The sequence below is a fragment of the Mesoplodon densirostris genome, chromosome 5, assembly GCF_025265405.1.
Source record: "Mesoplodon densirostris isolate mMesDen1 chromosome 5, mMesDen1 primary haplotype, whole genome shotgun sequence".
Classification (NCBI taxonomy): domain Eukaryota; kingdom Metazoa; phylum Chordata; class Mammalia; order Artiodactyla; family Ziphiidae; genus Mesoplodon; species Mesoplodon densirostris.
The window spans coordinates 1,384,043-1,528,221 of NC_082665.1; the positions used below are offsets into that span (position 1 = coordinate 1,384,043).

General features: G+C 51.2%; 1 protein-coding gene across 10 annotated transcripts; it reads right to left on the reverse strand.

The window, feature by feature from the left end:
* Positions 1–7,250: 7,250 nt before the first annotated feature.
* Positions 7,251–121,582, reverse strand: ADARB1 (adenosine deaminase RNA specific B1). 10 transcript variants are annotated; one of them, XM_060100364.1, is made up of 12 exons: positions 72,254–72,344; positions 70,759–70,962; positions 67,462–67,548; positions 47,067–47,141; positions 42,593–43,527; positions 39,025–39,139; positions 36,887–37,055; positions 36,119–36,267; positions 34,851–35,019; positions 27,205–27,386; positions 11,987–12,165; positions 7,251–11,180 (listed from the first exon to the last, which is right to left on the reverse strand). In XM_060100364.1, exons 4-12 carry the CDS (start codon positions 47,092–47,094, stop codon positions 11,001–11,003), a joined length of 2,106 nt encoding a protein of 701 aa, XP_059956347.1. In that variant the 5' UTR covers positions 47,095–47,141; positions 67,462–67,548; positions 70,759–70,962; positions 72,254–72,344; the 3' UTR covers positions 7,251–11,000. The 10 variants fall into 10 exon arrangements, with proteins under 10 accessions (XP_059956347.1, XP_059956351.1, XP_059956353.1 ...); XM_060100368.1 differs by having other exon boundaries at positions 70,759–70,974; XM_060100370.1 differs by lacking the exon at positions 70,759–70,962.
* Between the last annotated feature and the right edge of the window lie 22,597 nt (positions 121,583–144,179).

Consider the following 144,179-nt stretch of genomic DNA (forward strand, 5'->3'; position numbering starts at 1 on the left):
GCCAGGACATTGAAGCAACCTAAATGCCCATCAACAGACGAATGGATAAAGAAGATGTGGTACATATACACAATGGAATATTACTCAGCCATAAAAAGGAATGAAATTGGGTCATTTGTAGAGACGTGGTTGGATCTAGAGACTGTCATACAGAGTGAAGTAAGTCAGAAAGAGAAAAACAAATATCGTATATTAACGCATATATGAGGAACCTAGAAAAATGGTACAGATGAACCAGTCTGCAGGGCAGAAATTCAGACACAGATGTAGAGAACAAACGTATGGACACCAAGGGGGGAAAATGGCAGGGGTGGGGGGGTGCTGTAATGAATTGGGAGATTGGGATTGACATGTATACACTAATATGTATAAAATAGGTAACTAATAAGATAGATAACTAATAACTGCTGTATAAAAAAATTAAAAATAATAATAATAAATTAAAAAAAAAAAGACTGACTTCCAGAAATTCTGTCTCAGCCGTGTACCTCCTTCTAGCCATGGATGTCCTGGAGGTCAACACTGATGATGTTCTGGTGTGGAGTTGGGGAGAGTAGGAGCCCCTCTTTGTGGACCGAGAGCTGGAGACAGGGAACTCCCATCCAGGCATCCCACCCTGGGTGACATATTTGGGAGAAAGAACCAGGGGCTGAGCTTGTACTGGAGGGAACAGATCTCTGCTGAAGGAGTGTGTCTCTTGGCCCTGAAGACGTCCCAGGGGAGGGGTAGCAGATGGCTGTGCCTGGGCCCTCTCCAGATGGGATTCTCTTCTCAAGGCCAGGCATCAATCAAGAGAACAGAAACCCAGCCAGACTTCTTAAACAGTTCGAGTACATAAAACTCCCACCACTCAAAAGGCCAAGGGTGACTGCCATTAGGCACAGCTGGATCCAGGGGCCTGAACAGCCTCGCTGGGCTCTGGTCCATTCCTGCTCCCCATTCTGCTGTCTACTGGTGACCCCAGTCTCCGCAGGGCCCCCATCACAGTGACAAGATGGACAATGTCTCATGTCCCATTTCCACATCCAGCGGGTGAGAGTGTTACCTTCTGGATGCCCCGCAAGCATCCGTCACACCTGACCCCAAACATGGCCTATGTGTGTGGGTCAGTCCAGCTTCCACAGGTGGGTGGAGCCCCTCCCAGCCCAGCTAGGAGTGGGGAGGGGAGGCCAACCCCCTCTACCTGAGCAGGTGGGCTCTGCACCTCGGGACTCGGCACTTAGTCCTGCAAATGGTCCTGGGCAATAATCCGGGAAGCCCTTTTCATGTCCCCCAATGCCACACATACGCACGTGCACACACACACATACACACATGCACATGCACACACGCACATGTACAAGCTCGGGCAGGAGTCCTCAGGACACACGCTGCTCCCTCTGCCCTGGGCACCTGGGGTGGGGGCCTCAGGCATTCCCCTGGGTCCAGCAGCCTCCCTGCCCAGGTGCCCAGTCCAGGTGTGGCTGCCTGGGCCCTGCTTTTGGCCACACAAGCAGGGCCTGGGTCCTGCGGCCTGGGACCCAGGGAGACTGTTGCCACCAGGACCACTGACACTGACGGTTGGCTGAGCAGGACCTATAATGCCCACTAGCTAATGGCCACACCCTGCCCCCTTAGGTCTGCTGTGAGCCCAGGAGGGTCCCAGAGTGGCCGAGATCCATGCTGCCTTCAGCTCTTTCCACCTCGCCAGGGCCTGTACATGTGAGATCACTTTCTACACCAAAGTTCAGGAGAACTGTTTCCTAGAACCTGGCCGGCCTCCCCTCCCCCACCCTAACTGACCAGCCCTGGTCGTCAGGCACCTGTTTACCTTGGAGAGGGAACACTCCCCAGGGTTCTGAGCAGTCAGTCGTGGCCCACGGGACACTGGCGCTCGAAGGCAGAGATGTGGCACCCTCACAGCCATGGAGGGCCTGCCGCCTGCTCTGGGCCCACGTGCCGGCTGATCCTGGAACAGTTGTGGGGCACTCTGAAAGCTTGACCCGAGCCTCCCAGCGTTTCCATGGGGGGTTCCTCATTTGTGCTGCAGTGCTGCTTTTGGTAGCAAGCAGAGGGCACAGTGTCCAAAGAAGGAAGGTGCCAGGCAAGAGGTGTCCTACCCGTGATGAGGTCTGTGGACAATGTAGTGAGACAACCGGCCCCCAACACCACAGGCCACTGGAGCTCTGGGGCTGCCTGGCAGGGAGGCCAGTCTGCCAATGCGCCAAACCTTGTGCCTGTCGGCACTGAAAGCTCATCGTGTCAAAACGGTGTGGAATTTCTGGAAAAGGCACAGGAGAGACGGCCTCCTCAACTGCCCCAAGTGACCGATGAGAGACCCGTCCCCAAAGCACCAGAGAACAGCGGGGAGCAGCCTCAGCAGAAAGCAGGGGATGATTTGAATGAAAACACTCTTATTCCAGAAAGTCCAGAGCTGCTGGCCCAGGAAATTGCGAGATGGAGGCAGAAGAAGTAGAAGAAAGAAAGGCTGGGGGAGGCGAACGCCCGGAGGGAGCAGGACGTGGAAGCTGAGGTCGGCCAGGTAGAGTCCCCGGCTGAGCACCTGCTGAGGTTATGACTGGTCCCAGGTCTCCCTGGGGGCCGTGGGGGTGGCAGGGACATCGGTCTGTCCTGCCATCCACCTGTCCACGGGCCAGAAGGTGACCTGAACAGGGTGAGGGGTGACGAGGACTTCAAAGTGTCCCTCCCGGACCCCGAGCTGGAGCCTCAGGGAATAGCCAGACAACCATGGGAAGAGAAGCAAAGGATCGCAAGGCTCGTGGGACAAACAGCCAGTCTGCAGAGGGAAGAGGTGGCTGTGCAGGGTGTGACCTCCCGGCTGGAGAAGTGACAGTGACAGTGACCTGACACCAAATGGAAACACTTCCCCCCAAATGGTGCAAATGGGGACATTGAACTGTAGGCGCTGTCCTGAGCAGTGTCAGGAAGAAGGGAAGGACCAACTGGAAACCCCATGGGAGCAGGTGTCCCGTAGATGCATTTCTGAGAGCTGTGTGGCTGTAGCTAATTGACCCAGCAATCCCACTACTGGGCATATACCCTGAGAAAACCATAATTCAAAAAGAGTCACATACCATAATGTTCATTGCAGCACTATTTACAATAGCCAGGACATGGAAGCAACCTAAGTGTCCATCATCGGATGAATGGATAAAGAAGATGTGGCACATATATACAATGGAATATTACTCAGCCATAAAAAGAAATGAAATTGAGCTATTTGTAATGAGGTGGATAGACCTAGAGTCTGTCCTACAGAGTGAAGTAAGTCAGAAAGAGAAAGACAAATACCGTATGCTAACACATATATATGGAATTTAAGAAAAAGAAAATGGTCATGAAGAACCTAGGGGCAGGACAGGAATAAAGACACAGACCTACTAGAGAATGGACTTGAGGATATGGGGAGGGGGAGGGGTAAGCTGTGACAAAGTGAGAGAGTGACATGGACATATATACACTACCAAACGTAAAATAGCTAGCTAGTGGGAAGCAGCTGCATAGCACAGGGAGATCAGCTCGGTGCTTTGTGACCACCTACAGGGGTGGGATAGGGAGGGTGGGAGGGAGATGCAAGAGGGAAGAGATATGGGAACATACGTATATGTATAACTGATTCACTTTGTTATAAAGCAGAAACTAAAAAAAAAAAAAAAAAAAAAAAAAAGATAATGGATGCTCGTATTCCACCCCAGTAAGTCAAAGACCTAAATGTATTCTCACACCCTCTACCCTTCCCATCACTCCAGGCTTTGCCCCGTTGACACAACCCAGACCTTAAACTCTGGGTTTTCAGGGGTATGTGCTCTCTTACTTTCAGCTTAGCTTTTACAACCACCATAGACTTACCACTGTACTGATAAGTTTTACGTTGTAGGCCTCTTGCAAGATTTCTTAAATGTTGTTTCTCCATTTAAGCATTTCATCAAAACTGCTTTCAATGCCGATTTTTCTGTGTCAAAGCTCTGAGGCACCATTTTTAACAATTAGTCATTTGCTTTTGTTAATTCAGTGGGTATTTATTGTCTGCAGCATGGCAGGGCTGTCCTAAGTGACAGGGAACAGCTGTGAACTGATGCCTCTGACCTACAGTGTTTACGTTTCGTTGGGGACAGATAAACAAACCCAAGTTACGTCAGAGCAGTAAGTGTCAGGAAGAAAAATCAGGCAGGGTGAGCGGTGACAGAAGACTCAGCGGATGCATGAAGTCCTTATTTCCATGAAGACACCCTTAAAACGGCTCTCCAAGGAAGTAAATGATTGCGATTTAAAAACCGTTCTATGCCCCGCCTCCATTTTTAAAACTTGGAAAATTCACATTTTACAGTGGTAAATTTTTTTGTGTGTGCATTACCTGCTTTTGCGTAAAAAAATCCCAGAGCACTTAGAGTACCATAAAATGATAGTTTTAAAAGTCTATGTTTGGGCTTCCCTGGTGGCGCAGTGGTTGAGAGTCCGCCTGCTGATGCAGGGGACATGGGTTCGTGCCCCGGTCCAGGAAGATCCCACGTGCCGTGGAGCGGCTGGGACCGTGAGCCATGGCCGCTGAGCCTGCGCGTCCACAATGGGAGAGGCCACAAGAGTGAGAGGCCCGCGTACCACACACACACACACACAAAGTCTATGTTTGAACTTTTTAAATTCCTTATGAAAAATTTTAAAGACATAAAAGTAGAGAGAAGAGTATAGTGCATTCCTATGTGCTGGCTCCAGCAATCTCCTGCACTCGGCCAATACTGTTTCAACTAGACCTTTTCTCCTTTTACAGTCCTTTTTTTGTTGTTTTCATTTTTTCTTTTAAGGAAGCCCCAGACTTACCATTTCATCTGCAAGGGCTTCACTGTGCATCCTAACGACGCCCTTGCGAGGGTAACAAATAGCACGGACGCCCCATTTGCCAGATGTGACACTTTACTGCTAGCGTCCAGATATTTTAGTTTTTCTTTTTCTTTGTCTCTTCCTCTTTCCACCTGGTTTTCTGATTGTAAATTCATCCTATTATTTAGCTTGTCTATTGTGTTCACTGTTTCAAATTCTGCTTGGTTCTCTTGGTTTCTTTTCTATCTCTTTTACAATGTTCATTAAGCTAATTTTAAATTCTTGGGCTCTCTGTTCTAAAATATTAGCACATATTCTGACAGAATCTCTAATTCGATATTCTAACTGTCAAATAGCTGTACTCTTCAGATGTCTTCTTTCTCCTCAGGAGGTCATTTTCTGCGGGGTGTTGGCTACTTGGTCAGCTGGCCTCAGAGGCCTTGGTCCCAGGGAGCTGAGGGGCGGGGAGAGGTGGGGAGCCCCGGCCCCTGCAGCCCTGCCGCTCTGGGCTGTGGGCAGATGCTCCGTGAACAGGGCCTTTGCCCACCCGGAGCTGCCCTACGGACCCAGGCCAGCGGTGCCGGTCGATGCTTAGCCACGCGCCCCCTCCCCGTCCTGTGTGCATGTGTGTCCATGAGCTGACGGTCAATTTTATGGCTGTGAGGACTGCAGCCCACGCTGAATATAACAGATAACAATAAAACACATGATACTCTGGCAAGTCCCAGGGCCCGCTGCCCCCGCAGACGCCCGGTGGGTTCTCGCTGCGCCCTTGCACCCAAAGCCAGCCCAGAGCAGGGTCGCCGTCACCCACGTGTCTGGCGCGGGAAGCAATGGCGATGCCTCTCGTCGCGGGCGTGACAGTTCTCAGAGGCCGCACCAACACGTTCTCAACTTCCGGCGCCCTCACAACCTGGCAGGCGCGTTTCAGGTGCCCTCTGCACAGCCTGCGACCCTTTCTCGGGCCTGGGGACAGCAGGCCAGCGGAGGGGGCCCCAGCGGGGGCGTCCAGCGTGCACAACTCCCCCGCAGGCCGACGCCAGGGCCCAGCACAACAATGCACACGGCGAGGGAGGGGCTCTGGGGATCTAGTACCTTGATCTGGATGACTGAGCGCGCATACGGTGTGATCTTAAACAACGGCTGGGTTCGACCTCTCCCCACATTCCCGCGCCTTCGCTGCTGGGCCAGCGCCCCAACTGGCCAGGTTCACTCGGCTGGTCCCTCTGCCTTTACTAAAGAAATTATTAATAATATGACTAACTAAATGTTAATTAATATTAACAATTAAATGATGGCAAATTATGAAGTAGCTGCTTCCCCCGCCCCCCGGCTGCAGCCCGCCTGCCCCCTCCCCTCCTCCTCTCTCCACCACGACACCCACCCCGACCCCCTCCCATCCCAGGAATGGATCTGTAGTCTTTCCTGCAGGAGAACAAGAGCTCCGTGTCACGTCAGCCCCGTCACAGATCACGGGGTCTTGCCCGCCCCCTCGATGGAGCCACAGGAAGACCCCACGAGGAAAAGCCCTTCTACAGACTGAACCCGTAAAGAGGAGGCTGCCCCCAACCTTTTCTCTGAAGCTTAATCTGCCCTTTTTGATGACACATATTTTCATTTGAATGTTGCTTTTATTGTGGGGAAAGAAATGAAAACAGAATCAAAATGGATGCAAAAGACAGTAAATCACTTGTCTATAACAGTGCTGCTTTTTATTTGTATGGGACTTCTGACTTTTCAAAAGGTTTTCCTGTTTGCTTTTCATGTTGATATAGAAATGTTGGACAAAGAGATAAAATTTTTAAAAAGGAAAATAAAATGAAAATGACTCCCAATCCCATCGTTCACAGACGGTGACCAGACTCAGCCTCTTCCAGATTGTTCCGTGTGTGCTTGTACCCATCTTACATAAAGCATCCGAATTTCTCTGCAACCGCGAACTTCAATACTGCTTTGCAGCCAGGTTTCCACTTTACTGTGAACGGCCCCCCAAACGCCAGCCCTGAACACTGCCGCTCCACCCGGGAACCAGGTAGCTGCCTCGCTGTGGCCGACACCCAGATAATCTGGCCAGCGACGAGCTGGTGTGGGCTCCCCCTCTGCTGTCCCGTCCACGGCCCTCCACAGGCCTCACGCCACGTGGGCTCACGTCACCCTCCCTCTCTATAGCTGGGCAGGAGCAGGGGCAGCTGTGCAAGTTCCACTCCTCCGCCTAACATGTGGGAGTGGCTGGCGTGTGCCAGGAACCCACGTGGGGGGTGGGTGGGAATCAGAGGGCCCAAGCCCCAGGGGAGGTGCTCAGAGCCACGCACAGATGACAGGAGTGGAGCGTCGGCCCGGTGCCCTCGGCTGGCGCCCATCCACACCTACCCAAACCCTACTCCGGACCAAGGAGGGAAATAACCAGGGAGGAGAGAGAATCTCAGCGAGGCTGTGGTAGTGAAACATGGTTTTATTGAGAACATCTCAAGTCCTCTGTCTGAGTGACAGGGTCTCATGCTCGGTTCTGGCTGGTCTTGGTGCAGGAGGAAGCTCATGCAGGGGGTCACGTGTGGCCTGTACATCAGTGGACACACAGGGGACACCGAGGAGTGTGCCTTAGTGACAGCGTTCTCGGCTGAATTACATTCATATGAAGTGTCCGAATTCTAGAATAAAATTAAAAGCATATAACCCAAAGTTGGAGAAGCAAACAGCTTTTGGGGCTCATTCCACGAACATTCCATACACCGCCTGTAACCGTTCACGACTGGGTCCGTGATGCAACATCAGCCCAAGCCGTGGCCAAAAGGAGAGTTCTCGGGGCTGGGGGCGTGTACCTCCACACACTGAACGAGGAAGCGCAGACGCGCTGCCAGAAACAGGAGCTCAGAGCCCAGGTCAAGTCAGAGCCTCTCCCTCCCGCCATGTGGACACAGAGCCCCAGTGACCCGGGCTGGCCTCTGGCCGGGGAGAGACAGGACATGCCGAGGACAAGGACACGCAAGGCTGGACTCACATGATCACGAACACTCAGCTCTTTCCATTCGTACAGTTTTGATAAAAAGAAAACCTTCTGAGAGATTCACTAATTTCACAGAATTTAGAGATGGGAATGCCAGCTGATTTTCCTTCTCGTGCTGGATCAAATTTAGAGTTGGGGCAGACCTTACATTTTGGTGTAAAATATTTTGGAAATGGAAAAAACCCATCTTTTTTGTTTCTGGAGAAAAGGGGCAGGGCATGCTCGGCCCTCCCAGCACCCACCAATTCCATTCTGGGACCTGCCTACCCCAGGAGACTGGGAGGCTTGGCCACGTGAAATTACAAGGAAAGCAGGGATTCTATAGTCCGGAAAGCAACAAAATTTGTTCAAAAAAAATAAATTCCAGAGAAGTTAATACCTTGTGAAATGTGGGCTTGTACATTTTAAAATAAAATAACTGTTTTTGATTATAATAAAAATCTCCAAATAGAAAAAGATGACGAAAAGCCCCATTAAGACTCAGAGTCAAACTGCAGGGAGGAGGTGAGGCCTCCCGACCCCGAGCAGGGGTGAGGGCTGAGGAACCAGCGATCATGGCCCCCACCTTGGCCACCCTCTCCACAAGCCCTGGCTCGGGTCACAAAATGAGACTTCTCTATGGCGGACCTTCCTGCCAGCAGGACAGCTGCCCAGTGGCCCCAGGCACCGCAGCAGGGCCAGTGTCTTTGCAGAATACATACTACAGGCTTAGCTGACAAGACAGAACAGAAACCCTCCCAAACCCCACCGGTCAAAATGTCCTCAAAGTTTAAGATTTTTCTCAAAAGATCAAGGGCTTGGTTGTGTCAGATTTCCAAAGTTTCTAAAACCCAGATTAAGGACCCTGGATGCAAAACGACACCTCAAGGAAATGCCTACGTGGTGATGCACAGCGCGCTGCGCTCCCTGATTTGTCTTTTGGGGGGTGTGCATTTCCTCCTTTTTCCTGCTTACAGAGGAATGTGCCAGTTGCCCTGTCCCAGGAGCAGGGGCTGTGCAGGCCTCCTGCCCCAGCCCGACTCCCCGCAGTCCCACCTGGTCCTGCCGCCCAGCGGTCCCCAACCCCCCCTCGCCCGCGATCCTTGGCTGCCTTCCTCCCCAGCATCCTCCTCAGGCCTGGGTGCTCTCGGGGCAGGAGCCCCGCGTCAGGTCCGTCCTGGACGGTCGCACAAATGTGAGCCGGGAAAGGCAGCAGGGCACAGCCACGCGGCATGGACCCGCGCAGTAAGGCATCCGTTTACCTGGGCTGGGGGCATGGCGGGGGGATCATGCTCAGGTCCACAGTCGGCTGACGGGGGGGGGCCGGGCGTCCTGGTTTGCTTGTGTGCATGCGCAGGATCATTCCTCTGGACTTTGTAACCAAAATCCACATATTTTTTAAAAACTAAGTCCATCTCCCAATCCCCATTAGAAAAAATACCATTTATAGAGATAAGAATAAAAATGCAGGGACTCACAGATGTCTTTTCTGAGTGTGCAGGAGACTGCTGTGGTCGGGGGCGCCACCAGACACCTTTCTTTTCTTGGGTGAAACCACAGCAGGCCCCGCCAGGCCACGCGGGCCCGAGCCCTGTGCCGACAGGGTCGGGACAAGAAAACGCCCTGCAGAGATGGTGGTGTGGGCAACCCTCATCCTCTGACCCGGCCAGGCCCAAGCAGTGTGGCCCCCTCCCCCCTGCCCTGCACGCGCCCACAGGGCGCAGCACCTCAAGTCTCCATGCAGACGCGAGGAGACACCTGGAGACGTGACCTTCTGGGACCACGTCTCCCACTCTGAGCGCCCGGGGTCTGGGCCAAAGTGCCAGTGGCCGTCCTGCTCCTGCTCTGAGTTTCCGGAGCCCATAAAGGACACGGGACACCCAGGCACGCAGCTTGATGCCTGGACTTGGCTGGAGGGCCCTCTCTGCCTATGGCGCCCCCAAGAACCCCCAGAACCAGGAACTGGGGCTGACTCAGCAAAGGGCACAAAGCTCCTCTCCGATCTGCCATGGAAGCGGGAGCAGTGTGGTGTGGACCTTTGCGTCAGGGTGGGGCGGCCTCCCAGGGTCCCCGCCTGCCCGCCTGCCCTGACCCCCGGCTCGCTCAGCCCACCTGGGACTGGCCTGTGTGCTGTGGAGTGCCAAGCAGTGTCCCGGGCTCCCCCGACTCCAGACCACCCCCACTTCCCTGCCGTGACATCAACATCCCAACCTGGTGGAGACCCCACCAGCAACACGCTGTCTCGCCAGCTCTCAGCCTCAACACTTATACTTCAAACGTGTCCTTGATAAAGCTGGAAAGAATAATTAGGAAATACGCCTTAAGCGGCATTTTCCAAGAATGAATACCTACTCACTCAGCTCTCCTTCCATCCTGTGAAGATCTTGGGACAGTCATTCACATCCAGGAGGTTCAGAGGAAGGACCAGAGGGAATTCTAGGTTATTTACTGTGCAGTATTCCCTGTGGACCCCTTCTAGTCCCTAGAAGTTAAATACTGCTGAGAAAACCTAAATGAGTGGCCAGGCTTCCTGACCATGTTTGACCTGTGATTACTTAGAAGTCAACCGAGAGACGATTTTCCATGATATGGTCCTACGAGGAGCACAGAAACTTCTAGAGGATGCTGGAGGCTGCAGGGACCTGGCTGCGACCCCATGCGCCACGCCACGGGTCACTGCGCTGTGGACTTGGGCTCCGTGCGGGGAGTCCTCTCCCAGGGAGGCGCCTACGGGGAACAGGGACCTACATGTGGACAGGGGGACAGTTTCTTTAGGTTACTGCTTCCTATCTATTTCCTCACTCCCTCCGTATAGAAATGCTTCTTTGCAATCAAAATAATGTGGCATAAGAGTGACCTGACATAGTTATTTCTTATTTTATAAACCATATTCCTAGTTCTGAATAAATTAATTATTCAAGAATTTCACACAAAGTAATTTCTACTTTTCCTAAACTTCAGGAAGCCCTACTCAGTAGAACTCAACTTCTAAATGTAAACTGAGGTTGAAAGCAGTCACTGGATGATTCAAAAGGGGGGACACTGCTGTAGAGAGACGCCAGGTGGCGACACGGGACCCTGACGCCAGACCCCGCGCCCCGCGCGCCTGCCCCTGGGGACGGTGCCGAGCGCCCAGATCCCACACATCCCACACCTGCCCCGGTTCAGCTGCGAGGTTTGGGGCCGCGCCACACGGCCGTCAGGGTGTGAGTGAGAACTGGTCCTGTTCCGTGGGCTTCTCCACCCAGGCGCCCAGCCCAGCCTTGATGAAGGCTCTGAACAGACAGGCCTTGGCGGCCTGGTACTCCTTGGCCACCAGCTTGGACTCGTGGTACACGTTGGGTTTAGTGATCTTGGAGCGCAGTAAGTTGGAGGGAACCTGTAAAAAGATTTAAAAAAAAAACAAGTGCAACTGTTTAAGCAATAACGGTAGAAAATGAAACTCAGTATGATGTTCAAAAAACGGCGTTTCAAACGGTGCCGCTTCTGGGGGGAACCAAGGGACAGTGCCATCCCCAGGGACCGTGTCACACAGAGCCACGCTGGACACCCCCTGAGGGTCTGCATCCTCAGCCCCAAGTGGCGGCTTCCAGGTTAAACAGACAGGGGCTGCTGGCCAGCAGCGGACTCCAAGGTCGGGTTTCACACCAGCAGGTCTTTAACAAACAACACCTCTGCCGTTTGGCCACAGGGAGAACTCGAAGCCCCCCCCACCTCCTCCAACCCAGTTTTTGTGCAGATCTTAGAATCAGCAGGGCAGCCACCCAAGGCCCCCTGCGCGGGCGAGGGTCCCGCCACGGGGACGCAGCAACCTCTGCCCATCACAAATAAAAGCTACTGACCCGACTTACAAGTAAATGGAAACTGGTAACATACTGACTCACTAGAGGAGAGTTTATGTGGGGAAGAAGGGCCGTGCTGCTGCAAAGCCCCAGCCCCCAGCCAGAGCCTCTAAACACACAGGTTTGAACCCAGGGTGCCCCAGAGCTGCGGGCCCTGAGGAGGACTCCGCGGGAGTGCCGAGTCCCCGGTTCCGGGGGGCTGGGGTGGGAGTCTGGGGGGAGGGGGGCTAAGCCTGCTTTGAATCTGAGGAGCCAGGGCCAGACTGTCAGCCGAGAGCACCCAGAAGCGACCAGGTGTGGGGCGGCTGCCCGGGCAGGCTGGTGGGGAAGGGCGCCTCAGTACCTTGCCGTGCACACGCATCCAGCGACAGTACAACGCGTGCTTACACAGGCGAGAGGCGCGGCCCAGCTCGTCCTTTCCTGTGGTGGCGTTGATGACCTCGATGGCCGAGTCGCCCACCGTCCAGTTGACACTGAAGTTGGGGGCCTTCCCCGGCTGCCGCGCCTCCGCGTTGCTGATGCCTGGAACGAGACGGGGGCGGGTGACGCGGGGTCCAGCGTGGGTGCTGCGGGGACACGGCCCGACAGTGGCCGGCCAAGCGCGCCTGCCCTCCCAGCAGCCCGGCCCAGTCCCTGCCGCCCAGAAACACACCTGCCTGTGCAGGCAGGCGGGTGGGCCCGCAGAAACCCCCAACCCCGAGACTTCACGCACTCCCGAGCTCACTCGGGGCCAAAGCTCTAGCCGCCTGGGTGTAGAGGGGCCCCACTTCTGGGAGCGATTCAGGTCCCACACGACTGTGCTCCTTGTTGGCGTGCCTGGCGCTCAGACACTGCCTGCCCACCGGGGCCAGGCGCATTCAGGCCCCGCCTCACACGCAAGACACGAACGATCCAGGAAACCAACTCTCAAGGAGCGTGTACGAGCGTGATGGTGCCTTCTCAGCAGGGTTCAACCCTCCTGTCTTGACCAATAGAGGGTCATGTCCTGGGGCTGAAAGTTGGACACACTCAAGTCCCCGTCCCCCTTGCGTGTAGAGCCCGGTCATTCAACCCCGCAGACGGCAGACACAAGGCCACGGCGCCTACGCCGGCAGCTGGCCCGCACCTGGACCCTCCAGGGGGCCTCAGCCCGGCCCTCGCTCTTGGCGACCATCTACTCCTCCCTCGCACAGAACGTTAAAGCCAGGACAGCAGGTCCAGGCAGCCCACAGTTGGCGCCCAGGCCTTGCTCAGAAGCCTCACTTCTTCAGGGCAAAACAGCAGCTCATCTGAAAGCAGCATGAAAAGACAATCAAGAAAATTCATGTTTACAGGCCACCAACCTCAGGGAAATTCACTTAGAGGGATGATACACGCTTAACGGGATGTCCACGCTCCCCTCCCCCCAGGGCGTGCCGGGGAGGAAGTGGGCATCTGCTCTGTCCAGCCTCCCCTTCACCCCTTCACTGGCTGGTCGCAGGAGGAGGGGTTGTTGGTTCTGAACTAACATCTGGACGTGATGGAGAAGCTTCTTGTTAGCAGCACTGGCCGGGGCTTCTTAAAGGGCCCTGGCATTCAACACAGACCCCCACCCCCACGGACACGGCGGGGAGCTGCTGCCCCACGGGGGGACCTGCGGATGGTCGCCCAGGGCTTCTTCCAGGGGCAGGCGGAGGTGGGGGACTCCCATGCGGGGGACAAGCCTTGGGCACAGAGCGGAGCTCGCTCGGGCTGGGAGGACCACACCCTGGATCACCTGCTCTAACACAGCTTCTGAGGTGAATCGCAGGGTGACCTCAGGTCACTAAATGGACACTTAAAAAATGATTTGTCCACAGGAGGAGTGCAGATTAAGAGGTGCATTCTTCCCTGGTGTCACGGTGGTTAAGAATCCGCCTGCCAATGCAGGGGACACGGGTTCGAGCCTGGTCCGGGAAGATCCCACATGCCATGGAGCAACTAAGCCTGTGCACCACAACTACTGAGCCCACGCATTGCATCTACGGAAGCCCACACGCTCTAGAGCCCACGCTCGTAAAAAGAGAAGCCACTGCAACAAGAAGCCCGTGCACCACAACGAAGAGACCCCGCTCGCCGCAACTAGAGAAAGCCTGTGCGCAGCGACGAAGACCCAATGCAGCCAAAAATAATAAATAAAAATAAAATAAATTTATTAAAAAAAAGAGGTGCCCTGCCTTCTATTCATTCAACCACAGAACTGCCTAGTCCCTACTGATCTTTCGTTCAAACACCTAAGTCCTCCTGGCCACAGTGACCACCTCTGAGGTCTTCTTCCGAGCCCCATGGAGGCGGTCCAGCTGGTAAAGCCAGCTACCGACTGGCTTCACACCATCCCCCGAAAGACAGAGAAGAGTCTGAACGTGGAAGGGGTCGGAGTCCCCCCCATGAGGCCAGATGGAAAGCATACCCCATGGACAGAGCAAGGAGCGCAGGTCCCCCCACCAGTCCCAACCTCTGGCTGACCTCTCCTCCGGACCCCAGGCCCGGCTATTCGCCTGCCTTCTCAGATGTACACGATGCCCGCCCATGGGAATCCTCCTCAGAGCAAAGCCAGCACCTGGTGCAGCCCCTCTATCCGTGCCCCAGGGCTGCCCCTTCCCCAGCAGCCAGACTCGGGGCTCAGCGCAGGGACTTGCTACCGGGCTGACAATTTAGAAACTACCCCCTAGGGAGACAGACCCAGTTCTGAGAAAAGCTTCAGGGTTCCTTCAAGGTTTCTGCCTTTTCCATTAAACTGCTGAATCATTTTTTCATTCCAAGACGTGAGCGCTGAGTTATTTCACCTTCCATGAAGGTTTTAACTGAAGTTAAAGGGGCATCCAGGGTGACTATGGGTTCCCGTTACAGAAACTGCCAGTCACTTGCTAGATGGTCAGGAAAATGTGTAGTTACAATCTGGACTGAAAGTGGTCTTTGTTCTGCACATACACAAAGACCTGAGTCGAGCTGAAGTGGAAGGAAACCGAGTACACAGCGCCCGACAGTGATGGTGACACGGGCCGTGTAGCCGGGGCCGTGAGCCCCGAGCCTGCAGCCCCTGGAGCGGAGTACCTTCGAGGCTTCCATTCTGATTTTCGTTAAAAAAGGCCCCTGAGCTGACGGAGCGGGGGTGGAACCAGCGGGCAGCACACGTCTGTGAGGGCGAGGTGGCCACACACACCTGTCCTGCTGTCCTCCTGCTCCCCAGTCCTAGATGGGGCCACAGCTCTGTGCAGAGGACCTCGGGCCGAATCAGACTCCCTTCTTACACGAGCCCAGGGTTGGGTGGCTAAAACACCCACTCCAGGAAGGAGCCCAGGCGCTCTGGTCCAGAAGAGGACGTGCGTGCTGCTGCCGAGCCAGCCGGAAGGTGGGCCCATCACACAGACAGGGGGTCAAGCCGGCCTCGCCCCGAGAACCGCACAGGGCTGGTGCGCGAAAGGGAAAGTCCCTTCCCCACCAACGCGCCTGGGGAAGCCAGACGGGGACTCAAACTGCTGGTGCAGACGGTAGGAAAGGGGTGTGGACACCTGGGCGGGGTGGGGGCGGCAGACGTCTGGAGGGACACGCGGCACTTGCGTCCTGCAGGCGGCACTTTGGGCCAGGTTCATGTTCTGAGCAGCGCATGACCTTCAGGGGGCCCTGCTGCAGCAGCACCTGGAAGGGGGTGGGCAGGGGTGACGGGGACCACGCCGCACGGGGTGGGGAGGATCCAAGGGCAGGTGTGAGGGGTCGGGTTCCGTGACAGGAAGGAGTACGTGCCTGCCCTGAGATACGACTTGAAGACGATGCTCAGTGAAGCTTAACAATTATTTCTGAAAAATCCTCAAAAGTGTCATCAATAAAATAGGTAAAGACACCCACACAGAGAGAATTTTAAAAAGCAACAGGCCAATCACATCCCACAAGGCTCTCAAGTGCTTAGAACACACTTTGAGGTCACGTGCATCCACAACAGGCAGTGGCCATCCACTCCAACTGGGACACCTCGTCCTTTTCAGGAAGCGTCCCTAGACAGTTCAGTTCAGAAACCGGAAGGTTTCTCTCTTTGGCCACAAACTGAAAACCTAATTGGAGACGTGGCGCCTTCTCCCAGAATGGGGATCAGAGCCAGGAGAAGGCGCCTGTGAGCGAATAGCTGTGACAACGCCCGGTGGGTCCCGGGGTACCGGCCTCCACACGGTCTCGACAGCTCCCCCCATCAAAGGCTGGTCCCTCAGAGCACGAGGCCCCTGGCACGGCCATGAGCGAGCAAATTGGGGGGATCTCTATCAGGGAAGACCAAAGGACACAGTGAAGCAGGAGGCTCAGGACGAGACCTGTGAGCTCTGCCCCAGGAGAGGATGGAGACAATGGCAAAGGATAAAACGGAAGAGAATCTCTCTGACCTGAAGACTCCGTTACCCAGATCAAAGTATTCACAGTCGTCAGCAGGAAAAAGGAAAACCGGCCACACACCTAGGCTTTATCTGTTGAAACCTGTGAATTTTAGGGGAAAGCGATAAATTTAATGCTCCAAGGGTAAAACTAAAGGGGGTCCCAGGAAGGAAAGAAAATCGAGGTGGCTCAGTGACACAGGAGACAGGAGGACGGCTGGGGTTCTCAGGGCAGGGCCAGGCTCGAGATGTCTGCGGTCCTCAGACAAGCGGATGAAGGCGCGTCCCGACGCAGAGCACCGCCCGCGCAGGCATTTTCCCAAAAATCAAACAGGAAGTAATCAACAAACAACTCAAACAGGAAGCAATCAACAAACAACTCAAACAGGAAGCAATCAATCAACAAACAACTCTACTCTGTCCACTAAATTAAGGACATATTTCAGCAAAATGAAAAATAAACCCGAGTGTGGAATTAAAGAGAGGGGAGCCCACGGGTACAGGAAACAGTGATTACAGGAGGACGTGTGGTGCTTCCCTTTCTGTCCAAACAACTGTTGATAATAGGTCTGGAAAGCTTATTACGAAGGGCTTTTTGAAAGTTTCTAAAGTTCAAGATGACATCAGAATCTAGAAGGATGAGGGTGAGAAGAACGTGGACTGAAAACAACCCTGAGGTTGTAGTTCTTCTCCAGCTGTGACCTTTACAAATACTGATTAATTTTTCATGCTAAATTTTAATCAGGTATATTTAAACCACTTTTAAAAATTTAAGGGTGGGCTTCCCTGGTGGCACAGTGGTTAAGAATCTGCCTGCCAATGCAGGGGACACGGGTTCTAGCCCTGGTCCGGGAAGATCCCACATGCCGCAGAGCAACTAAGCCCGTGCACCACAACTACTGAACCCACGCACCTAGAGCCCGTGCTCTGCAACAAGAGAAGCCACCGCAATGAGAAGCACCACAACGAAGCGTAGCCCCCCGCTCGCCGCAACTAGAGAAAGCCCGCGTGCAGCAACAAAGACCCAATGCAGCCAAAAATTTAAAAAATAAATAAATTTTAAAAAAATAAAAATTTAAGGGTAATCACTGGAGAAAACAAAATAAGATTTAACACGTCCAAACCACAAGCACAAAAAAAGAGAGAAAGACAATTTAATCAACTCAGCACAAGTAAGGGGAAGAAAACAACAGTGAGAAGGTATAATGGCCAGAAAGTATATGAGACAAAAGGAAGAATGAAGAATTCACACCCTGGGTCCAAACCTGGTCCCTCCTGTTTCCTCGGGGGGTCATTCTGTCCTAAAAGGATGCGTACGTAGCATGGGGACCCCTATTCTAGATACCGGGGCAAGGAGAAAAACATCCACACCTATTCCTGCCTGGAAAACACATACACACTCATTCTTATTCATATTTATATTCTCTCTCATTTAAGGCTTCACTGTCTCGACACAAAAGCAGCTCTTTTCACCAATTATCATAAAGAGTCACGTGCTTTCCCCTGGCAGGCGGTGCAGCTTTCTGTCCTGGTCTGACAGCACCACGCTCCACAACCTGACTCCCATACCATCTCCCCAGAGACCCTCGGAACTCAGACCAGATCCGTCAGGATTCGCTCCCCAATGCTGCCTTGTTTGTTACTGTTTTTTTTAAAAACATGTATTTGGTTTATTTAAGATGTTAGCTCTTATTTTTAACTCTAAAAATTTTTTATAGATTACTTTTATTTATTTATTTAATTGAAGCATAGTTTATTTACAATATTATGTTAGTTTCAGGTGTACAGCATAGTGATTTGGTATTTTTGCAGATTATACTCCATTATAGGTTACTACAAGATATTGTGTATAATTCCCTGTGCTATACAGTAAATCCTGGTTGTTCATCTATTTAATACATAGTAGTATGCATCTGTTAATCCCATACTCCTAATTTATCTCCCCATCCCTTTCCCCTTTGGTAACCATAAGTTTGTTAGCTGTGTCTGTGAGTCTATTTCTGTTTGTGTACAGATTCACTTGTATTATTTTTTAGAGTTCACATATAAGTGATATCATATAATATTTGTCTTTGTCTGACTTACTTCACTTAGTGTGATAATCTCTAGGTCCATCCATGTTGCTGCAAATGGCATTATTTCATTCTTTTTTATGGCTGAGTAATATTACATTGTGTGTGTGCATGTGCGTGTGTGTGCACGTATAGACATATATACGTATATATAGCACATCTTGTTTATCCATTCATCTGTCAATGGACATTTAGGTTGCTTCCATATCTTGGCTACTGTAAATAGTGCCGCTATGAACACTGGGGTGTATATATCTCTTTGAATTGTTGTTTGGGTTTTTTTTTTATATATACCCAGGAGTGGAATTGCTGGATCGTATGGTAGTTATATATTTTTTAGTTTTTTGAGGAACCTCCATACTGTTCTCCATAGTGGCTGCACCAATTTACATTCCCGCCAGCAGTGTAGGAGGGTCCCCTTTTCTCCACATCCTTGCCAACATTCTGTATGTGTAGACTTTGATAACAGCCATTCTGACAGGTGTGAGGTAATACCTCATTATGGTTTTGATTTGCATTTCTCTAAAAACTAGTGATGTTGAGCATTTCTTCCTGTTAGCCATCTGTATGTCTTCTTTGGAAAAACGTCTATTCAGGTCTTCTGGCCATTTTTTGACTGGGTTGTTTTTTTGATATTGAGTTGTATGAGCTGTTTATGTATTTTGGCTATTAGCCCCTTGTCAGTCATATCATTAGCAAATACTTTCTCCCAGTCTGTAGGCTGTCTTCTCATTTTGCTGATGGTTTCCTTTGCTATGCAAAAGCTTTTAAGTTTAATTAGGTACCATTATGTATTTTTGCATTTATTTTGCCTTAGGAGACTGATCCAAGAAAATACCATATAATTTATGTCAAAGAGTGTTCCACCGGGCTTCCCTGGTGGAATGGTGGTTAAGAATCTGCCTGCCAATGCAGGGGACACAGGTTCGAGCTCTGGACCAGGAGGATCCCACATGCCACGGAGCAACTAAGCCCGTGCACCACAACTACTGAGCCTGCGCTCTAGAGCCCGCGAGCCACAACTACTGAGCCCATGTGCTGCAACTACTGAAGCCCGCGCGCCTAGAGCCCGTGCTCCACAGCAAAAGAAGCCACCGCCATGAGAAGCCCATGCACTGCAAGGAAGAGTAGCCCCCGCTTGCCGCAACTAGAGAAAGCCCACGCACAGCAATGAAGACCCAACGCAGCCACAAATAACTAAAATAAATAAATTTATTTTTTTAAAAAAGAGTGTTCCACCTATGTTCTCTTCCAGGAGTTTTTTGGTTTCAGGCCTTACATTTAGGTCCTTAAACCATTTTGAGTTTATTCTTGTGTATGGTGTGAGGGTGTGTTCTAACTTCATTGATTTACATGCGGCTGCCCAGCTTTTCCAACACCACTTGCTGTAGAGGCTGTCTTTTCTCCATTGTATATTCTTGCCTCCTTTGTTGAAGATTAATTAACTGTAGGTGTGTGGGTTAATTTCTGGGCTCTCTATTCTGTTCCACTGATCTATGTATCTGTTTTTGCGCCAATACCACACTGTTTTGATTGCTGTAGCTTTGTAATATAGTCTGAAGTCAGGGAGCATGATTCCTCCAGCTTTGTTCTTTTTTCTCAGTATTGCTTTGGCAATTCAAGGTCTTTTGTGGTTCCATAAGAATTTTAGGACTATTTGATCTAGTTCTGTGAAAAAATGTCATGGGTATTTTGATAGAGATTGCATTATATCTGTAGATTTCTTTGGGTAAAATGGTCATTTTAACAATATTGATTCTTCCAATCCAAAAGCATGGGATATCTTTCCATTTCTTTGTATCACCTTCAATTTCCTTCATCAATATTTTATAGTTTTCAGGTGTTTCACCTCCTTGGTTAAGTATATTCCTAGGTATTTTATTCTTTTTGATGTGATTTTTAAATGGGATTATTTTTAAAATTTTCTCTTTCTGATATTTCATTATTAGTGTACAGAAACACAAATGATTTTGGTATAGTAATCTTGTATCCTGCAACCTTGCTGAATTCACTTATTAGTTCTAATAGTATTTGGGTGGAGACTTCTAGGGTTCTCTATAAAAATTATCACGTCATCTGCAAATAGTGACAGTTTTACCTCTTTCCTTCCAATCTGGATACCTTTTATTCCTTTTTCTTGTCTGACTGCTGTGGCTAGGACTTCCAATACTATATTAAATAGAAATGGCAAGAGTGGGCATCATTGTCTTGTTTCTGCATTTAGCAGGAAGGTTTTTAGCTTTTCATCACAGAGTATTATGTTGGCTGTGGGCTTGTCATAAATGGTCTTTATTATGTTGAGGTATATTCCCTCTATACCTACTTTAATGAGAGTTTTTGTCATGATGGATGGTGAATTTTGTCAAATGCTTTTCCTGCATTTATTGAGATGATCATGTGATTTTTATCCTTCATTTTGTTGATGTGGTGTGTGATGTATTGCACTGATTGACTTGTGACCTTTAAACCATCCTTGTGACCCTGGAATAAATCCAACTTGATCATGGTACATGATCCTTTTTATGTATTGTTGGATTTGGTTTGCTAATATTTTGTTGGGGATATTTGCATCTATATTCATCAAAGATATTGGCCCATAATTTTCTTTTCTTGTGGTGTCTTGTCTGGTTTTGGTATCAGGGTAAAGGTGGCCTCGCAGAATGAATTTGGGAACGTTCCATCCTCTTCAATTTTTAGGAATAGTTTAAGAAGGATAGGTATATGTTCTTTGTATGTTTGGTAGAATTCCCCTGTGAAGCTGTACAGTCTTAAGACTTTTGTTTTCTGAGAGATATTTTTTTTTAATTACAAATTCCATTTCACTTCTAGTGATTGCTCTGTTCAAATTATCTGTTTCTTCTTGACTCCGTCTTGCCAGGCTGTATGTTTCTAGAAATTTGTCCATTTCTCACTAGATTGTCCAATTTGTTGGCATACCATTTCTCACTAGATTGTCCAATTTTTTGGCATGTAACTATTCATAGTACTCTCTTATGATTTTTTTTTGTATTTCTGTGGTATTGGTTGGTATTTCTCCTCTTTCATTTCTTAATTTGTTTATTTGGATCCTCTTTTTTTTTCTTGATAAGCCTGGCTAAAGGTTTATCAATTTTGTTTATCTGTACAAAAAACCAGCTCTTGGTTTCATTTATCTTTCCAATTGTTTTTTAAAATCTTTTTTATTTATTTCTTCTCTGATCTTTATTATTTCCTTTCTTCTGCTGACTTGGGGCTTTGTTTGTTCTTCTTTTGTAATTTTTTTAGATGGTAGCCTAGGTTGTTTACTTGAAATTTTTCTTGTTACCTGAGGAAGGCCTGTATTGCCATGAACTTCCCTCTCAAATCACTTCTGCTGCATTCCATAGGTTTTGGGAAGTTGTGTTTCCATTTTCATCTGTCTTGAAGTATTTTCTGATTTCCTCATTGACCCACTGTTTTTTTAGTAGCATGTTGTTTAGTCTCCATGTGTTTCTCCTTTTCCTGTTTTTCTTTCAACAGTTGATTTCAGAAACAATACTGTGGTCAGAAACAACACTTGGTATAATTTCTATCCTCTTAAATTTGTTAAGGCTTTTCTTGTGACCTAGTATGTAATCTATCCTGGAGAACATTCTATGTGCACTTGAGAAGAATGTGTATTCTGCTGGTTTTGGATGTAGTGTCCTATAGATATCAATCAAGTCCAAGACCAAGTCTGGTCTATTGTGTCATTTAAGACCACTGTTGCCTTACTGATTTCTGTCTGATCTGTCCATTGATGTGAGGGGAGTGTTAAAGCCCCCTACTGTTACTGTATTATTGTCAATTTGTCCCTTTATGTCTGTTAGTATTTCCTTTATACATTTAGGTGCTCCTGTATTGGGTGTGTATATGTTAAGGAACAGTATATCCTTTTCTTGTACTGATTCCCTTCATCACTATATAATGCCCTTGTCTTTGTTATAGCCTTTGTTCTAGTCTATTTTGTGTGATATGAGTATTGCTATCTCCTCTTTCTTGTCGTTTCTGTTTGCATGGAATATTTTTCCATCTCCTCCTTTTCAGTCTGTGTGTCTTTTACCCTGAAGTGAGCCTCTTGTTGGCAGCATATTGAAGGGTCTTGTTTAGTATCCAATCAGCCACCCTATGTCCTTTGATCAGAGGATTCAGTCCATTGACATTTAAACTATAAATATTGATAGGTATGTACTTATTGCCATTTTATTACTTGTTTTCCAGTTGTTTTTGTAGTTCTTCTCTGTTCATTTCTTCTTTTCATTTCCCTTGTGTGGTTTGATGATTTTCTTTAGTAGTATGCTTGGGTTCCTTTCTTTTTGGTTTTCATGTACCTATTGTAGGTTTTAGATTTGTGGTTACCTGGGGGTTCCCATATGTTGACCCATAATCATAACTACTTGATTTAAACTGAGTCATTTAAGTTCAAAATCATTCTAAAAGAGCTACATTTTTTACTCTCCTCCCCCACCATTTGTATTTTTGATATATTTTACATCTTCATGTTTATCCCTTTACTGTTCATTGTAGTCACAGCTGCTTTTACATTTGTCTTTTAATTACATACTGGATTATTTAAGTGATCTTCAATCCTTACTATATATTTGCCTTTCCTATTGGGATCTTCTCCTTCCTACATATTCTTACTTCTTTTTCATTTAGAGAAGACCCTTCAACATTTCTTTTAGGGTAAGTTTAGTATTGTCAAGTTCTTTCAGTTTTGGCTTGTCTAAGAAATCCTTTATCTCTTCTTCTATTCTAAATGATAACCTTTTTGGTTAAAGTATCCCAGGTTTCAGCACTTTGAATATATCATGCCACTCCCTTCTGGCCTGCAAAGTTTCTGCAGAGAAATCAGCTGGCAGACCTATCAGGGTTCCCATGTAAATGACTCCTTGTTTTTCTCTTGCTGCCTTTAGAATTCATTATCCTGAACTTTTGCCATTTTAATTATATATCTTGGTGTGGGTCTGATTGGGTTCATTTTGTTTGGGACCCTCCGTACTTCCTGTACCTGGATATCTGTTTCCTTCCTTAGGTTTAGGAAGTTTTAGTCATAATTTTGATACCCTTCTCTCTCCTCCTTCTAGAACCCCTAAAATGCGAGTGTTGGCATGTTTGATGTTAACCCAGAGATCTTGTATGTTCCTCGTTTTTTGGTTTTGTTATGTTTTCATTTGTCTGTCTACTGTTCTGATTGGGTGATTTCCATTATTCTATCTTCCAGATCTCTTATGTGTTCTTCTGTGGCATTTAGTCTATTACTCATGGCTTCTAGAGTGCTTTTTAATCTCAGATATTGGATTATCTATTTTTGATTGGGTCTTTGTTGTATTTTCTAGTTCCTTATTAAGAAGATCTGTGTTCAGAGCAATCCTCTTCCCTAACTCAGTTAGGATTTTTGTTACCAATGTTTTGAATTCTTTGGTAAATTGCTTATTTCTGTTACATTATTTTTTTTTTCTGGGATTTTCTCTTTTTTCCAATGGAGAGTAGTTCCTCTGCCTTTTCATTTTATTTAACTTTCCCTGTCTCTATGCATTTACCTGAAGCAGTTACCTATGGTGGTCCTCAAAGGATGATCCCACGTGGGGGCATCACTATGCAGACTGTTGCCCAGTGTCTTTGCTGTGAGAGCTGGATTTGATGTGGACACCAGTCACATCTTTCCTCAGGGTATGTTGGCCACTGTCACCTTGGTAGGGGATATGGCTGGAGATGGAGGGGCTAGAGCCTGTGCGGGGCAGGGTACGAGGTGGGACTTCCTCTCTGCTCAGTGGCCATCGCCACCCTGTCAGCGGTGAGGTCAGCAACCAAGCTGCTGGAGCGGAAGCCCTGAGGGTTGGGCTAGAGTTGGCTCTGTGTCCTTGAAGTGTGTGTTTTTCCATCTCCTGCACTGAGTACTTTGCCCCAAGGAGGGGAGTGCTGAAGCCAAAGGGGCTCGTGTGCTTACAGAGGTCTGATGCACTGCCTGTGTAGGCGTCTGCAGCTCTGCTCAGATGCAGCCCACGGTCACATCTTTTCCCCTGTCTAGTGCTGTGCTATGGAGTGGAGTGGGCAGGGCCGGGGTGTTCACTCAGCTTGGGCTGAGGCATGTGACGAAGCGGTCATGGGAATTCAGGTGGCCACCTGAGTAAGCACCAACAGTGGCTGACATCACCCCACCCAGACCACACCCCAGGCCTTTGGGTCACCTCTGCATCCTCAGATCAAGTCTTTTCCTAGGTCCTGGCTGCCCTAGGTCCAGTGCCGAGGTGTGGTGTGGAGTGGGCAGGGCCAGGGTGGTCGCTCAGCTCAGGCTGGGGAGCGCAGAACAGAAGCAGACACTAAGGCAGACCTCTCCCCTCCCTGCCTGGGGTCAGCCAGCACCCATTGTCCTCACCAGCGGGGAGTCCAGGCTTCTCCAGCCCTTCCATCTGTCCAAGCGGCTCTCCAAGGAACAAGAGGCTTGTCTCCTACATGCAGGACCCCAGGACTAGGATGCCCTGTCTGTGGCTCTCACGACTCACTCTCCAGGGCTGGTGTCGGCCCTGCGATCTCCCCTTTCCTCTGAGTCCCCTCCCGGGGGCACAGGTCCCGACCCGCTGCTCTTCCTCCCGTCCCACCCAATTACGTGTGTCTCCTCCTTGCAGCCTTGGATGTCCAGCCATCCTCCTGCCAGTTTCCAGCTAGTGTTCAGTGAGGAGTGCTCCACGCGTGGAGGTATCTTTGTGGAGCTCACACCCTTGCTTCCCCACCTTGGCCTCTTCCTCTGTGTGCTCCTGTTTTGTGGCATCGCTGGCAGTAAAACCAGCACTGTGGGGAGTCCCACCCCGTGACCCCGGGCAGCGTGGCTGTGACCACGGCCCCTGGAGCTGGGGCACCGGGCCAGTCCAGCACCTTGGTCTTTCTTCTTGAGTTCTCCCAGTGCACATGGACAGCAAACTGGGCCAGTCGAGAAGCTCAGACTCAGGGGTCCAGTGGAGAAGCCAGAACTGAAACTGAAACGTGCAGGTGCTGGATTTGAAACTAATCTGAAAAGGAGAAACGAGAGAGCTCAGGAGGCCGGGGAAGAGCATCACGTGAGTGTCCAAGGCAAAGGCTCACCACCAAGAAATTCTTCCTGAAAGTAAACGCATGCTGTTTATGCTGAAATTAAAATAAAATTCTCATTTTAACCTTGACAGCATCTTCAAGAACAGCCCACTGCTAAATCTTTAAATAAGTCTACCTAGATTTGCTCTGGTTTCCAGGAAACCTTGTTTAGTTACGCCAGCCTCTCTCTGCGCGGCGTTCAGGTCCGTTTTCCTTGCTCCCTTCCAACACTACGGTTCTCTCACTGCTGTCACATATCGTTCTCTCCTCAACGTGGAAATGATCTGCGATAAACCGTGAAGTGAAAAAGAAACGCCAAACACGACGCGAACTGTTAAACACAGATGCGCACCACGTGTGCACAGCCAGAGGACCAGAATGGGACAACCCACATGTGCTGGGTGCTCCCCTGTCCCGGGCACTTACTAACTGCGGGACCTGCTGTGAGAAAGTTTTGAGGGCTTTGCTGTGGGGCCCATTTCAAAGGAGTGTGACCTCCCAAGACCTTAAGACACTGACACCCCACCCGCTCCAGACTTCTGCTGTTCGAATCCTTTCATCTGTGATGACACCCGCCGTGGTACCTGTGGGCCCCAGGCTTTGGGGTCAGAGATGATACCGGGGAGGAAGAAGGAAGAGCAGATTCTTTCCTTATTTATAATGTCACATTTTTAACAAATATATGTGGTGCAGCACCAACTGAAACACTATTTCCACATGTTCTCACAGATACAGATGCACTTCATATACCCATGATGTGATAAAACACATTTGACTTTCACAGGTGAGCTATCCTTTCAACACCTTGGAATATTCCTTTAGCGAAATGGTCCTGTCTTTTTAGGTTGCAGTGGTGGAGCAACACTGCTTAGTAAGTACCACGCAACAGGGCACTAGTCAGCAATGATTTCTGAGCACCTCCTGCATGCTGCGTGTTTCACACCTGATGTTTTCGGTGGCTATGAACGTAAGAGACAAGTGACGGCTGTAATGAAACAAAGCACTCTCTCCTCAAATGTAGAACACAGACTAAGCAGGGAAAATTATTTTCTGACTCGCGAGAAATTTACACACCAACACACACCAAAGTACACTTACGTCGTATCTACCAGTGGAAGTTCAATGAGTGTGGATGCTACAATTTCAACCATCAAATTTTATCAGTCTGTTTTTTTTTCTTAAAAGATAACAGTTAAAGTTAGAGAGCTGTAAAATTTGATCCAAAACAACTTTTGTTTTTCTCCGTTCCTGTGTAATTCATGTGCTCTAAGAGATATGCTTTCAAATAAAGTTCCACATTGCTTTGCTTAGTTAGAGATGGGCTAGGAGCAAGACCACAGACCACGGCAAAACACACGCACACCAAGAGGCATTCTAGTTCAGGGTTACGGTTTTAGTTCTAGCTTAAACAAGTAGGTAAAGCGGTATTTCCAAAAGGATAAAAATACCTTAACTGTGTCCTTTTAAATAAAGGTGACCTGAGCAGTTAGGACCCTTGAATTCAAAAGCTCTTGTTCACTTTACCGTTAGCCACTGACATTCTAAAAGAGAAACAACAAACAACTGGTAGCATGGGGCACGCTGGGCAGGGGCAGGTCCCCCGAGAAACACCACTGCTCGTCATGGGCACACACCCCCCCCCAGCGCCGACCTCTGCGAGCGGGCCTGGGAGTGCGGCGCCGGCCCCCTGCAGGGCTCATCACTGTGCTGACGTATCCCGCGGGGCCCGGCCCAGCTTCATCTCGGGCGGCCACTGCCTGCGGGGTCTTCACAACATCTGTGAGCCTCTGCTACTGACACAGGACTTGAACACACCGGTACGGGTGAGAGGAAGGCACACAGGTGCCGAGCCTGGGCTCTAGTTTCCCCATAAATGGCAAGGTTTTCAATCAGCTAGAGAGAGTAATCTCGAGGGACTCACTCAAATGACCCATCGCCTTCCGCTCTGGCCCGGGCTCCCCCATAGCCTCAGGGCAGCCTCCCTCTGGTGCTTCCCTCCTAAGACTCAGAGGCTGCAAAATCAGGTGCGTGGGACAGAGGAAGGAGGCCGCCCCAGAGATACTTGCCGCTGAGCAGAGGCTTGTTGAGGGTGTACAGGGCGGGCAGGTCCTCTATGTTGGAGATGCGCTGGTACATGGCCCTGGAGAGGTGGTCCCCGTGGTAGAGGCTGCCCAGGATGATGCTGGAGAAGTAGATCGGCTCCACAAAGACGCTGAGCAGGGACCCCTGGATGCCCACCACGTTCCACCTGAAGGCAGAGGGACAGGCTCCTCAGTGCGGCCCCCCGGCCCGCGCCCTCCACAGCGGTGTGCTTAGGCGGCACCGCTCACTCTGTGCAAGTGTCAGCCAACTGCAAGGGGGCAGCGGTTAAAATTACCCACTTCGCAGTTTGAAATTTTAAAAAATCTGCTTAAAAATTATCTTCTGCAGGCACGATCTTTGCCTTTATGTTTCCCACGATGACACATTTACTGAAGATTAGCTCTGAAAAGGTATCAACGAGCCACGTTTCTGGTGAGAAAAATCAAGGAAAAATAAATCTTTATTTTATTACTTCTAATAAATAAGAAGGTAGCTGTAGAGGAGCCTCCGGAGACCGGGAACTGATTCCCTCCTGCTCCCTGGTGGCGGGGCCGAGCGCCCTGACCCTGCGTTTGGCTGGCGTGTGTGAGGCACCCCCCACCCCGCCCCGTCACACCACCAACCCTCCAGGGCTTCACTCTCGACACCACCAGACACGCCGCTGCCCGAGTCCCTACACACAGCAGGAGGGCCACTCTCCGCGGCCTTGGGGGTCCACGTCCAAGCACCCACGCCACCGGGTGCTGAGTCTGGGCAGCTGAGGGGCACAAGCCCACGCGCCCCTGGAGCCAGTAGGCCGTCCTATGGGGACAAGCAGCAAGGCAAACACGTGAACCAAGAATTAAAAACTGAGGGAAATCAACCTGAGGGAAGGCAGAGTCCCCGAGGAAGAAGGTGGGTGCCGACTTCAGGGAGGGTCCTGGAGGGGACGCGGCCAGGCACGCAGGGAGCAAGCGACGGGAAGGCCGGCCGGTCCTGGGGGAGGGGCAGCGGGGGCTCTTCCATCTCAGGCAGGGAGCCCAGCACAGGTCCCACGGGGTCCGCACCCCAGACCACAGGTAGGAGGCCGCAGGGGAGCTGCTCCTGCACAGCACGTGTCAGCAGTACGTGGGGACAGGGCTGAGGCCTGGGGGCCGGCAGACCCTGAGAGGACTGGGGGAGTGAAGGCAAGGCCCAGGCTCTGCCCTCAGAGCCCCTGCCCGGCCCTGCCCGGCTCCATCCTCACCAGCTGCACTGCGGTGCCCAGTGGATCCGCGCCAGTAAGCAGGGCGGCCGGCCCAAACTCCTGAGCTGCCCAGCCTGTGCTCCGTGGCTCAGGCCAAACCCCTGTCACCGGCCCGTGGCCAGCAAACCTGCGGGACCTCCTCTCAGAATAGATCAGGGGCCGCCGCCACGGCCTCTGCTGGACCCAGGTCAGGTCAGGTCACCTCCCTGCCCCCCTCACTGCCCCCTCCCACGGGAAGCCCAGCAAACACACCCCCACTCCCGGGGCCCCTCCCGGACAGTCGCGCGTGACCCTGTGGAAACCCAGGCCACTTCTCAGCGCAAGCCCTCCCACCCACCCCATCTTCTCCCCAGGAAGCACCACCTTTCTGGTGCCCTCCAGCCTGTCTGGCCTGGTACCTCCCCCCCGCCCCCCACCCTGTGCTGGGCTGCGCGGCCGCGGTGCCCCTACCTCGGTCTCTGTAGAGAGCCCCTCTCGCGGCGGCCCTCCCTCAGCTGCCACTTGAGCCCACCTGGCCCCCCCGCCCCCCCAACCTCCTGCAGCACTTACCATGCGCCACCACCCGCCCTCCCGTACATACACACCACGTGGAGGGGGACTGGACTGTTTAGTTCACTGGAAATACCCCAGCACTTAACCTACACGCCTGGCATACACAGATCAATACGTGCTGAATGGACAAATCCTCACCCTTTCTTATGTAAATCAGAAGCTGCTTTGTGGGTTTAGGCCATACTAAGCTGAATTCAGACCCCTGGGGCAAACTTGAAAACAGCAATCCGGCAGAAACCTATACTTGTTACAAGCCTTTAGCTCTCAATACGTGCTTCGCGGAGAACTCCAGGCGCAATTGCTCTGCGGAGGCCCTGGTGGGCAACGGTCTGGCACACCAGCCACTCCGCTGCGGTTCCCGCCAGTGACCTTCCAGGGAAGAGCGAGGATGTGCACGCGCAGGGTGTGCGCGCTGCAGCCCGCCGCCCCAGGGCAGCCCTCTGTGAAGACGAGACACTGGCCCCACCCCACGAGCCTGCCTCACAGGGGCTGCAGTGCGGGCGCCCCAGCACACAGGCGTCCCTCCTGCTGTCACCTCTCGGAGGCCGGCTTCAGAGCGTGGTCGTGCTGTCACGTCCCCGGCCCAGCTCCCCTGTGCCGACCTACAGCCTTCCCCCCGATCCCGGGGGGCACAGCCAAACCTCCCTTCGCCCTCCTGGCCCACCTCTGAGTCTGCGCCCACACAGTGAAGGTGGCGGACCCCCAGCGCTCTGAACAGTCAAGCTGCTGCCCTCGGGCAGGTGGTCTCTGCTCCCCCCACCTCTGGGCTCAGCAGTGCCGAGAACTCCCGCCCTCCCTCCCTCCCACCCCCGGCCCAGACGACAGAACTCACCCAGAGGTGGGGAGCCCCCCGCGGGCCCCCCCTACCCCGAGCCCCACGCTGCTCCCGGGACTGCCCTCCAGATGGATCCCGGCAGCAGGGCTCACCTCCCCCACCCCAGCCCACCGTGGCCTCACTCCAAAGCCCGCCCACTGCCCTTGTCCCCACCTGGAACCATCTGTGGGAGGTGGCCCCGCCCCTCTGTAAGAGCCAGGTCAGCCCTCCCCGTACCTGCTGTGGGCCTTCCGTAGGGACGGGACGGCCCAGGGGACTCTTCACTCCCCCACGGAGGGGACGGGAGCTGGCCGCCTCGTGGCGCCATCCGGCCACTTGTTGGTGTGATACTAACCACGCCGGATTCATGCTGACCAGGTGATTCGGGAGGACGGGGCTGGCGGCCAGGGGAACCAACCACAAGATTAGAGGGTGGTTCTGGGAGGGGAGAGGGGCTGGGGTTGAGTTAATCACCAAGGACCAAGGATTCAATCCGTCTGCATAGAGACCCCTGAGGACAGGGCTGGAAGCCCCCCGGCTGAGGGGTGGGCCCCTCCTCCCACGTACCCCTTCCATCTGGCTGATCGGTGAGTCTTCCTAGCAACCTACTGAACCCACGGACGGTCGATCGGGGACTCTCGATTTGCAGCCAAGTCAGGGGCGTGTGGGAACCTGACACCCAATCCCAGCCCCCGTGTCTGCGCGGGGGCCGAGCGCTAGCCCTGGGTGGTGGAGCCACAGGGTTGGGAAGGGGGCAGGCCAGGGCACTTGTCCCCACACTGTCCCCTTCCTCCTGCCTTGCGTCTGCTTATCCTTCGATGTGACGACCATAGTATACAGTGAAAGGCACAGATCTTAAGGGTCTGGGTCCCCGAGTTTTGACTTTCATGTGCATGGGTGGAACCCCCATTTCAGTAAGATGGAACGTTCACAGCCCCCCAGCAAAGGCCCTTCCAGTCCATGCCTCTGACTTGCTGAGCTGTGGGAATTATCTTTATAAACCTTTTGCTGGTTATGTGAGTCAGATCTCTTTTCCCAGCATATGGCTTTTCTTTCTGATATATCTATGGGGGTTTTGGTAAATAAGTTTTAAAATTTCAATATGGTCAAATTGATTCATGGTTTTCTTTCTCATTTGGGCTTTCTGTGCCCTGTTGAAGAAGCCTGCTGAGGTGGAGGCCCGCCAGCAGTGCCGGGCACCACGGTGCAGCCCCGGGTCTTTATCTGTCGGCAGGTGCCTCTGCGCCCATGGCCCTGGCTCAGGACGGACGCCAGACGGGTCACCTCGTCCACGAGTCCCCCACGTGGCACAGACCGCAGCTGCAGCCCCGCGTCCCTTCCCTTCTGAGCAACAGGGTCGCCATCCCCCTCCAGACGGCAGCTAACCCAGGCTCCTCCGCAAGGAGACGCGGCCGCACACCAGGTCCTCAGTGGTGAAACGCAGCTGCCCTGCCAGCCCGAGCCACTGGAGGCCTGCCCATCTGGCCCTCCTGCTGCTGGGGATTTGGCCAGCTCTGGGCACCGGGGAGACCCTGAGGACAGGCGACACAGTGGCGGTGCAGGAGGACAGAACCTGGCCTCGGGGTGACCAGCCGACCACAGCAGCTCCGGGTGACCTGTTCCCAAACTTGATTTCCATGAGAGATCAATAAACTTGTATCCAGTTACGTTTCCTCCTCGGTGTAGGCGAACCTGCTCACACCTGGGGCACCATGTACCCGGATGTCCCTCTCCAGGTCTGTGCTCTGTGACACCTCCCTGCTGCCTTTACCACTCAGCTCGACGCGGTTACTTTTCCACTTGAGTGTCAAGTGCTATGAAAAATGACGAGACTTTGACTGAAGTTATAGATTTGGAAAAAACCGATCAAGCTATTAAAAGTACGATTGGATTCAGTGTAAATGTGAGTGTTTTTATAATTGAGGATGGCTTGCCATTTTGTTTTCCTTCCTGGTCTGGTTTGGGGATACAGGTGGTAGGCAGCCCACAAAATGAGCTGCGGTTCTTTCCCTACTTTCCTAATCTGTAGAACTGATTATATAAACAGGGATTGCTGCCCCCACTGCCCCCCAAATGCAGAGCCTCTCACAGAAAAGCCTCCTGGGAGACCTGCGTCCTCTTTGTCCACAGCCACCTCTTTGACTTGCTTCAATTTATCTATTTCTTGGGAGTGGGGGGTGACCGGTTTAATTAATGGCTAGAATTCCATTCAAATTTTCTACCTATGCTTGAGTCAACTTTACAAATGTACACTTTTCTAAAAAGTTTTTATTTCATCTCAGTTTTAAAAGATATCGGTAACGCAGTGTCCGTAATTCTCACTGTAACTACCTGAGCACACTTCCGTTCCTGCTGAATCCCTGACCACCTGCTTTTCTTCCCCTAATCTGGCTTGGCTGGGCCTTGTATCTTGGTCAGACTTGCCCAAGTCCTGCCGATTTCATTATCTTTTTCAAAGCAGCAGCACTGGGTTCCGTTGCTCCGCGCCGCTCATTTCTGTTGCATCTAATAATAATTTCTGGTCTTTATCGTTTTCCTTTTTCTACTTATTTGGATTTGCTCTATTGTTCTCTTTCTGACTCAGTAGCTGTGGGGCTTTCTGTCACTTACTTACAACCATTTCCTAACTTCCACTGTGACCTCTTCTTCTGTGAGCTGCTGAGGGGTAGCTGACACACAGCGCCCCGCACGTGGTTAAAGCACAGGGTTTGGGGAGCCCTGATGTTTATACACCCCTGAGACCACCCCAGAGTCTCCTCACACCTTGCTCTAGGCCTTCCTCCTGCCCCCTCCTGCTCTGGCCCCCTATCCCTGGGCAACCACTGATCTGCTTTCTGTCACTGTGAGGTAGTTTGCACTTTCTAGAAATTTACAGACAGGGAATCACACAGTAAGCACTCCTTTGGTTTCCCGTACTCTGCATAGCTATTTTGCAATGTGCCCATGTTGCACTGACTGTACCTCACTGTTTATTCTGTCCCTTGCCTGAGCAGTGCCCCGTGGCACAGACACACCCCCTGCTTACCCTGTTTATAGACTGACAGCACTTCGGGCTGCTTCCAGCTTTTGACTTGTACAGGGAAGCTGCTGTGAGCACACCTGTGTGAGTCTCTGGGGACACTGCTTCCCTTTCTCTCGGGAAACAGGAGTAGAATGGCTGGGGCACACGGCTGCCAAGCCGTCCTCAGAAGTGGCTGCAGCATCAGTCCCCAGCCTGGGAGGATGGTGCTCCAGCTCCTGGGGTCCCCGCCGTGCCGGGCAGGGGTCCAGCCTCAGAGTCAAGCAAGTGCCTTCACAGCCCTCCTGCACTCCCCGTGATCAACGACGTGGAGCGTCTTCTCGTGTGCTAATCTGACATCTTTTTTGGTGAAGCGTCCATTAAAATATTTTGCCCATTTTAAAAATTGTTTTTCCCCCTTGTTGGGTTTAGAGGGTGATTTATATATTATGGATACAGGTCCTTTATCAGATATATGATTTGTAAATATATTTTTCCAGTCGGTGACTTTATTTCTCATTCTTAACAGTGTCTTTCAAAGAAGTAATTTTTAATTTGACGAGGTCCAACTTATCACTTTTTCCTTTCATGGAGAGTGCTTCTGGTATCGTGTCTAGGAAATTGCCTATCCCAGTTGCCAGGATTTTCTCTTGTTTTCTTCTAGAGCTTTTATACATTTAGGTCTATGACACATCTTCAATTAATTTTTGTATATGGTGCAAAATATCAGGTTCATTTTTTTTGTTTCTACATAGGGATGTCCAATTGTCCCAGCACCATTTGTTAAAAAGACTGTTCTTTCTCTACTGAATTGGCTTTGAACCTTGGTCAAAAATCATTTGTGACAGACAATGAACATGTAGAACTTGAAATTAAAAACACAATACCAGGCTTCCCTGGTGGCGCGGTGGTTGGGGGTCCGCCTGCCGATGCAGGGGACACGGGTTCGTGCCCCGGTCCGGGAGGATCCCACATGCCGCGGAGCGGCTGGGCCCGTGGGACATGGCCGCTGGGCCTGCGCGTCTGGAGCCTGTGCTCCGCAGCAGGAGAGGCCACAGCAGTGGGAGGCCCGCGTACCGCAAAAAAAAAAAAAAAAAAAAAAAAACACAATACCATTTACATTAACACCTCCCAAAATCAAATATTTAGGTACAAATCTAACAAAACATATTCAAGACCTGTATGAAGAAAACTATAAAACTGACAAAAGAATCAAAGAACTAAGTAAATGGAGAGATATTCCATGTTCATGGATAGGAAGACTCAATATTGTCAAGATGTCAGTTCTTCCCAACCTGATCTATAGATTCAACACAAACCCAATCAAAATCCCAGCACAGTATTTTGTGGATGTTGACAAACTGATTCTAAAATTTATATGAAGGAGCAAAAGACCCAGAACAGCCAATACAACACTAGAGAACAAAGTTGGAGAACTGAGACTATCTGACCTCAAGACTTACTACGAAGCTACAGTAACTGTGATATTGTGATTCATGAGAAGAGTATACTTGGTCATTCAGATGACCAAAAATATATTTTTCTTATATGTATTTGGTCTCCTTCTGCGGTTCCTGGCTCATAGCTCCCAAACCCTTGAAATTTCCTAAGTGATTAGAGCCATAAAGGTGTCTTATGTTAATGAGGTGAATTCTGTCACCCACCTAAGGATGGGGGCTGGTTGTCTGTGGGGCCAACTACATGATTATAGAAGGTGGGAACTTTCAGTCCTGCCCCCCTGATCTCCTGGGAGGGGAGGGGGCTGGAGGTTGAGTTCAAATACCAATTACCCATGATTTTAATCAACAGTGCCTTTGTAATGATGCCTCCATAAAAACCCAAAAGGACAGAGCTCAAGAGCCTCTGCCCAAAGAGACCTCACCTTTATCCCCTCAAGGTGACCCCCAAAGCATCTGTTTAGAACCTTAGTCCTTCAGAGAATCTGTGGAACACATGAGGTAGGAAATGGGGGCGAAGCACCAGTGTTTCTGGAAATGGCAGCATGCACCCCAGGTACTCGGTGGGGTGGGGGGGTGCTTACCGCGCCATCTTGTCACTGCAGGACATGGTGAGCAGCCGCTCCCCTTGCAGCACCCCGTCCCACGTCTGGATGCTGGCATTTGAGCGGACTGGGATCGTCCCCTCACCAGACTCTATTTTTGTCCGCAGCTGTCCTCGGGCTTTACGATTCGGATGTCTGTCTGCTGGTTCTAAGACAGAAACATAAGATCCTCTTGAGAGGGTCCACCGGTAGTTGACCATACACTTAACTCACTGAAAAGCACATCTAACAACACCCTATTGATTCAAAATACACTTTACACTTATGTGTGCGTATGTTTATGTTATATACACATAAGATATGTGTGTACAATGTAAGTACATAAAAGTGGACAGGAGGGTATACTACAAACCAAATTCAAGAAGGTGGTCTCCTTAGTGGTTGGGAGAAAAGAAGGCTTCCACTTTAATCAAAATGATTTATTTCTATCATTAGAAACGAGTTGAAGCAGACAGGACAAAATGCTAACATTTGCTAATTCTAGGTGATAGATATTTGGGTATTTGCTATATTTCTTTGCTGTATATTTAAATTTTCAAAAATAAATCTATAATGATGCAGAAATAAATTCATAGGAAGCATTCACAAACATCCAGAGTGATTATCTCCAGGTTATATGAATATGGAGTGATTTAAATTTTCTTTTTTATGTTTTAAAAATATTTAGAAACTTTCTTTTTTATGTTTTAAAAATATTTAGCAACTTTCTACAGTGGGTATATGTTGCTTTTATAATCAAGAAAAATAATGTAATCAGATGTTCTATTTGGAATAAATAATGCTTAAGCTTGTGAGAAGGGATGTGGGCACAAACTCCTATGAAACAAGAGCACTAACAAAAGTGAGAACAAGGCGGGATGGAGGGCACGTGGTGGCCACCAGCCTGCACCTGCTTTTCTAATTTGATTACACACTCATTAAACTACGACTCCCCAGAAACATGGATGATGACGTACACTTCCAATTCAGAGACAGGTATTACCCAAATTTAAAAACTGAAAACAATTTTGATCTAATATCCTCACTCTATTCTAATTTCTCATTAGAATCCACATTTTCATTCATTAAAATTTCAACTTACTGAGAAGAAAAACCTCATGTTTTTGTATATTCCTACCAGGTCCACATCCAAGGTTGAAATTTTTAAAGAAGAAAGGGTATGAATGTAGGTTTATTCTTTTCTCTGTTATAGCATGGTCATGAATTTTCTTGAGACACTGTGGCCGTGGAAGAGCCTGGTGCCATACCTTCCAGGACGGGCTCGTGTGGCGAGAAGATCCTGGCATCTCCACAGGGGGAGGTGCTGATGTACAGATGGAACCGGACGTTCTCCTTCAGCTTAAAGCCTCCCCGCTCGGATTTCTCAAAGATGGATCTTTTTTGATCATCTTTGCTACTGAAAGGAAACAAGTTGCAAAGATAAACTCTAAAGCTGAATACAATCAAAATTTAGTCTGTCATAGCTTACGATGATTTGCAAAGGCCAGTGTTTTCTATGGGGTAAGATAAGCTTGGAGTGGGGTATTTATTTTATATGTTAATGATAATTAGCACAGTTCCTGTCTGGTCACCAGTGGGACAGGCCATCAATACGCAAGTAACCTCTCCTCCTCATTCATGACCTCAGAACAGAAAGGAAGCGTGTCGGATGTGGCCTGTGGTGAGAAGCAGTCAGGTCCACGGTCAGCCGTTCCGGGCACAGTGACTGGGGCAGTACTGCCCACCTCCCCAGCACTTATTTCTGCATAAAATGAAAGCTCGGGGTCTGAAACACAGACATGGCCCCTCTGACTACATGTGTGGCGTGTATGTACATGCAAGTGTGTGTGTTATAATTCAGCTTCACAGGGAAATGGGATCCAACCTCACTGTTACCCAGAAAGTTACCAGGTTGAGAATTTTTCAGTGCTTACAGAAGCAGTGGAAAGTTTTGCAATACATTCTGATGAGAGGACAATTAAAAACAAAAAAGGAAAAAACCCAGCTTCCTTTACTTATTTACTTGTTAAACTTACTTTAAGTAAAGCTCAAGTTGTGTGTAAAGAAACCTAAGCAAGGATCTTCGAGATATGATTTCTGCGTGGCAGTCGTTCAGCGCAAGGCCGCGATCACTCATGTACTCGCCGTTAATACACTTTGTTCCTGTGGAAACACTGATCACCTTGGCATCCTTCACATCTGTGCCTGAAAAACAGAAGAGAAATCGTTCCTCGCTATTCCTTGCCACGCCCAGGCTGGACCCGCATTCCCAGGGACTGATCTGGGAGACGACAGCTCATTTTCACACCCTGCCACTGACCCTCACCTGGGCATGCTAACGGGCCCCCAGAGCCTTGCTTTGCACATTCTGGGAGGGTAACCCTCCCCACTCTTGCGTGTACAGATTCTACTTGGGAAGTTACTTCACCTGGAACGCACTAGTCTTTTCTTGAACACTCCCCAGTGGACACGGGGGAGCACTGTGTAGAGGTAGACAGACTGGCCTGGTAATGAATCCTGGAAGTAACATCAAAGCACTGCAGAGGCTGGGAGGACTGCCTGACACTCACCCCGGGGGCCCAGGAGTCATGCAGGGGTCTGTCTAGCGGTCTGGCACCGTTTAACTGCACGGGGAGTGAGTGCAGCCGTCAGCACTGGGGAACCTTGGGAGCCATCACTCTGATATGCAGGTGTCGACAGACAGACCACGTAGGACAGGGTGCAGGCCCTGCGCGCGGCCTGTCGGGGAAGGCACCTCACTTTCCTCCCATGTCCTCCGAGGCCCATCCTACCGCTGTCTCCATTTGCAGATGAGGGGACTGAGGCACAGGGCCATCACAGTCGGCCTGGGGATTTGAACCAGGTCTCCTGACGTCAGGACCACATGCCACACGCAGTGTGGTGCTGCCGTCAGGCGTAAACCGTGGCTTCCAGCGGAGGGTCCCAAGTGCAACACACACTATGGGGCAAAATGCCCCCACGAGGTAACATGCCCCTTCTGAGGCGGTTAAAACACCTGGATGAAACCCACAGGCTCACTCACTCTCGTCGCCGGGAAGGGCAGTGCCTTGCTTAGGGAACTACGTCACCCAGCAGCACACGCGCTCACCGTTACGTGTGTACAGGATGACAGCAAGGAGACGGAGGGAGAAGAGGGAGAAAATACAGGCAGCAGAAGAAACACTGAAACCCACGTTACTGTTCAGAGCATCCATCCTACCCGTCAGACAGCTCTCGGCTGTGCCAAGGTAAAGACACAGCAGGAAAATGAGATCCTGTCCTCTGGGGCATGGAGCGTGATCAGCGCCGAGGATCACAGAATCAGGTCCTGTCCATGATCGGAGGTGAACTACGCCTCAGGAGAACGGGACGGGCAGTTGCACCATGGGAACTGGGGTTGCCCCTGCCCGCCGGGTGTAGACAGATCAACCACCCCCCGCCACCCACCTCTCTGGCCTCTTCGTGGCTTCCTGCACACGGCAGGCCAGTCTTGGCCAGCTGGGCTGAGCAGATGCTCCGAGAAGAAAGGGACGGCCCCAGACTCAGCCCCAGGGAGCAGAGGGTCCTCCCGGCCACCCAGGGATGCAGGTACTGGCCGAGGCCGTACTTTCCTGCTCCCAGGAGGGATCCACGGAGACGCCGCTTGGCGGGCCCACTCCTGGGATGTCGGGAGAGGACTCAGGGAGGGTTCCCTTCGCTGCTGGGACTTAGACACAAATTTAATAGGGCTTCTTCTGCTATCCCAAAGCGTGCTGTACCCCCACAGATTTTCTACTCTTGCTAGGGCTTCCTCTCTCCCCCATAAAAGTCACATGGAAACTTATCTGGCAGCGTTAACATTAACAGATAAATCAGATTAAGTCCTACTTTCAAGTGAAGTAAGAACTAACAGCTCTCCTGCAGGTTTCCAGGGTCGATCAAGGCATTCACATAAGATTACAGGGAGCAAATATTAATACAGGACTCTTTCTCCAGATGAAAACCTTAGGTTAAAAAGATGAACCTGTAGGGGAGAAATATAAGCGCAGTTCCTCTGTTTGCACATGGTAAACATTTTGAAGGAGAATGAAAAAGTGACCTCCTGCTGGTGTCACAGAGATTCTTCTAGACAGAAAGCATTTCACCTTCATTAAGCATGAAAACAGGCAGGTGCACACACCGCCAACACGGTTACCTGCTGTCATGACGATTCCAGCAAGAACTTTCCTGCGCGCGTGGGGGGCGGCGAAGTTGTCCGTCAGGTCCCCAAACTTCTCCAGAACCAGGCGAGCCACGGCATCAGCTAAGACCTGCGGACCAAGCAGAGGGTTAGTGCTCCCCTCGGGGCCACGTTCTGGGCCCTCTCCTCTGGAACCACACAGGTAAGTCTGGCAAACGAGTGTGTGCGTGTGTGTGTGTGGGTGTGTGAGTGCGCGCGCACATTTTTCCCTCCCAGACATTCCTTGGAAACAGACGCCCAAGGGGTGTGCGAGGGTCTCTGCAGAAGGACAGTCTGGAGCCCGACCGCATGGGAGCCAGCACCTGAGCAGGTGAGGCCTCCTCACACCAGCCCTGCCCCGGGGGAGGGACCCAGGCCCAGAGGCGAGAGCGCTGCCTGGTCACCCCCCTCCCACCCTCTGCGGCTCTGAGTCCCGCAGCCACAGCCCCCGCCCGAGTGGCAGGGCTTCGGGAAGAAGTGAGATCACAGGAGGTGCGGCCCAGTCAGCTCAGGGCTGGCGAGGCCCCATGGGGGACACGTGGGAAGAGAAAGAGGAGGTCTGAAGGGCGGCCACACTGCAGGATCACTAAGCTCACAGCACCTCCCCCCAAAGGCGCCCGGTCCATGTGTGTCTCAGTGATTTCAACATCTAAAACTAATTACCGCGGCCCAGTCACTCAGAAACCAGCACCGCTTAGAGCCTGCAAGGGCATTTGTCACTTAGATCGAATGACACCAGAATGCACCAGAGGCTACACTTGTGCAGGGCAAGTGTAATGTGATTTTAGAAGACTTCTAGTGGTGCATTTCCAGGTCAGGGAGCCACTGGACTGAAGGGAGTGCTTCTCAGAAGCAAACACATTGGTGAGATTTTGGACATGGTCCTACTTTCACAGCTTATGATTCATCTTGGATAGAACGGAGCCTCGTTGTTTTGGGAAACGATGCCTGATGGGAGGTGTGTTCCAGGAGCCACGCGGGACCCACGTCCCACCAGCTCACACTGGTCTGGAGTCCCCAGCTGGGCCCTCAATAAAATACTGCCAAATGAACAGAAAAGCCACCTGTCCTAAATGGTGGCTTCTCTGGGAAGAAGCGTCATCAGGATGTTTTCACCTGCCACTGCACCAGCAACAAGCCCCAGAAGGCGGTGCTCAAGGCCAAAGGCACAGAGTGTGGCAAGAGCAGGGGATGGGGCCCCACTCTGCATCCTAGACAGAGGCACAGAGGGCGGAGGTGTGCAGGCAGGAAAGGTAGCGAGGCCATGGACAGAAAGTCAGGATGTGCAATCACACAACAGCGACGATGCCCTCCGGTGGGAAGAGAAGAACAGCAGGAGGGGAAGGGGAAGCCAGAGGAAACAAAGGCCCGCTCCATGCGAGGTGAGGCGGGGCTCCGAACTCTCAGAGAAAAGCAGAAAAGCGTGGAGTCGGGCACTTGCACTGACAGCCTCTGCCCAGGCCAGCCCTCCCGTCCCACGAAGGGACTGGGTGTGAAGCAATCTCCCTCTAGATTCGGGGCAGATATGATAACAAAGGGTACATGCTCTCAAAGTCAGCTCGAGGCTGGGCCCCACGGAACGGCTCAGTCCAGCCACGTCCACCAAGTTCACTGACAGACCGCCCTGCACACACCACGTGGGCAACGCTGTCTGATTTTAAACCCTCTGATGCCGCCATGAACGCCATGGAGGCAAAAAGTCCTGAGACCAGGGATGGCCAACCCACGCCCTTCAAGGGCTCCACCAGCAAGACAGCAGGACGTTTCGCCCCCTCTAGACCGTGCGTCTGGAAATTCCCCAGGGAAAGAGCGTAAGGACTGACCCTCTGGAGGCCGGCACAGGTCCTGCGAGGAGGACACGACTACTTCCTGAGGTGCCGCTCGGGGGCTGGGAGCCACCCTGGGGGCCCTGTGATGGGGCGGGCTCGGGCGGGGGGAGAGACGGCTCCACTTCCCCAGACCTGGCTGGCCTGGGCCACAGAGGCCACTGGGCAGGGCGGAGGCGGCCCCTCCCGAGCAAGGCTCCACCAGCCAGGGGCTCTGGCCACTGCTCCCCACTGACCCCACAGCCAGGGCAGAGGCAGGCTGCCAGCGCACACGCGCACACCCGCGCACACGCACACGCAGACCTCCGCCCGCCTCCCTGCCTGCCCCCCGAGGTGTCACCCACGCAGAACCAAGCACCGGGGGTTACGGCCTTTGATGAGTCCGGTCTCTTCACATGACAGCCAATGGTAAGGGAAGACAGGGCCACTGTGGCTCAGGCTGAAATACTCTATCAAACAGTAAACCTGAAAACAAAAAATCCCTTGGGAGCTAGTGCCACCGATGTGTAAAACGAAAAAGGGACTAATGGTTCTTATGAATAATATTAACAAGAAGTGAATACACGGGAAGTGGTTACTTGGCTCATAAAAAATCAGCGAAATACTTTGAATATGTTACTTTATACTGATGCTGTATTTGGTTGCTTTAAGCGAAAAAAAATAAATTTCCTTTTTTTAAAACTGAGAACTACTGGTCCTCTCGGGTGACAACTGCACAGAGGTCACAGAAAGGCAAGACGGAAGCGGAGTCTCCTGCGGGAATGTGGGCTGTCCTGTCAATCGGAGTCCTTCATTTTTTCTCCTCAGATCAGTGTGTATTTTATCTTCAAAGTGAATAATACTTTGACAGAAAGGAATAGAGAAGAGGGTCAGACTTTCTCCCTGAAAGAAACATTTTTACAATAGACTGGAATAATTTTGGATTTCCAGGAAAAGAAGCAATAAATAACCGAAGGGTTCTAGGGTGTTGAGATGACAACTAAACATCATTTCCTCCTTCCTTATCCTCAGAGTCCACCCTGAAATGTCCCCTCTCTTCACCCTGAAATTTCATCCTGATATGCCCCCTTCTCGCCCTGTCCAAGATCAAACTAAGAGGGGTGCCCACCGCCGGCTGAGCAGGGGAGCCACAGGGACCCCTCGGGGAACTCCAGGTGCCGAGACACCCGGGCACCTGGCGGGCTCTGGAGCGCTCGCAGAGGCCCCGACGCCCCCCTTCTGACGTGTGCTCGCCACTGCTGCGGCTCGGCCTCTGCCTGGACAGGATCCGCGAGGCGCTGGCACTTGACCCAGACTTGGGTTTCAGCTGCTGACCCGCCAGCCTCACCTGTCCCGTACCTGGGTCCCAGGTGAGACATGGAGGGGGGACCCTACTGAGCTGGCGCAAGGTGCCAGGGCTCCGGCCCTCCCCTCCCCTCCCGTCTCCTCCACGACAGGCGGCCGTGGGCTGTGGCCGCCCCAGGGGCAGGCGGCACAGGGAGGGCACCTCGGCCCACCCACCGTGGGCGGCACTGACCACACCGCACCTGACGGCCCTGGCTGGGCTTCACAGCGGCCACACAGCCGGCACAGTCACGGGAAGGCCGCCCGGCAGCCAGACTTACCAGGACCTCCCCATGCCGAGGACAGAGCGACGAGAAGACACCAGTGACCACGGCCACCGCACCCCGTCTAAGAGCACGAGCAAGATGCGGCCGCGCCCGGGCGGCTTTCCTCACCTGTGGCGAGTGCAGCTGGAGGCCCTCGCTGGGGACAGGCTGGCGAGACGGGGTCTGGTCCAGGCGCAAGTTAAAGACAGTGGCCAGGGCGGACCGCGCGGCCCGGGCCTTGGCGAGCTTCTTGCTCCTCCCTGAGCCTTCGAAGAACTGCCCGTCCACAACCACGGACAGGACGAAGTTTTTGGCGTGGCTCTCCCCACTCTCCGAGAGGAAGTCGTACTTCAGTCCCGGGCGCAGCTCGTTCAAGATCATCACGGGGTTCTTCCCGCTCGGGGGTGGGAACGGCGGGGGTACGGGGAGGGGCGGCTGGGCCAGGCTGGCAGGCACGGGAGATGCAGCCAGGCTGAGGTCCCCACTCGAGCTGAAGGAGTCGTCGCCATTGGCGCCCAGGTAGAAGGGCACGTCCGGCCTGTCCGGGGTCTCGAAGCCATTGAAGAGCGCGTCGGGGAAGTCGGCCTGGTCGGACGTGAAGTCTGCATTGGCGGACAGGCTCCGGCCCATGGCCAGGTGGGCCTCAGAGGCGTTGGGAAACTGGACGAAGGAGCGCAAGGCCTTCTCGGCCGCGTGCAGCTTGGCCTTCTTCTTCGTGGGCCCGGAGCCCTCGAAGACCTGCCCGTTGACCTCGACAGACATGACAAAGAGGGGAGCGTGCACGGGTCCCGTCTGCGACAGCAGCGTGTACTGCAGGCCAGGCTTGATCTCGTTGAGCTGCATCAGTGCGTTCTTGGGCAGCGCGGGCCCCGGCGCCCTCCTCCGCTTCTTCAGGCGGAACTTGGAGTGGCCATTGCTGCTCTCGTCCAGGGCCCGCTTCCTGCCGGCGCCCCCGCTGCCCCCGTTGGAGAGCGGGGCACCCTCGCCAGGCCCCGGGGCGCTGCCGTCCTTGGGGGGCGCGCCGTCCAGACTGCAGTTTTCCTTAACATCTGTGCTGCTCGAACCTGCGGTGCCCAGAAAGAGTAACTTACAACGCCTTCGTTGCAGGATCTTGTAAATGCAAAATTTATAGATTCCTTTATCGCCCTTTGTAACTGGTTAAGTGATGTGTGCTTATACATTTTGTTCCTGGCTGCATACGTGTGGAGCTGTGCATTTAACCACAGAGCTATCCACCTAAATTGGAATAATTGGAGTAATTGGACGTTCTGAGAAATAATGAGAAATAATAACTAACCCTGTTTCTATTTAGTATCACGGGACTGCTTTTGCATTAAAAGGTGAATTTTTAAATCATCTTTTTCTAGGAGAATATTCCGAAACATCTAGAGGAATTTTATTCAAGTTTATCAAAATGTGGGATGATAAACTAACCCAGAAAGACCTTACATTAATAAATCTAATATCAGTATTGACAAATGTACACTTTATTTGAGCATTTTCTTCCTTTTCAATGCCATCTACTCTCATACTATACTCATGTTGGGCTTTCAATTGCAGCCTTTCTCAGAAAAGAAGACATTATTTAAAACATGCATTCACAAGTTACTTAGTTTTTCTGGTTTAAAATATGCAATTAATATGTGCAGTTATTTGGTTTGGTTCATGGATCTTAGAAAACTGCTTATGTAAAGTATTCTGGCCTTTTAGAAATTATTAAGGATATAGCTTCACTTCTAGTATTCATTTAACATTTTCTCATTATGGATGGGGACTGATTTGCCTCTGAATCCTTAATACATCCCATGATAGAAAAACATATATAAGGCAAGATAGGAAGAGAGACACTGCAGACGGCCACCGCGCTCTAACTTCCCAACTGAAGGTGGCACCTTTGTCTTTTTTAGAAAAACAAATAGTTGATGGATTTACAGAATAATTTAGTTATCCTACCATTTAAAGGTAGTTTATTTTTACAATTAATAAAGATAATTTTAGAACTCTAAAAGTTCATGGCAAAATAAATATGATTTTAATTGCAAAAAGGGGAATAAAAAAGCATTCACCCTCCCCTTTAAGTTTACCAGATAAAGCTTTTTTAAAAAGAGAAAAAGAAGAAACTCCTTGTTTTCCTGGTTAGTTTGCACACGCTGTCGGCCGCAGGAAGCTCAGGGGTAACTATCACAGGGCTTTACAATACTGTTGACATGAATGTACTTGAAGACCTACCACTAGTTTTTGAGAATCCACGTAAGTCTTTTAAGCAATGGAAATATTTTTCACAATTGTAAGCCAGTTTACAAGTACCCCAATACGGTGGCCCTCGGTCCGTTTCTACTACATAACATGAAAGTAGATTCTGACTATGCTAAGGAAACTGAGAAAAACAGTGAAAACGCTCATTGGCCCTACCCATGGGAGGGTCTTAACGTGGCAGCAAGTCTGGGTCACCGGCTGCCGGTCCCCACAGTTCAAGCTCTCAGATTCCCAGGGCTGTCACCACTCAGCTGAGATGTGAGAACAGCCCTGGTTTAAACACAGGCCATGGGAAGACTGCCACCACACCGTGGCAGAGATTGGGAGATGGCCAAGCTTTCCCTACAGACTTCACGCCTCCTACGTACTCCTGACACACACCACTTCTCCCAGTTGACAAAGCTGACGGAATGGACACTAAATTTTCATTTATAACATCCTCCAGCAAAAGCTCAATAGGTTACTCCTTTCGGTGCTCAAGGGAAACAAAAGGTTAGAAAGGGTGGGGCAGGACAGAATTGAGATTAACAAACGAGCAAGAACAGCACACGCTACATGACTGCTTACGTTCTGACGTTACCGCTGAACGGAATTATCACCACAGAAGTCAGATCATGATAAATATATGCTGACATGCATTTAATCAAATGTTTATCATCTCTGGAACAAACAAATGCTTTCTTTTAAAAAATAAAAATAATCCGTATTGATTATAGAAAAACACACTTTCTATAAGATAGTTCACATAGATTCTAAGCTCTTATTTGCTTCAGAAGCATGGAAATACTGCTCATGTTCTACTTTACTAAAAATGTTACTATGTAAAGGAAAATAAAACACTAAAATTGGAGAAAGACTTCCCACTGTCATAACTCTTCTTAAATAGATGCTTTCTCTTTCCATATCATGCTACTTTATTTCATAAATGTGAATATTAACCATGATGAAAATTTTTCATCGCTTTCAAAATGACAGAAAATACAGGACTGGCATTTCAAAGTTTCAGCACTGGAACCAACAGTTTATCTTTCCAGAAAATGTATTCAGAAGGATTCTTTATCTAGGTAAGAGACTACCGGATCAGTCTGGGGATAGTCATATCCCTACACACACTGTGACATTTCCTCCCATACCTGATGACCAGTGCTATGGGTGACAGCAGGAGTGGGGAGTGGGCTGACCCCCGAGAACACAGGCTGGGTTCCAAAGACCCCGAGAGCAGCTGTGCTGGGGGCAGCACCGGGGGCAGCCAGAGGCCTTGGGAGGACGTGCTGCCACATGGACTGAAACCACGCCTGGTCATGTCTTCTCACACTTGCATCCCAGGAATGGCCTCCAGCCTGAGGGCACACGACTGCGGGGTCACCCAGCAGAGACCCAGCAACTCCATGGCACCCACTACACTCGTGGAGCAGAACCCCTGGCTTCTGCGCGCAGACCAGCCAACTCCGAGGCCTCGGCTGTGGGTTCTGGGTGAGGCCGAGGGAAAGTGGTGGCCTGTATCCTCATCCTCGGGGACCGTGCGTCACTCACGCCTGCGGGTTCCTCCCGGGACCTCTCAACATGGACAAGTAACAATGCACATTACACACATACCAGAACACTGATGTCTCTGTCGTGATTTCCCTACTGAAAGCTCACAACCTCTGTGGGAGCATTTAACCTTATGCAAATGCTCTGCTATCCGGGATTAAAGACAAAACAGAACAGAGAAGTATAGTCACTGAACCCTTCATCTGTGAACACCTATGAACAATGTCGAGAGGGGGAAAGCTGAGGCTCTCTGCCCCTCCGTCCCCTCCATCCCAGAGGGCAGCGTGGAAAGGGGTTTCAGGCCACGCCGGCCCGAAGGCCCGTCGAAGTCTTTGGAAAGATCAACAGACTCATGCGAGTCCCCGTCCTTCAAAACGCACGGACGAGCCACCGTATTTGAAGGGAGGATTTCAGGCACTGTCACCCCAAAGGACCAATCTCAAAGGTTATCTCAGATTTACACCCATGGAAGTTGGACCGTGATCATGAGAACCACGCAGTGACAGAGCACGAAGCCATGCGGCTTTATGACACGTGCACCTGGAGGCAAGCCTCCCCCGTCCAGGCACGTGCATCAGGACCCCAGGACGACAGCAAGGAATGAAAATCCAAACGGCTGCAAGGAAATGCCCACAGTAGACACCGATACCCACTGTAGAGATTACATAAAAATTAAACACATGCCACCGTTAACAGTCTGTATCGAAGGAAAAAAATCACCCTCCCCAAGCTGGTCCCATTCAATAAATTTACAACACTAAGATTTTAATAGAAAATTAGCCACTTGATACTATGTGATAGGCCTAGATCTTACTCATGTTTTCTTCATCTTCTACATCCATGGCAAAATACTTTTGAGGGTTTCTTGACTGGCGGAGACTCTTTCTGTCTGAAAGACAGCAAGAAAATGACACTGAGTGTACCAGTCATATGAGGTGAGTCTCCTCTGTGGAAAAAATCGCGCAACAAGGACGGTTAGGTCTGCCCTCCGGACAGAACCTTCTCCCACCTCTTCAGCATGGTACAGGACCCCCAGCGTCCCCCCAAGGAGCCCGGCCAGGACTCTGCTGTTGGGGGGGCAGCTACCATGGCACGGAAGATTTCGGGCCACGCTGCGGAGGACGGCCTGGATTCCAGGGGTCAGGACCATGGAGAGCTCCGAACCAAGGGAAGGGTGACACATTTAAATCTCAGAAAGACACCTCTCGTCAAGACAAAGCCCAAACAGAACTCCAGCCCATCTGCCACTTGATCTCTGTTCTGGGGAGACTTTGGTTTGGGTTATGAAATAAAGCTGTGGAGCAAGAACATGTCACAGCGCTCACCCTACCACTCCCCTTCACCTCGACTGAGTAGCATCCCATGGACGAAGCTAAAAAGCACATCATTGTTCAAATCTGATCTAATTTCTTAGCCACGTATAACTTATTATTCTGTTCTCAGGAGAAACCACAAGAAATCCTCAAAGAACAATTATTCCAATTATATAATTATTAACAAGTTTAAGAGTTTCCTCTTCCTAAATACCTTGGCTATACTTTGCAGGACTGTACTAACATATAATCTGTCATAAAGAATCCCATCAAATTGCTATTGAGGAAAAAGATCTGCAAATTTTGTAGTCACATTTTTTTATAGAAATTAAATTTATATTATAAATCAGTTAAGAGGCAAATTTATTGCTTTTAAGAAAACGGTGACTAAAATGTGCTAAATCATGCTTATACCTTATATATCTCTCTCATATAACATATATGTAAAATAGTTTCCATGACCATCGTTTGTTAATGACATTAACCCTCACTGTATATCTGGTAAACATACAGTTAAATGAGTTTTTATTTAGACTCGTTTATTTAAGAAAGTGTTCCAGATAGTTTTTAAAGCATTAACATTATATTCATGCATTACTTCAACATAAATTTCCGAGAGTTTATTATATGAAAAGCACAGTACTGGATATTACGAGAACCTACAATGAATCAGACTGGCTCTGCAATTGAGAAATTTAAATAAAAATATTGTCTGGATAGCTGATTGTATTAAGGAATAACTTTCAGTCATTTTAGGTGTGGAAATAGTGCTTATCTTTTAGTGATATACACTGAAATATTTACAGACGAAATGATACCTGGGATTTATTATTATAAAGTGATCCCACGTGGTGGGAAAAAGTGGGTACGGATGAAACTGAGGGGCCACGGCTGGTGACGCTGGTGCTGCCTGATGGGCACTCGGGCTCGCCACACAGTTCTGTATCGGTGTGTGTTTTAATGCTTCCACTATGGACTAGTTTCAATGAAAGTAATTTCCTTGAGGCCTGGAATGGGCACGAGCGCCAGACCGGCCCATGCCCTCAGTGAGATGCAGGTGCTCCAAGGGTCCTCTTGGCCACGGTCAGGGCATGGGATGGTTAAGCTGATGCTGGAGGAGAGGGGGGTGGGACACACCGTGAAGACTAGGAACAGGTAGCATGCGGGAAGCACAGAGGCTGTGTGAGAAAGGCACTTAGGAAGCACTTCTGAGAAACTCAGTTATCAGTTATCGGTTCTGGAAGCAACCACACAAGCTGTCCAGAGAACTCTGTTCTTACTGGCTGGATTCAAAGCAGGCAAAGGGGCTTGTGTGGTGGGAAGACGGAAGGCATGTCCCCCGTTTAGCCCAACTGAAAACCCTGGACGGCACAGACACAGCAAGCACGAGGAGGCTCGGGAGGGCGGAGGGGAGACGGCAGAGCAGCAGGGGACCCGGGGACGGTGTGGCGGTGAGTCCCTTGCGTCTTCTTTCTGCATCATTATCCAAGGCTTGGAGCTGAATAAGCCGGCAACCTGGAAACACCAATGGGCAGACCAAAACACCCAACGAAAACTGTCTCTCTGGCCAAGGGACCAGGAGAGGACCTCCCAGCAGGACAGGAACCTGACAGACCAAACTGCCCTATTCAGCCAGACCCCAGCCTCCCACCCAGCAAGGACGTGGGGTGGGGGAGCCTCGCGTCTCATTCCCTCTGGGCTGTGACGACCCCCTCACCCCTCCTCCCCCCCGGCGATGCAGAGTCGGGGAGAACAGGCGGGGAGCCTGGACTTCCACCCCACCTGGCCGTACCCAGGCGCCTGCCCCCTCCCCACTGCGGGTGTCACAGGAGGCCACCACCCAGCAGTGCCAGTGGAGGCCAGGGAACCTGGACGTGCACCCCCGTCCGGCAGCAATGAGGCGGCGTCTCCCTCCCCAACAGAGGGCTGTGAGAGAAAGCCAGCTGAAGCAGAGGTCCAAGTAAGACTCAGGTTCTTGTAACGTAATATGTCCAGGTTTCAATCAAAAATCACTCATCACGGGCTTCCCTGGTGGCGCAGTGGTTGAGAGTCCGCCTGCCGATGCAGGGGACACGGGTTCGTGCCCCGGTCCGGGAGGATCCCACATGCAGTGGAGCGGCTGGTGCCGTGAGCCATGGCCGCTGAGCCTGTGCGTCTGGAGCCTGTGCTCCACAACGGGAGAGGCCACAACAGTGAGAGGCCCGCGTATCACAAAAAAAAAAAAAAAAAAAAAAAAAATTCACTCATCACACTGAGAGCCAGGAAGATCTCAAACCGAATGGAAAAAGACAATTGATACCGACCCAGAGACATCAGCATTATCTGAGAAAATTTTAAAGCAGCCATCATAAAAAAGAAGTGGGAGGAATCAGTAACTGATCTCAACACTGCCCATACAGTCTGAGTCATCAAGACAGACAGGCAGACCACACAGAACAAAACAGAGGACCCAGAGACAGGCCCCCACAAAACACCCGCTCATTGTTGACAAAGGTGCACAAGCAACGCAATGAAGGAAGGACAGCCTTGTCAACAGACAGTGCTGGGCAGCTGGGCACCTAGAGCTCACCCCCCCCACACACATTCACCTGGAATGGACCATGGGCTTTATTAAATGTAAAGCATGAAACTACAAGGCGTTTACAAAAATCATAGGAGAACATCCGTGGGATCTAGGACTTGGCAAAGAGTGTGCAGATTAGCCACTAAAAGCACAATCCATAAAAGGAAAAAATGATGAACTGGAACCCATCGAAATTAAAAAAACTTTTGCTCTGCTAAAGACCCTGTTAAGAAGATGAGAAGACAAGCTATGGACTGTGAGCAAATATTTGAAAACCACACATCAACAAACAAAATATACAAGAAACTCTCAACAATAAAACACACACTCCCATTAGGAAGAGACATTTCACCAAAGAACGCACACAGATGGATGTTCACACGTGAAATGATGTTCATACTCATTAGCCACTAGGGAAATGGGACTTAAAACCACATGAGATTCCACCACACACCTACGAGAATGGTTAAAATAATGACAACCCAAGGGCCAGCGAGGATGGGGAGAAACTGGATCACTCACACGCTGCTGGTGGGGATGTAAAATGGTACAGCCACTCTGGGAACCAGTCTGGTGGTTTCTAAAACTCAACATGGGCATTTATTCCAGAGAAATGAAGACTTACGTTCACATAAAAAACGTATACAGGAACGTTTATAGCAACTTTATTCATAACAGCCCCAAACCGGAGACAACCCAGGGCCCTTCAGCAGGTGACTGGTTGAACACACTGTGGACCATCCACACCATGGAGCACCACGTGACAATGAAAAGCAACAAACTATTGACACACGCAATAACCTGGATGAATCTCCAGAGAATGAGGCTGAGTGAAAAAGCCAATCCCAAAGGTTACATACATTACAGCCCATTTATACAAAGGTGATCCTTGAGCAACACAGGTTTGAACTGCATGGGTCAGTGAGACACAGATTTTTTTTCACTAAGCACGACCTACCCCACTGCCTGGCCTGAGGTTGGCTGAGTCCGAGGATGAGGAAACAGAGGCCCGACCATCACACAGGTTTCCGACTGCACCTCACGTCGGCACCCCAACCCACGCGCTGTTCAAGGGTCAACTGTACAACATTCTTGAAACGAGAAAACTAGAAATGGAGAGCAGAGTAGTGGTTGCGGGCGGGAGGGTGTGGGTGTGGCTATAAAAGCACAACGGGGCAGCGACGGATGCTCCGGATCTTGCTGTCCTGAGGTCGGCACCCCGGCTGTGACAGTGCGCTGTGTAAGGGGAACACCGTTCTCCCCGTATTGTTTCTTACAGCTACACGTGAATGTACGTTCTCTCAAAATAAAAAGGTCAATTTAAAAGCAGGCAGAAGGCACACAAAATAGTGGCCGGTGCGCTGAGAGGCTGGCTTCCCTGGAGGTCTGGGACGAGGAGGCCGTGCCTGCCGTTGACAGTGACGGGGAGTCTGGGCACAGGAGAACGCTGCACCGCCAGAGCTCACCTGGTTTGTAGGACAGGCCTCGTTTTCCTGCTCTTTCATATTCAAGTTCTAAAAAAGGACAGGGAAAATGTCTCACAGTAGAAAATAATCAGGCTGTGCACAGTGTGGGTGGGTACATGTACATTAAAAGTGGAAGCCAGAAATCTCTTGCAGAGCAGAAGCCAATATTTTCAGCTTCTACAAATGCCAACTCTTGTAACCGAAGGTTATAAAACAAAGCAAAATAGCAAATGCAAGCACTTTAGAGCGTTTTACATAACCATTTTTCTTTCATTCTGAAAAGTACCTCATATGGCCTGGACTACAAACACCTAAGAATTAAACCCCCATCCAAAATCCCATATGGAACAAAATTCCAGGAATGGCCAGGTAAAGAAAAGCTTTACTTGACAGCCGTAGGCGAATGCCTTCTTCGTTTTTCAGGGTCCCGTAAGCATTAAGAAGTAAGCAGAACTGGGAGTGCAGGGAGGCATGAAAAGACCATTAAACTTGGCATCGAAAGACCTGGGATTTAAGTTTAACTTGATTCCAGTTATAATTTCAACTTTTCTTTTTTTAAATAGAACTAGAAAAGCTGATCTTATGTGGAAAAATAATCAGGTTTGAATAGTCAAGAAAACTCTGAACTAAGGAGCAGTTAGGTGGGGCTGGTCCTCCCAGACTGGAAAGGATGGGGCGCCAGCATCCAAAGCACGCCCGCGGCTCATGGACTGTGGAGGAGGGAGACGGACTCGGGACAGAGCTGCTTCCCACACCACTGACCAATGCGCTTTCTAACACGTGGGCCTGGAAAGGGGTAAAGCCCGGAGGAAGAGGAGGCTGGACCCACCAGTGCCACTCGGTCAGTGTCGGTTTTGGTTCCCCATGGGTTCGCGTCTGACTTCCAATAACATGATCCGATTGACAATGCTTTATTTTCTAAATGGGTGGTGGGTAAATGGTCATCTGTTGTGTGATTCCTTATACACTGTAGATGTTCATGATGTAAGCCAAGGTGTAGATATATATGTAAGATACAACATTCCTATCTGCTTCTGACAGCACCCTTATCCTCACTGTGGAAACGTCAACCTGCACACATTCCTCCCCTTCCCTTGGTGAAAAAAAGGTTTTATGAAATAAAATACAGAGAACATAACTTACTAATATTCAGGATGCATCAGAACATGAACCCTCTATTGTGCTGGTGAAAAATGCTATCTTTAGGAATTCACTAAAAAATTATAGATTAAAAAATGTTTAAGACAAGCAGTAACTTGACAAAAATTACTAGCAATTATTACTGGGTTTTATCCATGTTACTCTCCGAACAGGATGGTTTTAAGAAAAGTTTTACATATTCTTAATGACTGTTAAGGGTTTCAGTTTTAATAACCATACACTACAAATTTTTAAAGAGCGAAGTGTTAAAATGAAGATTCTTCATGTTAATTCTCTACTATAAATCAAGCAACTTGCTAAAGGCTAGACTAATTTCGCAGCTATAGCAAAAAACTGAATGATGATTTTATTATTTATTTAACAAATGTAACTGAAGTATAAAATTCTTACATAATTTGAAGAAAAATAATCTGAAATTCAATAACTTAATCATGCATGTTTAGAGAATGCATTCATGATTTGTGTTTTGCTTCCAATATTTTGCTTTCTAAACAAACTAATATCATTAAAATATTCAAAACATTCAATTTATAATATTTTACAAAGAAACAGTTTCCTTCCTAGGAAACCATCCAAATAATAGATATTCAGTTATCCTTTAGAGATTTTGTACACATTGAACTAAATACAGCAGACTGTGCATAGCAAATAAGGTTCAAGCATTACTTTTAAAACACATGGTTTTTTTCTAGTGAAGTGCAACATGGAATAATTAAAATAACCATATCAATCGACAAAAACACTCTTGGAACTAATAAGCAATTACAGAAAGGTTGCAGAATACAAGGTTAATATACAAAAGTCAATTGCTTTCCTACATGCAAGCAATGAACTGGAATTTTGACATAAAAAACACAACACCATTTACATTAGTACCCCCCCAAATGAAATACTTAGGTATAAATTTAACAAAATATGTACAAGATCTATATGAGGAAAAGTGTAAAACTCTGATGAACGAAATCAAAGAACTAAATAAATGGAGAGAAAATCCATATACATGGATAGAAAGATTCAATAACGCTGATTTTGGCTCTTCCCAACTCAATCTACAGATTCAATGCAATCCCAATCAAAATCCCAGCAAGGTATTTTGTGGAAATCAACTAATTGATTCCCATGTTTATATGAAGAGGCAAAGACCCAGAGTAGCCAACACAATATTGAAGGAGAAGAACAAATTTGGAGGACTGACAGTATCTGACTTCAAGACTCACTATAAAGCTATGGTAATCAGGACAGTGTGGTATTGGTGAAAGAAGCACACCCACATAAATACTGTCAACTGTCCCTTGACAAAGGAGCTAAGGCAATATAATAGGGCAAAGAGAGTCTCTTCAACAAATGGTACTGGAACAACTGGTCATCCACATGCAAAAAAATGAATCTAGACACAGATCTTACAAACTACACAAAAATTAACTCAAAATGGATCACAGACCTAAATGTAAAATTTAAAACTCCTAGAAGATAACATAGGAGAAAACCTAGATGACCTTGGGTTTGGCAATGACTTTTTAGATACAACATCATAGGCATGATCCACGAAAAACAGAATCGCTAAGCTGGACTTTATTAAAATTAAAAACTTCTGTTCTGTGAAAAACAATGTCAAGAGAACAAGAAGACAAGCCACAGACAGGGAGAAAATTTTTGCCAAAGAAATAGCTGATAAAGGACTGTTATCCAAAATATACAAAGAACTCTTAAAACTCTACAATGAGAGGACAACAACCTGATTAAAAAATCAGCCAAAGACCTGAACAGACACCACACCAAAGAAGATACACACATGGCAAATAAGATGCTTCACATCAGCTGTCATCAGGGAAATGAAAAGTAAAACACCAATCGGATGCCCCTACACACCTATCAGAATGGTGAAAGTCTAGAACACAGACAACAGCAAACGCTGGCAAGACTGCAGAGCAACAGGAACCCTCATTCACTGCTGGTGGGAATGCAGAATGGTGTGGCTGCTTTGGAAGACAGCCTGGCGGCTTCTTACAAAACTAAACAGACTCTTACCATAGGATCCAGCAATCGCTTTCCTTGGTATTTACCTAAAGGAGCTGAAAACTTATGTCCACACAAAAACCTGCATGTGGATATTTATAGCAGCTTTATCCACAGTTGACAAAACCTGGAAGCAACCACGTTGTCCTTCAGTAGGTGAACAAATAAACTACGGCCCGTCCAAACAATGGAATAGTATTCAGAGCTAAAGAGAAATGAGCTATCAAGTCAAGAAAAGATATGCAGGAAACTTGAATGCATATTCCTAAGTGAAAGAAGCCAATCTGAAAAGGCTACAGACTGTATGATTCCAACCATATGACATTCTGGAAAAGGCACAACTATGGAGACAGTAAAAAGATCAGTGGCTGCCATGGGGTGGGAAGAGGGGAGGGATGCATAGGTGGGGCGCAGACGTTGTTTAGAGCAGTGGAACTACTCTGTAGGACACTATTGTGAAGATTAATAAACAGAAACTCCATTATTTTTATAACCACACTCTGTCCTTCGAGATGAATGAAGAGGAACAACACATTTGAAAAACAGTCCATGCTTGCTCTGTTCATCACGGCCTAATTAAAATCTGTTTATCTGAAAATTATACTTTATTTTGTGGAATGAAAGGGGAAAAAGAGAACACTGTGAGCTGTATTTTCAATATGAACACTAATAATTACACTAAGAATAGGCACTGTTAAGATTTGATCCAATTCCCATGTATTTCAAATACATTCCACAAATCTAACTCCACACATTTGCTTTAGAATCTCAACTGTCAAACCAGGGTGACTCTGCCCATCCCTGGAACACACCCCCCGCTGAAGGAGCTCCTTCCCAGGGAGCACGGCCTCCACTTGTACTGGGAAGCCCATCTGTACAAGTGCAATGAAATGTACCCACACATCTGTCACAGGAGATTCTGGGAGCCCCGGGCCTTCCATCCATAACTGCTGTCCACCAGGGGTCAGCAACTTCCCTCACTTGTGCCCCTCTCCTGGCAGACACAGTGTCTCCTCCTCTTGCCAAAGATTGGTTAAGATCCCTTCCTTCCTGATATACACAGCACAGCAGCAAGGCACCACAGAAATCCCCCTCCTCACCCACCAAATGGTACTTCAGGTGGCCCATTCAAGAGCGAACTCCAGGCCTGAAAGCTGAAGCTATCCCTCTGTCACTGCCATCCTGTCACCCACACCTGTCCCATGGGTGTCCAAATCCCTGGTGCTGGCACACAGAAGGCTCTAATGGCTACTTGTTGCATAAATGGATGGACGGATGGATGGATGGGTGGGTGGACTGGATGAATGGGTGGGTGGGTGGATTGGATGAATGAGTGAATGGGTGGGTGAATGAATGGATGAATAGATGGGTGGATGAACAGATGAATGGGTGGGTGGGTGAACGGCTAGGGGGATGGATGGGTGGATGAACAGATGGATGGGTGGGTGGGTGAATGGTTAGGTGGGTGGGTAGATGGGTGGGTGGGTGGGTGAATGGTTAGGTGGGTGGGTAGATGGGTGGGTGGGTGGGTGGACAAATGCCCTCCCGCCCTAAGCCTCCAGCTCCCACAGCACTCTGCCCCTCACGAACAGGCAGTCTCTCAGCGAGGTGGAAGCAGGGAAGAAGCCTGGCATGACAGCTGCCTGCTCCCTCAGGTACTGTCTGCATCTCCTCGATGGCACAGAGTGTCCATGCCCCGTCCTCCAGCCCTATCAGAGGTGGCTCACCTCTACAGGTCTGGGCCTCCATTTCTGTAAAAGGTCCCCACCCCCCATTCACTTCCCCATCCTGGAAACGTGGGGGAGCCCAGCTGGACTGCAGCACAAGCACAGTGGCCATCACAGGCTGTACAGAGTGACTGAGCACAGACACGGGTGCCGTCACACTCAGGACAAAGTACTCACTGAGAAAGCCCTTAATCGCAAAACACAGGAGGGCATTCATAAAGTGGGGGGCGGGGGGGTGAAGGAGCCTTCTGGGTTCTCCATCCCGCCCCTCCCACTGTCCCGCGACTCCGCAGCAGTGCCGTGAGTGGAGAGAAGGCGACAGCGTCTGCACTGGTCGGGCCCGGGGAGGGCTGGTCTAACAGTCCCCGGGAGTGTGACCTGGGCTCCAGACCCACCTTGGACCTCAGGGGGCAGCACCTTCCAAGACAGCAGTGTCTGCTGTATGGGGTCCTGGTCAGTGTTTACACTGCACATTGCTCTCTTCTAACTAAGCAAAGCCATGTGCCTCTCATCCAAGGTAAACAGCCAGTACCCTGCCTTGTGGAAGGGAGTGACCCTTCGAACTAAATTCAAAAAGGCACATGTTATACCAGTCTTTACACAGGATTTGGAGCACTTTAAAATTATACAATACTAAAAGACTACATTTCACATTTTGTAAAACTGTCCCAATTTGGTATAAATGGGATGGCCAGTCCTAGTAATACTCATAATTTTTACAGGCATTCTTATTAGTTTCAAATATAGGGCATGTTATAAATAGGAACAGGTATCAACACATACCTAATGTTGTTCAGCAGCGTTCACAATGAATCTACACACACAGGAATGTCCAGTGAGCACGACTCACTTACTTAACACACGGGGCTGCATTGCTACATCTCCTAACACCCGATTTCTCAAGATGTTGGTCTGAAACCGCAACGTACTTGGGAATGGTTTTCCTACTGAAAAATAAGATTCTAGAATGTTTGAAGACATTTAGAAATTGTATACAGTGGAACTCATACAAACCATGTGACTTACAATAAGTTCCAAAAGAATGATGACAGAATTGTTCTTACGCCTCTCCAAGTTTTCCCGAATTTATGTTTAGTGATGAGGAGCCATGGAGAAAAAATAGCAGCGAGTCTAAATTTCGGGGATTTGCATGAAAATTTCTTGCAGTTTTGGCTTCTGCCTTTGTCTTAATCTCCTACTGCTCGTCTTAATGCCATCTTGCTCCTTCATGCCTGACTGAGGAGGGCAAACACACCGACGCTGTAACCAGGTGCAGGTCGGGAGCAGCAGGGACACGCCGAGGAGGCTACGCCCACGTGCCCTGGGGACGGTGCCTCTGTCCTGGACACACATGGTGGGCATGGTGCCCGTGGGGGTCACACATCACAGGGCCCCACCGCTCCTAGACACAGAGCTCCATTAGGACAAGCGTCTGCGTTACAGTGAGCAAGATGCTCTTACCCCAGATTGCTGACTCCAAAATGAATTTCTTCTTCCTCTTCTTGGGAAGCCGCACTAAAGAACTGTGGCTCCTTTTATTTCCTGGAGAGATGACTGTCTCCTGCCGCAGAAGACCCCAAAGATGCGGTGCTGGAGAAAGAGCCCGTTCCAGCCCTATCAGCTGCTGGGTAACGAGGTGGCACCCGGAAGACAACTGGCTACTGCTTCAGCAGGAGCATCTCTGCACCTCAGACATTTTCTGTTGGTTAACGCACAGTACGTGGAGACAGCAAACTCTCAACACCTCTCAAAGCAACAATTCACCCCAAAGCCAGCAGTCTGTGACTTTTATAGTCACAGGCAACTTTTAAATCTGGTGTTAAGAAAAAAATATTGATCTTAACACATCAAGTTGAATTAAAGACTGAAATTATCTGGAGTGTTGAATGGAAGGAATTTGCTCTCCGTATTTTTAAAAGGAAAAAACACTGTAACGGCGGCAGCCACAGGCTTACCACGGCATGAAGAGTAGTTTTGACGTTAGAAATGTCAGTCAGTAAGAAAGAGTGGCAGCAAAGGAGAAACTACACAGCATGTCTCTAGAGGGAAAATCTCCTGGGACTCAAAGCTACGCACTTCAAAGCTTTCATAAATGTCTTCCTAAAAAATACTTTAAACCTTGAAGCTAACGTGATTTCTAGACATGTTTAGAGACATGATTTTAAATCTACCTTTGTGAGTCCCTAGCTAAAACTCTACGAAATGCCAACAGAAGAAAAGAGACGCACTCTAGAGGGAAAGCAGAAGTAACCGGCATCCACAAGATATACTCACAGGCAGGTCAGAACACGTTGGCGCACTGCACCGCGTTGGAAGCCCGGTATTTGCACTTCAGGATGAAAGACAAAGGAGTTACCTTACCTCTCAGAGCATCTCTTGCGCCTCCTTTTACACCAGCGGGTGCTGAGCACAGTCCCCATGGCCAGCGTCCCCGCGATGAGCGGGGCCAGCCCTGGCCAGCCCGGCCCCGTCCCAGCCCCCGGCCACTGGGGTGGGCGCTCAACCAAGCATCCGAGCCGCGCGACTGCGACGGCCCTCATGGACACGTGGGAGGGCAGCTCCTCCCCCGCCCCAGGCTCACTCTTCAAAGCGCAGATGGAGGGGCCCTCAGCCCTTCAAAGTGGGCAGGGACATGACTCCGGGGGCGGGGGTGTGGGTGACACCATCTCCCCATCAAACAGAGTCCTGCCTAAAAAACCCCAACGTCTCCAGAATATACACAATTCCTCAAATAATGAAGTAGAACCACCAAGAGTCCAATTCACAAAATAACACTGCCCAAAGTAACGCTCCCACGCAGCACTGCTCAGGGGCGCAGGACCCTGTGGCTTGGGGACACTGCTGGCCCCACCTGCACGTGGGCACCTGGTGCCAGGCAGGCACGACCTCCCCTTCCCACCCAGCCTGGCTTGCTGGGGGGTGCAGAGCAGGGCACACACACGCACGCACGCATGCGTATGCACACAGACACACGCACACACACATGCACGCGCACACACATGCACAGACACGCGTATGCACAGACACACGCACGCACACACATGCAAGCTCACAGACACGTGCACACACACACACATCTCAGGGCGCGGGACCCACACTTGGACTGGCCCAGCACAACCCACAGCCCTCAGCCCCCCTCATCCAGACACGCTGTGTAGATGCTCTCCTACATCTTAGGGGCTCTGTCCTTGGCACAAAAGGCAACTGCATCCGAGAGCCCTGAGGACGGGGGTGTCTTGGGGGGGAGTCAGCGTGCAGGGAGGGTGTGAGTAGCAGAGCCCTTCAGCAACAGAAAAGTTAATCGATGCGTCAAAATCTTTCTCTCCACACAACTGACCGTGTCTTGCATAAAAAGTGTTCCTTTCCTGGTAATGCCAGCATTGCTTTTCCAAATTATTATTCCAAAGGTGCAAACGAATTAACGCCGGCTTCACCACGATTGCACGTGGAGCCTGAGCCATGTTTTGTCACATCAAGCAGCTCCTATTACTCTTACATTTGTGTGTGTGCCCGTCCGGACATGCTCCACAGAAGACGCGGCCCTGCAGAACCCCTTCCCCGGGGCTCCAGGCAGTGGGCACTGGTGGGACAGAAGCCACCGCTTGCCCTGGGAAGGGACCAGAGTGCAACCCTAAGAGCATGCCCTCCGACCCCGTCCCCAGCTGCAGGTGCAGCTCAGCTCCTACCGGCAGTCTTTCTAACTCTGCTTTCCTGGATTCTGTACACTAGTTGTCTATGTGGCAAATTATTTTAACTGTATTTTCTTTTTGTTGATGCTCTGGCATTTGGGGGCCTTGCAGACCCTGGGAAGGAGAGACTGCCCCTCCCGGATGGGCTGATTTACAGAAACAGCAGAGGGCTCGGCCAGGAGCAATGCAAACCACAGCCCACACTGAGCTCTCACCTCCCGCCAGGGCCCTGCTGCCCGGCCTCTGCCCCAGATCACTCAGGCAGGGACCAGGCAACCAGAAACCACCGCTACAGCCCAGAGCCTGCCAGGGTCACTCAAACTGGCCAATCCTAAGTGGTTTACTCTGCCCTGCCTGGCTGTTCTCATGGAGACCCCCCAAAAGGCCTCCTCACTCCCTTCTCCCTCCTGACCCAAACGGGTGCTCCATGTCCTGCGGGGTGGGGCATGTGGCCCGGCGTCTCCACGGCACCTGCAGCACCTCCATTCCCGACTACCCCGCGGGTGCAGCAGGGACAGCAGCATGGTTCTCAAGACGCCTGGTTCGACAACATCGAGTCTGTTTAGGTTCCTTCTAACTAAAGAGCACCGAATAGTCTATGAAACACAAGGACAAGCTGGCTTCCTACTATCACATCGTACAACCCGATTTCACATTCGCTCTACGTTCGTATAAAAAGTCAGGTAAAAGTGGCAGTTACATGCATATAGCCTTCACTTCATAAAGTGATCATTTGTTTTTTCTCATCAAATGACACGACCGAAAGCACAGTTAATCTTCCTCACCTAATAAATGTCATGTTTTCCGCTTTCTTGAAAATCAGAGTGAGTCAGAACCCACCGGAATGACAAGGCAAGTGGTGCCCTGATGCAGCGTCTGGGGCCGTGGACGGGAGGGGCCCTAACAGAGCACCACCCTTCTCAGCGCGTCTTAACTTATCTTAGAGCCATTCCATGAGAAGTTCCCAAAGGTGAAGCAACATCCTCTCTCTCCATCTATCATGTTCTTCTTTTTTCTTCCCATTTCTTTCTGCTACCTTTAGGATTATTTAAGAGGAGCATAAAAATGGAATACCTGTATTCGTGGGGATCAAGAAATTCATAGCAGAATGGCAATGATTTGCTGCATCAGATATGGTTTCTAGAACCATTGAATTGACAGTTAATAATCTAAAAGAACACTTTAAAGCTTTTTCCAATTTTAAAAGTACACCAATTTCGGACTTCAGCTGTTACATCTTTGCAAGTTAATAACTGCTGAATTCTAGGAGAATGTCAGAAATAGTTGTACACCATTTAGCATCTGACATTCCTGGTACCTTATTAATTTTATTTATCTATGTCCTAGAGTAAAGACTCCAACACTTAATGTTCCTGGACTATTAATTTAGGATAAGACTCTTAAAAACTTTTTTTCTACTCTTTCAAGAAGGAAACAAGGAGTTTATTCCATTAGAATCCTACAGTCTCTAAATGAGTCAGTTCTTCATTAGTTATACACATATAATCAACACACAGGAAACTGTAATGGTGCTTGATTTAATACCATGGTGCCTCAGAAATACCTCTTAATAGGAAACACAGCAAACATTCACTCACTCATCCAACTGGGAGCAAGCACCTACGATGTGCCGGGACCATCCTCGGGGCCAGGGCTCTGTCGGTGAACAGAGGACGTTCACAGGCTCGCATGGGGCTCACGTCCAACAGGAAAAGAAACCCAGTCAGCAGTGAGCGTCACCAGCAAGTAAAGGACTCGCGTGTCAGAGGACGGTACACGGCTCCAGGAAGACAGTAATGAAGCCAAGACTAAGGCGCTGAGGAGGCTGACAGGAGGCCCCGGGGAAGAGCGTCCCAAGAAGACAGAGGGCGAAGGCGCCGAGCCAGAGCCCGGCGTGGCCCAGGAACAGCCAGGAGGCCGGCACTGGAGGGTCGGCTCACTCTGCCCGGGAGTTTTCATGGGGCCTGGCCTCTGGCCTCTGGGGAAGGACGGGTGTGGGGCAGGGCTGACGCAGGGAGACAGGTTAGGAGACCAGTGCAAACAGATCCAATGGTCAGCGCCTGACGGCCGTGGACAAGGTAAGAAATAACCAGACTTGATGCACCCTAGTGGCACAGTAGGCAGGCTCTCCTGATAGCTTGGATCTGGTGCAGAAGGGAAAGGACAGCCCCGGCTTTTGGCCTGAGAGCCCAGAAGGACAGAGCTGCTGAGATTGGAGGCCTGTGGATGGGGGTGCCGCCGGGAGGTCAATCTGATGTCCCAGGTTGGAGATGAGGCGACTCCCCAGAAGATGCTGGGGGACCCGGGGTCTGAGCCTAGAGAGCAGGAGAAAGGTCTGGGCTGGAGACTCAGGTGTGGGACTCACCTGCACAGAGGTGAGAGTGGGTGAGCCCTGAGTACTGAGTGTAGACAGAGCCGGGAAAGGCACTGCAGCTAGGCGGTTGGGGGAGGGAACAGCCACTGAGGTGGTGTGCACAGGACGAGTGTACTGAGTGACCATCACCTGCCAGTCACTCGAGTTAAATGTCACCAAATCTTAGTAAAGGAGACTCTGCAATGACCGCACGAGGGGCGGCCTGGACACAACCACCACTTGTTTTACAACCAGCAGGGATGCCATTCAAGCGTTTCTGTGCAGTGTAAAACCTGCACGGCCGTACAGCATGGCCATGGTTACAGCACAGGGGTCATCAGCACAAAGCCCAGAGCAGGCCCCCTGCTGAAGCCCTGCTCCACCTCCTTCTAGCCTGGGGCCACGGCAAGTTCTCACCCTCTCGGCTCCAAGGTGACAGCGATGGTTCCCCCCAGGCTTGCTGGGGAGACCAAGTGAGGACAGTGTGCAGGGCACGGGAGGGGCCCCCTTGGCTTCAGCTGCGGCCGTATCATCAGCACCACCACCTTCTGAAGAGGAGCAGCTAGCTGGAGAGGCTAGGTGACCTGTCCAAGGTCACAACTGGGCAGGCGGCAGGACAATGTTCAGAACCCAAGACACTCCCCTCTCGGAACCCAAGCTCTTCACCCTCCACAAGGCCGCCATCGCCGCAAAAGTCGGCCACTCAACTTTACTTTTTTAATCTGTTAAGATTCCTCACAATATTAGGTCAAAGTAACACGCACGTATTTCTTCAACTAAGCACATTTCCACTTTCTACGGCAAGACAGTTCCGAGGAGATTAGGCTGAGCGTAGCTTGCAGGACACCTGCAAGCTTCCTCCACTCAATTAAGATCACGAACTAAAGTAAGCTTTTTCCATTTTCTTTTGAAGTGACTTTACCAAGGAACTTTGGATTAAAATAAAAATTTACATTGATCAGATAAGTACAGGTGTTGGATTTGAAAAAAACGGGGTGGGGAGACACTTGAATTGAAGGCCCTAAAATTAGTTCCAATAGCCTAAAGCCACCCAAAACAAGGAAGCAGCCACAGATGATGGCACGCAGACAGCTCAGGTGGCCCACGGAGGCCTAAGGTGATCCACAGATGGCTCAGGTGGCCCACATATGACTAAGGTGGCCCACAAATGGCTGCGGTGACCCACGGATGACAGAATAGCCCCAGATGGCTTAGGTGGCCCATGGAGTAATGCCGGCAGCAGAGGCCATCTCAAATCTGAGAGGCCTGGGCTGCGCACAGAGAGCTCTGATTCCTAGCTACAGACTGAAGGAAAGTTTGAAACAAATAGTGTCATCAAGTCTGAACGTAAATTTGAAACTGAACTGGGTGTACAATTGATAGCCATGGTTTAGACAGGTATTTCTTTAAAGATTATTTTTGAACCATCCTTTAAAAACAATGTTTTCTATTACTGATTATTAAAAACAAATTAGAACATATGCTTTTTTTTATATATATACTTTTTTTTTTTTTTTTTTTTTTTTTTTGCGGTACGCGGGCCTCTCACTGCTGTGGCCTCTCCCGTTGCGGAGCACAGGCTCCAGACGCGCAGGCTCAGCGGCCGTGGCTCACGGGCCCAGCCGCTCCACGGCATGTGGGATCTTCCTGGACCGGGGCACAAACCCGTGTCCCCTGCATCGGCAGGCGGACTCTCAACCACTGCGCCACCAGGGAAGCCCTAGAGCATATACTTTTTGAAGTATAAAGTAAATCTGGTTGGGCCTTTAAAGAAGAGAGTGATTTTGCTCAGTCTAGAGTAGAAAAACCTCTGACCCAGTTAACCTATGTATACTTGATCCCACGGTTCGTTTTTTTTTTTAAACCGGGTATGTGTACATGAAAGAACCAACATAAACATGCATATGTACAAGCAATGTACAAAAGGACAAAAATGGTCAGATCTGACTAAAAACTCAAACAAGACTGAATGGCAAAGAAAAAACTTAAAAAGAGATCAGAGGCATCACAGCCTGGACCTGCAGGGTGGAGAACCAAAGGCACAGGACTCGTGGGTCTAAGGACCAGACACACGGCCAGGGAACACACCAGAGCTGTGAGAGAAGAGAACTCCCCAGAAATGAAGGTCTGAATCTGCCACCAAACAGACACCATGTGCACAGAGAAGGTGATAAAAAACAACGAAAACTCACATTTTTCTCAGCAATATCACTGAAATTCATGACTAGAGAATTCAAAGGAAGTCTAGCCCAGAGCAATCTGGTTACTGAGGCGATGAAGCCGGGCCGGAGGGCGGCGACGGGATATCCCCCCGTCTGAGAGCGGAGTACGATCCCAGCTCAGGTCCCATCAAGGTGGTCAACTACGGAGGTGGGGGGGCCTATAAAATCCTGAGTCCCGGTGCAGGGCAGCCCCCAGGCCTCACCTCCACAGACCCGAGGGCACAGGGGCTGGAGGACATACCCCCACCCCAGATCTGTATCCCCGAACTGCTGGGAGGCTCCCAGGAGAGGTGGGTGCCGTCCTGGGTGGATGCTCAGCGGGACGCGCGGGGGCAGGTCCCTCACTCTGCCCGGGCCCCAGAGAGCCCTGCTGGCCAAAGTCTACCTTCACTCTGAACGTCTAGCTCTCTGGGACCCTGTGGGCAGAGTCTGAGCCAGGGCTTTCAGCCCCTGGATTCCATCACTGATCCCGGCCGCCGCCTGGCCAGACCCACCCCCTGCCCCGGGACCCTGTCCCAGCGCACACTGCTGCACAGTCAGCCTGGGGAGAGCAAGTGGCGGCAGGGACAGGACACTAGATGGGCGTGTGGGTCAACATGGCCGTAGGGACGAGCAGCTGCAAGACAAGGGCTCATGGAAGAGAAATTTTAAACCTTAAACATTCACATTATTTCTTCACCTTATGTTGGCAACTCCTCACTAAAGATCAAACACACATATACAAATTTGGGTTAATTTAGTCTTATTAAAATTAGCAATCTGTCACCACACATTCAGAACTTGATAGTATGTGTAGACTATTTGGGTTTTTTTTGCTTTTGTATTTTATCTTAATTATAAAACCTATTTGAAATACTAAGCTAAAATAATGAAACTGTCAAATTATATTACACGTAAATAAGCAAAGCAATAATTTTTTAAAGATTGGAACAGGTGTATGAAACTGCGCTTTCCAATTCCATACCAGGAACCCAACTTATGAGAATGAAGTTTATAAATTATTTGATAAAATTGACTTTACAAATCAAGCCACTCCCTGATCTACACCAGCTGTAAGCCTCCCACACCACTGCCTCACGGGTCCTTTAAACTGGCTGACGCAAAGCCAGTGACCAGAAGCCTTTCTGCAGGAAGTGGCTCTCTGGGCTCGGGGCAGGAACGCAGGACAGCCGTGCTCAGGGTGTGAGACAGGCTTTTTCTTGCTGTCCCAGCGTGACCTCACAGTGCTACCTACCCCCGTCCGCCCGGGGCTGGCGGCACGCTGGACGCGTGGGCGCCTGATGGCGTGGGCGCCCCGTGGCCTGCCCTCACCCCTCACCGCTGCGTCCTGGTGTCCTGTCCAAAGTAGGCAATGACACAGGACGCCAACGCCGGACAGGGCCACTCTGTGGTCAGGATGGATCAGGACAGCTGAGTGGGCAAGAGGGAACCTTTGGGACGAAGGACACGGGGGTGGTGCCGTGCTAACTGCACACACTGCCAGAGCACATCTAACTGAACACGTACAAAGGGTGATTTTTACTGCATGTAAACTGTACCTCAATAAAGGCAGCTTTAAAAAAAATCCCAGAAAAAAAAAACCCACAAATAGTAAGAGAAAGTCATAGTCTCAATTTGAAATAAAATGGAAAATACATAGATTTCAAGAAGAAGGAATGAATGGATTCCAAACACAGAATGAATCAGCTGGAAAAGACGAGAAACCACACGGGTCTCTCAACAGGACCGCAGAGGAAGGCTTACAGCACCTCTTGCTGCCACCGCTGACTCGTGAGGAGACCAGAGCGGGGAAGCGAGCAAACTGCCCCAAGCTCAGGCTGCAGCCACCTCTCACCACCCCACTCTACCACCCCAGGCAATGCAAGAATGCAGGAGAAAGACAGCACCGAGCAAAAAAGACACGACCCAACTATAAAGCAAGTTAAAATGTGGCATGACTTTCGGCAATTACTGTAGTGTCCTAAAGCAGAAATCACTTAAAAATTTTCCTTTGCACGCACAAGTGTGACGGAGGAGGAACCGTCACCTGCATCTTACCTGGCTCCGTAGTGAACACCGTCTGCTAATCATAATAACATAAATGCCATGTACGGGTTTGAAACTGAGTGAACCATGGTTACAAAACAGGAAATAAAATTTTCTACTTTGATAACATTAAAAAGCCCAGAAAACCAAACCTGACAGAAGCTGAACAGTGGAGAGTGAGGAGGAGGTGATGGGCAGGGTAGGGTAAGTGGCCAGGTACACCTGACACAGTGGGGAGCCAGGAAACGGTCCAAGGTCCAAGAAACTGGCTAAGAATCCGCAGTTCCTAAGACAACCAGCAGGGAACATGGCTGTCAACCTGGCTGGCTGACCCAACGCTCCTCCCCAAGACCCCTTTTGCAGAGATGTTACAAGAGTTAAATACTCGTTTTCTCAGTCTCCTTTGTGACTACAGCTGGCCACACAACATGGTTCTGACCAATGAGATATAAATGAAAATATGCAGAGGCTTCTGGAATGCCCCTGATGAAAACGACAGAAATGGGCTGCACTGCTTGCTCCTTCCTTCCCAGCTGTTATTGCCTTGAACATAGATGTGATGGCTGGAGCTGCAGCAGCCACACTGCAAACGTGAATGGTTAGGAGAACTGCAGAGACACAGAACCAGACTCCTGATGTGGTTGTGCTCTGAGTCAACTCTAGCAAAAACCTACCTTTGCTTTACTTAGGAAATGAATCAATCCCCAGTTGTTCAAGACACCATAGGTCATAGTTTCTGTTACTTTCAGCCAAAAGCACTCCTAAATGACACAGGAAAAGAAGGGAAGGCAGAAGTGTAAGTGAGCTAAATCCTCCTGTATCTAAACTGAAAGTCAATAGATATTGTCCAAAATTAACAAATCCAATAATTGCAAGTGTATTATTAAGGAACAGGAAGCATGGCAGAGACTGCCATCTGCACCAACAGCACAGCACCCGCCCAGCCAGCCACGGAGAACGACCTTTCCTGCCCTCTTGCCACTGGTCATGGCCACGTGACGACAGTTCTACCCACTGGGATGGAAACCGAAGCGTCACGTGGCAGCTTCTGGGAACCTCCCCAAGAGACAGCACACAGGTGCCCTTTATCACACCCCCTCCAGCGGCTGCCCCAACTATGGGTGGGTTCACACACAGCAGACCGAACACCAGGACAGACGGGCTGGGCCTGGACAGGCGCTGCTGCTTCACCTTCCTCCTGGTGAAGCTCCTCACGCTGTGCCTCTGTCCCCGCAGCCAGTCCTCACACTGGCCAATCCAGAACCACAGGGATCTGCAACTCTTTAGAACAAGCAGGGCTGCCTCTGGGGAGGGCGAGGACTGTGGACCGCTGCTTTCCACCAAATGCCCTTCTAAATTACGTGACTTGTCTGATTTTGAAGACATCGCCGGTAAAAACTGAAAAACAGAACCCAAGCAGGCCTGGTCTCCTCTCCCGCACCCCCACGTGCCTCCGCCCAGCCGGCCTCGGCCCTGCCCCTGCATGCCCCCACCCACCACAGTCGCAGCCCCTCTTGGGCCCACCAGGCTGCTGGGGTTCTCTCCTGCCCCTGACCCCCTGCCCCCTGCCCACCTCCCCATGCCATCTGCCTGGAAAATACACACCTTTCAAGACTCCTCCCGCCCCCACGAAGCCTGCGGCCCCTACCGCAGGGGGGAGAACAGGCCACCTGCCTCTGGCCCCTACTTCTGTCACAGCAGCAGTAGACACCACTCACTTCCCTTCCCCCCAGCCATGTCTCGCCCCAGTGCCCGCCCGGGCAGCGCTGCAGAGGCCTGAGTTCCACCGTGATCCAAGAGACCCACCCCTTCCTCTAAGCAGCTCTGGGCTTTGTTCTTCCAGAACGGGCCCCACGGAGCTCTCATCGCCGCTGCCAGCTGCTGCCCCACAAACTTGAGGGAGTGATGGAGAGACCACATCGAATGCCCTGGCCCACGTCCAAAACGTCATCCGTAGACCGTAAGACCAGCAAGGGCCCACAGCACCCGGGTAGTAAGGCGGTCAGGAGACAGCCTTCCAGAATTCTCCATCTGCACAGGAGGGGCAGGGGTTCTCTGATAAATTCAGCATTTCGAATTTTACAGAGGGGTGACTCCACACCGAATCTGTCCACAGGAGGGCACTGCTGGATTTCTACAAGTCCCTCCATGAGGAAGCAAGGAAAGAATACCAGATTTTTCCTGTATCTGTAAATGAATCTCCCATTTTTCTTTTACATATTAGTCTTAAGTATCTGGATCCATTATTCTGTATTTAGTCATGACCAGAGCACAAAACAGCTACAAGAAAATCAGCAACCAACTACTAAGAGCAACAGATACTACTCTGCATCCAACACTGCAAAGGCAATTGAATTTTTATTCACTAGAGTCATACTTTTGAGGTTAACTGTGCACTGTTTTGCTTGCAGCCACCCTCGGGCAGGGGTGTGGAGAGAAGGCGTGTGAGGGTCCCTCCAGGGTCCTCTCTGCGACACCACCCCCTGGGAGAGGTCCCTACCCCTGTCCTGAGGGTCCCCCTCACGGCCGACGCTGCCTGGAGCAACAGTGACTCTTCTCCGCTCCCACCAGCATCAGCGGCGTTGCCGGCCGGCCCCAGCCTGGTCCCGAGGGCCTCGGTCAGTGCCTGCCCACAGATGCAAGGCGCCTATTTGCTGGGTGAATGAAAGAGTCGGGGACGCAACACACATCTTTCTTGAGCACTGCTGCAGACCCGTGACCTCACAACCAGGGGCGCGTCTTCCTGGACGCGCTTTGCGGAGCTGACACCGATCAGTCAGTCCGGACGACACAAGGACACTTTCTCAGTGGCAGTGACCCGCGCCAGAAACTCACTGAGAATCACTCTTCGTTCTCAGCCAAGCTTCGTTTGATTTCACTGACCTTCAGGAACGTTTATAAACTGAAGTGTCATCTGTGTTAAATAGGTTATGTTAGCCAGTAAATCACATTAAAGGGGAAAAATGTAAAGTTTTTGCCCCCGTGTAAGGACTCAGCCCCATGCATAAGCACTGGGTGTCCCTGCAGCGATGCCTCTCCCCACCTCGGGGCTCTCCCCACCTCGAGCCCTGGAGTCGCTTGCACTCGCGGGGGCCCACACCTCACGCTGCAGGGGGCTCCTCCCCGGCCCACGACTGACTGCTCCAGCCTTCAGGACACCCTGCAGGCCTGTGAGGACCTCGACGTCACCCTGTCCCTGACAGCCCCTCCCTGCCACATTCTCCTCTCGGCCAAGCCTTCTGTCAGTGGCCGCGGGGCATGGCGGTGGTGGCCACGTGTGGACCTGGTCTGGTCGTCGCCGGTCTGGGGCACTCTGGCACCATGCAGGGAGAGGGAGTGTGTGGGACAGCAGGACTGTCCCAGAAACAAAGAACTGTCCTGCCTGAAGCACTAACATGCAGGCGACAAAGAGGTTCATGGTTACTCAAGACCCGTTTCATATATAATCAACTTTCAACACACCCAACCATCCAGAAGTGTAACTGCCAAGCGAAAAGCAGGGAGCACTGCATCGCGCTTCTCCAAGAATGAATCCATGAGCCGAACACCATTCCACTCAGGTCTACACCCTCGGTCTGTGTCACCCATGCAGCGTCTGCGTCTCTGCATTTACAGGCGTGCGTGCACAGGGTCCTCCTGAGAGCGGCGGTGCCCGGCATTCACATGTCAACACGACAATTATTTCGTGGTACATTCTTAATTTCTCTTTTAATACATTTGAATACGGTTATAATTATATAAAGTGGTACCTTCTATGATTTCATTTCAGAATAAAAAGGGGAGTTAATCAGTATTTGTTATAAGCAGAATACTGGGGTTGGTGGCAGTGAGACACACCAAGGAAAAGCCTCAGCATCTGAGCAGACTCAGGGCTGCCCTGGGCCTCCCTCAAATGTGTGCAGCTGAGTAAATGCTGCAGAGGTTCCACAGCGCAACCCCCGAGATGCCCCAACCTCGGAAGATGTTCTCACCTGTAAGACACAAGAAGCAACTTCAATCTTTTTAAGGAGCATGAGAGGCAAAAGCAGCAACTGTGCCTGAAACTAAAAATACAGGCTCCCTCCAGCGTCACCGTCAGATGGCAAATGAGGCTACTGACAGGAGCGCTTCCACCAGTAGAGACTTTTTCTGGCCACTTCCATGGTTTTTTTTTTTTTTTTCTTTTTCAAACCACTCTGAAAAAAAGACTAATACATCAGATTACTGTTGCCAGAATTAGCTCTCATTTTATGAAACAAATACAAAATGTCTGTTCTGCAACTAACATCTATCAGCACAGAATCGGTAGGAGACATGATTCACGATGTTGTGGTATCTGATCATTCCCAGCCCTCCGTTCTGCTTCAGATGCCACCTTTTGTCCTTGGTTATTTTTTCTATGCCTTCAAGGACAATTTACTTGTGCAAAGGAGCATAAATAACTCGCTTCTCCGGTGCATGCTTACATTACATAAAAAAACACTTTCTATTTCACTTAAACAGTAGAATTAATGAGGCAGTTTACATCTATGGCACCTTGGATGTAGGTGGCCATAAATCACACTTCACTTGCAGCACTAAAGCATGTCTCACTCTGGGATTCTCGCCGTCTCTCAATAAACTCCAGCTACAGAGAAACTGATTTTACATCACTAATCGAGCTGAAAGATGAGCTGTGGTTGAACATAAAACTCCACCCCTCTGGCACAAGCAGTGGTAAAAGTAACCTTGGTTTTGCCCTCCCCATGTGCCAAAAAAAAAAAAAAAGAAAAAAAGCATCAGTCGAAGAGTAAGCAAAACCTCTTTTAAAGGTCTCCCTGGGAACCAGGTGCCTGACATTCTTGACGTTCACAGACACAGCAATGGCAGGTGGGGCCTTTCCAGGCGCACCTCTCCTCCCCCACCCGACCCCGTGGGCTCCACGTCTGCCCCGTCCAACGTCCCCCAGGCCCAGAGGGTGCTGTGATGTGGCAGACACTCCTCAGCCCCCACCGAGGGAGTGAACGTACACAGAACACGCTCCTTCTGCACTCAGCAGCCTCTGGCGGCCACTTCGTATACTTCCTCCCCGAGAAAAAACCTCCTTCAAAGTTCAACGCTAGACCTTCTGCAGGCCGCAAATTAACCTTACATCACACTAGCGGGATTTTAACACCTGTCTCAACTCCTCTCAAAAGCAGACGCTGAATCATGTAATAGTCACAAAAATAAGTACTAACGAAATTTTCTTTTAATCACCTCAAGGAAAATAATTTGCAGCAAAGGCTTTACAGCAAATCCAGCGTGGCGTCCCCTCTGCAGGGACCGCGCCGGCCGCTGGGGGGCAGCAGAGCACCGGCCGAGAGACCGCAGGGACGGTAACAAACCGTCTCTGCTGGAAGCTAGCCCATCACACGCATTTTAAACGGCAAGCCAAAGGCTTAACTAATGGTTGACGGCAAGCCAGAGGCACTCCTGTTAGTCAAATGTTAGCAGAGCTGCTCTTACCTCGCATTCAACGTGTTTGTTTCCTCGGCCCTTTGGTGCAGGTGGGGCTGAGAGGGTCTAAGTGTGGCGTCTGGTTGGCGCGCTTCCTTCAGGCCCTGTGGCGTCTGGTTGGCGCGCTTCCTTCAGGCCCCTCTCCAGCTCTCTGTGCCCAACCTGAAAGCCTTCCCTCTGTAACAGAAGCATTCCATTACTTTGCATTAATTTAACTCAATAGTAAAGCTTTTTCACCAGTGCAGGAGCTAACTCTAATAATAAATATTGTTAATTAAAAGTCCTCTCCTTGGGAGATGATCCTGCAGGCCACACAGCACAGGCAAAAAAAAAAAGCCCTCTCCTAAACATGTTTCACTTACTTTTACTGTACTCTTAGGATTTTTAAAGCAGATACCCAATGATCAATCACGACTTCACCCTCGCGACGACAGGAAGACAGACGCACACGTGACACGCACCACCGGATCTCTGCTGGCGGACGTGCCAACGCAAATGAGCACCGACCCACGCGCTAAGGAGCGGGGTGCCTCAGGCAGTCCTGTATGGACCTATCTTCTGAAAAAGGGAACATGACACGCACGGGCCTGTGCACGCGTGTGAGTGCAGACAGACCCAGGGCTGCACATTCGGCCTTCTCCCTGCCCCCTCCCGCCCAGGCTCAGGAGCTGAGGCCAGCCCTGCATCTGCATCTCCACGTTATCTCCCCGCCGACCAGCAGCACAACCGCAACACGCTAAAACACCTACAGAACCTGAACATGGGACAGATCTATTTTCTTTTCGAAAAACAAACTGATATCCAAATGACGTCTGTGCTGGGCTCCTCCCGTCACCCACCCACAGCGTCACCCACCCCATCACCACCCGGCGGCCCACCTCCACGCCCAGGGCAAGACAGTAGAGGGGCGCTGCCTCGGTGCCCACTTCCGCGGCAGGTGGGAGTGGGTCGCAGCAGCTGGGACACGACCCCCCGCACTCCAAGGAGAAAGAGGAAGGACCAAGTGCGAACCACCAAGGGGTGAAGTGCCATTCCAGGAGCTTCACAAAGCGGAAGTCCACAGACTAAAACAGAGCCAGGAAAACCCGGCAGGAGCAGCACGACAAGAGGTGCAGAGCTGCACTCGGACACACAGAGGAGTTTGTCAACTGAGACCTTTAAATACAAAGTCCTGGAACGGGGCGATGGAGACGGCCATGCTCCCGGGGGGACTGCAGGGCCGTAAGGGCGGCTTCGGAGCAGGGCCCTGGGCCAACACCCTGGCTCTGCGAGCGGTGACCTGGCCTCTCCAGGTCGAGTCAACACGCTCCAGACAACACGGCCCCCTCCAGACCCACGGTCCCCTCCAGCCATTTGGGTGACCCCAGCTGAGGTCCCAGTCACCGTGGAGCACAAACAGGCCATTCCCTCACACGCCGCCAAATCCCTGACCCACGACATCAAGAGCACAACAAAACCGTGACTGTTCTCAGCCCCCAAGTTTTGGGGTGCGTAAGGTAGGCAGGAAGAGACCACCGAAATGGAACCATCACTGCAAACCCTGACAGCACTAACGTAGAGTAAGAGGGTACTAGGAACTTTATTCCAAAAATCTGGTAAACTGAGGCAAAATGAGCAAATTCCAAGAAAAATGCAACTCATCAGAGCTGACTCAGGAAGAAACAGAAAATCTGACTAAACTACCAACATCAAAGAATTAGAATCAAGAAAGAAAAATTGTACAAAGCACACTCCACGCCTAGATGGCTTCTCCAGAAATGCCCACCCAGCATTCAACAGGAACACATCTGTGAAGAAGATGAAGAAAAAGTATGGGCCAAACTCACGCCTGAAGACAGGTGTAAAAATCCTCAACAAAACGTCAGCAAACGCAATCCAACAATATTTTAAAAGGCTGATGCAGCATGATCAAGTTGGATTTGTGCTGGGAACACGAAAATGACCGCGTGCATGAAAATCAACGAATGTAATAATCCACCACGTTAATAAATCAAGAGACATAAGAGAATATACCCACGACTCCGTGTGTGAAGCTCGATCACAGGCGCAGCTAAGCTGGATGCTGAGGGGTGCACGCTCCGTGGTAAACTAAAAAGAACGGCAAGGACAGTGTTACTCTGAAACACAGGACAGCGGCCATATGGACAGGGAGGGCGGGGCCGTGGTCAAGGAGATGGAGACACAACGCTGTTTTTAACCCGGGGGGCGGCTGCATGGACGTGTCATCAGAACTACTCTCTTACACCTGCACTCTTCTGCAGGAACCACACAGCTCACAACACGGAAGCTTGAGACAACAACCAGGCACAGAAAACAATCCACGCCTGCAGTGCCCACAGTGTCCAGGAACACCATCGATAATGACGGAGCCCAGCACAGCCAACCCGGGAACCACGCGGGCGAGGGGCACTGCCCGCCCGCAGTCAGGCTGGGCTGCCACATCCACGCGCGGCCCCTCAGTACCCGCGGGTCCTCTGCGTCCGCAGGTCGCGCAGCACCGTAGAACCGACTGCAGAGCGAAGTCCGAGCGGTTCACACCCACGTTGCTCCAGGGCCAACTGCAGCTGCCATACAACGAACCAGACGAAGCCAGTGGCAGCGGCAACCAGCCAACCACCTGCGGTAGCAAAGAGGGCTGTGGTGGCAAGACGTGAGCAAAGCCAGGAGAGGCAGCTAGAGGTTTCCTATTTCCTGCAGAAGAGAAGAAGAAAGGCCCTGTGGGGAAAGGAGAGGAGCCTGGGGAGCCGGGCTCTGGGGGGAAGAGGCCAGCTGGTGAAGCAGGGCTGAGTCAGGATCCTGCCCCGTCTCGTTTGCCTGGATGCACCACAGGAAACGGGCAGGGCACGGGACACCCTTAAACCCCCAAACGGGGTGGAGGTGGGGTGGGACACACAGAGGAGCCCCGCCAGCTGGTGGCTCCGTGGCCTCCGGCCCTGAGACGTTCAGGCACCACCACCTTCTGGAGTCTTCTCCTGGTGACTGAGCCTGGCTCGGGATACCCTCCTCTGACAGCAGCGTGACCCCAAATTAGTTAGGCTGGAGGGGTTTCTACGGCGGGTTCCAGCCACCTCTCTGCTGACAAGAGGAGTTCAGATGCCACAGCGATGATTATAAAACAGGGGTCACGTAAGATTTAGCGCGCCTAGTACTAACTGTAAGTCCAGAACTAGTTGTATTAAGATAAATGCCTCACTCAGCACTCGATGGATTGCTGTGCCCGATAATCACATTGATTAAATGAAGCAACTGCATTTCCTTTTAAAGTGATATTTATCGTTATAATTTAATGAGACTGGAAATTAGGGCTTAACTCTGCCACAAAACAAGCGCTCTCATTTTCTACCTTGGAGCTGTGTAAACCTGTTACGTGAGCGTGCAGTTAAAATAAACAAAGCAGATTCTCCGATGTGCAGAGACACCGATTATTCAAGGTACAAGGCCTGCTATGCTCAAGGCAAGTGAACAGGTGAACGACCACCCGAGGGACACCGAGACAAGGAGCTGCCTCTCCTCATCACTGACGGCGGCCACTGTTTTAAGTGCGTAACTCGTCCTGTGAACAGGTACCCACCCAAGAAGGATGGCGAGCGGACGGGCACCGGGAAGGGAGGCTGCAGGTGGGGCCCGAGACACGGAGCCAGGGCGGGGAGGGCACCGATGCCCCTCAGCTGACACAGAAAGCAGGCGGAGTCCATCAAGATGCTTTTGGCGAGACGGAGAGGGGAGGCCTCTCAGGAGAAGTTGGCACGAGAACGAGGAATCCAGGCTGTGTTTTCAGAAAGATCACGCTGACAGCTCTGTGGGCAAAGGCCAGAGGGTGAGGCTGGGACAGTTAGGGGACAGAGGGGTTACAGAGATGGAAAACGTCAGAGGTGTCTAACGTCAGAGGTGCAACGGACAGGCCTTGGGAATGAGGCCTGCGGGGGGAGGAGGGAAACGAAGCCGGAGTGACTGCAAGGATGCTGGTTCCTTCAAAGGGGCAGAGAGGCTGTTCAATAACCAGGGTGAGAAAATCAAAACAAAACAGGAAATTTTAGAAGATGGGTGTTTTTCAATTGTTCTGAACTATGAAAACCTCTGAAGTACATTAACTGTGGTCATTGATATTTCAGCTTCAACAGGGACAAAACCTTTCCTGGCTGAGATTTCATAAGAATAAAGTCAATCCTAGTATGTGAACTACTATGGAGAGAAGTGAAAGCTTCACATGGTAAAACTGCAATGAACACTTAAATACAAGAACGTTCAAATAATCAGTACAAATCCCAAGGAAGGGGAACCGCCATTAGACAAACATCACGCAGTCAGGGCTTGATCAACGGGGCAGGGAGGGGGGCACTGGTCCTCAGTTCCTCTGATACTTCTATGAAGAAAGAAATGCCCAAGGAAAATGGTAGTCTAGTCCAGAGGTCTTGGTTTGATTTAATCTTTTTTAAAAATTTATTTATTTATTTTTGGCTGCGTTGGGTCTTCATTGCAATGCGCTGGCTTCTCAATGAGGTGGCTTCTCTTTCTGCGGAGCATGGGCTCTAGGCGTGCGGGCTTCAGTAGTTGTGGCTCACAGGCTCAGTAGTTGTGGCACATGGGCTCAGGTGCTCCGCAGCATGTGGGATCTTTCCAGACCAGGGCTTGAACCCGCATCGCCTGCATTGGCAGGCGGATTCTTAACCACGGCGCCACCAGGGAAGCCCCTGATTTCATCTTTTTTGTATGCTTTAAACTCCATTTGGAATTCCCTGGCAGGCCAGTGACTAGGACTGGGTGAGTTCACTGCCAGGGCCCGGGTTCAAACCCTGGTTGGGGAACTGAGATCCTGCAAGCCGTGCAGCGCAGTCTAAATAAATAAAGTCCATTTAGGAACTGCTCTGCACGGCACATTTTGTTCTGTGACATCCGAGAACCACACATGTCACTGCTCCCGCGCAGGGTCCACTTTGGTGTGAGTCAATGGGACCGGGTCCAGGTCGAGAACACTGGATCCACCTCGTCCTGAAGGCTCAACCAAACACGTTTCTCACGTGACCTTGGTACCTCCCAACAGCACCTCAGTTTTTTTTTTTTTTTTTTTTTTTTTTTTGCGGTACGCGGGCCTCTCACTGTTGTGGCCTCTCCCGTTGTGGAGCACAGGCTCCGGACGCGCAGGCTCAGCGGCCATGGCTCACGGGCCCAGCCGCTCCGCGGCATGTGGGATCCTCCCGGACCGGGGCACGAACCCGTGTCCCCTGCATTGGCAGACGGACTCTCAACCACTGCGCCACCAGGGAAGCCCAGCACCTCAGTTTACCAACCTTTTATTTCCCCTGCATTTTGGGCTTAACAGACCAACCAAAATGGACTTGTCATTTGTTCTACTTAGTGAATTAAAGACATTCCAGGCTCTGAGCAAATAAGAATAATGTTACTTCCCCTCGTAAGCAAGATTCCTTTGGAATGAAGCACTGCAACAACGTGGCTGGGTCTCTGAGTCATCACGCCGAGTAAAACAAGCCAGACCAAAAAGGGACGTGCTGCCTGACCCATCCACGTCAACTCCGGAAGGTGCAAAGGATCCACTGTGGCAGGAAGTGGCCAAGTGGGGTCGTGCTCGTGACCTTCACAGGGCGGTGCTCCCACGGGGTCTCGAGACTCATCCAGCTGTACACGTTACAGGGTACAGGGTACAGGGTCTGGACACGTGTCAACCGCACCTCAAAAAAAGCTGTTTTTAAAAGAGACTACTTTGGGAGATCAGCTAGGTGCTTTGTGACCACCTAGAGGGGTGGGATAGGGAGGGTGGGAGGGAGGGAGATGCAAGAGGGAAGAGATATGTGGACATATGTATATGTATAGCTGATTCACTTTGTTATATAGCAGAAACTAACACACCATTGTAAAGCAATTATACTCCAATAAAGATGTTAAAATAAATAAATAAAATAAAAAAGACTACTTTGTTCTGAATTTTAAAACCCCTCTTCCTATTTTTTGAAGTGAATTGGTTAACATTACTGGAAATATTTTTATGACCTGAAGGACATGTTATTTTTTCAAACTTTCAGCAGTCAAATACTTCATGGGAAATTAACGCGTGTTGCAAACATTAAAACAATTCGTTAAATAGGTGGGAGACTTCTCCCTATCTCTCTCTATATTTTATTGTTTTCTGATGGTTTTTAGAGAAACCCAATGTTCCCACCAGAAGGAATGAGCCCTGCGTCTCCACAGGAAGAAAGCAGGGGTGGGGTGGGGGAGAGAGAGACAGAGACAAAGAGAGGGAGAAACACAGACACACAGAGAGAGGGACAGAGAGTCACAGAGAGAAGGGGAGAGGGGAACAGAGACAGAGGCGGGAACAGAGCGGGCGAGCAGGGCGCTGTCCCCGCAGCGCCCAGAGCACAGCCTCCCCCTGCCTCTCCCGCGCTCAGGCCCAGGACCATCTGACACACAATGAAGGCAGCACCGGCGTCCCCCAGCACAGAAAAGGAGCGACTCAGTCCCGGGCACAGCGGGGACTGCCTGAGTTTCCAGGACGGCAGGTGCAGCAGATGGGGAGGGACAGGTGCTCTGAGCCCTCCCTGTCCTCGGCTCCTGTTCCCTTCCGGACAAACCAGCCAGGCCAGTGGGTGAGCAGACGAGGGGTCTTTGCCAAGGGGAGCCCAAAGGCATGCCGGCCTAGACTCCCCCATCCCAGCCGACAAAGCACAGGACCAAGAGAAACGTGAGGAGGACCCAGAGCAGCAGACGAGGGGGGCCTGGCCCAGAGGATGCCCGCCCGCCCTAGGGCCGCAGCCGCTGCCCACAGAGGCCAGGAAACCCACCACGACGGCCCCGCCCACCTCCCCCCAGAAACCTGGACTGGATCATGAAGAGAACAGCTGGAGAAAACGAAAAGCCCTCCAGACTGAAAGGCAGGAGCCAAGTACACAAAGGAGAGTGACAGGAAGAATTAAATGCAAAGGAACACTCAGGGGGCTTCCTGTAACCGAAAGAACAAGGACCCGAGACCCGCACAGGCCACAGCAGGTGAGGAGAGATGTTAGGGGCAGTGGCCCCGGGCGGGGGAGCGCTGAGACCGACCATACACTTCAAGGTCTAAAAATACCAGTAACGCGGAAACTTCCCTAAGGACGTGTGTCCCTGGGTGACAACAGCGCCAGCTTCTGCCGTCACATCCTGCGTCACATAAACTCGGGACATCCACCAGCCACACTTCGATCAGATTCACGTCAAACCAACACGTTCTCAAACGCTCTTAACTAAAATCCAAACACATGTGATCTCTGTATTTCTTAAGTAATGTTATAATTTTTAAAGTATTCGGTAAGGTTATTTATCAAATACTGAAAATTAATATATTCTGTTATCCATTGCAAGGAGATGAGCTGTCTAAATAGGAAAAAACCTTTAATCATTTTTGATAGAAGGTTCTCAAATCTGTCTCCTTGTTCTTACATAAGATGAACTAAATATAAGTTTTTAACCAGAAAATGCCCTTTGGTTAGGGAACGGAGAGGAGAAAAGGGCAGGTCCTTAGAAGGAAGGAACCTCCCTGGGTAACTAAATGAAAGTAACTATTATAAGCTTAGACCCCAGAGAGCAGGAGGCCCGGGCCCGGGAGGGACGGTAAGACCCCCACCGGTGGGAGGGGAGGGGGCGGGTCCCCTTCCACGGTGAGAAAAGCCAAGACGTCTCGAACGGCACCTCGGGCCCCTGCCAGCAGCGCCACACGAGGGTCCATCTCAGAAGGAGGAGGTGGGGAGGGTCGCAGAGAGAGAGTAGCGGGAAAGAAGAAAGGTGGGAACAGGCGCTGTGAACCTCACAGACCCTCAGAGGAGGGAGAGGAGGCCATGCTTCCTGACTCTCCTCACAGCCACTGTGACCTTGGCTGGAAACCCATCAAGGATGTTGCAGGAATTAAAAACTCCTGCCAACTTCTCTTACAAACAGAGACACAAAAACCGTAACCAAAATATGAGCAAATTCAAACCCACGCACGTACGGAAAAGAGCACGTCACAACCAAGTTCGACGTGTCCAGACCAAGAAGGGGTGGTTGGCTGAAGTTTGAAAGTAAATCAATATTCCACATCGCCAGTGACATTTCTACTCGAGAGCGCTTTCACTCGGACTCCTCAGTCACCCAAACTGGCATTTCCCTCAGTGTCCATCAGTGTGATGGACCTGGTACCCTGCTCAAAAACCACACCCCACCGTGGAAGAGAACTGAAAACAAGGAGAGAGGAAATAAGGAAGCTGGGAGGATGAAAAACAGTATTTCTGCCAATCATGAAAATAAAGGCCAAGCACATAAAAGCCCCCGCCCCCCGCTTTCTTCCCTGGGGAGGAGGAAGGGTGACGGGGCTCGGTGTCCTCAGAAGATCCCAGGGCGTCCGTCAGGAAATTGTGAGAAGAGCCACAGGGTGAGGCGGGGTGACAGCCAGCCGGCCGTGTAGCCTCTGTCCTGTCTTCCACACGTGGGACGGCCTCCCGGTGGGCGCTGGGCGGAGGGAGAAGGCTGCTCCGCACCTGTTCCTAGAGCAGGGGTGCAGTGGAAATTAGACACAAAATGGTGTGTCTGTGTGTCCAGGTACATCTTCCCAGTGAAAATGGACAGGGCTTCAGTCAGATGCCCAAAGCGCCCCTGGCCTGCATCCTGTTTCGGGCGAGGATCTAAGCACTGGCTGTGACTGACCCCAAGCCCAGTCCCCTCTTTGGCACTTAACCAACAAAACAGCAGAGCCTTTCTTTTTCCAGTATCAGTTGATGGTAACCTATAAAGTGAATTACTAAGGAGCACTCCAATTTGTAATTCCCAACTCACACCTGGGGCGTCCCCGAATGTGCAGACAGAAGTGTGGTCCCCACACCCAGCACAGGCGCCCGCAGAGGGCCACACGCCCCACGTCAGGAAGAACACTTCATTTTCGATGACAGCTTTAACTTACCATGGATTTCAATGGCTACTATTGTTATTTTTATCGTTATAACTTTAGCTTTGTTTGATCATTTCACATAGGTTTAATATGGGTTGTTTGTATACACAGGGATGAAAATTTTGTCAGCTTTTTGGAACGAGAATTTTTCAAAAACTAAACTTAACCAGTATCATAAATCATCTCCAACTTTACTGCAAAACACATGCACAGAACCCCTCCGAATTGCAGGGGCACAATGAGGTAGAGATGTCTCCTTTATTGGCAATGTGCTGACTCCCAGTACATGAAATTTAACTAACTTGCAACACACCATCGAGGTAAGTGTAACAAAATTACCCAGCTATTTTTAAGTTTATGGGGCACTCTTACATAATACAAAATGACAAGTACAAGTACAAACCGTTTCTTAAAAGATTTATATATGCTGCTGACAAATTTACTGGAACTGGCTCATTGAATTTCTTCCCAATTCTTTGATAATGTTGAGCCATTTTTCCAGTGGAAAGAAACCCCCCCTTTCAAGATGTTCACAGGCACAGAACCTTGCCACTAACAGGGATCTAAAGACTTTTAATTGTAAGTAGTGACAAAGTCCACATCTTCCTTCCTTTCTTCCCAAGGCCCCGTTGAAAGGTCAGAAGAGGTACTTCCTGGCCATGAAGGAGTCGTAATAGTGCTGAAAAATTACAAAGGGGGCTTGCAGCCCCGGAAGCTGGGACGGCGGTCACGGCGGAAAGCAGGCGGACCCAGGCTGACTCGCGGAGTGGAAGGAGCCGCGTGCAAGACAGCAGGGCGGGGCTTCCCAAGAGCAAGGAGCCAAGGGCAGGGCTATGACTCCCGGGCCACAACTTGAGAACACTCTCCAAAGACAGTCTGAGGTTTCCAAGGTCGGGGGGGGGTCCAAGTATGGTCACTTGGACCCGGAAGAGAAATGGATCAGGGCGAAGAGTAATTCTAAGTCAAATAATCAGCACTGGAGGCCACGGGCAGGGAGAGAAGGAGAGAGCAGGAGAGATCTACCTGCAAAAGAACGAGGATCGAGCTGCCATCTGACTTCTCACTAGCAACACCAGACTCTGAAAAACACTAGAGCATACTTTCTGAGTTCCAAGGGAAAATTGTAGGAACCGAGAATTCTAGACGCAGCCAAATTACCAATCAAGTATGGGAACAAATAAACCACATGTTTGAACACTGCCTGCAGGAACCCGAGAAGTCTCTCAGCCATGCGTTCCATAAAGAAGTGGATTAAGCTGGGGTGAAGTGAGAGTAGCACTGACATACGTACACTACCAAACGTCAAATTGTTGTCTGGTGGGAAGCAGCAGCATAGCACAGGGAGATCAGCTCGCTGCTTTGCAATGACCTAGAGGGGTGGGATAAGGAGGGGGGGAGGGAGGCTCAAGAGGGAGGGGATATGGGGACATATGTATGCGTATGGCTGATTCACTTTGGTGTGCAACAGAAACGAACACAGTATTGTGAAGCAATTATACCCCAATAAAGATCTATTTAAAAAAAAAAAAGAAGTGGATTAAGGAGGTGCTCCAGCAAAACAAAAACGGAATTTAAGAAACAAACATCATGGGATGTGAAAAACCACAGCAACTGAAGCAGCCACAGGTAGCACCAAAGCCCAAAAAGAAATCAGGAGGCTCCGTCCGCACGTCCTCTTTCCTGGGCAAGAGCTTGGTGATGCAGAATTACGTTTTCTGCCTTCTCCAGTCAAGCTATTTGGCTCTGCAGTAAAATATATTTATATTATCATAATACTATACACTTTGCTTTCCTTACGTTAACATTTCTGGACTAAAGCTGTAGAAAAAGCACAGAGAGCCTACTGATAAATGAGAAACAGACTATAAATGTTTTAAGTTTTGTCAATATAAATCTAAAAATATAACCCATAAAAGCCAAGAACTAGAGAGGCACTGCTTGCTGGTTCCCCACGTGAACAGAAGTGAGGCAAAGTGACAGGGGTAAAGATAAGAAGGCCGTGAAAGCAGAGGGAGAAGACGCACACCATCAACTGCTCACCTCTGGGGAGAGCAGAGAGGAAGAGGGAACGTGTAACTTCACTCTTGCTCAAAGGCTGGGCCGCATGTAAGAAGATTAATATTTAGTTAAAATGACCTTTAAACACCTGTTAAAGCACCAGAGTTCTTTTATAAATTGAGTACACTTTTATACCATGTGCAGATATCACTTCAGGGTTCTTTTTAAACAGTTAAACGGAAAGGACACCTTTATCCATCAGGGTGTATTAAACAACGCAGTGCATCTGTAGGACAGAATAAGCTCTCCTTGTCACAGGTGAAGTAGCTACGAGCACTATATTAGTTACATAAAATTGAACGCTTTTAAAACTATTTTTTACTGTGAAAGCAAAAAGATAAAATGCGTCAGTCCTAAGAAGAGGAAGGCACCTCTGTACTAACACGTCCATGGTGTAATGACGAAGGTATATGACAGAATGGTGCAGAGACTAAACCAGGATTTCACAGAGAGCCTCCACATCTGCATCACACGTATATGGTAAGTATGTACACAGATCTCAGAAATCCCATGTATGCAACAGAAGTCCGGAGCACATCACGGAAATGCCACATACATAACAAAAATCCCCCACGTCTACAATGGAAGAGTCATACACAGCACAGAAGTCGGGGCTGACAAGCGCTGTTTAGTTGCCTCCTTCCGCATTTCTCCTGCGTGTCCCCGCCACACACACTTTCACACGCCCAACACGCCGGCCCGGAGGGTGAGCAGTTGTTGCGGGAAGACGCCACGGCGCTTGGAGACGACCTCCCTGGAAACTCAAAAGGGCAGCGGGCAAACCGTCCTGGGAGAAGGACGTGGCCAGGAGCAGCGTTGCATCGAGGCCGCGTCCTCTCTGCTGTGCCCCCGTCCTTAGAGGAAGAAATCCCGGAAGCATGATGCTGTCCATTCCACGTGGGATCATAAGAGCAGGGACAGAAAACATCTTCAGTAAAGTCCTTACTAAATGTTGCTATACACTGAAAACGAAAACATAAACCATTTCTCCAGTTGTTGCTGTTAATTTGTACCACATCTTGCTCCAGTGATCTAAGAGGCCCGCAGAAATACGCAGACGAGCAACAGCCTATCAACTGTGTTTAGGGAAAAAGTAAAACACGTACAAAAGGAGCTCAAAGGACACAGACAAAGGTTAGCGGCAACAGGCAATGGGATCGATGCGCCGCCTTCTTCCTAGTTTTGCATCTCTGCTAAGTACACAGAGTCCACAATGAGCATATTTTGTTTTTGAATAAAATATAAAATCTTACGTAAAAGAAACTCAGAAATGCAAGAAGTGTTCTTCAAAAACAGCAGTTGAGGCAAAGGGACAGTGGCTGCCTGAGAGCACAGACACCGGTCCCGCCAGCCCTCACCCTCGGACAAGGCCAAGTCTCAGTCTGACCCTGTTTATATGACAAAACTGGCTCAAACAAGCAGCTGTTCCTGTGCTGAACTGGGAGAAGCCTGGTCCTGGGGCACCCTCACCAGCACCTCTCCCCCCAGTATCCACCCTCACGCAAAAGGGCTGAGTCTCCACAGTAAAAATGCAGAGCACGGGTCCTTGCATAAAGAGGTGACAATGGAGAAGTCATTAGTTGACAGATACATATCTCCTCAGCTTTTGGCTTTGCAGAAAATGACAAAATAAATTCCCTTAATGGATAAGTCTGTGTCCCTAACACTTAGATCAGGGGATGCCCTTGCCCTGGAGTTCAGGTGAGGCACTAGACACCCCTGACGAGGCCACGGCTCTGGGCTCAGCCCCAAGACATATGTGTTACACAACAGCACTGCAGACCAACACTGGAGTTTCAGAGCAAATGAATCGTCCTCACCTACCAAAGCTGATGACTGCTGCAAGAATCCTCGGGTTTAACTGACACAAATAAAAAACGATGTCTCGACTCTTAAACATGTGAAGTTCAAAACCCAAGGCTTCAGGAGAAGGGGGATCGTGCTGAGGTCAAAGGCGCGCAGGCACCACAAGTCAGCACCCTCATCACAACGGGACTCAGAAAACGCACACGTGGGAAGGCCCACCACCCAACCTGAGCTCCAGCGAGGGCACCACTGCTCCTCAGTTTTCACACGCGATGACGGGCCCACCTGTCACTCACTCTGACCAGCCAGAGGATGAGAGCGGACCACCTCCCTCTGAGCACCAACACATGAGATGAATATCCAAAAACATGTGTTTTTGCATTTCTGGGATGAAGAGATAGAACTCAGTTCAAAATGTTGTTTGCCACCAGATGGCCGGTCACTTGACTTTTCTCCTGAGCCTGCACAGCTGGGTAAGCGACCTGGGAGCTGGAAGAAGCAAACCTCCCAAAGATCCTGCTTTGCTGTGGCTGGACCCTCTCCCCAGCAAGCCAGCACAGGGCCTCTGTGCAGATCGGTGTGACCCGCGTGCCGGGTTAGGAACAGAGCTGGCATCGTGCCTGCTGGAAAATCTAGCTCCCCAGCCCTAGAGGCTCCAGGCTTTCCCTCCTGGACGCCCACCTCCCGGGGGTGCACAGGGAGTGAATACAACAATCCAGGCAGAGGACTCCGCAGGGTTCATGCACTGCGGACGGAGTGGGGGACGAGGATGCCCAGGTGAGGACGGAAACTACCTGTTAATAAACCCCGATATGCTCGTAATCTAGAAAAATTAAGTGATGTTGAATAGTTTTAATATTTGATTCAGTACAATCAAACCCAAAAAGAATGTTCGGCTCCAGTACTACCTCCTCCGTGAAGACCCGGCAAGTGCGAAGCCGGCCCGCCGCCCAGAGACCCCTCTGCCCCACGAGAGTGGAAGGCCTCCCCACTCCAAGCCCCTGAGGCGCATCCTGGGGCGATCTGTGGTCTCACGGGAAAGCACGCCACACGGATCTCCAACACCTGCCGTACCTGGGGGACCCTGCCTGCCTCCTGTTCCGGTCCGTGTCTCACCTGTGTGCCGTGTAACAGGCCGGAACCTCTGAGGGAAGGAACCAAGACAACCTCCAGGTATTCTCAGGCCCAAGCCACTGCCTAGTAAGAACGTGCTCAGTATTTTTTACCGAGTGTGGTAGCCTCTGACTGATACACAGGCAACGTCTACTAATCCTGGGATTCATTGAAAGAAAACCTTATGCCACTAACCGTGTTAGATCGCAAGGTTATCCTCAATTTATGAAAGAATTCTGGTGCTTTAACAGGTGTTTAAAGGCATTTTTAACGAAATACTAATCTTCATACATGTGATATGTATATATGACTAATCTTAACGGTAAAGATTAAGCTCACAAAAGTAAAAGCCAATTGTGACTTCCAACTTGAAATCTTTGAGAAAGTTATAAAGTGGCTAAGCTAAACTGACCTTTGCACTTGTCAGGGAAGGGCTGACGGGGATATAACCGCGTCAGTGGTAAGGAGTTGTTTCAACAGTGGCTAATAGCAAAGAACGCTCAGTAGTTCAGAGGCACCTCCAGGCAGGACCCTCTGAGGTGTCACCCACGGACCACGTTTCAAACGCTCTGTTAGATAAATTCCACTGTCCCAGGCCATTTCCTGGTAGTTTTAAGAGAGGAAGTTCTCCAAGCACTTCCTTTCAATGTCCATCAAAAGTAAACAAGAGGAGTTGAGGGCAAGGTGAACAATTAACATGCCATAAAATATTTTAATATTTTATTTGCACATCTTGTCGCCCCAAATAGCCCTGGGAAGCATTCAAGCGAGGCGAGTAGATTTCCCTCTTCACGGATGTAAACTACGCAGAGTCCAAGGGCGTGTGGCACTCAGACACCCTGTGACCTTCCCACGGCCCCTCTGGCCCCCACGGCTCCAGTTCACCCTTCATCCTCCGGCACCCCCCTCGGCCTGGCTCTGGGATCTGACCCCATCTGCCCAGGACGCCCACTCCCCCTGCCATCTTCCAGGAGTTACCGACCGCAGGTGTCCCCGTTCTGGCAGTCACTGCCCGGTCAGCGCTCTTAGCGCAAGCCCCCGTCCCCGGCCGGGAGGTGAGAGGGGGTCTGCAGACGCCTGCCGGCTGCCCCTGGCTCCCACCGCGCCCAGAGACATGTGCCACGAGGGGGCCGTGTCTCGCTGCGCAGCTCCACACGATGTCCAGGGAGAGCGGCTCCCCTCCCCGCAGGCGGCCCGGCAGGTCCCGGGCTGCCCAAAGCCTCCATGTGGCTCCTGGGCACCTGCCTCACTTACGGTAAAGTGATGACCTGCTTACACCTTTGAAAAACTAAATAGAACAGGCAACTCCGGAAAAGACACCCAAGACAGAACTGGAAAATGATGAGCCAATTTCTACAACTTACACAGGAAAAAAGTGTTTTTTTTTTCTTTTTTTTTAGAGCAAAGGGGAAGGTGTGCCACGAGCGGTGTCGGAGCACTGCCCCTCTCCACCACCTCCCCGGGCACTCCCGGAGGACTCTGACCCCGCCACACGCCTAGCGGAACGGGAAAATGTAACAAGGCGGGAACAGGAGAGAAGCCAGGCCCGGGGAGCGTGGGGACAGGAGAGCCGCCCGGGGCCGCGGGTCAGCACGTCCACCACCCTCAGAACAGCCACAGCAGTTTTACTCATAATTGCCCCCAAATGCCTGACTATCCATCGTCAGTAGAATGATGGTCAAACGGTGGCATCCCCGCTGCAGTTTATTGCCAAATTACACATGGCAATAAACCCCAACAGCACAGGGAGCCTCACATATAACGCTGAACAGAAGGAAACAGACACAAAAATGCGTGCTCTGATTGCATCTGTATAAAACAAGCAAGGAAGCAGACCTACAGCCCAGAGCCCCGGCAGATGCACCCACAGGGGGCCCGGGGGCTCCACCTGGGGCGGGGCTGCCTGAGGTGGGGGGCCGGGGGAGGCTGCGGGTGTCCGGGCTCCGTTTCCAGTGCTCAGGGCCTTGGCCTGGGTGGAAGTCTGCTCTGTGGTAACACCCTGAGCTGCGTATCCATGGTCTGCGCACGTTCCCGTGTGTGATGCTTCTCAACAACAGTTCAAACACAAATCATTTTAAAAGTCACTGCTGATGAGGTGGAAGAGGAAGGAGATTAAGAGCACAAAGGCTCCCGAAGAGACACGAACACGCTCACCTCACACGAGAGTGCGGACAGCAGGGGGAGGAACGGAGGTCCCAGCAGGGCGCAACGGGTGTCCTCCAGGACAGAAATGGAGAGAGACGTGTGCCTTGCTGCTGTGAAGCAGGACAGGAATCTCTGTTTCCATAACACATACCATGAGATTCAACGTGTTTGTTTATTACCTTCTTTTAACAATCGTCAAAAATTTGTCACCTATTCAAAACAAAATGAATCCTGCCGGCAACTGTAAATAGAAATATCAAAGGTGCAATAAATGCCAGCAACTCCTTGACTGGCAGAATTTCCAAAGGGATGGCTGAGTGCTTAAGTAGACTAGGATGACCCCTCAAAGTGCTATAGGTGAGGACTTGAATTAAAATAGATTCTTGCCAGTGACAAGTATTTAGTTCAATTCCTGAAGAACACACAAATAAACACCAAATAGTAAACAAATCCCGCGCACTCTCGCCTCATCTGGTTCTTTGACAAAATGGTCCTCACGAGCAGCCACCCCACGTCCCTCTGTCTTGGAAACCTGCTGGACTGTGTGGAAAACACAAGCGCTACTCGGGATGCAAGTGTACTGTTTTCCAATTTACTGAAAAAAGAATGAATAATTACTTCATAAAGTAAACACATCAACATTTTAAAGTTTGTTTCCTGAACGGAAAATGCACACGTCACCCTGAGGTTAATTCCACCACTTTCAGGGAGTCCACTGCTGCAAGTGGCCTCTCAGCAAGGAAGAAAATTATGCAGAGCAAAGAATCTCACATTTTCTTCTCAAAATCTGGAAGTGAAAAGGCCAAGTAAAAATAAATACAAAGCAAAGTGACTAATTTGAGCTTCTTTTCTCCCTGCACTAGCTAATAGAGCAGAAAGCTAGAGTTTGAAAGAAAAGCGTCTGAGCTTTTTGGAGAAAGGCTGAGGATATAAATACACGCTCACATCTGACTCCGGGCTGGGTCGTGAGCCTCGCGTTTCCACTGCGCAGCTCGAAGGAGAAACTCCTCCCTGTGTGGCTGGCGAGCAGCTCTGGAATGATCTGCTACAGAACTCTCAAGGAAACCTCAGGAGTAAACTGACTATTTTCGCTGAAACTCAGATTGAGTCGGCTTTTCTATACTTACAGCCGAAAGCACACTAAGAGCTACAGCGAAACACTGGTCTGAACAGCAAACCTGGAAACAAGCAAAAGGCGCACGATTGGGTTAAAATACTGTGGCCACCTCCCCAGTCTTCAACAACCGGAGGGCCCAGTCCCTGGAGGCCAGGTGCTAGGAGGGTGCTAGGAAGGAGCACAAACCAGCGCCCAGAGGGAGGGGCGAGGAGGAACACCACCCACCCGGCCAAGAGAGCGGCTCATGACACGGAGACAGCGCTCGGCAGGCTAGCGGTGCCACCGTCCTCACGTGTGAGCGTGCTCGGATGTACACACAGGCGGTCAGGCCTGGCTGTGCAGACAGTGACACACGGGTGAGCCCGGGGCCCAGACTCTGCCCCGGAGCCGTGCCCGCGGCAGCCGCTCAGCCCCCCTCAGCTCCCTGATCTGTGATCAGAGCAGAGCAGCAGCGCCGCGTGTGCCCCACGGCCGTGGACACGCTGGCCGGGTCTGGGGTACAAGGCACGCCCGTCCGTGCGCCCACGTGAGCCTGCGAGGAGGCACCGCCCCAGATGGTCACTGCGGTCTCCTCGGGGTGGCAAGATGACTTCTTCTGTTTTCTTCTGCTCATCTCTATGGTCTGGATTTTCTACAGCGAAGCACAGGATTCTCACAGGAGAAAAAGCCAGTGGGTGATGGGGGCAACGTCCCACAGGAGAGGGAGGCTGAGCAGCCAGGCCCGCCACTGCACCCGGGACCTACGCGCCAGGCTCTGCGCCTCCACCCCCACCAGCTGCCCCCTGCTGCCCCCACTCCACCCCTCCCTGGCCAGTGCCAGTGCGCCTGAGCCGACCAACTTTTGTTTCTATTTAACTTAAATGTAAACAGCCATGTGTGGCTAGTGATGCTGCTTTAAACGTCCCTTTAATTCTTAGAGCCACTTGGGGATGTGGCTCCAGGGATGAGGCACCTCTTCATTATGAGGCATCTCTCTTCCCCTCCAGACGGTCCCCAAAATGAAATGAAGCTTCAAGACCTGGCACGTAGAGCTGGAAGACGCCAGGGATGGGAGCTTCCAACGGGTGGTGCCACGCAGCCTGTAAAGGACAGCAGGCTGCCCCGCACTGCAGCGGGGAGGACGAGGGGGACGGAGGGGGCAGGTGCACACCTGCCAGGCCCCTCATCCACCCAAATCACCGCTTTCTCCTCTGCAAATGCATAGTCCGCGGTCTGGGCTGTGGCCAACAGAGGAGGGCTGAGACTGCCCGGTGCCAGGGGGGAGGGAGGGAGCAAACATCCAGCAGCTGTCCACGCGGTGCCACCCTGGGGTGGACCCTGTCACCCTCTCCCACTGCTGACCCCTGGTATGGTCTCACCGCGTGCGGCAGGGAGGCTGCTGTCCCACTGCTGGAAGTTGCCCAGGGCTAAGCTGGACCCCCAGTGAGAAGCAGGCCTCAGCTCCATGGGCGGCTGGCAGGACGGACACTGCCCCCACGTCCCCCGTAAGGAGAGGGGCGCGGCTCCTGGCCTGGAAGGGGCCTTGGCCTGGGACCTTCTCTCCCCACCGCCACCGCCCACCAGGCACAGGAGGGCTGGAAGCAGCGCCAATGCAGCTCAGCGTCATCGGACCTGCCAGACTGTCTTCTCTGTGTGAAAAGGCCGTGTGTTCTCAGGTCCACACTTGGAACACAAAATCAGTTTTAAAATCAAAACAATTCGGCCTTTAACCAAAACCCAGGAGCAGAGAAGGCAGTCCACTGTCAGCAGCGGGTGTCTGTGGTGAGACGGCGGCTGGAGGGCCGTGCCTGTGGTTCAGGACGCAAGGTTCCAGCCCAGTCCGAGACGAGGCTCTGACCTGCAGACGGGCCTCTCCTCCTCTCCGTCTGACTTCTTCAGGTCAAGTTCCTGAGAGAGACCAACGGTCTCCGCACTGGCCACCTGAGAGGACAGGCCCCCTAGGGTGACCCGGCTCGTGGACGGCTGGGGGGCTGCACTGCACAGACAGGGCACCGCCCTTCCGCCGAATCTGCGCACCCAACGCGGATGCCTCCCTGCCAAGCAGAGTGTGAAATCCACAACGAACACAGAGCCACCCGAAGGCAAAGCGCAGCAGAGCAGCAGCTCCTAAGCTTCAGGACTCCCGAGTGTGGGGACGAGGAAGGACAAACGGCCTGGAGCGACCTACGGCGCCTGTGAGGGGGCCCGGGGGCCCAGCAGCTCGTGCACACAGCTTCCCAAACGCCCACTCTGTGGTCAGCACCTAACGACAACGGAATCTAGGGGCAGAGGTGTCACTTTCATCATGAAGTCCATTTCAAAGCCAACCACGGGTGAGCTCAGAATCAGCCACCGTGAACTTCAACGCCCTCTGTGGAGCCGAAGAGGCCCCTTCACCACCACTAAGCACGGACGTCGTGACAGCTTTCAAAAGGGCTTTGGAATTTCTGCTAATCTGATGTGTGAGAAACGGTACCTCAGTGAAGCTGAAGGGCCACTTTTACGTGTGTGTGTGTGTGTGTGTGTGTGTGTGTGTGTGTGTGTCTTGTCTGTTCATGCCTTTTGCCTATTTTCCTAGAGGACTTTGGCCTTTCACTTCCCACAATTTAAAAATATTAATGACACGTTGTGTAGATTTTTCTCACAAATGACCTTCTGTCATCTGACCTTACTGACAGTGTCGCTGTTGTTTTGGTTTTGGTCAGGCACAGGCTTTTCATCGCTCTAGTATTTTAATGTCATCCGTTTCGCCATCGTTTCTTTTGTGGACCCGGAACTCTGAGTTATACTTTTAACAGCCTTTCCCGCACTTAGGTTATACTGAGGAATGTTTCTGACACTTGAATAGTTTCCTCTTCACATGCACCTCTCGGATCCATTGGTACATGGTCCAAGGCATAAATCTAATGTTGTCTTTTACAAAATGGTGTCCAATTGTCCCCAAATCACTTTTTCAAAAGTTCATCCCGACCCAGCACTCTTAATCACACACTAGATCTCCATCTGTACTTGGGCTTCTGGTCCACTGGTCTGTCTGTTCCGTCTCTTTGTGTCTGTCCTGCACCATCACCACATTACCTCATTTAGAGAGGCTTTACAGGACACGTTCATGTCCTTTTCTTAGCCCTTTCTGTTCTGGGTTTTCTAGGTATTCATGCATGCTTCTTTTTCTGTCCATTTTAGAATCAACGTGTCCAGCCCAAGGGAAGAAAACAACTCTGGAGTTTGTATTTTCATTGGAATCACGTTAAGTTTGTAAACTTACTTAGCACCGCCACCTCAGTGACACTGCGACGTCCAAACCAAGAATAAGGTATATCCTTCCGTCTGCTCCAGACTACTTTTGTGACTTGGAGGATCTGTGGAATGTTCTCCACTCAGGTTTCGAACAGTGCTTACTCCGTTTGCTCCTAAGTACTCTGCCGTGGGACAGGGGCTGTCTCCTCCCAGTAACTGCTAAGCGGTTAGCTCTGCGTATGTGAAGGCCCTTCTCACGTCTGCGCAGTAGCTCTGTGTTCCTGCTACCCTGGCAGATTCCTTTGTTGTGTGACTTGCTCTCCTCACTGATCCTCTGGGCCATTCTCTCCGCGTGGTGGCCTCTGCACAAACAGTGCAGGCGTGAGGACCGAGCCCAACCCAGCGCTGCAGAAGGTTCTGAGGGACAGTACCGCCCGGGTCTGCTGGGGGAGCTGCAAACAGGGACGGCTTACGTCCTCTAGTCCAAACTCCACGCCTTTGTGTCCTCTTGTTCTTTTCTCAGCCTGGCCAGTAGGAACGCTGTGATTAGTAGTCACACTGCACACCCGTGTTTCCTGCAGCTTCCGCCTCCCGCCCTCCCTGTGGTCCACCACCAGCCCCACTCCTCTGTGGGGAGCACAAGTGCAGGGGGGAGGGCCAATGAGCACCTAAAATTTATTTTCAATAAAACCTTCTTTACTTTTCTGGCTCTGATTTAAACCTTTGCTAAGACTTTTTCATAGAGAAAAACAAAACTGCCATGTGGGACAAACTGAATGACTGATATCTGTGGCCCCTGAAAAAGAGATGTTTTTAGATTTCGAAATGTTACTTTTATTCGAATTTGAAATAAATAGAAAACACATTTCTGACTCCCATCCCACCACTGCCGTATTCCAGTAACTCTACACCTCGCCAATCCCACACTTAGCTGCAGCATCACTCTCACGCTCGGGGGACGTGGGATCCCTTCATCCTGCTGCTCCCTGGCTCGGGGCGCCTTCCACTGGGAGGACCCGAGTCCACCGCTGACGCAGTAACCCAGTCTGTAAAAGTGAGTGGGCTGAACTTTTTTATGTTGCTGGGAAAATTCATTTTTTATTAATTTGTTGTTCTAATTGCCAAGTCACTCATTATTAGAAGAATAAGAGAAAAGGGGTCAGCAAACACGCCAAAGGTCCATGGCCTCCCGGGTGCTCTCTGGGGGTTACCATGGAGACCACACCCAGGAAGCTTAATCTAGGCACCGCATCGGTCAGGTCTATGCAAGTTCACGCGTCAGGATGGCTGTAGAGAAATGATCGTGAAAACACCTAGAATGATGAGTTAACTGACAGACTACATGTGTACTTAATATACTAGTCTAGGCTGCAACATGAAACAGGCCCAAAACTCGCCCTGAACACAGAGAGCTTTGTTAAACCCCAGAAAAGGGCTTTAAACTCAGCAGGCATCATAGGCAAGTGGAGAAAGGGACCTATAAAAAAAACCTCCCAAGGAATTTAATAAGCCTGTTTTTACAGGATACAATTGCAATTAAGACAAAGAAAGGAATTAATACTGCTGTGAAAAAGAAAAAAAAAAAAGCAACCAGCTTTGAAAGCTTGAAACCCTATTGACAACGGTTGAAAATCTAAGAACAACTTTGTCAGCAAGCTGAGAAGTAAAGAATCTTAAAACGTGAAATGGCACGTAGCTTTCTCCTCAGGAAAGAACGGACACCAGACTGTTGATATTCCCCCGCAGCTGTTTTACAGAACAAAAGCAGCAGTATCACTAGCAAAACAGACTGAAAAAGCAAAGACGCTGATTTCAGCCAAAGTTTCTAGACAGGGCCTACCTACTGTGAAAAGAGAACGCACCCGACAGGTCCAGAAAGCCTGGCCGGGGCAAGGGTCTCAGCACCCCCGAGGCAGGCGAATCCCACCGTCGGTCGGTCCCGCATCCTCCCACGGGCCCCAGGGCGTCTTCATAAAGGTGGCCAGTTACTGAAATACACCCACTTACATAGGTTCCTGTAAAGCTGGTGTACCGGAGAGCACAGGGCCAGCACCACGTTCTAAACGCTTCCCTGCCTCCTTAGGGCTAACGCCCAGGGGTTCTCTCCTTTAGAATGCACTCAGTTAAGTGTCCTCGGAGGGCCTCGAGGTGACCAGCATGAGAGACCTGGCCTTCCACCTTAGGTTATCACACTTAAAGGGCCAAGATGAAACCGAACGTTCCTCGAAAAGCACAAGTGATACAAACGACACAGTCAAACGTGGAAACGCGAAGGCTCACTGATGCAGCTGAGGCCGCGGGCAAACCACACGGGAGGTGGCCCAGCGAGCTCAGACATCGCCGCCCCGGCACCTTCACCCCGAGCCGGGAGGCGAGGGTCTGCCACTCCACGCTGCCCGCCGACCCTACACTCAGAGTTCGTGCCCTTCATTTGGGAGGGTGTCCCCCGGGGGAAATGCAGCCTGCGTGCTAAGGTCATCAAACCCGAGCCCCCTCGCGGCCGGCAGTCACCCCAGAAAGCCTCTCGGGGGAGCGTGTGGGGCGGCGAAGCTCCGAGCAGAGCTCCTGGGCCGCCCGCTGTCAGGGTGCTCGCCAGGGCCGCGTGGGGCATCTGCGCCCCACGGGCTGCCCGCCCGGCGAGGCACAGCCCCCTCGTCCCTCCGACGCTCCTGCGCTTCCAGCCCCTCACAGCGTCCCACGTGGCAAAACGGACGCCTCGCCTTTGCTGGAGGCCACTGCCGGCAAGCAGGGCCGGGTTTCAGCTCCCAGCTCCGGGAACCCTGTCCTCCAACACACCCCGCTCCTGCCCCAGCCTCCATGCTCCCGCCCTCTGCAAGCCGCAGTCACGCGGTCCCTGCCCAGACCCCAGCTGGGCCTCCACTGCCCCCATCTGTCCTCTCCTCTCTGGGGTCCTGAGGTCACTGGGTGCAGCGGGCACCTGCCCCTTCCACTGGCCTTGCTCCTTCACACCCCGAGCCGCACAGAACGACTCCAACATCCAAGCTGACGGCACCTGGACGCCCCTAACTCCTCACAGAAGCCACCAGCCCCACACACCTGTGTCCCATTAAATCCAGCCACACGCACCCCCAGTGTGGCTTCCTCTAGGCAGATTCGCAACAGATGCCCAAGGCCATCCAAGGCCTCCCAGCACAGGAGGGGGTGGGTGGGGAAGGCGGAGCCAGTGGAAGGGGCTGGCCGCAGTCCTAACTGACTAAAAGTCTCACTTTTGAAAAATGCATAAACCTGTGTGACTTAGTGAAGACACTGCCGGAGGGACGCCGGCAAGTGAAGTCCCTGCAAACCCACAGTCACTAAGACCCTGGCCTCGCCCAGGAGTCCTCGCTGGCGATCTGACCCTTCCCTGCTGAACGCAGTTTGCACTGGCAAAACCACAAGATACACTGTCCAGGGAAACAAACAAAGGTGATGAATCTACGAGAAAATCAAGCGGACAGCTGCCACGGAAGTCGGGCTGAGGGACTTCCCTGGTGGTCCAGTGGTAAAGAATCCGCCTTCCAACGCAGGGGATGCGGGTTCCAGCCCTGGTCGGGGAACTAAGATCCCACATGCCGCGGGGCAACTAAGCTCGCACACCTCAACCAGAGAGAAGCCCCCATGCCGCAACAAAGACCCAACGCAGCCAAAAAGAAAAAAAAAAAAAAGTTGGGCTGATACTTAGGGCAGAGGATGAGGATACAAAAGGAGTTTCTACAGAATTATTCGCTTTTTTAAAAAACACTTTTTAAAGACTTTATTTTTGAGAACAATTTTAAAGAAAAGCTAAGATGACAACACAGTGATTTCCCACATACCCACCGCGTTTTCCCCTACTGTTAACATCTTACATTAGTATGCTATATTTGTTACATTTAATGAACCAATATTAATAAACTATTATTGATGAAACTAATAAGTCGTAGTTTATTCAGACTTCCTCAGTTTTCCTTAGTGTCCTTCTGCTGTCCCAGGACCCCATCCAGGTCCCCTCAGTCATCATGTCCCCTCAGAGCTCCTCTGGGCTGTGACAGTCTCTCAGACCTCTTGTCTTTAATGACCTTGACCGTTTTGAGGACCAGTCAGGCATTTTTCAGGACGTCCCTCAGTGAAGACCACAGAGGGGAAGGGCCCTTCTCATCACGTCCCCTCCAGGGTGCGTGCTGTCACGTAACCTGCACCGTGGACGCTGACCTTGGTCACCTGGCGCAGGTGTGTCTGTCAGGTCTCTCCGCTGTGCAGCTGCTCCCCCTTCCCCCCTGTCCTCTGGAAGGAGGTCGCCGTGCACACCCCGCACCCAAGGAGGGGGGACGCTCCCCTGCCCTCCCCGAGGACGGAGTGTCTGCAGAACCACGTGGATTCTCCCGCAGAGCAGATTCCCTCTTCCCCCCGTTTCCGTATCAATCACTCATTTACGTCCGCTTGGACCCGTGGGTATTTATTTTATACTTCGGACCATGATCCAGTATGACTTTGCTCTGTTGCTGAACCGGCTCCAGCTCTGGCCCCTGGGAGCTCCCTCGGTTGGCTCCGCCGTCCCCCTGCTACACGCATCCGTTTGCACTTCCATACTTCCTGGCACTATCAGGGGCTCCAGGATCATGTTGGGTATTTCCTGCAGTCTTAGAAAGGAACCCTCACTATTTTTTATATGCTCGTTTATGGAGCATGCAGTTACACATTAAAAAATACACTTGTGGCAGACAGCTAGCTGAGCCTACCTTGAATCCATCTTCCTCCTTCTGGTAACAGCACCCCAACTCTGTTCTGGGGGAATGGCTTTCTCCCACTGGACACTGACTGGGCGGTCCTGTGGAAAGGGTTGCCCGCAGGGAGCGAGATGGGGGAGGAAGCCTAAACTTTTCCTTTTAAACTGCCTGCATAATTATTTCCAAGGATGTGTATTATTTCCATAATTTTTAAAAATGTAAAAAAATTTAAACCCTTGTGTTGTCAACAAGTAGAGACCAAATCTAAGTAAGAAAAAGAATACTAACAATTCTGATTTAAACTAAAAATAAACACAAAGCATGCTTGCTTTAGAGTGGACTGAGTCTGGCAACGGACATTCCACTGTGTCCACTCTTTTTCTCTTACACAATTTTAAGTTGCTCTTTTTCCCATTTAACAATCAGCAGAGACTCTGGTCTACTAACACGATGAGCATCCAAAATATTCAAATGTTTCTGTGGAGCACACAGTATTTGGAAAGTTTCACAACACGCTTTGCTTGGGGAGAGAAGTTTTACAGCTGGAAAGATGGTGGGGCTCACCGTAACTCCCCAAAGCGAAAGAATCCCTTATGTACTTGAGAAATGAGTTACCCCTTAAACTCCAGGGCAGGGAGCAAATGTTATACATTAGCAAAACCAAAGCATTAGCCAAAAAATGTTTTAGTTATATCACAGGCATACTTAAGAAAAAGTATAATTTCAAGGTTTTTAAAACTAAAACTCTGTGTGTATACTTTAGGAGGTAAGGTTTTCTGGTATCCCCTAAAATATCTGAACCGAGGTTTCTGAGGAACCGGGCGGGGGCGGCGCGGGTGGGAGGGGACCTGGCACAGGCGGCTTGCTAAGCCCCTGACCCAGGGCCGGACGCGCGGGGCACGGTGCGGTGCGCGCACGGCGGCTCCGGAGCACAACGGCGAGGGCGCGCGGCCGGCGCAGGGCAGGCGTTAACAGCAGCCAGCGCGAGTTCGCCAGGTGAAGCGGCCCAGACCTCGCCCGACAGGACCCCCAAAAGGTCTCAGGCGAGCAGACTCACCCAGCGCCGGCCGCGACCGCCCCACCGGACCAGACCGGGGACGCGCCAAAGAGCACGGCCATGGCAGCGCCGCCCACGCCGGTGCTGCTACTGCTGGTGGCCCTGCTCCTGCCCGCGCAGACTTGCACGGAGCCCACGGAAGGTGTAACCACCCCGACCCCGGAGAGCAACACCTCGGAGAGCCAGGCCCCACCCGGCATCAACCTCAAAGCCCACGGCCTGAGCCCTGCGCCCGGCCCGCTCGCCCTACTGGCCCCGCTGGGCCCACTCGCTCTGCGGCTGGTCCTCGGGTAGGGGCACCACGTCAGGGCCTGCCCAGCGTGGACACAGCGCCCGCGCCTCGCCGGCCTCCACGCCTCGACCTCACGGACAGAAACGGACCCATAAAGCAGGAGCCCACGGCCACCGGTGTGCAGCACATGGACGCCAAGGCCACACCTCCCTCCAGTCCATGAACAGACTGAAAGGGGGTGGGACAATCCCAGCAAACTCAAGATGTGGCTCAGGAAATCTGGGCACCTGGGAATCAAAAGATATTTTACCTTTACTTTGGTTCATTAAATTATAGTCAAAAAACAACTGGGTGGTGTGCAAAGCCTTTCTCTGTACTGTGGGTGATGGGCAGTGGCCAGGTCTCCCACCAACAGAGCTCTTGTAACTTGCAAGTTCTCTTAGGAGCTGGTGGCTACATTTGACTTGGGGACATAAGTGACAGGGGCCAACACAGTGATGGCAGATCATCCCCAAATCCAGGCCCAGTGAGTAAGTCCGCTTGTGCATTCTGCTTTCCTACACACCCCACGAATGACCCAGAGATTGGACACACATAATCTCATAGAACCTTCAAATACTGCTGCTTTATTTCTGTATGTTGAATAATTTTTACAATTTAAAGGTGAGTTTTTTAACATGTATTTTAAAACCCTGAACATAAGGTTTGGGGGAAAAGGTAAATTAAGTGTTTCTCTAGCAACTGAGGGTGTTGTGACATTCACTGGGAGGAAAAAGGGTAGAAAATTTAGGAAAATGAAGTGATTGGTTCCAAATGTTCAGTTTGGGCCGCCTGTGAAACGTCAGCCTGGAGAGGGGGGTGCAAAATGCTGCCTGTCAGGCCAGGGGCCCAGAGCGCCGGGGGGAGCTGGAGGTGGAAAAGCAAAACCACCTGAGCATCCAAGCTGCGTGTCCAGAACGGACCTGCTGCTCCGGCCCTCCCACCACCAAAGCTGGCTCCCTGCAAGCTCTGCCCGGGCAAAGGCACCCCCCTCTCACCCTGCGCAGCCCCAAACGTGCCCGAGCTCTCCACCTGCCCTAATCCATCACCGCCCTCCGGGCAGGCCACCTCCCCGCCCCACCCACACTGGTTCTCCAGCCTGCACCATGGAAACTTCCACACCGCAACGCTGGGCGCAGACCCCCGCCACAGTGGCTCACCCCCTCCTCAGAACAGACCCCACTACCCGCGGTGGCTCACACACCCTCCGCCGGCCTCCTCTTCTGCACCCCAGACTCCCAGCAAAGCTCCCACGCCCACCTCCACTTTTCCAGCAAAGCTATGCTCTTTCGCCATCAACTAACAAAGAGAAGGTACTGGGACCACCCGGCGGTGAACAACACTTGCTCTGAAGAACTGAAGGGGCCTGACCCCCGCTCTCGCCCACCTCTGGGGGCTGCGGAGGAAACCCAGCCCTCCGGCCCCTCCCCTGCAGGAAACACAGCCGGGGGGACACCTCCCAAATGCCGGACGAGTGTCCCCAGAGGCTCCCCTCGGCTCTCGTGACTGTCCTGGAACCTACCCTGGGTGGGTTTCTCCTCAGAAGCCGAGAGCGAGGCAGCAAGAAGGGCGCGAGGGTCGGCAGGTCCCCCGGTGGGGCTCGCAGAGGTACAAGGGGGGCTGCCTCGGGGGCTGCACGAGGACGGGGCCGGGGCCGCCGTCCCCAAGGCTGCCCCGCATCCAGGCTTCCCCCGCGGGAGACGGCAAAGCCCACGGGAGACAAGGGGGCCGCGTTCCTGCTCCCGTCACCCTGTGGGGAGAAGCCAGCTCGTCCCCGAGGAGGGAGGCGTGGGTAACAATGGTCTGCAGGGAGGGCGGCCCACCCCAGGGACTGCGCCCTCGGGTCGCTGTGCAGAAGGGGCTCGGCGCTGCCGAGGGCACCTGCACTTGCCCCCACCATGCTCGCCACCAGGTGGGTCAGTCTGTCTAATCTGATATGAAAGATGAGTGCCCCGTCCTCTATTTCCCATAAAGTCAGCCCATCTATGGGGTGTGGGGCTCTCTCCTGGCCGGAACCTGTGCCGGGAAGTGATGGGTACGGACGACAGGAGCTCACGCTCTAAAGCCCCTGCCAGGCAGGCCCTGGCCTCCCCCGCACCGTCTCACCCCTCCTCGCAGAGCCTGATTCTGGGGAGGACGGTCTGTGCCGCGCGTGATGCCCTCCCTGCCGGCGAGGTGGCGGCAGGGCCCCTGAAATGCTCCCCTGAAAGAGACCCCGTCCCCCTGCTTCCCCTCACAACAGCCGCCTCAAGGCCAAGGAGCCACACATGACGATGGAACAGCAGAGTGGCGAGACGGAAGGTCCCAGCCCCGACGGGAGGCCCAGGAGTCGGAAGCCACAGCAGCCAGGTGCCCTGCTACCTGCCGCCAAACCAGCCAGGGGCCAAACCCGGGCCCGGGGCCAGTGGCCTGCTGCACCCGTGGCCAGGACAGCCTCTGGCTTCCAGAAGCCCACATACCAGGGCAGGAGACAGACAGCACACGTGCACACAAACAAACAGGGCACGTCGAGTGCTCACATACGGGGCACAGACAAGAACGGCATGGGGGAGGCCAGGGAGCGACTAGGGGACGGCTGCACGGGGAGCAGTGGCAGCCCCGTGAACACCTGGGGAACAACTGTCGCCCACGGGAGGAACAGCAGACACTCAGGCCCTGGGGTGGGGCTGGTTTTGCCCAGAGCAGCGAACAGGGAAAATGGAGGGGAACAGGCCAGGGAGCAGGGCTGTGAACTCCTTCCTAAGGGAGCGCCCTTCCCCCAGTGTGATGGGAAGTCACAGGAAGGGGTCCAGCGGGGGTTCCTGACGGGAAGCGCCCCCAGAAAAATGCCTACAGGGACCAGATGAAGGGTGGGCTGCATGAGAGCCAAGTCTGACCCGGGAAAGTCGAGGAGGAGCACCCGTGGCTCCGAGCAGGGCTCTAGCAGGAAGATGGAAACAGAGCTGGGAGGAGAGGCTGGCAGGCCTGGCTGAGGGCAGCAGGCCCGCAGGGAGCAGGGATGGGGCGGGGGAGGCACCAGCACCCAGAGCAGGAGGGAGTGTGGCCTCGGGCTGAGGGCGGGCGGGAGGGGCAGGAGGGAAGCCAGGCTGGCACGGCCTGAGCAAGACAGGAACAGGATACTAGCAGCTGCCCTTGACAAAGACAGGTCACTGGGGGCTGGAAGAGCCACGTGGAGGGATGGCGGGCCTGCATGACCACAACAGAAGAGGAGATGGTGACGGTGGAGCCGAGGCGGGAGGCGCGGAGTGCACAGAGAACCCGCCGGACTGGCGCCTGAGGACCATGAGCTCACCTGTGCCCCAGGCGGGAACAGGGCCCACCGAGGCAGACACGGGTGCCCGGGGGCTGCTTCTCCGGGCAGAGGGGGTGTCCCGACTGGCGACCACACCAGCCCAGACAGCAGTGAGGGCACCTGGTGGTGGTGCTGCCAAAACATCCAAAGGACATTTTCCACCAGATCCATATCAAAAGCACCCTAGGGAATGAATCCAAAACTTTCCAAATGTTACTTAAAGATTCCCCAACGTAAAGGTACTTTCGGACAACAATCAATAGCATTAGGTCCAAAGTGGGCTCACAGCACTTGGGAAGCCCTGCCCTCAATAAAAAGACAGGCAAGCAGCCTGACGTTAGCTGATCTTCTGGGTCTTCAATGAAACTCAAAATACACATTAAAGACTGTGCTTTAAACCCAGCTGTTCACAGAGCTGTGAAATCTACTTCTGGACGTTTCTGAACAAATAATTTGATTTATTCCATATCTGAAAAGAGCCTCACTTTTCATACACAAAATCACTAGAAACCCATCTTATCAAAGAGGACATTATACATAACATTAAAAACAAGAAACCACCTCTTAAAATGCTTTGAATAAGAAGGTTACAATCACCTAGGGCCATACAAATAATCAGATGACTCACAAGCGGAGAAGGCAACTAAACAAACCACCCTGAATATGAAACGCCTGCAGCAAGTCATTCGATTAGATTTTATTGAACCTCTTCTGAGCTTCCCATTTGCGGGGGCACGAAGCCCAGCCCCAAGATGCTTGGGTGGGGGGGGCGCTGGAGGGGGGACACGGAGGATGGGGGTTCTGGACTATGACTGAGAAATCCAGGAGGCCCACCGGCGGCGCCCGCACCCCCAGCCCCCCAGCGCGGCCTGTGCCTCCCCAGGCCCTGGGCCCCGCAGCCTCCTCCCAGGAGAGGCTCCTCTCAGACACAGCTGTGCACCCACAGTGACAGACCGCAGCCCTAGTCGTGCACAGCAGAGCCTCACCGAGGCAGACGAGGTGGTTCCAGGGCCGCGGAGTCAGAGGACAGCGGCAGGGAGGCTCCGAGGGCGGCGCCCACAGGATCCCCGCTTCCGATGACCGATGATCGCCAGGGATGCCGGCGGGCACTTCTGGAAAGCGGCCAACGGGAGTGTAAGCTGAGCTGGGACAGCGGTGCCCAGGGCATGAGAGGGACCCCACGGCCCGGATCCAGTTCCGGAGCCGGCCGGGAAGCGCGAAGGAAGCCAGCATCCGGCAGCTACTCCGCACCTTGGGGCCCAGTGCCTGCCAGCCGGGGTCCCGCCAGGCCCCTCCTGGCCGGAGTCACGTGCAGGCGGGTGTGACCCCACAGTGTGTCAGTGGCCAAGCTGCTTCCGTGCTCCCAAGACTCTGCTTATCTCAGAGCCTGGGTTTCCTGGTTTTCATTGTGCAGACTGTGTAAATGTGGGGGGGAGGGGATGACCTGAGACTCCCCAAAAGGGATTCAACGGCCTAGTAACAGATTACCTTGCTGGCTCCAGAAAACAGGTTAAAGATTTCCTTGGCTTTAGAAATCCAGATGTGATACTAGTTTTGATATCTTTAGGACCCAGGATCTATCTTCAAGACAAAGAACTAAAAATACAAACGTGTGATGATGAATTACTCCTATTTTATAGGATTGAGAGACTTTACTTACTAAAAGTTTTAAAATAATTACTCAAGAGTTAGATTTAAGCCATTAAGAGCTTCCCTGATTTCCTCCACATCATCTGCTGTGTTTCTGTACAATCCCTAATTTGCTCATTACTTTAATATTTATAGAAAGATGTTTTGTCTTTCCTATTCTGTGATACTATTAGTATCAGTCTGACATACATTTAAGTACAAATAAATAAGACGTATCCATTTTTAAAAATCCAGTAGGAGCACAACAATGGAAAATTACTTTGGACAAGGGTTCCCGAATTCTGATTCTAAGATTTAAAGGTAATCTATGAGGATACAACCTTCACATTAAGTCTTTTTTTTTTTTTTTTTTTTTTTTTTTTTTCCAGTACGCGGGCCTCTCACTGCTGTGGCCTCTCCCGTTGCGGAGCACAGGCTCCGGACGTGCAGGCTCAGCGGCCATTGCTCACGGGCCCAGCCGCTCCGCGGCACGTGGGATCTTCCCGGACCGGAGCATGAACCCGTGTCCCCTGCATCGGCAGGCGGACTCTCAACCACTGCGCCACCAGGGAAGCCCCACATTAAGTCTTGATCCCCATAATTGTTACTTTCAAAGACTACATTCCAAGGTATAACTATACCCCCCCACCCAAATAGGTATTTATTCCCATGAAAAATGTTTTCTTTGACATCCATTTTTAAATCCCCCTCATAAGCCAGTTGCAAAATGGTCAAAAGAGAAAGGAGGGGGCTTCCCTGGTGGCGCAGTGGTTGAGAGTCCGCCTGCCGATGCAGGAGACACAGGTTCGTGCCCCGGTCCGGGAAGATCCCACGTGCCACAGAGCGGCTGGGCCCGTGAGCCATGGCCGCTGAGCCTGCGCGTCTGGAGCCTGTGCTCCGCAACAGGAGAGGCCACAACAGTGAGAGGCCCGCATACCGCAAAAAAAAAAAAAAAGAGAGAGAGAAAGGAGGGCCAGCCCAGTCAGCATTCCCGAGTGGTCACAAGTCACCCCACAGTTTCTATCCATCCTCAACGGGGACCCCAGAGGGTGAAGGTGTCAAGCGGGATGGGGCGAGGAACGAGAACGGGTGCTGGCTTTGGATCTCGACCGAGGGCCAGGCCACACCTTCTGCACCAACGGCCCCAGCAGCACAGTGACCCGTCCTTCCTTGGAAGGTTCTTCTCTGCAGATGGCTGCTCGAGGGCCAGGAGCAAGACCCACCCATGCTGTGCTTTCACACCCTGACTGCTCCCCGGCATCTCCAGAGGAAAGAGGGAAGTTGACCTCTGAGGTGTTCTAAGTTGCTTGAATAAATAAACTAGAACTATTTTTTCTTATCAAAATAAAATACTGACTCTTAAATTAAAAACAAACTAATTTTGCAAAGGATTAAAAGGCAGAACTCCCGATCAGTGGGGCAGAACTACGGGCAAGTGGACTTCCCAGGCCCACCGGCCTGCACCCCGATTCCCCAGCCTGCCCTCCACGCCAGCTGCCCCGGACCGAGGTCCTCGAGCTCCTCCTCCCCAGGGAGGCCTGCCCCTCTCCCTGGACTGCAGCCCACAGGGGCACAGGGTCCCCCCCTCCTCCACCCCACATGGTGCCAAGGCACGCAGCAAACACGGGAGAGCACTCGGTGACCAGGCTCCCACCCCTCGGAGTGCCCAGCTGCCAGAAGCACAGCCCCCCACACCCTAACGCCATCGGGAGCTAGAAGAGGCCATGCTGGTGGGGAGCAGCCCTCGGACCCCCCAGAACTGCAGCGGAAGATGTCAGCTCGTCCCCGGCTCCTCCTCGGACGACAGGCCACACACCATGAAGAGTGTCACCTCACTAAACTTCTCCAGTTAGCCTACTGTCGCAGCCCTTTTAAAACACTGACCTTTCCTAATGTCAAAATCACCTTTGCCTTTATCATTGTGAAAATCTGGTAAAAGCAGAAATAATTATATAAGTAGTTAAGCTAAACGTCAACTAGCATCGAAGCAGGGAGTTTCAAAACTGAAGCAGTGGAAGAAATCAGATTAATTCAGGGTTGACTTAAGGTAACACCAGGGGCAAAGACTAGTAGATGCCTGAGCAAGGAGAAAACGGGCAAGGATGGTAAGATTAGAAAGACACACAACTTAAAGGTATATCAGAACCTGTGCTCCATGAGGGAAGAGACTGGGTTCTTTACCCACTGCTACACCTTTGGAATCCAGATGCCTGACACATAGCAGACGCTCAAAAACTGCCTGCTGAATGGCTGCACAAATCAGTGAATGAAAAAAGCCTTAATTTATACTAAGGAAGATGAAAAGTGACATGATGATAATGATGTTAGCAGCCCCTCAGATTTAAGGAAAGTTACTATCACAGAACCCACACTGTTTTCTAATGAAGTTAGTGCCACAACAGTAATCATGAGTCAGATGCTCCATTTTTCAGTAAAACTCACTGTGAGCTCGATATTTTACTATCTGTAAACAAGGTGGTCGAGGCTGTTCTCAGGGGGGAATGAGGTGCTATGAATGCACAGGACAGAACGCTAGGTCTCAAGACGGGGCGAGGACGCAGCGTGACCAAGCTCAGACCCCAGGGAGGTGCGGAGTTTTTGCAGGGGGGCAGGGGAAGCCACGGAGGACATCTGAGAGGGTCACGTGAGCCACACAGGCACGGCCATCACCAGGCTGCCCACCAGGCTCTCAGCAGCTGGGCCAGCTCCTACCACCTCAAGAGAGGCCTGTTACATCTCAGGAATTTTGTGGACCACCAGCCAACAGCTCATCAGTAGCTTGAAATAGGTAATGATGAGAACATTTATGCCACGGAAATTGGCAAATGCTACAAATCAGGGCTTTTTACAGTCCCCCCCCGCCAAAGAAAAGTCATTTGTTAAGCATTTATCAGCACACCATTGCAGTAACGGATAGTACGTAAACTATGCCTCAAAAAAAGCACGTGGGATGAGGGGGAGAGGAGGGACTCATTCTAAAAAAGAGAAAATATTAAAATAAATAGCAAATTTAATTGTCAGTGTTAAAAGTAAAGTAAGGTATTTCCTGCAAATGAAGAATATTTAACATCAGGAAATCTATGGATGGAATTGACTATATTCACAGACAGGAGGGGAAACCATACAACCATCTCAACACATGCAGAAAAAGCAACCAATAAAATTCTACTGCTGTAAATGATAACGTTTATTTTTAATAAAACTCTCAGCAAAGTGGGACGGCGACTTGCTTAACAACGTGAAGGGCATGTACAAAGCGACTACAGTAAACATCCCCCTCAGTGAGGAAGCATGGGAGGCGTCCACAGTAAAGCCGGAGCCAGAGAAGCAACTGCTGGCCGCCACCACCGTCCCAATACCCCCCCACTCGGCCTGGCACCACGAGTTCCAGCCCATGAATAAGGGGAAGGTGCCAACATTAGAAAGGAAGAGGCATGGCTTGCACAACGCGATCCGCTCCCCAGGATGAGCTGGGGACACAATCCACATGCAGAACTCCACAGCCGGTACCCGACAATGACGAGCAAGAGGAAACGACGCCTTCTGAAGGAGGAATTTAGGCTAGGATACGAGTGGCATTTCTGGTCGCTGAGCAAAGGGCAGACCGTGCAATGACCGAGGCAACTGTCTAGCCAACAGGAAAAAATATTAGATCCTGGCCTCAAACTGTACAGAAACAGACTTCACACAGATTAATAGGCCAAATGTGGAAAACAGAATATAAAACTGCTGAAAGAAATTAAGGAGGAATGATTCCCGACATAGGAAAGGGTTCTTAGACAGGACTCAAGACCCAAGTCGTAAAGGAAAAGACTGATAAGTCTGAATATGTAAAAATTTTAAATTTCTCTCTGGAAAAAAATAAGAACATCCAAAGACCAAGGACACCTAGGAAAGCCCCTGTAGCCATGTGCGAGGTGCCCAACCCGCGCCTCTGGTCACAGCACCTCTTCCCACCGGGTCCAGGAGATTCTGATGCCCCCTTTGGAAGGACCGTGCCCCTCTGCGCCACGGGTACAGGACGCATGTCTCCAGAATGCTCCACACCTGGGCTCGAGGTGGCCGGAGTTCCCAGTAAGAAGGCAAGAGAGTGTTTCTCCCTGGGACGACGCTGAACCCTCCCTCCGAGGTAGAGTCGAGGAGAGCTCAGACGGTGGCGGCGGGAGTGGGGACAGTGGGCAGCGGCGCCGAACTCCCACGTAGCCCCCACCCAGCTTCTCCTGAGGGTCACAGCCTACGGCATCACTGAACAATGATCAAAGTCAGGACAATACCACGAGCTCCACCACCGCCATCTCACCAGTTTTCCCACTGACATCCTCTCTGCCCCAGGACCCCCTCGAAAGCCCATACTGCATTTCGCTGGCGTGTCTCCTTAGGCCCCGCCAAGCCCATCTCTCGGGACGTGGACGGCGAAGAGCCCTGGCCAGATGTTTGCGGGACACCCTCTCCCGGGGTCTGCCTGCGCTTCCTCGTGCCTACACTGTGCCCATGCCCACGTGGGGGAGAAGCTATGACTGCGACCTGTCTTATCACATCGATCTCCTGGGTGAGGTGGTGTCTGCTGGCTTTCTCCACTCTAAAGTTACTACTTTTCCCTTTTCAATAAATAAGTAACTTGGGGAAGAGATAACTTTGAGACTAGAAAAATACCCTGTTTCTCCTCAAACGTTCATTCACTAATTTAGCGCCAGTCCTGGGTCCCGCCGAAATTAACTATTGCCCTGGGGTCCGCCTCACGGTGATCGGCTATTTCCTCCTTCCTTCCCCGCTGATCAACTGGAATTCTTTGGCTCCCCGTCTCCCTGCTTACTGATTGTTCTTCATGTGTATCAGCAGAGTGATAGACGTTTACTTTATCCTACGGATTATAAGCCAACACCATCGTCACCCATGTCCTTGCTCAGAGCCACCAGCTCTGACCCTCTTGCCGCCCACGTGGCCCCGTCCTTTCTGAGCTCTTCCCTGTACCACGAGGGGGTCCAGTCGCATCTTCTTGGAGGATCCCTTCTTCTTTGCTCAAAGAAAGCACTTGGGTGTCCTCGGCGGGCTGGGTAAGGAGCTGTGCGGCCTGAGCACCAACATCTGTGTCTCTGCACCATCTGGCATATGGACAAATACTCAAAACTGCGGTGCACACTGACACCTGGCTCCAGCCCAGTGCCGGGGCTCCTCCGTCCCCTCCCCTCGACTGCAACTTCTTCCCACCACACACTCACTGTTCCATCCTTATGAACACGTCCGCACCACAACCTTACCCCCGGAGAAACAGACAGTTTCTGGGCAGTACTGTGTGCAGCCCTTTCTGTCTGTGGCTTTACAGAATCTAGAAAAGTACTGCTTTCCAACATCCAGCTGGTTCTTTTCTTCCCCACCCCACCCCTGCTGCAGCTCTGGTATTGTTTTGTCCTATGCTGAGCTTTGCTTCTGTCTGTATCCCACTCTGGGTCCCCCCAATCCTGGTTGAGGTTCATGTATTTTGTTCTGGGGTCCACGGTTCCCAGAGTCGGGCTGTACTGAGATGTCCACTCAGAGAAGCCCCACGCCCACCTCTCCAGCCACCTGTGCCCCCCTCTCCTTTCCAGCGCCCCCCACTGCCCCTGCAGGGCCCAATCCCTTTCGTCCTTGATTTTCCTTCCTGTTTTCCTTCTGCACGGAGGCGCCAATACGCATGTTTTCTCATGTGAAGGCAGCTCACTCGACACCCTCTGGCACTCAGCCCTGCTCCCTTCCTGCATGTTCTGGAAATCGCCAGAGACCCACCCCTCCGCACGGTTCGTTGTGACGTGGTCACCCAGAGTCGATCCACCTGCCCCTGACTGGACAGTTAGGTCACTTCCATCTGTGTTTTCATCTCGTTGGAGGCGCGTCCTCAGGCTGAATCCCTAGGAGGGAACTGCAGGGGGCAAAGCACTGAGCACACGGAGTTTGCAGGCTGAGTGTGGTGTTTAACATGCCTAATAGTTCTCCGTTGACTTCCTCTGATGAGTGAAAGGAAAAACCAAATGCTGGGGAAGAGTCCCTCTGTCCTACACTGAGCACAGGGGACGTCACCACAAGAAACCCTGGTCGCCTGTGCTGGACCTCAGGTCCACGGTATTTCATCCCGGAAGTAACAGGTCCACACTATTCAAGACATGCAGGGCACGTCACGGAGACAGACCTGAGAGCGTGCCCAGGGGTCCCACGAGCAGCTGTGCTGTCAGCGTCCCACACGCCGTCATTCTAAGCCCCACTCCAAGCTCCTGTCCACACAGAGATGTGCTCGCTCACGCTCAGAGCAGCACTAGTCACAGACACGGTCCAAACGCCCATCCCTGGTGAAGAGCTAAGAAAGGTGTGTGACCCCCACTCAACGGAGTCCTGGTCAGCAACTGAAAGGAACAAACAGATAGGGACAGAAGAGGATGATCAAATCGCTCGGAGGTGCCACTAGGGGGTTGCAGACAGACGGGGAACTTTAGGGGGCTCTGGGAGACAACAGTGAGTTAATGATCACTCAAGAAAGCAGGTTTGCTCAACCACAAAACCAGGTAACAGAAGCATGAGCCGTGCCTCAAAACAATAAAACAATGGTGGCACGAGACCCACATGCTGCCCAGTGAGCTCGGTATGTTAATGGCCCCAGTAAGTTAATGACCCCTAAGACATGCTCTCTGCACACATAAAAAAAACAGTAATTTACGGAAAGGTGATATTTCAGACCCTCATTGTACTGAGACCTGAAATAATTTTTCCATTGCACCACGACAGTCCTGGCTCGACCATGTCGAGACAAGAAAACCCCCCAGTGCAACCTGGAGGAGGAGCTGATGATGGAAGCACGACGTCTACTCAAGAAGGAGGAAGAGGGTGGTCTTTTCCCCCTCCCACTTTTCCTTTGATTATAAAACTGGAGCCCACTAAGTTCTCGGGTCACGGCACCCTCACGCCCACCCGCCTGGAAGACTCACCAGTGTCCTTTTCTAATAAACCACTTCTTATCTATCACTTTGCCTCTTGCTGAATTCTTTCTGCGCTGAGACATAAAGAACTGAAGCTCCTCAGAGCCCCCCCAAACACCACCCAGCGGTTTCATGACTACTGATCCATTGTACAGCATGGGCGAACCCCAAAAACATTATGTGAGGTGAAAGAAGCCTGACTCAAAAGACTGCATATTGCATGATTCCATTTACATGAAATGCCTAGAAAAGGCAACTTTAGAGAAACAGAAAGCAGATCCATGGCTGCCAGTGGCTGGAGGGGGGAATGGGAATTTACCACAAACACACACAAGGAGCATTTTGGGGTGATGGAAACATTTAAACCTGGACTGTGGTAACAGTTGCACAGCTTAGAAATTCATGAAAATCGCTGGCTTCTCTACTTACTGAGGGTGAATCTCATAGTAGCTTCTCAAGCAAGAGAAAACAAAGCTTCCCCCAGTGCCTGTCCCAGCTGTTCTTGCTGCCCACATCTTCCCGAGCACTCAAAGACGGACGCTCAGACCGCAGGGTGACCGTCCGCACCATCTGTATAGTCTCTTTCCACCACCAGTGAGGCTGGGCAGGCACCTGGGCTGGGGGGTCTCCCTGTGAAAAGCACACGCCTGCCGTGGACAGGGCCGCGGGCACGTAGCACGGCTCCCTCGCAGCAGAGCTCTGCCCCACGAATCCAAATCCAGCACACCTTTCCCGGGCTACGGCGTGGCTCCAAGTCTTGGCTAACCATAGGGAAAGCCCTCCCGTTCCTATAGCAAGGCTTCCGGTGAGAAACGCTGAAATTCATCAAGTTCGGCTCCTTCCTACCTGTGCCACGCACGCCCAGGGCAGGTCGCTCAGGAAGAATGTAAGGGGCCTGGGCTGGTTTACACAGTACCTGCTCTTCCTTTGGAAATATCATCAATACCCCCGGTTTCATTAGAGGATAAAATTAAAGAATAGAAAGCGTCACTGTGCAATGATCAAATACGTCTCTCATTCACGTGCACGTGGGTGAAAACCATCTACTACGGGACACAATAAAATACAAAGAGGAAAAAACCCCAGAGTAGGCGTCAGAAGTTGTAGATTTAAGCCTGGTCTGCATGTGGCTGACACTGGACCACGTATTCAGAAGGACCACAGCCAGCAGTCCTGACACAGAAGTGGTCATCTTATCACCTCTAAAAACCAGCTGACACTTGATGGAAAAGGTTTTTTCCATAGGATTTCATTGATGGTCAAATCTAAGTTGAACTCTGTGGCCCTAAATTCTCGCAGCTCTGACATCCTACGATTCATTCCTACAAACTCCACGTCTTCCTGGATTAGGGCTTCATCCCCCGAACCAGTTTCTACCTGCAGCAAGTGAGTCTCCACTGTGCACTGCTGGTGCGGCTACTTCCCTGGAACTGTTAATTTTAAAAATCACTACATGAGGATCTTTAAACGTTTAGATAGCTTTTTAATGAAAATGAAGTTTTAATATATTAAGGAAGAAAGGATAATCCTCTAAAGTATCCTGAGCAGGTGCCAGGATGGCGCTGAGAAAAGGGGAGCTGGGCATCGGCAGGCGACAGCGGCCCACCGGGAACTGCGAGCCGTGCCGTCTCTCGGCCTCACGCGGGTGATGAGAAGCTGCCTTACGTCCTTGAGCAAACTCCTTCCTCAAGGAGATCACTCACCCTAAGCGAGGGAACACTTGGTGCGGCAGGGAACTTGGGCTGTTGGCAACCAGAGCGAGAAAAGAAACTGGACTTGTGAGCACGGCCCGTGGGAAGAGGCGCGAACACAAAGCAACCCTGAACCGTACTCTCCAACCTGCCCAATGCATGTGTTAACGCCCTCAGTTTCTAACGCTTCCCGGGTACAAGAGGGCTGATGAAATATTACCTACTACTGCGTTACCTTTACTCATTTCTGACGAGCTCGAGACCTGCAAACCTGAAAAACCAATCCTCGCCCAATTTAATTCAACATTTAACACAGTCTCGTCCCCTAAGAGTAAGAAACCGGAGAAAGGGATCAGTCGGGCTCCCCGGGGTCTGGTGTTTTCTCACTAAGCCAGAGCCCATTACTCTACGCCCTGGCCCCGCCTGCGGGCTCACCTTGCTCCCCTCTTCCGGGAAAGCTGCGGGTCCAGAGGATACCTTGCGCCGAGGCCAGCCTCTTGTGCACCCAAAGCCGCCGCAGTGACCGGCACCACGTGCTTTTCACACAGGGCTGCTTGGAGGTTAAATATTTGTTGACATCTGACTGAATGACCCTCGAGGCACTTAGAATTTGTTTTTCGACTCCTATGTACAACAGTCCTCTAGAAATGGAGTGACCTTGGACATCACCAACTAGACCACCCCCTGCACACTCAAGGAACCTGCAGCGGACAGCCCACCAGGTCAGAGCTGGGCTGGGACGAAGGGTCCAGTGCCCCCATTTCCAGTCAACTCTTCTGTTGGCTCCCCTACCAAACAGCTGTGAAGCTACGTTCCTTCCAATTTTTAAATCCTTTGAGCCTCCGTGGTGAATTAAGTATTTTTTATTTTATTTGGCTGCTTTTCTGAAACCTTCTGGAATTATTCAAAGGATTCTCACTTTCACCAAGATGTAGTTATGAATATTAATTCTCTACAACAGGTACTGTTATTTCTTGAGACAATGCATTTCAATTACATGTCACCTAAAAGCAGTTAACAGAACAGAGCTATTTTTTTTTAACTTGAGGACTCCCTGTTTTCAACAGATTAATTTGCTATACTGCATTTTATAGTTTTAGAGCAATTTTGAATGTTTTGTAAATGTTCCTGTTCTACAAAGAAAAGCACAGAAATCTGGAGATGACACAGACATATGGGGCATAAATACATGACTGATGCACCAAGTACAATAGGAGTGGGGGGAGGGGTGCAGTATGCTCAGGCAGAAAAAACACATTTTCAGAGGCAAGCAGCCTCAGTTCAGATTCTACTACCTACATTAAAAGTAAGAAAAAATTATTCATTCATTCAACAAACAGTGGTAAGTGCCTTCTATCTGCCAGTCGTTGTTCTGGGCCCTGAGGATAAAGACAGAACAAGACCCCTGCCTTCCTGAGGCTTCCACTCTGCCAGGCAGGCTGACGAAAGGGAAGGAGTGGTGGATACAGAGGGCAGATGAACAGAACGGACAACAGGGCACCCAGTGGGCGGCGGGGGGGGTGAGGGTATGGAGGAGTGAAACCCGCCAGAAAGCCGGAGGCGAGGCCCCAAGGCTGGGGGGTGCTGCCAGAGGGGCGGCGGGAGAGGACAGCTCTGAGGTGAGGGCAGGTGCAGGGCTCTGATCCAGCCTCCAGTTAAGGCCTGGGTCTGGACAGACAGCAGAGGAGGAGGCTGTGGGGCAGGGGCTCAGGTGAGCCAGGTAAGAGGGGATGAGGATGGCTCCACGAGGCGGAGCCCTAAGATTATCATCGGGAGTGAACTAGATCAAACGGATTCCACCGTGGCTGACACGTAGGGAGAGCTTGATAAAAGTCAGCTAAATACCATCCCACTTTCCCAGGAAGTTACTGAACCTCTCCTGTCAGTTCCTGATCTGAAAAACAGGCACAATGCAACGTCTATCGTGAGGGCTGCGAGCAATGACAGACGGAAGCGAAGTCCTACCCTACAGAAGTTAAGCACACGTGTGCCAGCGTTTCACAAACAATACATGATGTGTCTGACAGACCACACATAAGTATATATCAAAATAAATACTCTGCACACCACACGCCAGGGGATAAGAATCCCCACCTCAGATCCCTCTGGTCTCAGCATCCACAGCTCAAAGAGCCCTTCTTAACCCTCCAGGCACCCCCCCCCGGGACCCCACCCGTCAGCCGACACCTCTGCTGTCTCCTCCCAGCCGCCCTGCACAGCTCCGACCAGGCCTCTGTCCTCCGCCAGGGCCTCCCATCTCACTCCGGGGCCCCTCATCCCCTCGCTGCCAGCCCTCCCTGGGCCCAGGAGAGCCCACGCAGCTGGCATCCCCATGGATGCCCCGACAGAGGCCACTCCAATAAGCGGCCTCCACGTTGGCTCAGTAGGTGGGCGCCCCGCCTGGCCGGGCCGCCCTGAGGGAAGGCTGGCTCCCCGGGGCAGAGACCTCTCCCGCCTCCCGCATCTGGCTGGGGAAGGCCCTCAGCCAAACCTGTCCACATCCACGCGGGGCAGGGGGACGTGATCAGGCAGAGCAGTGGGAACCAGCTCCCCCCAGCCCACCGCGGCTGGAGCGCAAGGGGTCGGGGGCGTCGTGCGCTGCATCCTGCTGACTCCACTAGAGAAGGCTGAGGGTTCGAAACTCGAAACCCAAAAAAAAACACCAAATAACCACAAGCAGTACACACTGACATGCAGGGAAGATGTTTTACCGTTTTACCAGGCAACTAGTAGCCAGTGCTGCTGCTCCAGTGCGGCTTAAGCCTACAGGGGCCCAAAGCAACACCACCCACCTCCCAGGAGGTGGGGGCAGCCGTCCTGGATGCAAAACTGGCATTTCCCTCCAGAGCTTTAAGACAAATGAAGCACGAATCAGGAGCCAAGCCTGCTCAGTCCTCTGAGTAGTACTAAAGTTGGTGAATTAAGGTGCCAACTTCTAGTGAAGCTGATGATACTTCTAGAGACGGGTGAGTTTTTTTTAATAAAGAAAAAGGCTATTTCCACATGCATCTTTCTGTAAGGATGCCCCAAGGCGTGTTTAGCACCAGAAGCTAATAAGAAACTAGATCCTAAGTCCTACAGCACAATTGCCAAGTTTCCTGGACTGAGCACAAAATTATATTTTATTTCATGTGCTCCTTTCAAAGGGGCAGCACGTCTCTTAGGAACACTTTCGAAGTGCATCAAGGCTCCCATGCACAGAAGTCCTGCCTTTCTCCTCCCTCCGGCCACCCCCTCTCACCGTCCCAAGGACTGTGCCCCTACAACCGTCCCTTCCCAGCGCACTAGAAATCTGTCCTCCACTGGATCATCCCTGTCAGCCCAAAACACATGACAATCACTCTCATTTAAAAATCAAAAATAAAAACTCCCTCGAGTCCACAACCCTCCGGCTTCTGTCCTGTTACCCTGTCCTCCTCCAGAGGATTCTCCACACTCGATGCTCTCCACCCCTCCCTCCGCCCAGCCCTCCCCACAGCAAGGCCACCCGCCTCTTATCAAATCCAGGACCCTCCCCCTCTTGTGGACCCCTTGCCCAAAGCCCCTAGGCTCAGTCTGCACCCTCCTGCTCTTCTGTGTGGACACCCACAGCCCAGCCTACGGTTCCAAACATCAGCAGTACACAGATGACCCCCAATTTTACATATCTGGCCCCAACCTCTTCTTGAGCCAAAGTAAGTAAGTACTATTTTAGGCCCTTTACATTAGCTCAGCTATCGACCCACCGACCCCAGGAGACCAGGTGCTGCTCTTCCTCCTAGTTTACGGGAGAGAAAACTGAAGCACGGGAGGATCAAAGCGCGCGAGCTCACACATCTGGTGCGCACGGGACAGAGACCCACCCGTGGGCCCGCCCACCTCCCCACCTCACAGCCTCGCCAGCCTGCTCCTCAGCCAACGACCTGGGGGTCGCTCTGGGCTGTTCCATCTTGCAGAGACTACTGGCAATCCCGATGGGCCGCCTGCAAAACACACCACAGTGCCTCAGTTCTAAGACCCGCGTTTTCCCACATCTTCATGACTCTGAAATCGGGCAGGAACTCTGAGTAGTCACTCAAACTCAGCCGTCCCTCTAGGAGGCATGACTGACAGGGCAACGTGACCCATCAGCAGGTCAGTCCACAAACCCTTTAAGGACCGGAAACCTCTCCTTAACACCTGCCGGTAGGATCAAGAAAGCGTCCAACCTCGCGGATCGTGTGTCCGCAGCTTGGACGCGTCCCAGAGAGCAGTGGTGCCGTCGTGAGAAATGCCACCTCGGCAAGGGACGGTGCCAGCACGGCGGACCACGCCGTGGGCCTGCTTTGGAGGCACCGAATTCTAAAGGTGAAGGCATTTTATAATCACTTTATTTCACTCACATTTTCCTTCTTCATGAAAGTGCGAGACTGGCATGATGTTAAAGTCTAGGCTTCAAGTCTAAGAGCTCTTTCAATAAAGGACACCTAAGTGAGAGGAAAGCATTGTGTCACAGGCAAACTGGCAACGTATTCCTGTTAACAGTACAGAAACTAATGCCGCAACTCACAAACGAAGCCGGATCTGATCTCCCCACCCCTGCCCTGGTGCCAGGCCTCAGCGGCTCACCGTGGGCCCCTGATGCTCCCCTCCTGCCCAGGGTCCCTGCGGCACGGACACTCAGGGCAGTTCTCCCCCTGCCACTTACCTGTGGCCTCTCTGCACCTAGCTTTACCCACATGTAAGGCAGGAGCCTAAGCGTCATGGTTGCCTTATAGACAATCATGAGATTTTAATTAATACGTGTGAAGCGCTTAAATGGCCTGGCACACCACAAGCGCCCGATCACAGCAGCTGCGTAACAGCTGGAGTGATTCTTTTCAAAGAGGAATCAGATCATGTCATTCTGTTGTCCAAAACTCCAAAGTCAACCAGGAGGGCAGGCAGGCAGGCAGGCAGCCCCCGTAAGGCTGAGATCTCCATCTAAATTCCATACCCCAGCAGGGTGCTCCCAGGAGCTGCAGCCCTCCAGCCTCTGGGCTCACTCCCTGCCACCCTCCCTCCCACCCCTAGGCCACACTGGGCTCTGGGCTATTAGCAGCCCAGGACAGGAAGCTTGGACCCTGGGCCTGAGGCTGTGACTCCAGAGTTCCCTGTGCCAGCACCCAGCCAGGTGGCACCCAGCTCCCTCAGACCTCCTGACCTGCTAGATTGATTTGCCCCTCTTGGGACTTAGGACTTTTTTTTTTAATTTTTATTTTATATTGGAGTATAGTTGAGTACAGCAAAGTGATTCATTCATACATATACATACATCTATTCTTTTTTAGATTCTTTTCCCATACAGGTTATTGCAGATTATTGAGTAGAGTTCCCTGTGCTATACAGTAGGTCCTTGTTGGTTATCTATTTTATACATAGTAGTGTGTATACATTAACCCCCAAATCCTAATTCATCCCTCCCCCCAACCTTTCCCCTTCGGCATCCATAAGTTTGTTTTCTATGTCTATGGGTCTATTTCTGATTTGGAAATAAGCTCATTTGTATCTTTTTTTTTTTTTAGATTCCACATACAAGCAATATCATGATATTTGTCTTTCTTTGACTTCACTTAGTGTGATAACCTCTAGGTCCATCCATGTTGCTGCAAATGGCATTATTTCATTCTTTTTATGGCTGAGTCGTATTCCATTGGGTATATGTACCACATCTACTGTATCCATTCATCTGTCGATAGACATTGGGGTACATGTATCTTTTCAAATTATGGTTTTCTCTGGCCAGCACTTAGGACTTTAGCTGGGGCTTATGATCCTCATCTCCCCCATAATGCAAACCCCCAGAGGGGAGGAACTACGCTTGCTGTGTTCACTCCCGTCTCCAGCACCTAGAACAGGACCTGGCACGTGGTAAATACCAATACCTGTGGGGCGACCACACGAGTGAAACAAGTCTGCCCTCGATGCAAGCAGTGTCGCTGCACTTCCCATACAAATACCAGGCCCCTCCGAGCTACTTCCCCCCACTCTCTGCCCCGTCTTCACATTTTAAATCCACCACAAAGACAAACTGAAAACCAAAGTCGTTTTTTGGCACGCTCCTAGAACACGGTACACACATACAGGAGGAGGGCAGCCGGCAGTACTAATGAGACCACCAAAACAATGTGATAATTTGGTACTAATGGCCTGGGACCAACTCAAGCACAGCAGCAAGGCCAGGTGAATACCTCGGTCCACACTCCAAACAAAGCGTAACTCCAAAGAAAGGCACTCGAGGAACAAGGACATCGTAATGACTTTAACGTACAATTTTTAAACGGAAGTCTCACTGTTTGCCTTTCCTACCTCACATATTATGAACATACTTTCTAAAAGTTGTTTTTTGTTTTGTTTTGTTTTGTTTTTAAACAGCAGCATTTCTATCGCACCAAATTGTAGGTCTGGAAATCTGTGGTTTAGAAAATTGACACAAAAAGATCAAGTTTTCCAATAAAACTGGACCTCTCTAAGCTCTTCAGTTTCATGCTAAGATTGACTTTTTTTTTTTTTTTTTTTTTTTGGCGCACCACGCAGCTTATAGGATCTTAGTTCCCGAACCAGGGATCGAACCCAGGGCCCCGGTAGTGAAAGCATCAAGTCCCAACCACTGGACCACCAGGGAATTCCCCTGACAATTTTTCTTAAACAAGTTTTTTATAGGCTGGTAAATGTATAACTTCACCTATTAATCTCCAAAATGTACTTTCTAACTACCTCCAACCTATTTAAATAAATTCTTTGGTACTAAGTACTTACATAGCTCATCAGAGCATTCAAGAGAATAAAATCCAGCACTTAAATAAAGCTTACAGCTAATGAATTTTGATGATTAATAAAAAATGATTAGTGGGTTTTGCTTGCACCCATGTATAAAAAAATATTCACTGCAGCACTGTTTCTTATAGCAAATATTAAAAACTATATTAAAACATATATATAACAGTGTATATATTTTGACTACTGCTGGGACAATACATAGTCAACTGGACACAGCAGTTACAGGGAACTGATCAGCTAGGGATGGAGTGAAACGAGGTTTTCTTATGTGTTTGTACCTTTTGAGTGTACAGTGTGCACGCTTATACTTTCAAATCTATCAATAAAAATTTCAGTGGTATACATTTTTAAATTTTACAACTGAAAGTATCAATTTTATTTTTTAAATGTAATGCTATAACAGTGTTTAATAAAACAAACTGCCAGCTTTTGAACTTTTTTGAACTCTGCCTAATTTGTTCAGCACTGTATCCCAGGAGCCAAAAACAGGGAGGGCCCAGCACAGCACGACATGGATTAAGTACTTGCCAAATGAGTTAGTTTGCTTTGTTCATTCACCAGACAAATATAAATTTAAAAAATTTTCTTATTCCAATCTAAAGGCAGTTGAAATGCTTTTAAGACACGTAAATTCACAGAGGACTAAAGGAGCCTACAAGCCAAGAAGGTTTTCGTGGAAGCTGCTATTCCCTAATTATCCTTTCTTCACCTCCCAGGACTGACCTCATGAGCACGCTGCATCTCGAGATACATGTGTCATCAATTTCTCAGAGCTGGACCAATTTTCTTTCCACCACTGCCCCCTGCAGAAAGGCCTCTTTTTTTCCCCCTTCCAACTACAGCTTCAAATTTTGTTGAACGTGTAGCTGGATATATTCAGTCCCAGGAGCCTTCAAACATCAAACAGGGCACTGCTCACAAGACAATGCTTTCCTTGCAGAGCCCGAGTGAGTCCCTGCCTTCACCTGGGCAGGGCAGGAACGCCAGACATCTCAGTGAGTCTCAGCGATACTTATGAACCCTGCTGTGGGTGACCCTGCGGAGGGGACCCTGTCCCTGGAGGGACCCTGCAAGGAGGGCAGCTAACTCTCACACCCAGGAGGAAGGGTACCAGGCAACCTTTGCATTTTCCTTCTCCCTTTCCCCTCAGGAAAACCCTCATCAAAAAGGTAAAAGAATCTCAGCCTCAAAGAAAAGATGGCAATCAAATGACACTGCCCAGGACTGCTCTTAACACAACCCACTGTTTCGGAAAATGCAGCTCTAGGTGGCACCTTTCAAAGGAATAAAACATACGGTAAACTTAAGAGAGAACAAAGAGGATTAATTAAATATTTCTAATCTCAAAACTTACTGATCATCAACTCATTAGGGCACTTAGACAGTAGAGAAGCAAGTCTGACACCAAGCCACTTTTCCTTATACTTCGAGGGCTGAAAGCTAACCACTATCAGAAAGTAACCTTATCAGAAGTAACAACCCAAACCAGCTGGCTAAAAATACGAAGTGCGAACCAAACACGGCGCTGCGGGTCTCCGACATATAAATAGGAATAAGAACACATTTTAGGTTCCCCAGCATGTCAACTGGGACTCCAACCCGTTTTAGCGTCAACAGCCCACTCTGACACCTTCCTCCAGACCCATTCACTACCCGGTAATTTTCCTACCGCAGATCTCAACACGTCAGAATTCACCTCGAGCCCCCAATCTCCCCAGACTGTTCCGGATCGCTCCAGACGCCCGGCACCCGCGGGAACTTCCCCGCCCCGGGACGCCCGCGACGAAGAGCATCCCACGCGGACACTGCGCCCTCGGGAAGGGACGCGGGGCCGTCCCTGGCGCAGCCTCACCGTGGGCGCAGCCTCACCCTGGGGGTGCACTCTCCGCAGAGTAGGGCACCCCGCGCGGACACGGTGCCCTCCCGAAGGGGACGGGGGTGGGGGGGGCCGTCCTGGGTGCCGCCTCGTGCCGGGGCGCAGCCTTCCCTCCCTAGGGCGCAGCGCATCCGGAGCAGAAGCGGCACTCCCGGGGAGAGGACAGGACTGTCCCCAGCGCAGGCTCCCCTCCCGGGGGCGCAGCCTCATCCCGAGATGCTGTGTCCCCTCCCGGGGCGCAGCCTCCCCTTCATCCCCGGACTCCCCGTACGCGCCCCGGGGCGCAGCTTCATCCCGGGGCGCAGCCTCGCTCTCCCGCGGCGCAGAGCATCCCGCGCAGATGCGCGGGGAGCAGACGCGGGGCCGTCCCGGGCGCAACCTCCCCCTCGCCAGGCGGCCCGCAGCCCCTCCGGACAGCGCTCCGGGCAGCACTGGTCCCGCTCGAGCCGCGCGCCCGGCGCGGCCTCACCACCTGCCCGGCGGCGCTTACATAAACGCGGCCACAGCGCTGCCCGGCGCTGGCCGGCGCTGCCCCGCGCTGCTGGGCGGCGTGGTCGCGCCGCGGTGTCAAAGCCTTGCCGCCCCCGCCACCCCCGCCGCCCCTGCCGCCCCGCCTCACCTCAGCCGCGGGCCGCTCCGCTCCGCGCCGCGCCGCACCGAGACTCGGACAGCGAGCCCGCGGAGCTTCGCTCGGCCGCCCGGGGCTGCGGCGCGCTGCCCGTGGCCTGGCGCGGCCCCGAGCGCGCCCCCGAGCGCAGCCCCGAGCGCGGCCCGGCCGGCCGCCGCCTCAGCCACCGCCTCAGCCTCCAGCCTCCGCCCTCGGTGTCGGCTCCGCCCTCCCCGCACCCCCCGCCGCCGGCCGCGCGCACGGCGGGGAACGACGCCGCGACGCAGCACGGGAGCGCGCGCGCACGCTGCGCCGGGCTCTTCCTGCGGGCCGCTGGAGACGGGGAGCGGAGACGGGGAGCGGGGACGGGGTGCCGGGTCGCAGAGAGCGATAGGGCCGGGGGCCGCCCACGAGCCCCCCGCCCGCCGCCTGCCGCGTGGGGCCCGCACAGTCCCCGCGCTGGAGGGCACGCCGGGAGCGGGACGCGAAGGTGCGTCCGCCTGTGCGGGGCCAGATCGGGAGGAGAGGGTGGGGTCACGCCCCCAGGCCCCGAGGGGCGCCGTGGGTGAGGCAGAAGCGAGTCCAGATGAACGGTTACGGTGGTGGTAGGTCGGTGGGTTTGGTGGTGCAAGCATTCAAAGCCTCTTCCAGCCGTGCAGTAAGCAGACTCCTCTGTCTGTATTCACTGGCTCTTCAACGGTTGCACCGAGAACGTCTACACACAGGATGATAAGCGTCTGTGGAAATGCAACATCGAAGACCAGAATAAGCAACTCGAGGCTGCAGTTCTACTCAGAACAGAAAATGGTTGGATAGGGAAATCTAGTTCTTGAATGCAGTTGGGGCGCTGGTGGTCCACCAGGCGGACTCAAGGGCGCAGATAGGGGTGACGGGCAGGCCCGGGGGTCCACCTGCTCAGGGCCGGTGTCCCCGAGACTGCTCTCCAAGGTCAAGTGTGGCTGCCGCCCTTCTCAGCTGTGGGGCCTGAGGCCGTCTCTCTGGACCGCTGCCTGTTTGCTCCAGTTTAAAATGGGGAAGAAAAGTCAAATACAGGGGAAGACCCCAGCCCAGCACTCCTTAATTGTTAGCTACTGCTGTTATTCCCAGAGTCATCGGACAGAACTGAGCACCCCTGAGAGTTCAGTGGCCTGGAGCATAAATAAACCACAGGGGAAAGTGCTGCAGCCGGCCAGTTACCTGCTTCAGGTTGCTATCTGATGGAAAGGAAAAACCTGCCTTTGGGGCTTGCCAGCTACCAGGCAAGCCCAGTGCCCTCCCTGAGAGCTAAATGCCAGTACAGGGTCCAAAGGGGGGCTTGTTGACAACACGGAAAAATCAAAGACTCCTGGGATGCCTTCTAGGGATTCATCCTATTTTTGTTAATAAACAAAACGTGCATGAGAACTTCATTTCTGTGTAACAAACCACCCCAAAACTAAGTGGCTTGAAGTAATCGTTTATTTGCTCATGATCCAGAAGGCCAGCAGCTGGGACAGCTCATCTCTGCTAACGGGGTGTGGCCCATATGAGCTGGGACTCACAGGGGCCACTCCCATGGGCTGTGGCCAGGACTGCTGCTTGTGCTGGCGTGGCTCGGTCAGCAGCAAGAGGGAAGGCACAAAGCTCGGCGCACAGGGCTCTTCCAGCCTCTGAACCGTGTTTGCTAGTGTCCTGTTGACCAAAGCAAGGCAGAGGGCCCAGCCCTGAGTCGGCGGAGAGCCCTTGGCGCAGCCCGGTGACCTGCAGGGAAGCACACGCCTGCCCTCCAGTTGGAGTGGGCTGTGTGAATCTCGGCAGCAGTGAAGAGAGCAGTGCTGCCATGACCGTGGCCTTCACGCTGCTCCAGCTGGCTGGCTGGCCTCTTGGCAGCTTTGGAGATGGCCAGGAGCCTGGGATTGCCCCTGGCTGTTGTACTCCACCTCCTCCGATGCCATCATCTCCAGGGACAGGTTTATCGTGGCGTTCTTCTCCCTGACCATTGCTCTGTGCGCCACAGGAATGGCTCACAGAGCGTGCCTCTTCAGACCGACGTGCGGGCGCTTTCCAGGCACCCAGGGCCGAGACGCGGGACGTACCAGCCAGGGAGGGTCATGGAGGTACCTGAGAGCTTAAGGTCCTCGATGCAGGATGCTGCAGCCTACTGAGGAGAGCCCATCCTTCCCCCTGTTCAGCACCAGTGTCAGACCGTGGACGCCCAGAAGGGGCCCCGGGTGTCCACAGAGGTGTTGGCAGATGTGACCACACGGTCTTCAGTGCAAAGAGCAGCGTCCAGGCCTGAGCCCCCGCCCTGCCGCCCAGACCCTGTTCTGTTGTTTACCTCTCACTCGTGCAAGCTGTGAAAATGAAATAGCCCTTCGGTGTCCAGGAAAAGATGATGCCCAAAAGCCCACCTGTAGGGATCTAGCTGGTCCCCTCTCTGCCCCAAGGATGGGGGGATAGAATCTACGTGAGTGTGTGAAACTTCACAGCCCTGGCCACACAGCACCGATCCCCCTCTCCCTTTTTCCTCCAGCTGAACCAGATGGCCTGACCACGTAGCTGTAGCCCGTGAGCAGAAGGAGGACTTACGACAGGCACTGCGTCCAGGACAGAATGGTGCGGAGGGGCTTGTAACGGTCTGAGGACAAAGACCTCGCCCACTCAGGAGCGGGGTGTGAACTGGTTTCAGCCTGTAGCTGCGGCCGTTCGGGAATGGCTGAAAGGAGGGGTGAGGTGCCCAGCCCGCCGGCCGAGGAGCTGCTCTGTGCGTGTTCACACCCTGGCTCTCAGGAAGGCTTTACGTGGATGGACGTGCCCAAGGCTTGAAGGTGTGGATCCACTCTTTTGTCCAACAACCCTGCGGAGTGTGGCAGCCGTGCAGCCCTGAGCAGGGGCGGGCGTCACGGCCTGGCTTTCTGGCCCTCGTTCCAGCCTGGGGAGCCGCCCCTTCTGCCCACACGGGGTGACCCGACCCAAGTGATCCCATCCCTTCCTCTGCCAGCCAAGCACGGTCCTGGCCGGTCCTGCTGAGACTGCTCCCAGGCCACAGCCCTGGTTTACTCAGGCCTATGATGGTACCACGCGGAGGGTGGATTTCAATCATTTAATCCTGAGGAGGGACTACCTTTCTCTTGTTCTTTTGGAGCCCCTTTCACTGTCGTCCCTGTGTACAACCAAAAATGTGTCTGAAAAAGAAACGTGTAGTACTCTGTTTTCTTTCATGCTGCCCAGTCTGCTTGAGAGGGGACTGGAACTCTTAGATTATCGTCTAAAAGTCGGTTATTGACTTCTTGGTTTCTAAAACAGTCAGGAAGCTACACCTGCTAGTGAGTGGTAACCAGTATGCTGTGATACGATTATCTGAGACATATTTTTTGCCCTATATTTTTAAAAAACATGAAACCGGAGTGATAGAAACCAGATGCGACTAAACCTTCAGTCATTTGCTCCTGGGAGTGGACTCCTGGCTTGGGCTCTGCTCAGCTCGGGACAAGTCTGCTCCTCCAGGTTTCCCAGACCCCACAGTGAAGCCCCCAGTCAGGAGATGGGCCCGGAGCAGCCCCGTTTGTGCCTGGGAACACGCAGCCACCTCCACTCCCAGCTCCAGGACTGAGGGGGAGTTCTGACTCAGGGGGATTTCGCTGGGAACCCGGCGCCGGCACTGACTGGGCCTGAAGCCCCCCTGTGCGCCTTGGACCTGAAATGCGTAAGCCCAGAGGCAGTCAGGATGGTCTTCATGGCCGGCCTTGTATACTTCTCAGGGAAGCCAGCCTGAAGTGAGAACTGTGGCGCGTCAGGCAGAGCCAGGACACTGAGAACCTTCTGATGGCTTTTTAATGCCTCAGGCAGTGTGGCCTGTGTGTGGGCGAGCACACGATTAAGACGATGAACTTGCTTTGGACTTGTTCATAGTCCGGAGGTGAGGTGGGGGGGAGGGGCACGGCGTGGATAACGGGGGGCCAGCCTGGTGTGAGGGGCACAGGCTGGGGTCGGACGGGGTTCACACCGTCTGGCCGCTCGGAGCCTCTTCTTCATCCGTAAAAGGAGAGCGTGACACCCACTTCCCAGGCCCGCCCAACGCCCCAGTGTGGAAAGGCTCGAGGTCAAGAGCGTGGGCGCTGCATGCAGAGGCGTGTGTATCCGAGCACCTGCAGCTTGCCGCACTCGGGAGCGATCACAGCAAGGTTCCCTGTGAAGACAGGCCTTTGGGCTAAGCCGTTGAGGATGAGGAAGCCTTGGCGGGGAGGGTGCCCTGGCGGAGGGGGATGCTCTTTCAGCATGCGATCAGGGGAGGCATCCTGATGGGGCCCCGCGGATGCTCTGCCCTCCCCAAAGCGCCAGCAAAATGGAATGTGCCACGTGGTCAAAGCAGAGGCTGCAAACCACAGCTGGGCAGACGCAGCCTGTGGCCTGTGTCTGTACCGTCCACAAACCCAGGCCGAGTTGAACATTCATAAAGCGTTGGGGAAAGGCATAGGCGACAGACACACATGTGGCCCGAAAAAGCCTGAACTAGTTACCATCTGGCTTTTTAAAGAAAAAGCGTGCCACCCCTAAATAAAGCCGAGTAGGGACTCCCCCTGATCTGGGAGCTAGACCGGCTCCATCAGAGCACAGAAACCGCCTGGGGAGAAAGGAGATGCGAACCCAAATCAGGGCCCCATTAGGAAGGGGAAGGTGGCTCGTAAGGCATCCAGTGGTGTCTGCTCTAAAGCCAGTGCGTGTACTCAGGTGAATTCTGGCAGCTTAGGTCAGCAGGTAATAGTGGGAGTAGAAAGAGTTCAGACATGTTCGGAAATGCACTTGGTATGTTTGGTGCAAACAGACTTGGTGGCAAGTTAGGTAAAGGGTGTGAACAGGGAAGGACCACGTCTCGCACCCAGGATTCTGGCCTGTGTGTATTGGAGTGGGTCACCTGGGTGATGGTGCTTTGTGCTGAGATGGGGAGACTGAAGGAAGTGCCTGGGAAAAGCCAGAGGTCCTCTTGGCTGTGCTGAGTTGGCAGTACCTAGAGGATATCCAGGTGGATGTCTGTGTTCAGAAGATATAAAAGACTAGGGTCCAGAGAAGAGGACTATGCTGGGGACACACAACCGGGAGCCTGGAAGGTGGAAGCAATCACCCAGGGAGAGAGGAGAGGGAAGAGAACCTGGGCCAGACCTGAAGAGCTTCAGCCGTCAGCGTGGGATACGGGGGGAGCAGGAGGGCTGAGAACCCAGAGAGGGGACGCCCAACAGGGGACGGTGCTTCAAGAAGAAAAGATAGGTCGGCAAAATGTTGAGTCCAAATAAAGCAAGGATGGAAAACCTATTGAAGGTCATGGTGACTTTGAAAACTTCAGTGGAGTGTTGGGGACAGAACTGACTAGAAAGAGGGAACACTCCTCCCATATGAGGTTCGCCTAACCTTGACCTCAAAACCTGAAAAGGATGACTGAGGGGGAAAATGTATGAACCACCCTCACTCATAAACAAAGCCTAAGTAAGTTATCATAGCATCCTAAACAGAACACTTAGCAAACCAAAATACAGTAATATGTAAGACGAGAACAACGACATCATGACCAACTTGGGTTTACCCAAGAATATAACTGATGTAACACTTAAAAATCTATTACTGTAAATCACTGCATCAAGACAACAGAGGAGAACCCCCGTATGATCACCACAACAGGTGTAGAAAGGCACTTAATAAGACCCAGCATCACTCATGTTGAGAAAAACAAACTCTTAGAAAACTAGGACTAGAAGGGAACATCCTTAATCTGATAAAGGAACCTACAAACACCTGAAACAAACCAGTGGTGAAGTGTGAGGCGCATTCCCTCTAAACCAGGGACAAGGCAGGGATGATGGTTCCTTCCACTGCTGTTCAGCCTTATAATGGAGCATAAACAACAGAGCGAGGCATGACCGTGGAATGAAATGGACAGAGAAAGAAAACAGTCACAGGTAATATGACTGCATATGCAGAAAAGTAAAAATAATCTAAATTAATACATTTAACAAAATCCAGCAAGATTATTGAATATAGAATCACCACACACCCCAAAAAAGTTTGTGTACGTCAGCAATGAGCAGCCTATAATTTAGAAAAAATGATCCTGTTTGTAATAGCAACAAAAGTATGAATTCTAAATAAATCTAACAAAAGAAGTATATGATCTTTAAGAAGAAAAAATGTTTTAAAAAATTATTGGAAGAGCAAGTGAATGTAGAGACATTTTAATACATAGGGAGATCTCAGTATCATAAAAATGTCTCTTCTTCCCCAAATCACCTATAGAGTCAATGGAATTCTGATAAATATCCCAACATGGATCTTCATGCACCTGGACTGATTCTACAGTATGTAACAGGAAGGCAAAGGATCCAGAATAGCCAAGACACCCTAAAGAAGAAGGCAGAGGATTTGCACCAGCAAATATCAAGATGTACTAACAAGTTATAATAAATCAAGCCAGGTTATTGGCCCACAGATGGACAAATTGACCACTGAAACAAAATAGAAAGTCCAGAAACAGACCCACACATATTTTGACATATGACTGAAGAGGCATTGAAGATCAGTGGGAAAGGCAGTGACTTCAATAAATGATGCTTGGACATTTGTTTGTCCATTTGGGTAATAATTGGAATTAGGTATGTACCTTACACCTTACCCAAAACTCAGTTCCAGACAGATTAAGGAAAATAAAACGTTTAAACTTCTAAAATATAGGCAAATGTCTTCATGACCTCGAAGAAGGAAGAATTTTGTAAGGTACAAAAAGGGCTAACCATAAAAGGTAAGACTGATCAATTTGATCATACTAAAGAACGTCTGCTCATCAAAAGATGCAATGAAGTAAACAGACATACAGCAAGTAGGGAGAAAATATTTGCAACTATCAGAGGATTTGTATCCAGGACATATAAAGAACTAAATGTCCAATAAGCAAAGGCACACAACCTAATTAAAAATGGACAAAAGATGTGAACAGATGTGAACAGAAGAGGAAATGTGTGGCCAAAAAAGCACATAAAAAGATGCTCAGCCTCATCAGTAACACGGAAATGCAGGTTACAAGTTTAGAGCCACCATATTGACAAAAATTTAAAAGGCTAACAACAAATATCAAATGCTGGAGAGGACGTGGATCACCAGAATTCTGGACCATTGCTAGTGGGAGGATAATTTGCAACCATTTTGGAAAACATTTGTCTTGTAAAATTGAATATTTGTGTACCCCACTAGCCAACGACCTGACTCCTAAGTGTGCACCAGAAAGAATCTTTCCACGTGTGGTCAGGAGACAGTCAGCAGGCCGTGTTCACTATAGCCAACCGTCCATTTCCTGGGGAAGATGAGCTGCACTGGGGTTGATCCACAGATGGAACGCACGTGGTGAAGTGGTCATACAGCCGTTCAGTGATCAGCGACAGCAGCACCCAACATGGGCGAATCTTGGAAATTAAACGCTGGCTGAAAAGCATGCCATTTTATAGAGCCTAAAAACGAGGAAAACTAAGCATCCGAGGGCTTAGGCATGCATACACATGCAACATGTGTGTATATAGTGCTGTGTATACATATATAACTTATGCATACATGTGTGTGTATGTATACACACATACATGTGTACACATGGTACATTTACTAGCAAGGGATTGGTATGCACAAAGCCTCCAGCAAGCAGGAAGATGACAGGGAATAGGTTAGGGGAAGAGCACGTGGATGGGGGCTCCTGGAAGTAGGCTCGGTCTTGGGTCGTGTGGTGGATGAGATGTCAGATACGATGCTTTGTAACTTACGTATGTGCTGCATACAACCTTTTGGTAAATCAAAGAGCATATTAAGAATATTCTAAGACATAGAAGCAACCTAAATGTCCATCGACAGATGAATGTATAAAGAAGATGTGGTATATTTATACAATGGAATATTAGCCATAGAAAAGAATGAAATAATGCCATTTGCAGCAACATGGGTGAACCTAGAGATTATCATACTAAGTGAAGTAAGTCAGACGGAGAAAGGCAAATACATGATATCACTTATGTGTGGAATCTAAGAAAAAGTTACAAATGAATTTATGTACAAAACGGAAATAGACCCACAGACATAGAAAACAAATTTATGCTTACCAAAGGGGAAGGGGTGGGAGGGATAAACTAGGAGTTTGGGATTAACATATACACAACTATTATATATAAAATAGATAACTGAAAAGGACCTACAGTATAGCACAGGGAATTCTCAATATCTTGTAATAATCTATAAGGGAAAAGAATCTGAAAAAGAATCTATGTAGGAAGACACATATATATGTGTATATAACTGAATCACTGTGCTGTACACATGAACTAAAACAACATTGTAAACCAACTCTACTTCAATTTTTTTTTAATGTTAAGAATATTTTAAACTGTAAATTTTAAAAGAACAGAGTGATAAAACACTTTGGAAAACAACTTGCAATTTTCATGCAAAGAGATGTAAGTCCCCTAAGAACCTTCAGTCCCTCTCCTAAGCACACTCTCTAAAGAAGCTTGCACCTGTTTCCCAGAAGACATGTCGCAGCAGTGTTTGTAACATCAAAACTGTGGCCTACGTGACACGCTCTCCACGAAGGTTGGGGTTGGGTGAGAATCCCCTAGGATGGCGCGTGGGAGGATGTGGTTCTCCATGGTGAGATCAGGGCAGTAACGCCACACGTGATTGTGAGGATTAAATGTGACAAACTACTTTGTAAATGCTAAGGGGCCATAAATGTTAGGGGTTATTATGCCCAAACACCTCAGATTCTTTGTGGAACAAGATGGGTACGAACAAATACATAATTCAAACAAAATTAGCACCTGCACCCACTTCTTTTGCATGGTAGTAGGTTATTTGGGGTTTTTTTTGTTGTTGTTGTTGTTTTCTAGAAATCAGATGCAAAAACAGTATGGCTCCTGGTACATACCATTCTGAAATAATGGACTAGTACCAGTAAAAGGAGCTTTTCTTTTTTTGCTTTCTTGCCGAGTTATCTCTTAATTATTATGTCAGCTGAAAGGCAATTGAGAACTGAAGCCGGGCAAGGGGGTGAGGAGGTAGGGGGCCGTGGGAGGGACCCACGCTCCCTCCTGCCTTCCTCTGGGGCCCTTCTAGAGATGACTGGAGGCTGAGCCTGTGCCTGAGGAAGGTTTGGTTAATGACAGCTTAGATGGCTCGTGTGGTTATTTAAAGCCTTCTCTCCGGGGGATTTCACCTACCATAGAGTCAGTTCTTGTAGTTTACAGTTTTAAACTTGAATGGTAGGGGGTCCAGCGAACTGTCACACAAGTTACTTGGGAATGCAGCAGCTGTGAATGGCACCATGAAAAGGGACCGTCACATGTGTATTTCTAAACGTTTTCATTGCGTGATAATACAGTACAGAAAAGTACCTATATTACAAGTGTGCAGCTTGATGAGTTAACCCAAAGAGGACGCTCTGTGAAACCTGCATCCAAGGCAAGAACTAGACCCTGGCCACCACCCAGACTTCAAGCTTCAAGGGGACTTCAAGCTCCCAAAGTAACCTCTGCCCTGACATCTAGCACCATAGGTTGGCTATGCCTGTTGTTTACTTGGCATGAGTGACATCATACAGCAAGGGTCTTGCTTCTTCTGCTGGATGCCACATTTGGGTAGAGCCATCATGCTGTGTCTCAGCATAGCAGTCTGGAGTATTACCATTCCACAACATATTTATTCATTCAACTGTTGATGGAGTTTGGGGTTGTTTCCTATTTTTTGCTCTATGCATAATGCCCCAATGAACATTCTCATACCTACCTTTCAGTACACACATGTACATGTTTCTGTTGGGTGTGTACCACATCACAGGGGACGCATATGTCCCACTTTAGTAGGTGACACCAGTTTTCCAAAGTGTTGAACCACTTTCCGCTCCCACCAGCATCCGTGAGAGCTCCTACTACCCCTCGTCCTCACCCGCACTTGGTGCTGGCGGTCCTCTTCATTCCAGCCGTTCTGGAGGGTGTGTGATTCTCACGAACGGCAGGTGGGGCTGAGCATCTTTGCGTGTGCTGGTTATCCCTGTGCACGTCCTTTCAGTGAAGAAGCTACTCAAGTGTTTTCTTATTTACTTACAGAAATTCTTTGTATGCTCTGGACACAAACTCTTTGGTCATTTGTATGTATTGCAGATATTTTCTCACACTCAGCAGCGTGTCTTTCCACAAACTTAATGGTGTCCTTTAATAAACAGGAGTTCTTCATTTCAATGTGATCCAATTTGTCAACATTTTCCTATGGTTAGTGTTTCTGTGCCCTGTGTAGAAAACTGTGACTACTCCCTGCTTATGAAGACATGCCCCTGTTATCTTCTATAAGGTTTATTGTTCTGATTTTCAAATTTAGAGCAACAATCCAGCTGGAATTGTTTTTTTCTGTACAGTGTGAGGTAGGGGTCTGGATTCATTGTTGTTGTTGTTGTTGTTGTTGTTTGTATTTGGTATCCAGTTGACCCAGAACTATTGATGGGGAAGATTGCCCTTTGCCCTGCTGTTCTCTAGTGCTACCTTTGTCATAAATCCAGTACCCACAGGAGCATGTGTCGTGTTTATAGGGAACTCACTATTTTGTTAGGTTAACATGCCTGTCCTTACACCAACACTTACTGTCTTAATTGCTGGAGTTGATCACAGTCTTGTTATCTGGTTGTGTTCTTTCAGTTGTGTTCTTCCTCAGAATTTTCTGGCTATACTTGTCACTTTATACTTCCATATAACTTTTTGAATTGGCTTTTCAGTTTCCCCCCAAATCCTGCCAAAATTATTAGAATTGCAGTGAAGCTATCGGTCACTTTGGTGAGAATGAACGTTCTCACAATGTTGATGCCCCATTAATGTTTATCCTTACCTCTATTTAAGGATTCTTCAATTTCCCTCATTAACTTAGAGTCTTCTGTGTAGATATCTCACACATATTTTGTTAGGTTCATTCCTAGGTATTTGGTGCTTTGGATGATATTTTTAAATGTTCTTTACTTTTATTTGGTAGCCACTGGTTTCTGGTTAAAAAGAATACAGTTGATTTTTGTATATTGACCTTGTATCCAGCCATCTTACCAGATTCACTTAATAATTTTAAGAGTTATCTGTAGGTTCTGTTGGCTTTTCGACACACACGATCATTTTGTCCATGAATACTGACTTTTTACTTTCTTCCTTTCCAAACATTTTTCCTTCTTTGCTTGTTTCTTGGCTCACTCCACTTTCGGTGTGTCGGTAGCGAACATCCTTATCTTATTCCTGACTTCAGAGTGAAAACATTCTATATTTCACCAGTGAGTGTGATATTCGTTGTAGGGACATTGTTTATATAGATGCCTTCTATCAGATTAAGGAAATTCCCTTCTATTCCTACTTTGCTAAGGGTTTCTTTTCATGAATGCATGTTGAGTTTTATCAAATGTTTTCTTCTGCGCCTACTGAGATGATAGCGTGATTTTTCTGATTTGTTCTATTAACATGAGGAACTAAACTGATTGAAGCACAAATGTTAAACCAATCTTGCATTTCTGGAATAAGCCCAATTTGGTCACAATGTGTTATCTTTTTTATATATTAGTAGATTTGGTTCTCTCATGTATTGGTTAGGACTTTTGTATCTATGCTTTTGAGGGAAATAGGCTATAATTTTTCTTGCTTATAATGTCCTGATCAGGCTTTAGTATCAAAGTTTATACTAGACTTCATAAAATGCGTTAAGAAGTGTTCCCTTTTTTGCTGTTCTCTGGAAGAGTTTAATATGAGATGGATGCTAATCCTTTCTTAACCTTTGTTAAGAAAACCTTTGAATTCAGAAGCCTTCTAAGCCTGGAGCTTACTTTGTGAGATAGTTTGTAATGATGGATTCCACTTCTTTTCTGGCTGTAGGACTATCAGGATATTCTATTCTTCTCATTTGCGCAAGAGTCAGATTCTGGTCTTGCCAAACCCGATCTCCGCTGCCCTGGAGAGGATGGCTGAGCGGGAGGGACAGCTGAGCTGGTCGCCTTCCTGGCGTGATGTTGCCTTTGGAAGATTTGCTGGTCTCACACGTGAAAAGAATTGAAAAGTGACTGAAATCTGTATGTCAGCCGATCAGAGGGTGCCGAAGGGTGGAGGGGTTACATTCCTACACGCAGGGCAACCTATTGCAGACCTTCCTCTTGGCTGTCTCCCTTGGGAAGCCCGGTTCCCCCTAAACTCCAGACCTCACCCCTGTCCAGCCGCCTTGGCTTCTGTGGTTTTCTCTTCAGGGAGTCTCTGTCTTGCCCCTTCGTTGTGAGTCATTAAGCCCATCTCGTCTCTTCATTTCCCTGTTTGTTCCCATTTCTCAGTGGAATCCAGCCAGCAGGCGGGGACGGAAGAGGGCAGCTCTGAATATTTCGGCTTGATGATTGATTGTGATTGGATGAGTTACATGAGTGTTCCTCCAAGTGTGGCCTCCAGACTGGCCACCTTACGGTCACCTGGGCTGCTCCGCCCCCTCACAGCCTTCAGCCGGGCCTGGGAGCCCGATTCAGTGGGAATCATTGGGCGGGGTGGGGGGTTGAGTGTCACCGAGAGGCTGTTGTTTGCTGGTCGGCCCACGACCCGTTGAGAACAGGTGGGGAGCTCGGGGACGCAGCTTATGACGGCAGGACCCCCCAGGGTGATGGCGGCCGAGCCGCTGCCCGAGGCCTGGTGCCACCTGCTCCCTGTGCCTCTGAGGAGTGTGTGCCCAGCACTTCCAGGGTTCCTGTGACACCCCAGCATCCCTCCAGGAGCCCCTCTGCCCTACCCCTCACCCCCAGTCTCAGGGCAAGCGCCATTTTTCTAGGACGATGCCTGGGGAAGCTCGGGCCTCGGGCCTCCTGCCGACCCTGCCGAGCCCCGCCTGCCCGGCAGCTGTGTCCTAACCCTGGACTGTGCCTGGAGGAGGGGACGCCCTCGGGAGAAGGCAGCCTGCCGGTGGACTGGTCACCCCCCCCGGCGGGCTGCTTGCCTCTCTGGGCCTCACTGTCCTCAGTGGGGTTGTCCTAAACCATCATCAAGGTACGTAGGCGATATCATAACAGAGTATGTAAAAACAAAATGTAAGCTAAACATAATAAATATTAGGTAAAGCGTACATTTAGATGCAAGTCATTGTTTCTGCCTTCGGGGGGTTGTATGCAGAGACCCTCCACCACCACCAGGTGGACGTGGCTCTCAGCACTTTAAGCCACCTAGAGTCCTAATGGGAAAATGTCACTACCTGTCCAACGCCAGCCACCACGGGGACTTGTGATGGCGTGACCAGCCAGTAACGCCAGCCTGTGAGCAGTGCAGGGCCCCTGCAGTCCCACGTGGTCCCGGGCCAGGCCTTCAGAGCAGGGAGGCTGGGAGGCGAAGAAACCAGGGCCTGGAGAGGGTTCAGGGTGGCCAAGCTGGTACAACCCCAGAGCAGGTCCCAGATGCCTCTGGCTGGTCCACGGCCTGGTGGAAACACAGGCACACATTCCAGAAAGATGAGAGCATCGTCGGCTGTGCAGACTCGTTAGAATTGCATACATGGATAAGCCCACCTATTTTTGCTTTCTAGAATTCCACTTCTATTTTTGGTGGAATAGAAAAGCTTTGACTATTTCCCAAAGTGGAAAAACACATTTTTTTTCCTTGACTGTCTTACGGATCACAGTTGCTGTTAAATAAGTGCCTTCAGTCTGGATGGGCTTGGCGGCCCCCTCCCAATCCCCTGAGCAGGAGCCGGCAGTGTGCACCCTGCCTTTACTTTATTTAGCTCAGTTTTTAATGCTTCGGTTTTTAACACGAGCCCCAGGAGGTGGATTTGGATGAGGACATTAGCCGTGCCCACCATTCTGTAACTGAGGGCTGCAGAGAAGCCCCTTCACAGGGATTCCAGGCCTCAGGTCCCAGGCCTGCCCCCCACCTCCCCCGGGAAGGGAAGGGAGGAAGAGGAGGGGGAGGGGGGCAGTGAGAGAGGGGCCGTCTGCCCTCTCATTGCCTTGCCCCAATGATGTGCTCTTGCTATGAACCGGCTATTTCAGGAAACCCTCAGCCCCCGTCGTGCTGGTGTGGAGAGAACGGGCCCAGCTCACCGCCAGCCTCCATCACAACCAGTTAATCGTCAGGAGGATTTCAGCTTCATTATCAGACATGTCTAGAAAGTAACAGAAACTTCTTAACACATTCATTAAAACAGCAATCACGCCACTTTCCCCACCCCCACCCCTGCCCGAAAAAGAGCCTGTAGTGGGTTCACCAGAAAAAACGAGCCCCTCTCTCCCTCCCAGCGATGGCTGGCAGGGGTCCTGCCCCGGCACCAGCACTAACCCCCTGCACGGAGACACGGTTCACACGGTCAAGGGTCAGCCTCACAGCAGGATGACCTTCGACAGAGCCCCAGTCACATTAGAGCCACTGTCCCCCGGAAAGTCCCTTTCAAGTCAAGCCGTCCTTTCCTCTCTGACCCTGAGCGGGTCTGTTTCTGGACTCTGTCCTATTCCGCTGATCTGAGTGTTGTGACCACCACCAGCTGCCGTGATTCCTGGAGCTTTGCCCCAGATGGAGCTGCATCCACCCGCCCCCCCAAGACCCCATCAGGACTGCTGGGGCCACTCGAGTCCTCGGCATCTCCAATTGCGCTGGTGGGTTTCACTAGCTCATCAGTTTCTACAAAGAAGCCTGCTGGGGTTTGGTGAGGGTGGTGTGGATCGGTCGTTCCGGGGAGCACGGACCTTAGTGCTGGGTCTTCCATGTGTGGTCGTGGTCAGTGCCCTGTTCATTTAGCTGCTCTCCCTGGGCACTGTTTTGGAGTTTTCAGGGTAAAGGTCCCACACATCTATTTGTTAAATTCATTACTAAGCTTTTTACGGTTTTTTGCTGCTGCTGTAAAAGGTATAGAAGATCTAATTTTCCTGTTCTCTCTTGCTAGCATATAGAAATGCAACTGATTTACTGTGCTACTTTGTATCCTTTAGCCTTGCTGTGTTCACTAATTCCAATCTTTTTGGTAGGTTCTTTAGGATTTTCTACATCTACATCTAAGTAATGTTGCCTAGAAGTAGACACACTTACTCTATTTCTTTTTCTTGCCTTGTTGCACTGGACAGAGCTGAGATGCAGTGATGCTGGCAGCGCTCGCTGGGCCCACAACTGAGCTACTGAGGGACACAGGCGTCTCAGGTCCCAGGAAACCACAAGAGGAGGAAACCCTGGCAGGACAGCTCATATTTGTGTGATGCTTGACAGCCGGGCCGACTATGTAATTTGCAGGGCTCAGTGAAAAATGGAAATGTGGGGCCCTTGTTCAAGAAGCAGGGAGAAAGCTTTCTTTTCTTTCAAAGTCTGTGTCTGTGTCTCTTTGCCTGTGCCTGTCGCTCTCCCTCTCCTCCCCCTCTCTCTCTTTCTCCTCTGTCTCTCTCTATCTCTGTCTCTGTCTGTCTCTCTGTCTCTGTCTCTCTCTCTCTCTGTCGCTCTCCTGGTCATGGTGTTCATTATTTGCTACTGAATGTCATGCCCCCTCAGGCGTGGGAAGAGTTGCAGGACAAACACAGACCATCACAGGCACCAGGGGCCTCACCCGACAGCTCAGTACTCTGGGCACATGTGCCCATGTGCACCCCTTCCCACACCAGTGCCCAGGTCCCCAACAGAGCAAAGGTGGCAGTGGTACTGAGTGGGGGCAGACAGGTGGTGGGAGGGGTGCCCGCAGGTGAACCCAGGCTCCAGCCCTGCACATGCTTCATTTTCAAAACACAAAGTCAACAATACAATTATTAAAATTCAAGATGGCAGCGACAAAACGTTAAAACTGCAAATAGGGTCCTCCTGGTGGGACACCCCAAGCATGGCCCCCCAGCATAGTTTCCCCATGGCATGGAGCCCCGAGCACGGAGCCCCTGAGCTGGGTGCTGTGCGACGCATCAGGCACTGAAAGCCCTTTAAGATTCACCCACTTGACGGTGATTCTGGGCATCATGTAAAGGGGTCCTTTTAAAATTTCTAGTGCATTTCCCTCTTCAGTGACAGGAATCTAGGGTTGTGAAATTCATTTTGGGGAATATTCATCGAGGGCCACCATATGGGGGACACCATATAAGCCACTTCACTGGCAACAGAGATGAATGCGATATCCACCCACTCCCCGCACACGGATGACACAGGCCACCATGGCCAGGCGTGTGCTCGGGGGTGTAGACCCCGCCTGCTCTTCAGGGCCTGGCCTCTCACACTGATGAGCACTTGCTCTGGGCCAGCCGTTCTGCTCGTGAGAGAGAGCCCCAGGGAGCCCGTGTAACTTGTCCTGATCACACACCTCGGGGGGAGGGGACAGCCCTGTGGTTGGACCACAGCGGTCTGAGCTATAGCTCCATCTCCTCCCCCCACCCCACCCTGCCCTCTCCCTAATCAGCCTCGATGGACTGGCTGCCCCTCCGCCCCCTTCTGCCCTCCCAGGGCCCCCTGCTCCCCACACCGCTCCCTTGCCTCCTGCCCTCCCTCTGCCTTCTCACACAAAGAGCAGTGCACCGTGCCACTCTTCTGCACTTTGCTCTGGTCCCATCGCCATGTCCTAGAGTCACGCAGACCAGTGACCGTCCATGGTCCTTTTGACCCTCTCCTGTGTGTGTACATTCAGGTTTTCTCCAGGGTTTTGCAATTACAAACAGGGCTGTGGTCGAACAACCTTGTGCACGGGTATTTTCGTTTTGCTGGAGGCATCTTCAGGGCAGATCCCTAGAAGTGGAATAGGCGAGTCTGAACGTAAGTGGGCGTGTATAGTTCGGTGTCGCCAAATTTCCCTGGAAGGGCCTGCAAGTTGCACTCCCACCAGCAATGTATGAGAGGCTGCGTCCCACAGCTGCACTCACAGAACGTGTTCTCACACTCGTAAGGTTTGCCCATCTGATACGTGAGAATCGGCATCTCCCTGTTGCTCTAATTTGTATTCGTTAATTATGGCTGAGGGAGCATTTTTTCAGATGATGAAGGTCCGTTGTAATGAATTGTCTCTTTATGTCTTAACCTATTGTTTCTATCTGGTTTTTGGTCCTTTGTCCCTCAATTTGTAAGAGATCTTTATATATTAGGGTTATTGGTCCTTCATGAGTACTTTATGGTGCAAATATTTTCACCTAGTTTTTTAGTTGTGTTTTGATTTTTGTTCATGGTGGGTTTTCTTGCTCTGCAAAAATACTATATTTTATTCTCATACTTATCAATCTTTTCTTTGTGTCTTGGTTAGAAAGCCCTTCCCTACATCCAAGTGAGAGAGAACTTCACCACCACGTCGTCGTGTGGTATTCATGCGGCTTCCTGTTTCACACCAGGGCCCCCTCCACCAGAAGTCCATTCCTGGGTCTGGTGTGAAGAGTGGATCTAATTATTTTGTGGGGGAGGGTATATTTGCTATATGAGGAATGATGGGGAAACCATTGTGTCCTTTTAATTACTGGGTTTCTCTATCCTTATTGTTCTTCCTTTGTTTCCCCAAAGGTTAGGGTTGGCTGGATTTGCATAAGTGAAACGTGCACGTGCATTGTGCTGCCTGTGTGCAGAGGGCTCCCCTGTCTCCATCTCCATGTACTGGAGACGCCCTTGTAGGCCGACCATCCCTTCCTCATAAGCCTCTCCAGACCAAACGCCTCATTTCTCCCCGTCCTTCCCCACCTCCCCAGCCCCTGCCCTTCTCCTGTCCTGCCTGGACCGATGGTAGCTTTGTTCGACCACCCAAGCCAAATACCTGAGAATAGTCCCCAGATCGACACTTTCCCTCAGCACCCACATTCCGTCAGTAGCCGAGTCATATTCATTCTACTTTCGTAAAACTGCGAAGACCCCTCCCCTCCTCGAGCCCCCATCCCAGTGCTGTTGTCTTAGTCACACTCTCTCCACCTTTCACCATTCCCTAGAATGTTCACATGGGCTTGTCTTCCCTCCTCCCACCCTGTGCCCTCCTCACTCCCACCTGCACCCCAACATTTTTTTTCTAAGTACTAAGTGTTTTACCTTTTCCCCCTCTAATACGATTGGTTATTTTCTCCCTATGTATTGTCTCCCTAGGAGTCTGCTACAGAAATGCTATTTTAAATTAATTTATATATATATATATATATACACGCACACATATACATACATATATGTATATATATATATATGTGTGTGTGTGTATATATATATATATATATATATATATATGTGTGTGTGTGGCTCTATTTGATAGTCACTTTACATCAGATGTGGTCCCAGAGCTGGAGTGTGACAAGTGACCCTTAGGGTGTCTCTAAATACCTGCTACATGCTTGTCCTTGTCTTCTCTTACTTGGAAGAGAATTGGGCCTTATGACTTCCAAAGAAGTTTTCCAAGAAAGACTGTTCTTTCTACTGGGAAGCTTGGCTGTATTTCTTTCTTTCTTCATTTTTTTTTCCTTTACCTTTTAACCTCCCTCACCTATTTCTTCCACCACCAGTGCCCCGCCCCGGGGGTAGATTTACTTTACTCTCTCCCAAAGGCTATCCCATGCTCCCCACCGTTTATTAAAATCCACTTTGACCCAGGGATGTGAGAGGTCTCCTTTGTCATATACTAACTTGCTGATGTACACGGGCCTTTTTCTGATTTCTCCTCCATCCTAGGTCTGGCTGTCTACTCACACACCCGACAGGGGTGCTGTGTGGTAGGGAAAGCTGGTCCCAACCTGGAGTCTTTTTATTTGGGGCTTTTCTGGTTCTCTTTGGAGAATCTTTCAGAGATAATCTCTTGTGACAAAGATGCATTTATGTGAAGTCTAGCAGTCTTCGATTTCGCTCGATTTCTCTTTCTTCTGTTAAAACCAGCGAAGGTCCTTGTGCTCTAACCCTCTGCCTATCCACCTGTGTAACCCAGCGGCCAGTCTGTCGGTGGTCTGCACGGGACCTGCTTCCCCCGTCGAGAACAAGGGGTATTTCTGGCCATGGGGTTGGCAGTGAATTTTTTGTTTGTTATTGCTCTCTCTCGTAACTTTTGGAATTGTTTGACTCTTTACAATGTGCATGCATCCCTCCTATGAAAAACAACCAAGTCACTATTCTCAAAAAGAATTTTAAAAGGTCACCCAGATGACCTTGGGTGGAGGCGGGGGAAGGAGGAAGTGGCTGTCTGCAAACTAGTGCTTGGAGCACTGATGTTTCCTAAAACTGTCTCTCATTTGCATCTCTGACAAGCAGATGTTTCATGGGAAACCATTTCTCTTTCAGGATTCCTGGAGCAGCTGCTGTCCCCGTGCTGCCGAGAACGCCTGCAGTCCTGCGTTTCCTTTCATTCTGCTGCAGCTCAGTCCTGGCCTTCCACGAACAGAGGAAGCCAAAAGGTGCAGGAAGAGAGATAAACGTCGACAGACGGAGCCGTCTCTGCCCCACAGGTCAGCTTTGGGGTTTTGTCTTCATGTCTACAGTAAAGAGACGGGTTTTTGTTTTGTTTTTCTCATGGCTCATTTGAGATTCAAGGAGCCCAGAGGTGGAAGCGGGTGACTCAAGTCTGGGTTGGAGAGGGGTTTCCGTAGCAGACCTCTCCGTACGTGGGAGCGTGGCACCAGCCGTACTGTTTGCAGGCGGGCTTCCCGTGCTGGGTGTGCCACCCCAGCTCAGGGCACTCGGCAAAAAGGAGAGTTTAACGTGATTGTTCTTGTCCCAGCGGCTCTAGTTCAGTAAAACCAGCAGAGCCTTCGGTTGACAGCATCTGGCTAAGGCAGACTGGGCACTGCCACCGCCATGAGGTGAAGGCACTGGGCCCGTGGCATAGGACGCCGGACACGCCTGTGCAGCGGGGCAACAGCTGCTTCTGCCCTTGCAGCCTGTGCCCGGAAGTCACCCTTGCACTGCCCTCTGTCCCTGGGATTCTTCTTCAATGTTCTCTCAGCTCTGCAGCCACCTCCTTTTCCGGAGCCACAGCACTGCCACCCTGGGCTGTCTCCACGCTGTGCCTCCCTGCATCTCCAGGGGGCTCAGAGCGCCCACAGGGATGAGAAGAACACTCTGGGCAGCCCCGACAGGTGCACTTTCCTGCCCAACCTGATGGCAGACTTGGGCTCACATGTCTCGCCCTGGCCATGACCCACCGACAGGGTGGATGAGGAAGGGAGCAGCGTGGCCCTTCCGTTCCTGCACCACTGCTCCGGCCGGCCTCCTTGGCAACCCCTCCCTTTAGAGCTGGCCCTCCTCCCCGCCCTCACAGCCACCCATTCCTGTGCCCCACCCAAGGCCGCCAGCACCACATGCAGGCTCTGCTGGCCACATCCCCTGGGCTCATCTGGAGCGGTGGTCTGCTCCTGGGAGGGGAAGACCCCTGCACAGCACACAAGGTGGGGGGGGAATGAAAGGGGCTTCCAGCCCCTCCCCTTGGCCCAGACCCTCCCTGAGGACCACCCTGAGCTCAAATAGTCCAGGGCCCCCACCCTGGGCTCCACATCAGCATAGCTCTCAAGGGCTCTGTTTCTGAGGATGCTGTATGTTTTGGTCACAAAGGTTTGCAGAGACGGCTCAGGTCAACCTGTCCTTGGGCCTCTCCCCTCCCCCCACCACAGCCCGGGGCATCGCAGGGTCTCCCGTCTCTCGGGGATGGCTGTCCTTCCTTGTCTGACCCTTGTCTGACCCCAACCTTGAGAACCATTGTTTCATGCATTTTGTCTCTCCTGGGTTTTTCAGTTGTTCCCAGCAAGAGGGCAAATTTGGTCTCTATTCCTCCATCATGGCTGGAAGGGAATTCCCTTGTTTGAATTGTCGTACCTCCCCATTCTGTATTGTGGAGAGATCTCCTCAAACCCAGAAGTTCCTAAGAGCTGAGTCTGTGGGTGTCCTTGGCTCCCGCTGTGTCCACGTGGGTCCTGCTGGGATGTCCTTCTCTGACTTAAAGCAGGGGTGGCCTGGCCTGGCATGCCCCACACGGAGCCCAGCCTCTCCTGGACCCCCTGAGCCTGGCCCAGCCCCGCTCCCTGCCTTGCGGACTCTGTGCCAGTGGAGACTCCATGCTCTGAAGATTTCACGCTCTGATGGCTTTTGCTTTTTTTTTTAAGATTTTTTTTTTGATGTGGACCATTTTTAAAGTCTTTATTGAATTTGTTACAATATTGCTTCTGTTTTATGCTTTGATTTTTTTGTCCCCAAGGCATGTGGGATCTTAGCTCCCCGACCAGGGATCAAACCCACACCCCGTTCACTGGAAGGCAAAGTCTTAACCACTGGACCGCCAGGGAAGTCCCTCTGATGGCTTTTGGTTTAGATGGCTTCTTGCTAACAGCTTCCCCCCAGGCCAGGAGGACCCTTCCCAACCACCAGGCTGGGATGCATTACCATCCTACCCAGGAGATGTCCCTCCCCTGCCCCACTCACCCCCGGCTCCCTGCCTGGCACCTCCTTGGGCCTCCAGGGTGGTCCTGGTCACGATTTGCTGTGCTGAAACTTCTCACCTTGCTTTCTCACCCAGTAATACAATCCTGAGCTCGTGGGGGGGTTAGAGGTTCGGTCCTTTCCTCAAGGAGAGACAGACACACAGAGCCCGCACACTGGCTATCACTGGTGAGGGTGCTGCACAGATGCTTGAAGAGGGGAAGCAACGCAAGGAGCTGGGGGAGGGCTTCTGGGTTAATGTGTGACTGGACGCTTCAGGGAGGAGGTGGCATTTGAGCAAAAGTAGAAGGCAGGAGGGAGCCTGTGGGCACAAAGCGGGGCAGGGAGCCTGGGGGACCGGCCTGAGTCAGGTGATCCCGAGGAACCTGAGGAGGCCAGAGGCCAGCGTCAAGGTCAGGACTGTGATGCTGATGCAGAGGGTGGGGGGATGGAGGGTGTGGGGACGACTGACCATCTGCCCGCTCGGGTAGCTCCGGCTGTAGTAGACACACTCGGGCACGGACGGCGAGCGCTCCACGCAGCCATTCGGGATCCCAGGCTGCTGGGGTCTGCAGTGCCAGGACTCCCCTGGGTGCCTCCACTGTCTGATGGGGAGGGATGGGCCAGGCCTGGAGTGGGCATCCCCCTGCTGCCCACTTTCCATGGGACCATCGAGTGCAGGGGCCTGGGAGGCGGGGCTCTGGTGGGGGCAGCTGCAGTGCACTCCAGCAGAAGCTGGGAACGTGGCTCTCAGCGCAGAGCTCACCATCTGTGCCACGAGGCGAGGGGGTGGGGCAGGGGTCGCCAAGAAGAGGCCAGATTCTGGGTGCGTTTCGGGGGTAGAACCAACATGTGTTGACAGCTTGGACGCTGGGCGAGCAAGAAAGAGGTGTGGAGAGTGGGTCCCAGGCTCCCGCATGAGTGAGGGGCCAGGGGGACAGCTGCTCCCTCCGGTGGCCTTGGGGAGGGGGGCAGACGCTTATCTTGGACTTGTTGACTTGGAGGTGTCTGTTAGCATCTAGATGCAGGGGCCTCGATGGCAGTTGGGTGCTGTGATGGTTAATTTTATGTGTCAACTTGACTGGGTCATGGGGTGCCCAGGTCTTTGGTCCAACGTTATTCTGGGTATTTCTGGATGAGATTAACATTTAAATCTGTGGACTGAGATTGTCCTCCTCGATGTGGGTGGGCCTCGTCCCATCAGACTGACCTCCCCCAAGTTAGAAAGGATTCTCCTGCCGGACGTCTTCTGAAACAGGATATCAACCCTTCTCCACCCTTGACGTGAGCTAAAGCATCCACTCCCGTGAGTCCCAGCCCGCCGACCCACCCCACAGGTCTTGGGACTTGTCAGCCTCCCTGGTCACGTAGGCCA

Excerpts from the sequence above, each read along its gene's own strand:
- ADARB1 (XM_060100362.1), bottom strand. Across the intron at positions 27,387-34,850 it reads TGCAGTGACAAGATGGCGCG|GTGGAACGTGGTGGGCATCC; the intron begins GTAAGCACCCCC and ends CTCTGCCTTCAG. Across the intron at positions 11,181-11,986 it reads GGATGCGTGTGCACGGCAAG|GTTCCCTCCAACTTACTGCG; the intron begins GTACTGAGGCGC and ends ATCTTTTTACAG.